Source organism: Equus quagga, chromosome 3, assembly GCF_021613505.1.
Source record: "Equus quagga isolate Etosha38 chromosome 3, UCLA_HA_Equagga_1.0, whole genome shotgun sequence".
In the NCBI taxonomy this organism is placed as follows: domain Eukaryota; kingdom Metazoa; phylum Chordata; class Mammalia; order Perissodactyla; family Equidae; genus Equus; species Equus quagga.
This window is the reverse complement of record NC_060269.1, coordinates 19528181-19670122: the sequence shown is the minus strand read 5'-3', so window position 1 is coordinate 19670122 and position 141942 is coordinate 19528181. Positions and strand designations below refer to the sequence as shown.

At 37.4% G+C, this 141942-nt stretch overlaps 3 protein-coding genes across 6 annotated transcripts in view; all 3 read right to left on the bottom strand.

Moving 5' to 3' along the window:
* Positions 1-11424, bottom strand: part of HSPA4L (heat shock protein family A (Hsp70) member 4 like) — a 59620-nt gene extending 48196 nt beyond the window's left edge. Inside the window, exons 1-2 of the mRNA XM_046657461.1 lie at positions 10924-11424; positions 9587-9784 (exon numbers count right to left, since the gene is read on the bottom strand). Coding sequence (XP_046513417.1) covers positions 9587-9784; positions 10924-11285 — 560 coding nt within the window. The 5' untranslated portion in view covers positions 11286-11424. The remainder of the gene's footprint in view (positions 1-9586; positions 9785-10923) is intronic.
* A 9216-nt stretch (positions 11425-20640) lies between these two features.
* On the bottom strand, positions 20641-53556 carry SLC25A31 (solute carrier family 25 member 31). Its single transcript, XM_046657582.1, has 6 exons — positions 53313-53556; positions 37015-37142; positions 29594-29711; positions 27364-27518; positions 25742-25867; positions 20641-20841 (listed from the first exon to the last, which is right to left on the bottom strand). Exons 1-6 carry the CDS (start codon positions 53554-53556, stop codon positions 20641-20643), a joined length of 972 nt encoding a protein of 323 aa, XP_046513538.1.
* A 3797-nt stretch (positions 53557-57353) lies between these two features.
* Positions 57354-128664, bottom strand: INTU (inturned planar cell polarity protein). 4 transcript variants are annotated; one of them, XM_046657522.1, is made up of 16 exons: positions 128453-128664; positions 116323-116861; positions 106684-106769; positions 97298-97501; positions 92853-92971; positions 89304-89393; positions 85065-85142; positions 80985-81174; positions 76956-77009; positions 72751-72813; positions 71732-71953; positions 70645-71127; positions 69220-69317; positions 64874-65063; positions 62356-62513; positions 57354-59955 (listed from the first exon to the last, which is right to left on the bottom strand). In XM_046657522.1, the coding sequence occupies exons 1-16, from the start codon at positions 128581-128583 to the stop codon at positions 59844-59846; spliced, it is 2817 nt and encodes a 938-aa protein (XP_046513478.1). In that variant the 5' UTR covers positions 128584-128664; the 3' UTR covers positions 57354-59843. The 4 variants fall into 4 exon arrangements, with proteins under 4 accessions (XP_046513478.1, XP_046513481.1, XP_046513479.1 ...); XM_046657525.1 differs by having other exon boundaries at positions 128497-128664; XM_046657523.1 differs by lacking the exon at positions 76956-77009.
* Between the last annotated feature and the right edge of the window lie 13278 nt (positions 128665-141942).

Sequence of the window (141942 nt, the reverse complement as noted above, 5' to 3'; positions counted from 1 at the left end):
TTAAGTCCCTCAACAGCCAATAAAGCTCTTCATGGTCTGCTCCTTGGCTGTTCTACCCTGTAACTTCAACCTAGGCACATTCGTCTTCTTACTATTTCCAGAATAGGGCAAGCACACTTCTGTCTCAGGGCCTTTGTAAATGCTGCTCTCTCTGTAACATATCTAAATATGTCTACATGTCTTGTGCTCTTACTTCTCTCACGTCTCTGCTCAAATGTCAGTTTATGAGAGACATCTTTTCTATCTTATGTAAACACTTCTGCTCCTCTCCAATATATCCATCTCCTACTATTTACCCAATTTTACTTTTTTCCATCATGTACCAACATCAGATACAATTTATTTATTTACTGAAGGTATCTCCACACCAGGGTGTGAACTCCATGAGGGTAGATAATATATGCCCCACTGCCCTGATCTGTGCTATCCAATGGTAGTCACTAGCTACATGCAGCTAGTAAAATTCAAATTAACTAAAATAAAAAATTCAATTCCTTAGCATCAGTCACATTTCAAGTCCTCAAAAGCCAACTTTCAAGTACTTAAGAGCCACATGTAGCCAGTGGGAATACAGAACAGAACATACATAGAACAGATATATAGTAGATTAGAAAGTCCTACTGGATAGCTAGATCATTAACTGGGCACAGTAAAGGTACTTATTGAATGAATGGAAAGATGGCTCCTAAGGGTAAAGTTTATTTGGAGACTAGGAAGAACACAAGTTAGCTAGTTTCACAACACATTTTGATAGACAGTATTGGGGCCAGATTATACATGGTTTCAAATGACAAATTATAAATTCAAAATTTATTTCAGCAGGTAATGGGAATTCATTAAAGGCTGTGGAATAATGGAGAGAAGACTCCATGCTTATATATAACACAAACTGAAGGGGAAAGATCCCAGAAAAGTGCTTTTCAAGGGCTGAACAAGACACTGTTATATTGGGGAACACTGGATTTTCAGGGAAGGCAAGCTGTTAAGTTCATTTAGTCACTTTAACAGATGTTTGTTGACTACTATATGTCTGGCACTCTGTTGGTTACTAGATACATAATAGTGAGGGGGAAAAAACAAAGATATGATTTTGGCTCTCTTGAAACTTACAGTACCGTAGACTCACACAAATGAAAGTAGAGTAGGTGCTACAAAAGAGGGTGCAAACAGTGCTACGAGGGTAGATAATAGCAGGAATTGACCGAGAGGAGAAGGATCAGGATAGGCTTACCTGAGGAAGTGTTGAGGTTTGAAGGAAGAGTAAATGATGATGGGATGGAATTAGGGGAGAGTTTGATGAAGATCCTTTTAACTACAGTGTGAAATAATGGGAGGAGAGGTAGAAGTTATCAGTAATCTATCAGGATGGTGGCATCCAAGACAGAAGGGGGAAGAATTAAGAGATATGTAGGAAGTAAAGTTCAAAGGACTTGTTGATGGACTACATCTTCACTGTTCAATACAGTAACCACCAGACACGTGGCTATTAAGCATGTGAAATATGGCTAGTCTGAATTGAGATGTACTTATTTTTTTTTCTGCTTTTTCTCTCCAAGTCTCTCCAGTACATAGTTGTATATTTTAGTTGTGGGTCTGAGATGTACTTATTATAACTGTGAAATATACTCTGGACTTTGAAGATTTAACATTTAAAAGGGAATATAAAATATCTCATCAATTTTAAAATGCTGATTCTATGTTGAAATAAGATTTTAGATATACTGAGTTAAACATTAAAATTAATTTCACCTATTATCTTTTTAATGTAACTACTAGAACATTTTAAAATTATGTGTGTGGCTCACATTATATTTATATTGAACAGTACTGGAACAGATAATAGGAAGAGGCAAGTGTCAATAATAATGTCTGGGTTTCCAGTTTGCCTAAGAGGGTAGATAGTGGTACCATTCAATGAGTCAGAAAACATTCGTAAGACGGACAGGTTTGGGGAGGGACAATCACAAGTTCTATTTTTGACATGTTGAGATTGAGGTATCTTTGAGATGTACGAGTAGATATATATTTAGAGCTAAACTGTTAAAAGCGGTGCAGAGATGTAGGAGATAATGGAAGTTACTCTTCTCTAACTGTGATCCGGTGAAAAGAGGAAAATTAGGATATAGCAGGAATCAGTGGTTCAGGTGACATCTTCACATCTTGCAAATAACTCCTTGATTCAACATAGTCTCTGCCAGAATAGATATTTGCATACCTAATATGGCAACCTATATGGATGGTTGGTATTCCACCCTAAAACTCAGAGAAAATATGGATTTGCCATCTCTTAGCCTACTCTATAATCTGTCTTTCTCTCAACTCTATTATTTGGACACACTTCTGAATACTTTTAATTTTTCAATACTACACTACCATCACTTGAGTGCACAGAAAATCTTATTCTTAGGTTGATGCTCATGAGTTTAACTTCTGTTAGAACATTAAATCCAAATAAGACTGATTCAACTATCATTTATCAACTGTTAAATTCTTTGAAATACGCTTCACACATATATCACTTCCCAGAGAAAGCTAAACAGTTACCATTATCAGATAGTCTCTGAAGTTAAGAGTAGACAATTTTTAAAGTTAAAAAAATTCAATGTTACAGTTTGGAAATACCCAGTTTCAATACACAGAAAACCTTTCTCAGATAGCTAGAAGTCTTCAAACTCCTTCCTTTTCCAAAAGATTCTAGAACACAACCATTAAATAAATATCTGCCAAGGATTTTCAGAAAGTCAAAATAAATACCTCTTCTCTTTCAAAACTTTTACCCAACTTAAATACCAAGAGAAACAAACGTTACACCACATACTAGGCTGATATAAAAGTTTTTATAAGAGATGATATTCAATAGTTTATCCAAATGTATATCACATAATCCATTTATATTATACTTTTTACAGATTATTTTAAGCACTGTTTAGAAATTCCATTTTATACCTAAAAACAAACAGAGGGTTTACAATGCAGCTTAAATCTATAACATCCAATCCAATGTTACCACCATAGTGGTCGCCCAAGATTCTCAAAGAATGTCACAAAATTCTAAACAAACAAGCAAAACTTTTAAATGCCCTATGTCGTTTTTCACAGTAGAGGGCATAAAAAATCAAATGACAGGGGTTACTTTTAAGAAAGTTGTATTTGTATTTTCTCTTAAAATTTAAGATAAATTTTCTGTCTCTCTTATAATGCCTATTTTTATAAGGACAAGCATAATTATGTTGGAGAAAATACATAATGCCAGCAGACTAAGAGACTTCTCACTTAAGAGGTCACCAGTCTCCAAATTTGTTTGCTTTTTTTGTCAACCTCCACACTAGGGATTCAAAATCTCTTGATTTTACCACTTAGCACTTTAAAAACAGCCCTATTTAAAAAATTTTGGCTTTCCCTTGCCAGTTTCCACAGATCACAATTACTATTTATAGCCTCTTCTGCAATCTTTGAGTAGATGCTAAGAAACACAATAGCAAAATTAATGATGATATGAGAGGGCAATCAATTGATTTAAATCAAGGGGTCAGCTTCTTACATTGCCAGTTTGGCTTTGAATCAAACTGTCAACTGCTGAGCAACTAGTTTCAACTATGGTTGCCAAGATGTCCACAGAGCAGGATTTCTCAACCTTAGCACTATTGACATTTTGGGTCAGGCAATTCTTCATTGGGGGAGTGGGACTATCCTGTGCACTGCAGGATTTTAAAGAGTATCCCAGGCCTCTACTAACTAGACAGCAGTAGCACTACCCCCTTCCCACTCCCAGTGTGACAACCAAAAATTTCTTCAGATATTCTCAGATGTGCCCTGGGGGGCAAAATTTCCTCCAGTTGAGAACCACTGTCCTATACCATCCTTTTCCAAACAGTGTTCTGTGGAATATAATTCCTTAGAGGTTCAAATAAGGTGGGGAAAATGTTCTTTTCTTGGAGTGTTCCAATACTTACAAACTAAGGGATCTGAGAAGTTCTGCAGTAAGGGAAACATCTGGTTATTGTTTCCCACACTTACCTATCTGGAAAAAAGTTGCCCTAGAAGAGGGTGAGGGAGACATGTTCTGGAAAGGACTCACTGTTGCCATTTGCTTTCTAGCTTGCTACTTAGAAACATAAGACTTCTTCTAGGCAGAGACGATTTAGTAATAAGAAAGACTTTCCAGTCCTTCAATATGGACAACAGATACAAATTTTAACATATAAAAAACAAAAATTTCTTTAAGTTTCCAAATGCTTTTAGTGAGCATAATTCATAAATAAATTGGTTCACAACTTGAAACCATTAACAGAAATCACACAGATGTTTACATAGGTAGACACAATATTTAAAAAGCTGATTAAGTACATTAGATATATTACTTAAGTATCAATTATTAGATTTGATACATTATTTGAAAAACTGATTATCTTACTTAAAACACCAGTAAATCAAAGACAAATAGCAATGCACAATAATTTTAAAGTTCTTTTGATTATGACTGCCTAGACCAGAGGGTTTCAAATTCCCACTTGCCACCCATATTTATAAGTAAAGTTTTATCAGAACACAACTACGTTCATTAATTTGTATTGTGGTGACCACATACTAAAAAGACTACCAATGGCATGTTAAACATCTTAAACTCATAAAAGGTACTATGTCATTTGTACTTGCCATGCTTTGCCTTCTAGAAAATTTTCAGAATTTCTTACCCACAAATTCAAGGCAGTGACTGGAGATTCATTTTGTTGTAGATCATATTTATACTAAAAGATTTTATAGTCCTAGATTTGGCTAAAGTGCTAAAAAGTGAGCAATCTGCTCTTCCATTCATCTCAGTACAATCTGATTTTTTTTAAAAGCGCAGGGGCTGGCCCCATGGGGTAGTGGTTAAGTTCGGCACACTTGGCTTCAGTGGCCCAAGTTCATGGGTCTGAGTCCCAGGTGTGGACCTATACCACTCGTGCCATAGCCATGCTGTGGCAGTGGCCCACAAATAATGTGGAGGAAGACTGGCACACGTTAGCTCAGGGCTAATCTTCCTCAGCAAAAAACAAAAGCATACCTATTCATTGAATTTTTATCAACAGGAAAATAATACTTTGAAATGTCTGCCAATAGTAGTGTATCTATCAAAGGAATACAATACAGCCATTAAAAAGAATGAGGTCAATTATAGCTGTATGTTCAAGTTTGAGATGTCTATAATCCATTTTGAAAAAAGCAACTGCAAAATACATATAACGTAATTCTACTTTTGTTAAAAAAATTTTTTAAAATCCCAGTTATGTAGATATACTCACATACTTGCAGAAAAATAGAAACATACTAAAGTTTAGGAGGTGGTTGGGAAGGGACAAAGGGGCAGACTTACTTTGTATACTTTTTCAGCATTTAAAATATTTTTTTAAATCAAAGTTAGCATAAGCCCACAGTAAAACATAAAAACAAAACCAACTCATATACTAGAAAGACTAATAAAAAATGTTAAAGCCTCCTCCACTCTCCAAACTGACATCACCATAAAAAGTCCTCCTACCCAATGACAGCCACTGATAACCTCTGGAGTTTAGCAGTTTCTACGCATAAAAATTTTTAATACCCCAACATAAGTGATCTCTACTTCTGTGCATTGAAGAGGACATCTCACATATCTGAAATACAGTGTATAAACAATATTTTCCCATATTTTCAGATTATTCATACACTGGTAAAAAAAATAGGGAGAAAGTAATGAAGACAGAAAACCAGAGAACTGAATAATAAGAATTTTGATGATAAAGCAATATATCTAACAAAGATCTCCTCAAACGGTTTCATTAAAAAAATCCATTTTCCTTATTGTAAAATATGTTCATAAAAATTCCAAACATTACAGACTACATATTAAATGCACACCCTCCATAACTCTACTTCTAAGAAATATTCATTGTTAATATTGTCTTCCACATTGCTTTCCTCCATATGTCTACACTATCATATTTTTTGCTAGTATATATTTTTTATGAATTTTTAAATGAAATAAGATTTTTTACATGTTCTTAAAATAACATAAAAGCATATTAAAACATTTTAAAAGAATATAATATTTCTTAGAAACTAGCCAAAGTAGATGAGTTTATTGATACTAGAGCAAAGATGATTCTCTATACAATAACTGCCCAGCCAGGGATTTGTCTCTTTGATTTTTACATCCCCATTAACTTGGTACATATACACTATTGTTATCCCAACAGATTATGAAGCACATTGAGGTTTTGGGGCCAAAGAGGCCTGAAACTCAATCCATTTTATTGCTTACTAGTTCTTGGCCAGGATACTTAACTTTGCTTTAGGCTTTTTATGGAAAAAGACAGCTAGTATTACCAAACTCACAGAATTGGTATGATATGTCTATGACAGTGCAAGCACAATGCTGCACACGGCAATCACTATTATCAATACAGGCAGCATGTTTTGGTTGGCCACATGCTTTAATCTGATATTGAATGAGGATTCTTGGCTGCAGTTTTCTTTTCCCATGAGTGAAACTAATCACTTTGATATAATTAAGCCTGAGATGGAAATTTCAATCCCCACATCTATACTTAATTTACAAAGATATCTAAGGCCTTAAAAATGAGCACACTCAGTAATCCTACTTCTAGGAATTCATTTGAAGGAATTAAGGGTCAAAAATTTAGTTACAAAGATAGTTATTGCAGCACTGCTTATGAAAAGAAAATATAAACAACCTAAATGTTCAATAAGAGATGGATTACATTAAGGAAATGATTATACAAACACTAAACTAATGGCATAGCAATATTTTACATAGAGAAAGATTACCAAACAGAAAATGAAGTATAATCTACCCTTGAAACACACACAGAGAAAGCCATCTGGAAGTTTTATTTCTGGGCGGAGGGATTATAATTTTTATTTTCATCTTTTAATGTGCCTGTACGTCTACAATACAGCAGAACAGGTAAAATACTTTTTGTGTAATAATTTTTTAAAATAAGGCAATGTTCAGAAAAAACAGTTAATTTCTTTCCTTTTCAATTTTTGCATGTTAATTTCCTTCTCCCTCTCCAACTTCTGCATTAGAAGAGAGGCTAGTACAACCACTCCAACTTTACAGAAGGTGAATCTGGAGAATTAGTAGGTTAAATTACTTGCCTTTGGTCTCTTAATTGTAGGCCAAAAGTTAAGTAGCTATTTTTTTCACTAAACTGTTTCTCTTGATTTATATTATAAGATCCTCCCATGTATATATAATTATGTTAAAGAATGAAACAAATGTGAAAAAGTATGGACGCTGAAACCAAGAAATCAAACATTTCCCTCCACTATTCCACAGGATCCTTTTATAATGTATTTGCATCTTAGAAATAGCCGTGTCACATAGTATTACCTTGATGTCAGCAACTGGAATATGGAAAAAAAAATTGTGAAAGCTAGTTTATATCTATTATTAAATACTGTAGCATATTAGAAAAGTTACAGGTTCTCTAACAGTTATAAAGCTTTTTGTAAGACAGGCATTCAATAAATAAATGTCCAGGGATCAGGAAGAGCTATGTTTTCATTCAATAATTTAAGTCCCACAAAGTAGACAGACAGCGTAAGAACACGGGACTACAGTGAAGTATTAGTTCAGTAATGATAAGAGAGACATTCCCGAGGTAAATGATAGTACGCAGCCATGGGAACAAGGGCAGAGTTTCTGATGCAAGCTAAGTAAGAATATGATCCCTCCACCTTAGGAAATTTCTAGTTTGGATTAGGCTCATTAAATCTAGATATGAGTAGCACTTCTCTTACCCACAAGTCAGAAATACCATACTAAATCTCAGCCCCATAGAATTAGCCAATGTACCTAAGAACAGTAACAAGGAGACTTCTAGAAGACTCAAACGAGCAGCCTAATTTTTAAAGAATTCTCTTTGTAAGTCTGGCCAGGCTCTTTAAAGAATCATGGACTCGCTACTAAGATTTCTGAGCCTGGAAATACACTATCTGTCCTACAGTTCTGATTTCTGATCTTTTAGGATAAGGCTTTAAGGGGAATGTCCATCCTACTTCTCACTTTTTCTCCATAGGCTAAGTCCCTGAAGCGAAAGACTGCCCCCATTAACCCTACTCTGCTGAAAGAAGAGAGTGGAATTTCCTGATCCTTTTCTGGCAGAAGCCCGTATCTGTTGCGGCCTAAAACAAAATCTTGTAGAGATAAAGTCATAAATAGTTAACAATTACTGCTTCAGCCTCTCATTGTGCATAAAAACCAGAAAAAGATGTAAAAAGGAGAAGCAAGAGTTCTAAGAGTACAATGAAGATTAACTGATCTATGCTCAGATTTGAGAATATAAACATACAAAATTCCAATAGAAGAAATATAATGCATACATCTAGAAAAAGGTGGTATAAAACCTTCTAGAATATTCTTTGAAAGAAACCAAAGCAGAGACTGCTCCAAGTAAGCTACTCTTCAACATTTCCTTGACATATATTAAAACTATTCAAAGAACTGTAGTAATTTAATCATTTAAAGGCTTAGTCTAACGCTGATCTTGGTTAAGATTAGTCTTATATTTAAAGTATTATGTTTTGGACCACTCCGAAGGGTGAAATTAATATGGTTAGTTACCTTTCCACAGAAATTAAGACATAAACTTTTGATTTCCTCATAAAATTACCAGTAACGGGAGCCTATAACAAGAAGCTAGCCTTTCATATCCCTAATATTCTTTGCCAACAAAGTTCTCAGACCAGAGAAACAATGGAACATGTGGAAACATGTTTCCATGACATAATGCCACTCCTTTTAAGTCTCTCATCAAGTCTTCATAATAGAATCACTCCACAATCATGTTTATACAAGACAGCCGCCTCGGACTCCGCAACAGCTCATTCTGTATAAATACGCTTTTGGCAGGTTCTAACTCCACGACTTTCCATTAATGGACGTACATTACCAATACAAGAGGCCAATGACGCCCTCCCTGATTCTCGAATTCTCAAGGACACTGGGGTAAAACCCTGCACATCTCAACCCCTTCAGCAAGAAAAAAAAAAAAAGTGCTTTCCAGGCCCCATGAACCTGCAACTCATCTTCCAGTGTGTGCAGTCTAAGGTTTCATTTCTTACTTTTCCGAGAGAATGCTGTCACGCAAGGATGGAGAAAAGAGGAAGGGAAGAATGAATGAAGAGTTCTTTACTCAGCTGGCCGGGGAGACCCACCGGCCCGCGGTGGAAAACCCCACGCCAGCCCCACCAGAGGTGAGCAGAGACCTTTCCCCAATGTTCAGTAAGTCGAGGCGGTTCCACACCAACCCCTTCCCGAAAACTAAAGCGGGGCCACTGGGGTCGGGCGGCAGGGAGACACGTGTGTGCGTACAGAAAGGAGAGATGCACTAAGTATAAGACGTAAGTCCCTGTCCTTGAAGGAAAAGCAGCTTTGCAGAGCGACCAAGTCCGCCTCCCCCCGGGCCCGCCGCCCAGCGGTCTCCAGAGACTGCAGCTGACGGACTGCACCTGTCATCTCAGGGTTCGGCGCGCGTCCGAAGAAACTGCAGGCAGGACCACCGTAAGGGTCGGGGCGACGACCAGACAAGGCACTTACGGGGTACACCTGTCGCTGTACTCGTTGGCGATGGTCTCGATGCCGCCACTCCTCGCTACAGCGATGTAGCAGTTGAGAAAGCCGAGGTCAATGCCAACCACAGACATCCCGCCGCCTGAAGGTCGGGGTGCTGGCGCTGAAGCCTCCTGTGTGGGGACCGCGTCCTCTGCTGGGCTGCTGCTCCTGGGACTGCGACTCCTACGGGAAGCAAAGGTGAGATGACCCGAAGCGGCCGCACATCAAATCTAGGGCAGCGCGCCGGGGAACCGCGGAGCAGGGAGAGGCCGCCCGCGCCGCAGCCTCCGCCGCCTCGGTCTCTCTCCACTGCGGTTCGGCCGCCTCCAACCGGCAGTTACGGGGGTCTGCGCCTGCGCGTTCGGCCGCCGGGGACGCGCGCGAGCCTCCTCTGCGCGCTGGAGGATGCTCCGGGCCTCGACTTCGGCCGCTTCCGTCAGCACTCGGGCAACGGCCGCCTGAGATGCTGCGGGTTCGAGAAAGATCTGGAAAATGGAGGCCCCTGAGCGAGCCGGGTATGGGAGGGAGGAGAAGGCGGAGCGCGGAGGATCAGGGAGGAGAGAGGGGGGAGCGGAGCTGGCTTGCTCGCCATCGCGCGGCGGCCGGGCGCACTGCGCTGGTAGAGGTGAGAGGCAGCCGCGGGCCCGGCGCTTGGCTAACCTATTTGGAAGCGCCCCCTGGGGTGGTTTTTGGCACCCAGGGGCAGGCCTGTCGCCCCGAGGGCCCGCCCGCCTGCCCGCAGCCCGCGCACCCACCCGTCGGCCTCGCCGCCCCTAGGGGCCCATGTGCCGCCGGCCGGCGCGCTCGCCGTCTGCCCGCGGGGTCCTGCCGCCCGCCCGCCGCCGCCGCCGCCGCGCCCGGCTCTGTGAGGTGGCGCCCATTGTGCGCGCGGCGGCGGCCTCGCCTCGCCCCACGCCAGGGGGCAACGCCGATCCCAGGGCAAGGAGTCCTTTGCGCTTCACAGGCAAAACCGACTCAACAAATTTGTGCGGTTTTTTCCCTTAACAGGGCTCGAAGTATCAAAATCCAAACTTCGGTCAAGAAACGAGCTTTCCTTTCGTGTAGCTTCCTTCACATCATTCACACGTTCACACATGCAGTCTCCTCCGCTAACCCTGCCCTCGGAAAACCAGTTTTACGGGAAAGTGACCTTACGTATGTGCGTGAGTCACTGTGACAGCAGGCAAGCCTGGGCATCGCCTCCAGCCCCTGCCCTTTGGTCGGCGGAAAAGGAGCCCACTGTGGTCCAGCTGTGTGCCTGCTTCATTTGATCAGCGTGTGTCGTCGGTCTGAAATTTAACCAAGTTATGGTTTACACTTACCAAGTTTGGCTGGCTGGCTCCTTCTCCTTCAGTTCTTCGCGGGGCTCCAGTTTCTTCTCACCCAATTCCTCTTGTGTTTCCTTTTGCTTCTCGCTTAATTCATCGTATGTTTCCTGTTCCTTCTCGCCCCATTCTTCGTGTCTTTCCTCGTCCCTCTTGCCCAATTCTTCGTTTGTTTCCTGTTTCCTATCTGTTTCTGTCTTGAAAGAGACTTTCTTGCGAGGTTTTTTAGCCCTGTTATCCTTAGTTGCCCAGTTCTTAAAAGCATTTAGACTTTTTGCTACCATCAATGCTGCAACAGCAGTAGCAGCAAATATGGTGATAGCTCCTGCTGCTGTTGCTATGAGGAACATGAAATCCATTTTCGACGGCAATACTGAGGAAACTGGAATGTACAGTATTGTTTGACTCCACTCTTTCTACATGAAAGAATTGCACCTTTCTTCCATTTCACAAGCACCCGGGAAGAGTGGTGGCTCCCAGTCGTCGCCGTCCTCTCCGACCCGACCCGGCAGGACTCGGCGGAGGCGCGTCCCAGCAGGCGTCGCGCGAGCCGCGCGTCGATTGGGTACCGCCCGTCGCAAGAGAACCCTGGGCCGCCAGGCCCGCAGGGCGCTCGTGGCTTCTACCTTTTCTCCTCACGTGTCTCTTCAGCCATCCTCCTTTTGGGCCCGCCACCATCTAGATTTATTCCAGAATATCCTGAAACTCCTAGGACCATTTATTTATCCATGCTTTCTGTCTGTAAAACTTGAAGGTGTGAGAATAATTTTTCGACTAAACACTTAAAACATCAAAGTAAAAAGAAACAGTTGAGGTTAGGAGCAAGGGATTGTTACCACATTCTTTACAATTACCGGGAGGAAATGAGAGTACCTAGTAGCTAGAAGTATGACAGGGTTTGGGGTCACATAGACTTGGGTTTTAGTCCCAGGCTTGCGTAACTTACTAATGGTAGGACTTTCGGCAAGTTACTTAACTCTCCAAGTCCCAGGTTCAAAATCTGTTAAAATGAAGACAAATATACCTACTAGGGTGTTTTTATGATTAAATACTGTTAGCATAGCAATGGTGCCTGGCATCAAAAAGACCAATAACTGGTAGTTATGCCTAGCTGCTGGTAGAATATAGGAAGTATATTGGTTTATCTATATTGATCCATGTCCAGCAACCCTGCTGTACTCTCATACATTCTAATATTTGTAGTTTCTTGGATTTTCTGTGTATAGAGCCACATGACCTGGGAAATAATTTTTTCATTTTTAATCCTTCTACTTCTTTTTTCCTAATTATGTTGCCTAAGCTCTTCAGAACTATGTTGAAAATAAGCAGTAGTGGTGAGCATCCCTGTCTTGTGCCTAACATTAAAGTACTTCCGGGGCTGGCCCCGTGGCCCAGTGGTTCAGTTCGAGCACTCCGCTGCAGGCAGCCAAGTGTTTCGTTGGTTCAAATCCTGGGCGCGAAACATGGCACTGCTCATCAGGCCACGCTGAGGCAGCGTCCCACATGCCACAACTGGAAGGACCCACAACGAAGAATATACAGCTATGTACTGGGGGGCTTTGGGGATAAAAAGGAAAAAAATAAAATCTTAAAAAAAAAAGTACTTCTGTGTTCATGATGTAAGAAAGTTAAAATTATCATATTTTCCCAATTTGCTAAGTTTTTCTAATAAGTGGATACTGAAGCTTAACAAATGTTATTCATCATCTATTGAAATGATCTTTTTTCTCCCTTAATCTGTTAATGTCGTGAATAATATTAATAGATTTTCTAATATCCTTGCATTCCTGGGATAAACCAGCTAGGCCATGATGGTTCTGATTGTTTTTAAATACACTGGATTTGGCTTGTGATTATTTTATTTAGAATGTTTGCATCTGTAGTTATAAGATTTAATTTTCCTTTCTTTATTCTTCTTGTTGATAACTAGATTATACTAGCTTCATAGAAGAAGTTGAGGTTTCCTCTTTTTTTTCTTTTCTCTGGCAAAGTTTTGGGATGACAAGCCTGAAAACCCATCTTGGCTGGGAGCTTATGAGTAGATTTATGACTACTGGTTAAGTTTCTTTACTGAGTATAGTCTATGTTTTTCTATTATTTCTTGAATCAATATTGATTTATAATTTTATTGAAAATTTACCATTTCATCTAGTTTTTCACATTGTTGGCATAAAGTTGATTATTCCATTTATGATTTAAAAAAATATCTTCTGTAGCTATATGTCCATTTTTTCATTCTTAACATTTTTTTCTTGGTTCTTATCACTAATGGTATGTTAAAAGACCTGGTTTTTCCTTTTCTTGCCTTCTTTATGATCATAGTCTTTGTTTTCTATTTCATCTGCTCTTTATTTCCTTCAATAGTTTCCTTTGTTTTGTTCTTTTTCTAATCTCCTGAGTTTAACATGTAGTTCATTTTCAGTCTTTCTTGTTTTCTAATACATATATTTGTAGCATAAATTTCCTTCTAGATACCATATTAGATACCATATTTTCAAACAATTAAGATAGAAGAGTAGGTGATGGAGATAAAAATATTACTGATAACATTGATATTAGAGAAATGTGTCTACGGGGTTGTAATTATTGTACCCCAGGCAGATTTACCTACCTAGTTATAGTAATACACCTAATTCCACATTGGGGACTGCCCCTTTGAAAACTGAAGGAGGGAGAGACCAGAACGTGTGTAGGCTCCCAAGAGAAGTGAGAAAGAGGCTAAATTATTCCCAAATTCACCAAGTTAAGTCACTTCTCCTATCAAAAAGTCTTTTACAGACAGTGCTTCTGTAGGTTTACCAGCATGTTTACTTTGTTGCTTTTTGCACCCCACTCTTTCCTTCTGGGTTCAGTTTCCTCTCAGTAAGGTTCTCTGATGGTGAACTGTTGGTTTTTTGTTTTTGTCTGAAAAACTTTCTTTACCCTAACTTTCAAATAACAGTTTAGTTAAGATAGAATTCTTGGTTGACAGTTATTTTCCCTTATCTTTTCACATCCATTATTATCGATGAGTCTAAGTACTGTTCCTTTGTAAGTCATTAGTTCATCTTTCTTTCTTTGATATTTTGCAGTTTCATTATGATGTCTCTAAGTGTGGATTTTGGAAGTTCTGGAGAAGTCTCAGACATTATCCCTTTGATTATTGCCTCTCACTCTTCTTTTCAGTTTCCTCTGGATCTCCTATTAGAAGGCGTAGGGTATCTTTATTCTAACCTTTACGACTTTTAGCCTCTTTTCGTCATGTTTTTAATTTCAAGCACTCTACCATTTTTAGTTTTCTTTTTCAAACTCATCTGTTCTTCTTTCATACTGTACTATTTCCATTCTTTCTCTTCCTTTAAAAAATCTATTAATCATTTTAAACATTCCAATAGTCTCTTTTAGACTATTTTATCACATTCTTAGTTTTGGGGGTGCTAATTCTGATTGCTGTATCTACCAACTCTGCCACACAGTGCTTGTTTCCTCATATGGTTTATAATGTTTTGACCATGAATTTATCTTCAGTAAGGCTACTATTTCTGTGGAACTTTTGTGTACCCTGGGTCGTAGAAGAGTCCCAGAGAGAGGTTTTGTACTTCTGTCAGAGCCCTGAGGAAATTCCACTGGTCCTAGACCAGTTTTAATTTTTCAGTTTAGAATTCTTGTACCATACAGATACTGTTTATGTGTGTATGTGTATGTGTGTTCTACACTTGGCTGTGGTACAAGCCTGGGTGTCTTGATTTCTCACAGATGACTTTTTTTTTTCCTACTCACTGCTTTGAGGTGGTTGGCAATCTTCCTTGTCTCCTATGGTTTGGTGCCTATTTTCTTAGTCTCTCTTCTTAACTAAAATACTCCTTCCAAGCTTTCAGCTTTATTGGACAATTTGTGTGGTTGGTAGGCATAGTGTGTTCAGTTTCAGTTCCTGTAGTTTACCAGGGCTCAAGATCAAAACTCCTATCTATATGTGGGTGTCAAAACTACCCTTAGTGTCTGTATGGGTTTCTGAACCCTGTGAGATGCTGCAGTGTTAGCTCCCAGCTATGCTACTGGCCTTGAGTATCTTCTTTGTTTCTGACATCCGTTATTTCCCTTTTTGTTAAAAAATACCCTTTTGGATATGCAGTAGTCTGCCCTTATCCACAGTTTCGCTTTCAGTGGTTTCAGTTACCCATGGTGAACCACGGTCCAAAAATAATGCTACATCACAATACTTACGTGATTCAGCTCACTTCATCTCATTATATAGGCACTGTATCATCTCACAACACAAAAGTAAGTATAATAAGATATTCTGATATAAAGAGATCACATTCACATAACTTTTATTACAGTATATTGTTATAACTGTTCTATTTTATTATTATTGTTAATCTTTTACTGTGTCTAATTTATAAATTAAACTTTATCATAGGTATGTATGTATAGGAAAAAACATACTATATATCGGGTTTGGTACTATCCAGGGTTTCAGGCATCCAATGGGAGTCTTGGAATGACAGTATCCTCTGTAGATGAGGAGGGACTACTATATTTTATCCAGCATGTTCACGTTTGTCGGGGAAGGTATCTGTATGAGTTCAATCTGCCATATTGCTAGATATTTAGCTCATATACTTGCAATATCTAGAATCTCTACTTCAACTTATTGCTATAATTTGCTCTCTGGTCTCTCTACCCAGTCTTTCCCCCATTACACTGCCAAGCTATCTTCCTAAAGCATTGCTTTGACTTTGTTATTCACCTGACCAAAAATTTAGTGATAGTTCTCCACTATCTAACCTCTTCACTCTGGCACTCAAAGCCTTTCATGGGCTGACCTTCAATTTACTTTTCCAACCCTCTTTCCTATCACTTTTCTACATCTACTGTTTCATCTCAGCCAGTCTGACCACTTACAGTTGCTCAAATATGACGAATTTCTCCAAGTTTTTGTGTCACTATCTTTTTCTGGGATATAGCACCGATTTTACATGCTTAAAATCTTCAGTGCTGTTTAAGACAATGTAAGCTATCATGAAGCCTCCCAAGACTGCCTCAAGTTGACTTTCTTTCTTTTGCTAGCACTTTGTACCTGTCTTACATTTTTCACATCCTGTCCTCTACCACTTATTTATCCATTTTATTAAATTCTGATCTTTACTAGATTATGACTTTTACTAGATTATGAGGGTATGGAATGTATGTGTTTTTGTATGCTTCACCACTAGTCAAGACCATGAACTATGGGGTACGCAATAAATAGTTGCTGAAATAGGTAAAAACTTCACCCTATAATAAATGTACCAGTAGAAATTTGCATTGAAGTCTAAAAGCTTCTGTGTTTGAACGGCTAGAAGTGGGACACTTGTCTGGAGGGAGGGATCCTTTGAAGCTGGAAGTTCTTCTCAGAGAAAATAATTTTAGAATTATGCTTTAAAAATGAGTAACTTTGGAGGTAGATAATGAAAAGGAAGGAACTAATGGGCAGAAGGAAAAGAAGGTACAAAAGAAATGACAAAAAAATAAGGTCCAATGGCACAGCGGCATCAAAGAACATACTGTATTTCAGGAATGAGAAATTACTGGTGTGCCTGCAGTGCCTAGAAGGACAGAGATGATGTCCAGGTGAAGTCTAGAGCTAGACCATGAAGGATATTGTATGGCAGTCTAACAACAAGAAGTCTTTATTTTATCCTGTAGGTCAGTAGTTTATGTTTTTAAGAATGAGGACCCTTTTCTAATGTAAAAAAATTATGCCTCCCAAAGTAACTACTTTTTAGCACTTATTGAAACAATAATGTCCACATCCCACTATGAGTTCAAGAACACTTCAACATATACCTGTATTCTGCTAATCTCCAAAGCTTGTATATATATGAATAAAAATGCTATATATATATATATAAAATATAATTTTTAAATTCAATTTTCAATTTTAGTGGGCATATGGACTCCTAGACTTGCAAAAACTGCCCTAATCCAGACGACCTAGATGTCAGGAAGTACTGCTATAACATATTTAAAATGAGGCACTGAAATAGATGGAAACTGACATGATCAGATTGGAGTTTAAAAAATACTTTGGTGGTGGGGTTAAGAATGGATTAGAGCAAGGTGAGATTGGATACATGGGGGATACTTAGGAGACTGTGGCAGACACCTACTTGTCCTTCAAAATTTTTTATTTTGTCTTGTACATATGGCTGCTTAACTACAGACTCTATTTCCTACCTTCTTTATAGGTAAGTATGGCCGTGTGACTAAAGTCTCACCAATGTGTATATGTGACATGTGCAACTTCCACCTCACCTGGTTAAAATCTCTTCCACCTACACTGATTTATCTTTCCCCCTTCCTGTAAGTAAGAACACAAGTTAGCCAGAGACCCAGCTTTGATTATGCAGATGACTACGATGCTCTAGGACAGGGATTCTTTAACTGGGGTCCCCAGATCCCCAAGTAATCCACAGACAGAACTAAGGGGGGGTATCTTAAACTCCTCTTTAACTAAAACTTAACGTTTCTTTCAATTATAAATGTGGGCACAAGTCATGGTAGTAGTAAGAGGATGTGATTTTTCCCACCAATAGAAATCAGATATTTTCATACTACATTTTAGTTGTTGGATATATCATTTCAAACAACATTTATGATCATCAATACTATGAAATTAGAGTAATTATTAGACCATTGGATCTTGTTATAAATGTGTTTAAAAGAAACACATAATTACTATATCACAAATTTGTATTTTTTAATATCTTAATAACCATCTTTCAAATATTGTTTCCTTTGTAATCCTGTGAATTTTATTTTATGCATTTAAAAACTATTACAAAGGGTTCATAGGTGTTACTAGAATGCCAAAGGTGTCCACGCACAAAAATTTTTAAGAACCCCTGCTCTAAGAGATTAGAGCAAAAAGACTGAAGGAAGGTGGGTTTCTGGAGGAGTTCATGGAGCAGGTACTCTGCTATCTTTGACTGCTCACCTCCCAACTATTACTTAAGAGAAACACCTGTCTCTCTTAAACCACTGTATTTTTGAGTCTCTTTGTTACAGCAGCTTAGCCTTTACCCTCACTGAAGGATTAACAGCTGCCCTTGGTGACAATGAGTCCTGAATTAAGGCAATGGAAGTCAGAATGGAAAGAAAAGAACAAATTACAAGAAATTTTTAGAAAGCAGAATGTACAAGAGTGGGTGATCTATTTGCTATATGAACTGAAGTAGAAGGAAAGCAAAGATGACTCCCAGGTTTCTAGTGTGGGTGACTGGGGAGAATTGGTATGTACTGTTAATCAAGATAGGGGTTATGGAAAGAGAAGCAGGTCTGATTTGAGACGACTTAGGTTTTAGAAATATTCGGTTAGAGAAATCTGTGGTACATACAGAGAAAGGGGTGCAAGAGAGAGTCAGAATTGCATCTGGAAATTCTTAGAGGAATCTGGGCCAGGCAAGAGAGAAATCTGAGTGTCAGTGACATATAGATGGTATCGGAAACTAAACGTATAGAAGAAATGAACTGGGAAGCATATATAAAGTACAAAAAGAGCTTAGGACTGGCTGCTAGAGAATACTAACACTTAAGATATGGTGGAAGAAAAGGAGCCCTTTTGAATTTACATTTAGGTGAAATAGCTAAAGAGGAACAAAGGTATCATTTCTTATTTATGAAGCACAATGTCTGTTTATGAACAAAGAAACTATTTCAGAAGTTTTAGTTCAAGTGTACCATAGTTCCATTACTGTAAAACATCAATCCAGAGTAGGAATATAAAATAGTAAAAATTGAGGCTAGCCCAGTGGCACAGCAGTTAAGTGTGCACGTTCAGCTTCGGTGGCCCAGGGTTCACTGGTTCGGATCCCGGGTGCAGACATGGCACCACTTGGCAAGCCATGCTGTGGCAGGCGTCCCACATATAAAGTAGAGGAAGATGGGCATGGATGTTAGCTCAGGGCCAGCCTTCCTCAGAAAAAAGAGGAGGATTGGCAGATGTTAGTTCAGGGCTAATCTTCCATGGGGAAAAAAAATAGTAAAAATTTCTTCAGAGGCTTCTGGCCTTTTAGTAATTTTTTTTGGTCTTTCTCTAGCAAAACCTGCTGTGAGAAAACAATGTGAAATTCACCAAAATAAATGTAGTTTCAGTTAAGTATAAATCACTACAAACCTAAAGGGTTACATGTTTTTTTATGGAGGATGTATTTTAATGAATTAGGTAAAGAAGAACTAAAAGAATGAAGCACTCAGAACAGAATTTTAGGTATTATTTGGGGACACAGAGTTAGGGCAAGAAATTAAAAATCCTACCCAAGAATAACTCTCTACCCAAGAAGAAGCAGCACTAGTAAATTTTTTTTTTTTTTCTATCCATGTCATTCAGGATTTCAAAGACTTCTTTACTCTAAGTATGTCTCTGTATGGATTAAAAACTTGTATATTTTCTTAGTTAATCTTTATATGGGAGACTATTGATTATTATAATTGGTTTTCCTTGAGCCATCTTAAATCTTCCCTTTGTTGTGGCAAACAAAACTACTGATAGTGTAGAAGGAAAGAAAAATATCTTGTAGTTTGTTTCTATAAACTGTGATATGTTGACCACTGCAAGAACTCACGTTGAAGGTTTTCAAAAGAGTTAATTTTTTTTCTCAAGTTGATAATACCAATATATTAAAAAGTATAGTTTGGATTTATTTTCCTTGAAATATACTTTGCCCCTGTGCAGCAGGAAGTTCACCCACCCCATTTTTGCCCACTCACAGCCTCACAAAATCTTTCTATAATGTATCCCCACTAGCTTAACACTCCTTTACCCACTAAAACTTTAAAATCTTGGGGATTTCAAATATACTATCTTCTACAACATTTTTGAAAAACAAGATAGACTCCTGCACTTTGGAAACCCTGTTTTCTGTCTTTAAGCCAGTTCCCAATTCTGACAAAAATTTTGTTACTCTCTGCTTATTAATAAAATTAGAATCAAGGGAAAAAACCCTCAGATATAACAGTATTAAACTTCCTTTACTATCAATACAGAGTACACAAACTAGTTATCAAGAAGATATTTTTGGTTTGAAGATATATTCACATTAGCAAGATTTTATTTATTTTAAACATGAAAGTTAGCAGATATGCCATTTTATATCTTTTATTTTCCAACTACAGGTTTACAGTGTTATTAAAGTCATCATCAATTTTTTATGATCAGATCTAGAATCTGTGCTTATTAAAAGCTATGATACCATGAACACTATACATAGTAATACCTGAACTGTCTTAGTAGAGATGTTGTAGAATAAAGCTTACTTAAGCCCACAGGAATAATGATGACAACTCCTGATAAACTTTTAAGAAATATTTGTTGTATCATATGATTTTTAAAAGATGGGAAGACAGTTATATTAAAAGAAGAGCATTTTAAAAGAAAACACTTTCATTTCTTAGATTTTAGCATTATACATTTTAATTTTTCATTACAAAAGAAAAGGATTTTAAACTGATAGAAATAAAATATACCATTTATAATAAGTAAAATGTCTCATTAAAGTGAGTTTAAGTCTAAGTAGGAAGGAAACCCACATTTATCTGATTTTTAGTATTTAAATCCTTGAAAAAAGCTTATGCCTTATTGCAGACTTAGCACTTTAAGAAAATACTGACAATAATAACACACTATCAAAATGTACACAAATATCAGCTATGTAACTTGTATGTTTAACAAGTTAAATAAATGCATTTCTCAATTTAATCTCCTGATGAACTACCTCCAATATCAATATTAAGGAATTCTTTAATTTTATCATATAATACCAACACCAAAGCACCCCCTGTACCACGAAGGATGTTGGAGAAGGCACCACGAAAAAATGCATTGATTCCCTCATGTTGGTATATCTTCACAAAGCAGTCTAAAGTTCCTTTATATTGCCGTTCAGCCTCACCACTCTATATAAAGAAAGACAAATAGTTTGACATTATCTTAATATCTTTTTTTTTTTTGAGGAAGATTAGCCCTGAGCTAACTGCTGCCAATCCTCCTCTTTTTGCTGAGGAAGACCGGCCCTGAGCTAACATCCGTGCCCATCTTCCTCTACTTTATATGTGGGACGCCTGCCACAGCATGGCTTGCCAAGTGGTGCCATGTCTGCACCCGGGATCCGAACCAGCGAACCCCGGGCTGCCAAAGTGGAATGTTCGAACTTGACCGCTGCACCACCCGGCCGGCCCCTATCTTAATATCTTTTATCTTAAGATAGATTTTATTCAGCACTAAGGATAGATAAAGGTTAAGTAAGTACGTTCAGTTAATGAGCATATACTGAATATTGTACCCAATGGTTGGAGAATACTCATTCTTTTCAGGCACACCTAAAAAGTGACCATATATTAGGCTTAACAAATTTCAAAAGATGCCATCACACACCATGATTTATCCTCTCACCACACTGCAATGAAGTGAGAAATCAATAGCAAAAACGATAACAGAAAAATATCACATTTGGATATTAAGAAAAACACATCTTAGAAAATATTTAAAACCTACTAATAACCACAAAACTCCTTAACTAAATTTGTTAGATGCAGCTTGAGTGATAACTTATAGAGAAATTAATGAACTTGAACTGTTAGAAAGGAAAGGCTGAAAATTAATGAGTAAGCTAAACATTTTTAGAAAAAGAATAAACTTGAAAGTAGAAATAAGAAAACAACCAGCAGAAAAAAAAAAGGAATAGAAAATAAACACAACAGAGAGCATAAAAAGTCTACAGTTAATTATTTGAAATAATTTACTGACAAATTTCTGGAAATACTGGTTGAGGAAAAATAAGAAAAGCTCCCAAAATTATTAGAAATGGCAAAGGTAACATCACTGCAGATGATCCAGAGATTAAGAAAGAGCAAGATGATAACATCACTATTAGGGAAATGCAAATCAAAACTACAATGAGATATCATCACCTTACACCAGTCAGAATGGCTATAATTACCAAGACAAAAAACAACAAAAGTTGGAGAGGATGTGGAGAAAAGGGAACCCTCATACACCACTGGTGGGAGTGCAAACTGGTGCAGCCACTATGGAAAACAGTATGGAGATTTCTCAAGAAATTAAAAATAGAAATACCATATGATCCAGCTATCCTACTACTGGGTATTTATCCAAAGAAGTTGAAATCAACAATCCAAAGAGATTTATGCACCCCTATGTTCATTGCAGCATTATTCACATAGCCAAGATGTGGAAGCAACCCAAGTGCCCATCTATAAATGAATGGATAAAGAAGATGTGGTATATATATACAGTGGAATACTACTCAGTCATAAAAAAGACAAAATTGTCCCATTTGCAACAATATGGATGGACACTGAGGGTATTATGTTAAGCGAAATAAGCCAGACACAGAAAGACAAACACCGTATAGTTTCACTCATATAAGGAAGATATCAAATACACAGACAAAGAGAACAGATTAGTGCTTACCAGATGGGAAGGGGGTTGGGGGTAGGTGAAAGGGATAAAGGGGCACATACGTATGGTAATGGATAAAAATTGGACCACTGGGGTGAACACAATGAAGTGTACTCAGGAATTGATAAAGAATAATGTACACCCACAATTACACAATGTTATAAACCATTACAATCTCAATAAAATTAGTTGGATAAAAAAAAAAGAAAAGCATTTATAACCTAAAAAAAGAAAGCGCAAGATGATATTATGAACAAGTTCAAAATAATAATTTTGAAAACTGGGAAGAAATGGATAAATTCCTAAAAAAGTACAATTTAACAACAGAATGGAATAATACTAAATTCATTAAAGAAATTCAATCAGTTTTTGAAAATCTTCTCATAAAAAAACACCACATGTCCAGATGGCTTTATATGTGAGTTCTACTAAACCTTCAATGAACATTTAATTCCAATCTTACAGAAATTATTCTAGAAAAGAGAAAAAGTGGGAAGACTTCCTAACATATTTTATGAGGCTTGCTTTGATGCCAAAATTATATTAGATCAATACAAGAAGGAAAAATTACAAGCCAATGTCACTGAAATATGGATGCAAAAATCCTGAACAAAAACTAGCAAATCAAAACCAGTAAGAGAGAGAATTACAATACACCACGACAAAGCTGGGTTTATCCCTGGTATACAAGGTTGGTTTAGCTCTGAAAAATAGATTAATGTAATATAATACATTAACATATGAAAAGAGAAAAATAGTATGGTCATCTCAATAGATACAGAAAAAATATCACCACCATTCATGATTAAAAATTGTAATCCAAAACAGAAAGGAACAGCCATAACATGATAAAGAATAACTACAAAAAACCTACAGCAAACATTAAATTATGTAACACTGAAGGCATTCTCTGTAAGATGAGGAACAAGACAAGGTTGTCAGTTACTACTTCTCTAATATAACACTGAATCAGAGGTCTCAGCTAGTACAGAAAGGGAGGAAAAGGAAATAAAAGGTATAAGAATTGAGGAAGAAGGGGAAAAAAGTGTGTGTAAAAAAAAAAACTTCAAAGAGTGTACTTATAGAAGTATTTGTAATAGGGTTTAATAAAGTTGTGGGATACAAAATGAAAATACAAAAATTAAAAAAGAGTATTAGGGGCCAGCTCCATGGCCGAGTGGTTAAGTTCGTGCACTCCGCTGCGGCAGGCCAGGGTTCGGATCCTGGGCTCGAACATGGCACCGCTCGTCAGGCCACGTTGAGGCGGAGTCCCACATCCCACAACTAGAAGGACCTGCAACTAGGATATACAACTATGTATGGGGGGTGGTGTTTGGGGAGATAAAGCAGAAAAAAAAAAAATTGGCAACAGTTGTTAGCTCAGGTGCCAATCTTAAAAAAAAAAAAAGAGTATTCTTATGGGCTGAACTGTGTCCCCACAAAATTCATATATCGAAGTCTTAACCCCCAGTTACCTCAGAATTTGACTATATTCGGAGACAGGGTCTTTTTAAAGGTAATGAATGTTAAATGAGCTCATTAAGGTAGGCCCTAATCCAATATGGCCATCCTTATAAGAAGAGAAACAGAAAAAAAAGCCAAGAAGACCTAGGGAGAAGGTAGCCATCTACAAGCCAAGGAGAGAAGCTCTAAGAAGAAACCAACTCTGCTGGACACCTGACTCAGACTTTCACCCTCCAGAACTGTGAGAAAATAAATTTCTGTTTAAGCCACCCAGTTTGTGGTACTTTGTTATGGCAGCCCTGGCAATACACACACACACACAAATAAATATATATATAAAAACTCACATATTCATAATATTTCTTCTGAGTTATTTTGCTGGCAAATTGCAGATATCATGCCCCTTATCTTTAAACACTTCAGTGTGCATTTTCTAAGAATACTTTCTTACATACCCAAAGTACACGTAGCAAAATCAGAAAATTTAACATTGATACAGTACCATTTACCTAATCCATAGTCTATATGCAAGTTAATTTCCCATTTTAATGAGTTTTTCAATATACTAAACTGGAGCTACATATAGATCAAGAGGAAACAGAGATATAAAAGGAATAACTTTAAGGACAGTCCATGAGTGAAGTAATAAGTTATAAAGGCTTTCCCCTTTCAGGTGGCCTGCTGGGTTCTTCCAGGACCACTGCATAGACATAAAATGAGGATAATGATAGTAACTACACCTCATAGCATTGTTTTGAGAATTAAATGAGTAAAAGTGTAAAGTCGACAAATCTGGCACAGAGTAAGCATTATATTACTATTCTACCTTTCCGGTCTCATTATTCTCACTTGCCCTCATGAAATCTATTATCTGATAGTATTGAACTACTTCTCCAGTCATACCTCTATGTCTGTTTTTTCCCCTCTGATTAGTCTTCTCTGTCTGAAGAAAAAGCCTATTTACTGAGATTTTGCTCTCCAAGAGGCCATAGCTAATCACTTTAAGCATCTGGGCACCCCTCCTCCATAGGTGCCTGGAACCTACGCACATTTTTACTTAAACCATTAACTGAATGCTTTCAAAACTGTGCTATGAATTTGGGTGCAGGTTTTGCCTTTTTTTATTTGTGTCACCATAGCTTATCATAGATTAGGCACTCAAATATTTGCTGAATGAATGAATGTAACAAGTAACATCAATGGAGATCAAAGATATCAAAGTTTTGGTTTGGGGATTTATATTTAGAACACAACATTATAAACAAGTTTTCATCTTTGGAAAAATGTACTACTTTTATTAAGATACACTACAACAGATGATGACATATGTCAATGGCTTGTGACTAGGCATATTCTACTTAATTTAATATCCAGTTAAGATAGACATGCTCGGGGCCGGCACTGTGGCCAAGTGGTTAAGTTCACATGCTCTGCTTTGGCAGCCCAGGGTTTTGCTGGTTTGGATCCTGGGTGCGGACACAGCACAGCTCATCAAGCCATGCTGAGGTGGGATCCCACATGCCACAACTAGAAGGACCCACAACTAAAAATATACACCTATGTACCGGGAGGCTTTGGGGAGAAAAAGGAAAAACAAAATCTTAGAAAAAAAAAAAAGATAGACATGCTCTTCCAATTCCTGCCATCCCCCTATACCCTCCAAACAATATATGCTACAGGAGTGGAAGGCATTTCTCTTCTGACAGCAAATGACAAAGAAGCTTTGCTGGATGATGGCTATTTTGGGATAGGAAAGAATACAAGACAGAAGACATCATCCATTTATTTTAGTAAGTAAAACAAATGACCTACGCCTTTCAGCCAAAATTTCTCTAAAACTTGAATAAATTATACTTGAAAACAGAGATATTGGAAAACTTGATTAAGCTTACAAATAATAATATGAAATACCTGCATCATCATACGTCTTCTAACTGTGTCAAAAGGATAAGAGAGTATTCCAGAGCACGTAGTCACAACTTGAGCAATGAAAAAGGAGACAACAAATGGGGTTTCCTTTGGTTTTGGTAACAGACCCTAGAAAAGAAAAACATATCAAGTAATCATCTAAATTTCCAAAATATCTTAAATCCTTAAGTCAAAGAATAATTCTTATATGAAAGAGGGTTCAATTACACTTAAAAGGCAATAAAGAACAGTTGGATTTAATGTGGAAAGATTAAAATAATAACAGGAGATCCATAAGAAAGCAGAATGCTATCCATGGCCATACTTTAAAAGCATACTTGAAAGGAAAAGCATATTTGCTATTACAAGAAATTTGTTATTAACGGCACTTAAAACTAGAAGAGAGAGCACCAGTGACCAAAACTCTTCTTCCACGGCTCTTCTTCATCAAGTTGAAAAAAATTAAAGAATGCCTGCTGTTATCATCAATAGATGATATTTGAAAAACAGCTTTAAAGCTCTAAGCTAGTAAAGAAACATTCCTAAAGAAATGCAGAGAAAAGCAGAGGGAGAGTACATATAAATTTTTCCGTGATTAAAGAAACATACACAAGATCCTGTAATTTCCATTAACTTATCTGTTTAAAAAATACACTACAAACTAAAAGTAATATGTCCAGACCACAATAAAAATGACATTCAACTGCATTTCTACTATTGAGGGAGGGCAGAGATAATATACAAAACCATCATAAAATTTCCCTCAAGTTTTAATCTTATTTAGTAAATAATAATGATATTAATTCAATTGCTTCCTTTTGGAAGCATTAAGATGTAGTAATTAAGAGCATGGAACTTCTGCTTGCCACTTAAATAAATTACTTGACCATTCTTAGGTTATCTATCTTTAAAATGGTTATTATTTTATATTTATATCTATATTTAAAATGGTTATTAGGAAATTACACTGTGAGATGTGAAGTACTTAACAAGGTTCGTAGAACTAAGTAATAGCTTTAAAAAATGGTAGTCATTATCCTAATCTTTCTCTTTCCTACTTTATGGAAGTGATATTCAAATCTAAAATAAAAAGGTGAATTTGTAGAACAAGCTGGAGAAGATAATACAGAGCTGAACAGTACCAATAGGAAACTGAGCTATAGTAACATTTACACATTTAACTAATTGTGCCGTGCTTACTTTCCAAAATGGTGACAGTAAAGTATTTGCACGTAAAAAAATGATAATAAAATGAATGTAAAATCAGAAAACCTCTGTTAGAAGATGCTTTTCTATATGACAAAGATTTGATTATGATGTAAGTCTACTCAGCATGTTTTCTATTTGCAACATGATGTATAGTGTGCTTTGAGTACAAACAGCACAAAAACCTAATGTTTGGGTTTATGCTTTATAGCTAAAGTTAGATCTATAATAGAGTCATAATTTAACTAGGTTATGGCTAAGTTATGATTAAACAGATTTCTATAATGCCTCATTTCATCATTTATTTTCATTTCTACAATTAAAAATAAACATAATCGCTGAACATATTACTAATTAGAAAAATAAAAAGAGGCAAACCATTTATTTAACATATACTAATAGTTAAAGCCCCAAATTACCTTAACTGTGTCATAAGCTCCAAAATAAGAGGCTCGGTACACAATGATGCCCTGAACTGAAACACCAAACCCTCGGTATAAACCAACAATTCCATCTGATTTTGCTATTTTCATGATACAGTCACCTAAACCCTTGAATTGTCGCTCTTCAGGACCTAAAATAAAGCCATTTAAAATTTATTAGCAATATTATATATCAGATAAACACTTTAATTAAAGTAAATTAATTAAACATTGTATAGATTTAAATTATGTGGAAGTGCCACTTAGAAATCTAACAAAAAAGGGAACAAATCAAAATCTTCCCATCTGTTTAAAAATAATTAAGATTTCAAGTAGTGTCTTAAAAGGTTTTAACTGAAAACATCAATCTCTTACAAAAGCAATCTAATTCAAGCAATCTGACTGGCTTAAAACATTTCAATAAAATTACGAGAAGTTACTAGTTAGAGTTCAGAAAATACTTAGGAATGAAAAACTCCATGACTTGGTTCAGTTGAAGAGCAAAAAGACACATAAAGCAAAAAGACAAACCTAAAAACTAGTAACCCTAAGGATCATTAACATTTTAGATGAGGTGTTATATCTTTCTAGTGTTTGCTGGTTTTGTTTTTATCTTTCCTCGGCCTAGACCTCCTTGACAATATTTTTAAAGTATTATATATACAATACCATCTTTCAAAATAAACTAAATTCTCCCAATTTTGAGAGAAAACACCACCACAGAAGTGAACTTAAAACAAGATACACGAGTTATTTTCACTTTCTGGACAATAAGAAAATTTGGACTGCCAGTTAAACATGATACATGCAACTCATATTTTCATCTTTGCTCAAACTGCTACCTTTATGAAGCATTTTCTCTGATCACTTATCTAAAACCGATGTCACTTCCTTCTAAATTTTCTTTCATGGCATTTATTTCTAAGTGACAGTATATTTTGGTCATTTATTCATTTTTTTATCACTTGTGTCCTCCACTAGACTATAAGGTACAGAAGTCATGAGTTCCATGTTTTATATGGGGAGGTGTGAGCGAGACACACATCTTCTATCTGAGGCAGGGCCTGGTTGACACCAGGCGCTCAATAAATATTTGTTGAATGAATTTCAGCTTGCTTAAGAAATTCCAGTAAAATGATAATAAAGGAATAAAACAGGTTTAAAGCCATATAGGCAAAGAAGTGTACATGACAGAGAATGAAATCCACAAATTTTAGCAAGATGGAAAGGAGGTGGAAGATTGGTAACTAAGTAGAGCAGAGAAAGCTGAAACCTATTATCTTGCAGAAGGAGATATTGTTGAGAAGCGAGCCATTTGACCCAATAACCTCAGAAAGGCTTAGAAATCAGAGGAACTAAGTACAACTGTTGTGGTGAAAGCAAAGTGGCAGCCGGATGCTCAAAGTCCACAACCTCCCCCTAAGCAGCCAAGTGACTTACTCCTCAGAACTGAACACAAGACTCCAGACTGAATGGGGCCAAGTGAGTTACCTCCACAATTACTGACAAAAGTCTCACACAAAGATACATCATTGTGAAATGTCAGATCATCAGGGATACAAGGCAATGAAAAAGAAAGAAAGCCAGCTACAAAAGGATCAGCAGTAAGAGATCAAATTCTTAAGAGTAACATTAGAAACTAGAATCCAGTGCAATGCTTTCAAAATTGTGAAAGAAAATAACTTTAAAGGTAGAATTTTATACGTGGTCAAATATTAAGAGGGTAAAACAAAGATATTTTCAGACATGCAAGATCTGAATTTATCTCCCATCCACTCTTCTGAGAAAGCTCCCAAGGAACATAATCTACCAAAACAAGGGTGTAACAAAAACATAAGAAGATGTGATAAATAAAATAAGTAAGGGCAGAGGCAAAGGGAATCTCTAGGATGAGAGTTGTACATCTAACGTAGAGAGAAGCCATAGTGGAGACAGGAATAAGTGCATGGAGGGATCTGGGAGGCGGCTCTCTAGGGAAAAAAGTGGAATTAAGTTATAAGCAGTCTTTGTGTTTGCTCTTTTGTTACTACAATGTTGGCCTTCCCCTTCCCTCTTCTAAGGGAAAAGAAAAAAGTAGTAATCTTTAGGTGCTATGACTCTACTATTTTGTTGAGAATAAAATTTTTAGACTGTATCTGACACTGTTGTTACAGCATAACTCTACAGTATATAACACATCGTTCAAAACACAAAAAAGGAAGACTTAGTATTTCTAAAAATCCCATACCTTTTCCAATATCGGCACCTAATCGGGTTCGGGCAAAATCTAGCGGATATACTACACATAAGGATGTTGCCCCAGCAGCTCCACCAGAAGCCAGGTTTGCCAAAAACCACCTCCAGAACTGAAACATATTAATTAAAAAGTGGTTATTAAACTACAGAACCCCACTGTTTAAAATTGTTATTTTTTATTAAGGTTAAAAAGCCAGATTTACAAACTGCTTTTACAAAGTAAACATCTATGATAATGCATATCATATTATCCAAAATACTTCTTTTGATGTCCATGCAGCCTTTGTTTCTACCAGGCAGTCTGGGAGATACAGTTTAGATGCTGACATACTGAAATTCCAAGATTGTGTTTTAATGGCCTCCAGCAAAAGTCGCCCACATAGCAAAAAAGGCCACATAAGATAATCATCTCTTTAGATTATAAACTTTTTGTTAATAGTGTTAGTTATGACTAAAATGTCAAGTACCTATGGAGGCTTTAGTTGTGTCCTTTTTTGGTGGTGGGAGGGCAGGCAGTAATACTTCATAATGCCACAATTTTATTTTGTAATTTTAGTAGAATTAAACTTAAACAGCTCAAAAATATATATTATGTTCAAATGCTAACATGAAAATTGGCAGAAATCAATTATAATGTAGTTGAGTGGCATGTAAATTAGACCTTATTGATCCATTGGTTCACGTGGGTTGTTGAGGTTCTTTTTGATAAACATGTAAAATGTGCCCTGCTTACATCCAGTAAACTGCTCTTCAACATGTAGAGCTTACTGGAGAAGAAAGGAATACTTGAATTAGAGCTGTTATAGAAAATCTAGGGTACAAGGCTGCTGTAATCATTAAATACATTAAAGTGAATAATATGCCAGTCAAACTCAGTTTCTTGCTTTATTCTCTTACTCCTGTTTCGAACAATAGTTTTGGGTCTCAGATAACTTTGGAACTTTATTTTCTCTTGGTGTGGAATGCCCTTCCTATCGTTTTTAGACAATAAGTTATTGATTTATGCTCTAATTTAAATTCTCCTTCTTCCAATGAAGGCTCCGACCTCTAACCCAGCCAAAACTGTATGTAATCCCTCTTCCCATAAATACTTCATCTCTCAGAGATTTAAAGGTGAATCATGTGACCAATATGTAAAATGTGTCAATTTGTTCCAGATTTTCATTTTTTTAAATAGTACTTATAATCACTTTGTATTTTCAATTTATAATTATTTGTGTACATGTCTTAACTTACCTCTTTCAGACTATACATTTCTTGAGGCCAGGATTATTATTATTAGCACTTTTTAAAAATTTAACAGCTTTACTGAGATACATTTACACACCATATGATTCACCCACGTGCAGTATACAATTCAGTGGATCGTGAGTATATTCACAGAGTTGTGCAACCATCACCAGTTTCAGAATATTTTCATCACCCCAAGAAAGAAACCCTTTGCCATTAGCAGTCACTCCACATCCTCCCACACTCACCTGAGCCCTAGGTAACCATTAAGCTACTTTCTATCTCTACAGATTTGCCTGTTCCGGACATTTCCTGTATAGGAAACAACACAATATGTAGTCTTTTGTGACTGGATTCTTTCATTTAACATAATGTTTTCAAGGCTCATTCACATTGTAGCATGTATTAGTACTTCATTCCTTTTTATTGCCAAATAATATTCTATTACAGTCATGTGTCAATGATGGGGATATGTTCTGAAAAATGTGTCAGTAGGAAATTTAGTCATCGTGCAAACATCAGAGTGTACTTACATAAACCTAGATGGTATAGTTTTCTAGACATTTAGGCTATACAGTACTAATCTTATGGGCTCACCATTGTACATGCAGTCTGTCACTGACTGAAACCTCTTTATGCAGCACATGATTGTATACAGATTTACCACATTTTATTTATCCATTCATCAATTTATGGAAATTTCAGTTGGTTGCATTTTTTTGAGGCCAGGATTACTAATTCATCTTTTTATTTCACACAACAAGTCATGGGACCTTGCCCAGAGTAATAGTAACGCATTCAATAAATATTAGTTTAATGAAGGGTACTAGGAATGCCACTTACTGTCCTCAGACTCCCATAGCTCCTTTTAAGTGAAACTCAAGTTCTGAATAGGTACCCATGTTTCATAATCACACAGAGAAAATTAGATCAGGAGATTGCATCTGACACCAGGGTAGCTAATCCACAGTCTAGTAGATAATCTGTAACCTGGTGGAAAAAGATGAGCTAGGCCAGAGTCTATTTTTTGGGAATTTGACTCTAGAAATTCTATGCCAGTTAGCAGTAAGGACAGAAATGGAAAAGGTATTAAATAACTTTTTTCAGGTCTCAGTCTACTTTGAGACTGTTGAAAGCTATATATCCTCTTCCAATAAAAATCATCTATGTATAAACATACACTTTTAATGTGATTAAGGTATTCCTCAAGCATGCATGGATCCCAGGTAAAGAATCTCTGACCCTCTGAAAGATCAGGAGGGACCACTATGATATTAACATTGAAGTTAAAAGAAATAAAAAATATATAGGTAAGTAAAAAAGGTGAGCAATAATGAGAAAACAGCAAACACACAAAAAAGCAGATTAGAGAGAGAAAGACCAAGTGACTTGGGAGACAAAGATGAAGAGTATAATTTGATCCCTAGAGCTGCCTTTGGTTTAAATTCTAGTACCAGTGTGTCATTGCAATAAATACCTCTTTTTCTTGAGGTAATTTGTGTCTCTGCTTCTTACGACCAAATAAGCCAAACCAAACACAATATGCAGCATAAAGGTTTATAAAGTACACCTTAATTCTATTTAACCTTTTTTTTTCCTTCCCAGATAAGGGAAAGAGGGCAGATCAATGACTTTCTGGGTAGATGACCATAAAACTTATTATTCAAACTAGGACACTTCTGATAGTGAAAGTGGGGCCTATGAAAAACTAACATAGACAGACACAACATATATAAATAGTATGGCCAACCTACTGATGGAAGGAAGGAAGGGAGGAAGGGGACGGCAGGGGAGAAAGGAAGGAAGAAGCAGCAGGAAAAAAGAAGTTAGAACCTACGTGGCATGATAATCCTGCAAATGTTTATGTAACAAACAAAATCTGTCCCTCCACAATTAAGTTTGAAAATAAAATAGACCCAGGAGAGGTGGTCTATCAGTATAAATGAGTTTCAGTTATTGTAAGCTTGCAATTTCAGATATTACTATACCGTAAAAGAAAAGGACACGGAGAGGAATCAGGAAGGGAGAGGAGGATGAAAGAGTCTGAGGGTTTTGGAGAAAAACAGTCCTGTTTGTTGTCAACTGTCAACAAATAGATACTGTGTGAACAGACTCAATGATGCATCAGAGAACAAACGCCCTGGGACCAAAGTTTTTTCTAACAGTTTGTCTAGGCGTGGAAGAGAGCTGGAAGAAGTTCAAGTCTTCTCTGTTGAGGCCTGTGCTGGAAACTGCTAAGGGATAGCAGAGAAACATTTTATGCCCAGGCTCAGCTAAGGCTCATCCAGTCTAGCGACCTCAGCTGAGAGACAAGTAGAGTGTGGTACAAGGATCCAAATTTGAGAGTTATAGGATCTGAACAAATGACTTGGGCAAGTGCTTTAAGCTCTGAGTCTTCCTCTCTTTATCTACACATTTGGGATAAAAATAACTACCTCAAAGGATGAGGTGAAAATTCAGTGAAACAATACATAGTAGGCACACACCTGCCTACCATGGTTATTTTTGAAAAACTTTTTGAGATGACTGCAGATTCACATGTATCCTAAGAAATAAGAGAAAGAGTCTGTAAACTCTTCAATCAATTTCCCTCAATGGTAATATCTAGCATAACTATAGTAGAGGAAATCAACACTGATAAAAATCTATAGTGTTAAGATTTCACCATGTGCCTGTCTATTTAGTTCTCCGCAGTTTGATCACATGTGCAGATTCATGTGACCACCACCACAGTCAACAGTGCCATGATACAGATCCCCACTGCTACCCTTTCACAGCCACAGCCTCCTGCCTCTCTCCTAGCAACCCCTATTATGTTTTCCATCTCTATAATTTTGTCCTTTCAAGAATGTTATACAAACAGAATCAGAAAGCAAATGACTCGAGATTGGCTTTTTTTCACTTAGCATCCAAAGTTGCTGCCATGTATAAAAAATTTGTTCTTTTTTAAAAAGTTGCGGTAAAATATACATTAAAAAAAATGTACCCTTTTAGCCATTTTTAAATGTATAATTCAGTGATATTAAGTACATTCACAATACTGTATGAACATCACTACTACCTATTTCCAAAACTTTTTCATATCCTAAATAGAAACTTTGTACCCATTTAAAATAACAACTCCCCATCTCCTCTCCCTCCAGCCCCTGGTAACCTCTATTCTACTTTCTATCTCTATGAATTTTCCCACTCTAGGTACCTAAGTAGAATCATACATTTTTTTTAATCAAAAGTTTGTTCCTCTTTATTGCTGAGTAATATTCCATGGTGTAATGCACCATAGATTGTTTAGCCACTCACCTGCTGAAGGACATCTGGGTTATTTCCAGATTTTTGTCTACTATAAAACAAGCTTCTGTGAACATTGTGTACATTGGTTTTAGTGTGAACATAAGTTTTCATTCTCTAGGATAAACACCCAACAGTAAAACTTCTGGGTTGTATGATAAGCCCATGTTTAGTTGTAAGATACTGTCATACTCTTTTTCTAGAGCAGCAGTATAATTTTACACTCCCAACAGCAATGTAAGAATGATTCAGCTTCTCTGCATCCTTGTCAAAAGTTGGTGTTGTCACTATTTTAGCATTCTGATAGGTCTGTGGTGATATCTCATTGTGGTAGATCAATCACTTTTAAACTCACGTATGGTATTTGTTTTTTCTATCTTCTCTGCCTCTTTTAAGATCAGGTAAAAAAAGCCCAAAAATATTTTCTTCACTGTTTTGTTGGGGGAGGACAGATATAGGATAAAATTTTGATACCCAATGGCAGAAAAATAAGGGTATTAGTATCCACATTTAGTAAATAATATATATTTAAATACTACACTATTAATTGTGACTGAATACCTTTACATTATAAATAAGACAGTATGTTCTTTATAGGCACACTAAAAATGTTTTTACCTCAGGCCCTACTAATTTGAAATTTATTACAGATTTTTAGCAAGGATCAAAGTTAACTTAAAATTTTTAGAGCCATATTATTTACACTGCTAGGAATAGATGTTAGTACCATAGAAATTCTGGCTAATTCTAGAGTTAATTGTTCCATTTAGCTTAGTCTTATAGGAATTATCTTTTTGGGATGTGGGATAGGAAGTGTTCAATAAAGGGTCCACTCAGCAGGCTTGCATTGTCCAAAGCCTGCACATACAGAAAAGATATTCAGGACTGGCCCTTGATCAGTTCCATAACCTCTGAGCCCTTGGAATATCCTACCTGATAAGGGCATCTTTCTATGCCTGAGGCTTTGGGCCACTCCAGGCAGTTTATGCCTACATGTGACTTACAGTAGAAAACTGTTTTTTTCTGCTTGTGGCTTTGGGCTAAACTGTATCAGTCTGACCTCTTGGGGAAGAGGGGTAGTGGCTGGAGACTAAGAGGTTAAAGGTCTGTCACATGCCATGCCCATGAAACTGACTCCCCCCAAAACTCTGGACACAAAGGCTCAGGTGAGCAACCCTGTTCAGCAACATATCATATGTGTTGTCCCACATCATTGCTGGGAGAATTAAGTGCTGTCCATGTGATTCTACTAGGAGAGGACAACTGGAAGCTTGTAGCTAGTTTTTCCTGGATTCTGTTCTTTTCCCTTTGCTGATTTTAATCTATATCCTTTTGCTGTAATGAGTATAATAGCTTTTCTGAGTTCTCTGAGTCCTAGTGAATCACTGAATGTGAAGGTGGTCTTAGGGTCTGACACAGGTTCTGAGTCAAGAGAAGTTCCAATTATTAGAGTTGTCTGCTAAAGACGACAGGAACATTTTTTGAGTGCCTACCATAAAGCACAGCATTATGATAAGCACTTTACATGTAATCTCATCTAAATCTCACAATAAAACTATGAAGTAGGTATTATATCCAATTTTCAGATGAGGAAACTAAGGATCAGAGAGGTGACTTCCAAAAACTCACAAGGCTAAATAAGCAGAGTGCCAGGATCCAAATCCAGATCTTCTGATTCTAAGTCTAAAGAATTTTCCTCATTACCTTTATACCGCCCACTTCATTACATACAGTGGAAAGCAGTCAATAAACATTTGTTAATGAAATATAAATTGTCAAAAAAAGGCAATAAATGGTATAAAAGGAAATTAAAGAGAGCAACAAAGAAACATTCCACAAACAGTTGCTTTTCAAGAACCTGCTAGGACAGCTTGGTTGGTTGGTTGGTTGGTTGAAGGGAAGAGAAAAAGAGAAAGAAGGGGAATAGACTTCATAAGAGTGAAGGGAAGACCTTGAGAGTAACGTAGGTGGTACAGTGTACATGGAGGCAACAACACACAGACCAGAACTGGGGGCTGGCCCTGTGGCGGAGTAGTTGAGTTTGTGTGCTCCACTTTGGTTACCCAGGGTTTCGCCAGTTTGGATCCTGGGCACACACCTAGCACGACTCATCAAGCCATGCTGAGATGGTGTCCCACATAGCAGAGCCAGAAGGACCTACAGCTAGAATATACAACTATGTACTGGGGGACTTTGGGGAGAAGAAAAAAAAATGACTGGCAACAGATGTTAGCTCAGATGCCAATCTTTAAAAAAATAAAAATTAAAAAAAGCAGAGACCAGGACAAATGACATATAGTTCATACGAGAAGGAAATTTTGAAACCGAGATTTTGTAACCAAGGGAGTGATTACCTTGAAAAGAAAAACCACTTTTGCAATAAAAAAAGAGAATTCTCTAACTTAAATTTATCGTTTTCCTGTTTTGCTTGACCTGATCTTCCTATGCTCTTTAATCTCAGTGAAAGAGATCCTTACTCATAAAGAAGAAACAATTTCTTCTTTAGGGAATAAATTATCTCAGTGGCAGGAATACATCTTTTGACCACTTTTTTTGCTTAATAAAAGTAGATAAAATGCTGGATTTTCCTAGTGCAGTAGAATACTGATAACAAAATGTAAATTAATTAAAATTAATATTTATTCAGAGAAATATTGCCTTGAGACAAAAGATTCTTTAGTTATTAAAAGTGTGTCAAGAGGCTTAGAGAAACTTGTCAAAGTTCATATAATTCTGCTTTTCATATATAATTTCTATAACTTATTACCTATTATGTTAACAGTTACTGTGTTTTAATTATTTTCTACCACTTGAGCACTTCCTCACCAAATAAAACATCACATGTAAGACAAATCTATTTCTTAGAAAATTTTAGAGATATTAAAATATACTTACCTGTTTTTCTTTATTAACTCCAGACATGAAAAGCTGTTTGTATTTGTCCTTAAAAGCAAAGTTTAGAGCTTGTGTCGGAAAATATCGAATAACATTTGCCAAATTGCCACGCCAATAACTGAAGAAACCTACAAAAGAAAACATACTAAATATAAACTTAAATCGTATTATTAAATAATTCCCAGAATAGTTTTAACAAACTTATCTATTTGAAGTATCTAAAACTTATACCCTTTCTCATGAGAAAAAATAAAGTTTATGTGTGTCTCCACTGAAGAAAAAAGGCAGTGTTAACTCCAAGTACCCCATTCCAATTTTGCTAATTTCCAATAAAAAGCCTTGAATACCTGAAAATCTATGGAAAATATTATCAGTTGAATATATGGCTCTTTACTAGTAGAAAAACAGAGCTCATTAACATTTGTCAAAGAAGCTAGTAAACCTTAGCCTCAGTTTCAAATCATCATATACAATTCCTATGGTGATAAGGCTGGTAGAATAAAATTGGTTTGTATACATACTTAGGAGAATGAGAAAGGGATGAAAGAGTCTAAAGCATCCTTATCTTTATGGTCTGGAACCTAGCCAGAAAAGGGATTAATTTACAACTCAAAGCAGTCTCCAGAGGTCTGATGGAGAGACTGGAGGAAATTTTCGAGGTCAATAATCTTCCTACTTCAAATCTCCATGGACTCCAATCCTTATAATTCAGTCATTGTGTTACCCTTATAACTCACAGCTGCCTTTATAATCCAGAGTTGCCCTAGAATACAATAGGCGAGCTCTTCAGCAGCCTTAGCTGTATTTACTAGATTGCAAATTGTCAAATGGTTTGACCCTGCTACTCTGAATAGGATACTTCTAGTCTCAGTTTGGAGAATACCCAGAATCAGTCTTTGAAAGATAAAGACTCAAAATGAAAATGATCTCAGTTGACTAGGCCGGTGCTCAGAAAGTGAGAGTCAGATTAGGTAAGTATACAGAGGGAAAGATGTTTATTAAGTAAGTATACTCTATGGAAAAAAACACAGAATCTTGGTTAATCGCAAGCTGAATATAAAGCAGTCACACAAAGACAATTAAGAATCACATTTAACAGCCAAGAAATAACTTTCTCAGTACTCACAGCTCATAAGAGGGCATTTAACATGGAATGGTAATAGCTACCACTTCCTGAGCATTTAAAGATGTGCCAGGCAATGGCAAAAGCTTCATATCTATATTTCATTTAATCATCACGTTATGCTTATGATGTAGGTTCTCCTATAGTACACATCTTATACATGCACAAACTGAAAGTTTAAAAAGTTTAAAAACTGTCTAAAAACATGGTTTTAGCCAAACCAGGATTTAGAATAAAATCTTCTGACTCCAAAGCTCTACTCCAGGTTTGGGTTTCTGGAGAAACAAATCTTAGAAAAGTCCTAAAATTATTAAAGTACAGTAAATAAAACTCTATTTAAAAAACTGTTAATATAAAAATTTTTGAGGCAATATTAACAGAAACAACAATACTAATTTCTAGGAACTGTTTTTTATTCATTTAATCCTCACAATCACCCATGAGGTAGGTACTATTAGTCTCTCTATTTTATTTTTGTTTTGTTTTGGTTATGTGACTTGGTTTATTATTTTTTTTCTGAAGTATGGCTGACATACGATACTACATTAGTGTCAGGTGTACAACAGTGATCTGACATTTACATACATTATGAAATGATCACCACTAGTCTAGTGACCATCTGTCACACATAAAGTTATTAAAATATTATTGACTATATTCCAATGCTGTACGTTACATTCTTGTGACTTATTTATAACTGGAAATTTGCACCTCTTAATCCTCTTCACCTATTTCACCCTTACCCCTACCTTTCTCCCCTCTGTTGATGACCAGTTTGTTCTTTGTACCTATGAGTTTGTTTGTTCGTTTGTTTTGTTTTTTCAGATTCCACATATAAGTGAAATCATGTGGTATTTGTCTTTCTCTGTCTGACTTACTTCACTTAGCATAATACCCTCTAGGTCCATCCATCTTGTTGCAAGTGGCAAGATTTCATTCTTTTTTATGGCTGAGTAATATTCCATTGTCTATATATACACTACATCTTCTTTATCCATTCATCTATTGATGGACACTTATGTTGCTTCCATATCTTGGCTATTATAAATAATGGTGCAATGAACACAGAAGTGCATATCTTTTCAAAATACTGTTCATTTTTCTTGAATAAATACCCAGAAGTAGAATTGCTGGATCATATGGTAGTTCTATTTTTAATTTTTTGAGGAACCTCCATAACGTTTTCCATAGCTGCTGCACCAATTTACATTCCCACCAACAGTGTACGAGTGTTCCCTTTTCTTCACATCTTCACCAAGACGACTTGTCTTTTTGATAAAGCCATTCGTAATCTCATTGTGATTTTGCTTTGCATGGTCTCTCCATTCTAAACATGAGGAAATAAGTTAGAAACAACTTCTAAGGCAGAGGAAGTTAAGTAACTTGCCCAAGATCACCTGGTCAGAAAATTGTAGAGCTGGAATTCAAACCTAAGCAATCTGGCTCAACGATTCAGTCCCTTAACTACAATACTTTTCCATAAATACTTTAATCACGTGAATATTTTCTATATTAAGAAAAGTCAACTGTTTTTCTTTAATGGAAGCAAAATAAAAATCTTAAAATGTGAGAAATGTAAGAAAATTACAGAGGAATATTTCTTGCTAGTTTTGGCCACAGTAAATTACTGAGAGAGGTTACTGCATCTAATTTTTAAAGGTATTTTTAGTGATTTCTAAGTTCTTCATAGTCAATAAACACATTTAAGAACACAGGTAAGCATCTGTATCTTCTCAGAGGTCAGACCATGGAAGAGAAATTTAGTGAAATATGACTCTGTAAATGATATTGAAGAATAAGATTGATTTCCCAGACCATGGTTTATAGTAACACAATATATTAACAAATTGACAGATTACTGGCAGAGGAGAAAGTCAATCTTAAAAGGATCAAGAAGAATATTTTGGCTAGAAAGTTACCCATCTAATCAAATGGGATTTAAGTTGAAATCATCATTGGTTTTAAAAAAAAAAGAACCGAGTTCAGAAGAAGTGTCATATATCAAAAAGGTAATAGAATTTCCATTTTATACAAGGCTCTTAAATATTAACAGTCATTTTGGAAACAGTTAATTTAGTTGGATGGTACTGAGATATTATGAGTTTCAGATTATGAGCTGCTAGTTATAATTCTGTAATTATGATTATAGTACTGAATTAGCATTTATGTCACAAAAAGTGTCATATATAAGAGCAGTGTAAGGTTTATAACTTTGGCTAATGTACTAAATATAAATAGAAGATTCTGATGACAAAGACATCTGGAAATTGACATGAGACCATGACAGAATGCCAGATTTATGACTAAAGGAGTTTGCTAGAGTTGGCTAAAGAATCTGTTCCTTGTAGCAAAATCATATTTGCATAAAAAAACCTAGAGGATTCATCAAAACAAATGTCAGTGTCTCAATGAAAATCTAGAAACAAGTAAATCTCTAGAAGTATAAGAGGAAAACTTGGAGCTCTTAATGGGTTATGTCTGAAAAAAATGTAATCTCGCATACATAAAATACTTTTGCATATATTTCACAGAATTCATAGATTCCCCAAAGCTACAGATGTCAGGTTAAGAAGCCTTGTTTTAACCTCTTTTTCCTTAGAACACACTTAAAAAATTTATTCTTATTCCCATCTTTGCATCTCACTGCTGTACCATGCTTTTAGGAGATCCAATGTCCCTGGTAAGAATGCAAAGGGGGAGGAAGCTGAAAGTGGAATTTTGAATGCATTTTCTACAGAAATATTTCTGGGGGCCAGGTTTCACGGTTTTATTCAACTATACTTAGGTACTCTACGTCCTCTGTAGGTTCTCTCAGAGATTACAAAAGTCTACTCTACATGTAATGCAAGTTTATCCCATACACTCATTTACAAATGAACAGCAGGAATACATGTTTGTAAATTTAAGAACACATACATAATGATTAAAGAGTTAAAATTTATTGAGCACTAACTATGCAACAGACACGTGGTTGACTATTTTACAGGAATTCTCTTGTTTAATGCTCACAATGACCATATCAGGTAGGTCCTATTATTATACCCACTATACAACTGAGGAAACTGAGGGCGAGAAAGGTTAAATAAAAAGTGTTCAAGGTCACAAGTAAGGGAAAGGCTGGGACTCGATTCCAGATCTGACTCTAGGCCTAGAGCTATTAAATCCCTACGGCCTCTATAGAAATCCATTCTGGATAAAAACAGTAGTATTTTTGGTCAGAATAAAACCAGGCAAAAGAAAGAGTGACGCAAACGCAGGAGTATTTTGACTGTCTAGTCACAGAATAAAAGGACAGCTACCTAATATATAATCACAAAATTGGTAGGGAAAAACAGTGATTGTGGTATCTTCCTCTGCTAATAGCAGAATATCTAAGTTTTTGACTTAACTGCTAAGAAAAAATAATCTCTTTGAAATTTAAGGGTTAGAAAAACATACTCTGAACTTAATTCTGAGAAAATAAATAAGAATTAAAATAGAACTGATGGGAAAATAAGAAAAAGTTACTGGGCCATTTACTTGTCAACTTACTAGCCAAGAATGGGAATGCCAGGCATGTTTGGGTATATATTCTAGACTGGTGGGTTCCAACATGTTTTGACAGTATGCCTATCAGCGAAAAAAATATGTAAGTATGACTCTCAAATATGTATATATTAAAAAAATAAATTATATACCTTTGCCACTATACTACTCTCATTCTGTACATTTGTAAAACATACCCAAAATAGAAATTGAAGGATGACGTAAAGGTCCTTGACGTAAAAACCTTTTATTTGATATCTACTGCATAGCAGACCTGCTGGGGATAGCACTAGGAACAAAGTTCTTAGTCTTATGGAGCTTAAATTTTGAGGGAGAGAGGCCAGGGAAAAAGACAATGAACAAATAAATATGTCAGGCGGCCATAAGAACTATATAAATATGTCAGGTGGTCATAAGAACAAAAATAGTATATGGAGATGGAGAATGATGAAAGGCTACTTAGAGGTGGTCAAGGAAAACTTCTAGCTAGTAGATATTAGAGCATAATTGAGCATTTATTTGAATAGTTAGAAGACAATATTTTCAGGTATCTTGCTAATCACGATGCTTTTATACCATCATTTGCTATTATGTCAAGGTACCCTTAGGGTGAGGTTCATTCTTAAGAACAGTGTACATGAATCTATATTTCACATAATCTTCTTGATAATTTCACATATTCATAGTCTTGTCTCTATAAATCCATTAAATTGAGCAAACATAAACTATAATATGGTTATTATGGGCATTATGTGTGTAATGAAAGTTTAAACAGTATTCAATAGAAGTACATATAAAAGGTGGAAGGTTACAAAACCAACTAAAGACTAGAGTAAACCTTTAAGAATAGCATCAGACAGGATAAATCTAGAAGCTTTTATAAGCCAAGGAAAGCTTATAAAAAGTATTAGATACCTGAATAGATGTTTAAAGCTATGTTCAGGGCAAGAATAAAGAGCTCTATTCCTAGGGTGGAAAGAAAGCAGAGATGAGATAAGATAGTGAGAGAGCACCTAGTTGTGCTTTCTGAGTTCATGTCTCTCAGGCTCATTGCATGTTGCCTAAAGAAAGGAAAAGTTCTAAGTAAAATTAGAGCAAACATGAAAAATAAGTGAAACTTCAGAACAGTTGAGATGGAGACGTGTCTTGACTTTCAAAAAAGAGACAGAAGGTAAATTCCAGATAATAACAATCTCAGAATTTGATTGCCAAGTAAAGTTCCAGAATGATCTAGCATGGTGATTCTAAACCTTACCTGAATTAAGGCCTCTATATAAATATTTTACAATGCTTCCTTTATTATATAGAAATAGAATTCAACGACAATCACCTCTTCACCAATTAAAAAAAAATCAATATGGGGCTGGCCCTGTGGCCGAGTGGTTAAGTTTGCTCACTCCGCTTCAGTGGCCCAGGGTTTCACTGGTTAGAATCCTGGGCACCGACATGGCACCGCTCATCAAGCCATGCTGAAGAAGCATCCCACATGCCACAACTAGAAGGACCCAAAACTAAAAATACACAACTATGCACCAGGGGGCTTTGGGAGAAAAAGGAAAAATAAAATCTTTAAAAAAAAATCAATATAATGCCCTCATTGCTATATAGAAAGAGAAAATAAAAGAATTTATAATAAAATATGTATTTTAATTAGTAAACTGGTAAGGCATGACCACACCATAGATATAATAGTCAGATGCTTGCTTCTACTTATAATGAACCAGTTATACATAAGATACACATTGACATTTTGAAAAAGGGCTTAATAAATACATTTCTACATATATATGTATAACCATCATGAATTCAAGTTACAAATGCAGGTGATATATGTGGTGACTAAATACCACAAGCAGAGTCACTGACATGAGTTTTTACAATGATGAACAACTCTCAGTAAAACTCTGAACAAAGCAAAGTACGACCTTCCCTCCGCTTACATGGCAGCTGCATTAATGGAAACAAGTGTGTGCTAGAACTATGCTCCAGACAGTTGGTATTTATAAGTAAATCAGAGTTAGGATCTAGGCTTAGATAATCATAAACAGATTTTATTGCTACATGAACATCCAGTGGGAGATCTGAGTCATTCTGGCTGCAGGATAAGTCTTCGTTATGTAGGACTGGCCACGTATAGCAAGCAGGATGTTTACCATCCCTGGCTTTTGCCTTTTATATCTTTGCAATTAAGGATTACACCCCTCTCTGTGCTAAACAAACAATTCCCCACAAATTTCCAAAAATGCCCCTAGATGGCAATGTTATCCCTGTTGTGAATTACTCTTAGCATAGGATATACCATGGTGTATTCTTAGGCCTTGTATATAAGAATAGAAAGTATCTTAAAGTTCTGCTTATGATCTTCTCATCTTGGAACGTAAAGAAAGCAGGGAGTGGAATACTGTTCAGAAAGATCTCAATTTACAAGAGCCATACTGAATATGTTTAGGTTTAAATATTACAAAAAAAAACATTTAAAATATAAAAAAAATTAGGGGCTGGCTCTGTGGCCAAGTGGTTAAGTTCACATGCTCTGCTTTGGCAACCCAGGGTTTCACTGGTTTGGCTCATGGGTGTGGACATGGCACCGCTCATCAGGCCACGTTGAGGCGGCGTCCCACATGCCACAACTAGAAGGACCCACCACTAAAATATACAACTATGTACCGGAGGGATTTGGGGAGAAAAAGCAGAAAAAAAAAAAGAAGATTGGCAACAGTTTAGCTCAGGTGCCAATCTTAAAAAAAAAGAAAAGAAAAAGAAAATAGCACTCGTCAGCAAAATCTGACCAAAATATCTAACTTTACCTGACTAAATATGTAAAGCAGATCAGCTAGTAATAAAGAGGCCCGTACTTCTCTGAAGAGGTCTTAGAATATAAGCCAAGGAGAGACAGTTTCCTACTTTTCCTGTAAAAACCTTGGGGGAAATGGGAAAGTTGCTCTGAGAAAATAAATGCAAGTGAGGAGACGTAAACCACTCACTGTGAAAGATGTGAGTCAGCTCCCAGATGGGCACTCTAACTTCACAGTTTAGACCATGCCTTAAGAGTCTATCCCTCAACCCTAAGTAGCCCACCCAAAAGGTCAAGAAGAGTGGTAACCACATCCCTAGGGACAGAAGGCTTGTTATGGGAGAGTAACCTGCCCTAGACTTAGAAGTGGAAGAAAGGACTGCACTGGAGTGGAGCCACTTCACTCCTTCTCCAGAATACACAATAAACAGATCTATTTCCTTTTTAAAGTTTGTATAGAGTTTTCAATTGAATCCAACTAATGGGTAGGTTATAGAAAATTTCTGAGAAATTTATCCTCTTATCCACTTACCTAACTTATGAGCCATTCTGCAACAGGAGGGTATTTAATGGTTTATAAAGCACTTTCATAATTTATTCCTTGAAATCATTTAAATATTAATGGAAAAAATTCCACAATCAACAAAAACATCAAAATTATAAATAAAGAGAGGGCCTGATGCAAAAAGAAAAGCTGGTAATACTGATCCTGCCTGTAGTTAAAATTTTCATATTTTGCTCATCTTGGATTTTTCACATTAATTTTGATTTTTAAAAATACTGCATTAAACTATTATTTGCATTTATTGAGTTTTTTGGAGCCCCCCCTCAAATTTGTGCAGAGGTGAGTGCCTCTTTAGTTGCAGCCTTGGTCTTCAGCAGTTCTCAAGAATTAAACAGAGGTTGGTGTCAAGTTGAGGTGTAGGCAGACTCTGAACTCACCTCCTCCCATGATCACAAACAAGCTACAACTATTCTTGGAACAATTACCCCTGAGAGACAACTGAAAACTGGATAAAAAAGAACCCCTGCAACAAGGGACAGTCCTGACTGAGGTGGAAGAAGCAGAAATTCCTTCTGGAGAGGAAAAATCCACCTTTATAAGCCACAGAGCTTCACAGCCACCCAGGAGCAACCCTAGGGTACACATCCTTCCCTGGAGGAGCAGGGTACCTGAATGGGGGAACATTACTGCAATAAGCATCCTTCAGACTCAGCACAACTGAGACGAGTCTCATAATATCTGGCTTTGCTGGCTATTAACTACAACCGGGAATATCCCCAGAAAAGCTATCGTACATAAGCGGAAAAAAGTCAGCTCTTAAAGGGCCCCTGCAGAAATTCACAAATTTCAGAAAGCAACCTAAAATCACCAGAAAGAAAGGTACACAGTCCTTTGGTGAAAAGAGACTCACTTGACAGGTTCTGGGTGCATCTCGGTGAGACATGAGACCTCTCCAGGGACTAAGACATTGGTAGCAGCCATTATTTTGACTTAATACAGGCATGCTGACACAGATGCTGGCAGATGCCATTGGAGTTCTTCCCCTGGCCTGTAAGCCCAGTCTGCCCCATCCACTAGAGCACCTGATTTAATCGACCTCAGCCAGGGCAGGCAGCCTGCCCTAGGGACTGGCCCCACACAACAGCCAGGCCTCAGGCAACTTCTGGGCCTGCATAATCTGAGTGGGGAACCTCTGCAGGCAGGTGAGTGGGTCTGCCTCTGGGGTGCAGGCCATGCGTGACAAGTGATGGAGTGGGTGGGGTGTTGGTGGAGCATCTGGGTAGGCTCCAGGGGGCCAGGACATGTGCATGGGCCAGGAAAGTGGTGATGGTGTGTGTGGACTTGTGGGCTGTGGGGCTTATCAGCAACAGAAAACGTGTGCTTCAAAAACAGCCACATCGGGGATTGGCCCCACCTTCCAAAACCTGAAACAATTGGGTGCTCCCCACTCAGCTCCAATCCTGAGAGAGCTGATAACAGCATTGCAGGCCAGAGGCCTACAGCAATTGTAAGCCCTGAGCCTAGCAACCAGCCAGGCTGGAGGTCTACTCACTTAAGAGAAAAACTGCAATAGTAATGTGCTCTTAGACCTTGCAGCCAACTGTGCTGGGGTTCCCCAAACCCAATAAAGTGACAGAAGGGTCCATAGCAGCCACAGACAGCAGAGAATTACAGTCAGCCAGCCAGGGGGACAGCCTAGACTCCCTGAGCACCTGAAGCAAGAGCAACCCTGTCACAACAGAAGGACACAAGTAGCCCACACAAGGGTCACTCCTGGAATATTTAGAACTGGTGACAAGAGGGAACACACTGCTGGGCCTCAAAAGGCATCTCTTACATAAGGCCACTTCTCCAAGATCAGGAGACATAGCTGACCTACCTAATACACAGATATAAGCAAAGAGAAAGAGGCAAAATGAGGAGGCAAAGGAGTATGTTCCAAGCAAGGGAAGAGGACAAAACCCCAGAAAAAGAACTAAATGAAGCAGAAATAAACAATCTACCTGAGAGTTCAAACAAAAAGTCATAAGGATGCTCAATGATCTTGGGTGAAGAATGGATGAACTCAGTGAGAATGTCAACAAAGAATGGGAAAATATGAAAAAGAACTTATCAGAAATGAAGAATACAATACTGGAAATGAAAAATTCAGAAGAGGGACTCAACAGCAAAGTAGATGATACAGAAGAACGCATTAGCAAGCTGGACAAAAGACTAGAGGAAATCACCTAAGTTGAACAGATAAAAGAAAAAAGAATTAAAAAGAATGAGAACAGTCTAAGGGCACTCTGGGACAACATCAAGCACACTAACATTCGCACTATAGGTGTCTCAGAAGGAGAAGAGAAAGACAAAGGGGCAGAGAGTCTATTTGAAGAAATGATAGCTGAAAAACTTTCCTAACCAAAGGAAGGAAACAAACATTCAAGTACAGGAAGCACAGAGAAAACCAAACAAGATAAACCCAAAGAGGCCTACACCAACACACACTTCAATTAAAATGTCCAAAATTAAAGATAAAGAGAGAATCCTAAAAGCTGCAAGAGAAAGGCAACAAGTGACATACAAAGGAAACCCCATAAGGCTATCAGCTGACTTGTCAGCTGAAACCTTACAGGCTAGAAGGGAGTGGCACAAAATTTTTAAAGTGCTGAAAGGAAAAAATCTACAGCCAAGAATACTCTGCTCTGCAAGGTTATCATTCAGAATAGGAGGAAACATAAAGTGTTTCCCAGACAAGCAAAAATTAAAGGAGTTTATCACCAAAAAACCAGTTTTACAGGAAATGCCAAGGGACTTATTTAAGTAGGAAAGAGAAGAGGATAAATAAGAAAATTATCCAAAAAAAAAGGCAATAAAATCACTGGTAAAGGCAAAAATACAGTAAAGGTAGCAAATCAACCACCAATGAAGATAATATGGAAGTCAAAAGACAAAGGTACTAAAATTACCTATTTCAATGATAAGAAGGTAATGGATACACACACACAAAATAAGAAGTTAATACGACACCAAAAACATAAAATGTGGGAGGAGGGGTGTAAAAGAGGAGAGCTTTTAGAAAGAGGTCAAACTAAAGAGACTGTCAACTCAGTATAGACGGCTATATATATATAGATTATTATATATGAACCTCATGGCAGTCACAAATCAGAAACTTACAATAAATACACAGATAATTAAGACAAAGGAACGCAAACATAATACTAAAGAAAGCCATTAAACCATAAGGGAAGAGAGCAAGAGAAGATGAAAGTACTAAAACACCCAGAAAAAAAGTAAGAAAATGGCAATATGTACACATTTATCAATAGCTACTTTAAATGTCAATGAACTAAATGCTCCAATCAAAAGGCAGAAGGTGGCCAATTGGATGAAAAAACAAGACCCATATATATGCTGCATACAAGAGACACACTTCAGATCTAAAGACACTCACAAACTGAAAGTGAAGGGATGGAAAAAGATACTCCATGCAAATGGCAAAGAAAAGAAAGGTGGGGTAGCAACATTTCTATCAGATAAAATAGACTTTAAAACAAAAACTGTAACAAGAGACAAAGAAGGGCACTACATGATAAACGGAACAATCCAACAAAAGGATATAACACTTGTAAATATCTATGCATCCAACATATGAGCACCTAAATATATAAAGCAACTATTAACAGACATAAAAGGAGAAATACACAGTAACACAATAATAGTAGGAAACTTTATTTGAGGAAGATTAGCCCTGAGCTAACATCTGCTGCTAATCCTCCTCTTTTTTTTTTTTTTGCTAAGGAAGACTGTCCCTGAGCTAACATCCATGCCCATCTTCCTCTACTTTATATGTGGGATGCCTGCCACAGCATGGCTTGCCAAGTGGTGCCATGTCTGCACCGGGATCCAAACTGGCGAACTCTGGGCCGCCGAAGCAGAGCATGCAAACTTAACAGCTGCACCACTGGGCTGGACCCAGTAGGGGACTTTAACACTCTACTTACACCAATGGATAGATCATCCAAACAGACCAATAAGGAAACATCGGCCTTAAATGGAAACACTAGACCAGATGAACTTAGTAGATATATATTAGATATAAATAGAACATTCCATCCCAAAACCGCAGAATACACATTGTTGTCAAATGTACATGGAACATTCTCCAGGATTGATCATATATTAGACCACAAAACAAGTCTCAAAAAAATTAAGAAGATCGAAATAATACCAACCATCTTTTCTGACCACAAAGGTATGAAACTAGAAATCAACTACAGGAAGAAAATCAGAAAAGCCACAAAAATGTGGAGATTAGACAAAATGCTAATGAACAACAATTGGGTCAATAAAGAAATCAAAGGAGAAATCAAAAAATTCCTGTAGACAAATGGAAATGAAAACACGACAAGCCAAAATCTTTGGGATACAGTAAAAGCAGTTCTAAGAGGTAAGTTTATAGCAATTCAGGCCTACCCCAACAAGAAAAATCCCAAATAAACAATCTAACAGTGCACCTAACAGAACTGGAAAAAGAAGAACAAACAAAGCCCCAAATCAGCAGAAGGAAGGAAATAACAAAAACCAGAGCAGAAATAAACAAAATAGAGACTAAAAAAAAAAAAAAGAAAAAATCAATGAAACCAACAGCTGGTTCTTTGAAAAGATAAACAAAACTGACAAACCTTTAGCTAGACTCACCAAGAAAAAAAGAGACAAGGTTCAAATAAATAGAATCAGAAATGAAAGAGGAGAAATTACAATGAACACCTCAGAAATACAAAAGATTATAAGAGAATGCTATGAAAAGCTATACGCCAATAAATTGGATAATCTAGAAAAAACAGATAAATTCTTAGAATCATACAAGCTTCCAAAACTGACTGAAGTAGTAGTAGAGAATTTGAATAGACCAATCACCAGTAAGCAGATCGAAACAGTAACCAAAAACCTCCTAAAAAATAAAAGTTCAGGACCAGATGGCTTTCCTGGTGAGTTCTACCAAACACTGAAAGAAGACTTAATACCTATCCTTCTCAAACTCTTGCAAAAAACTGATGAGGAGGAGAAGCTTCCTGACTCATTCTATGAAGCCAACATTACCCTGATACCAAAACCTGACAAAGACATCACAAAAAAAGAAAATTACAGGCCAATATCACTGATGAACATGAATGCGAAAATCCTCAACAAAACACTAGTAAATGGAACACAACAATACATGAAAAAGATGATACACCATGATCAAGTGAGATTTATTCCAGGGATGCAGGGATGGTTCAACATCCATAAATCAATGTCATACAGTGTATTAACAAAATCAAGAATAAAAATTACATGATCATCTCACTAGATGCAGAGAAAGCATTTGACAAGATACAGCATCCATTTATGGTAAAAACTCTGAATAAAATGGGTGTAGAGGAAAGTGCCTTGACATAATCAAGGCCATATATGACAAACCCACAGCTAATATCATTTTCAATGCAGGAAAACAAGAAAGCTATCCCTCTAAGAACAGGAACTAGACAAGGATGTCCACTTTCACCACTCTTATTTAACAGAGTATTGGAAGTCTTAGCCACAGCAATCAGGAAAGAAAAAGAAATAAAAGTGATCCAAATTGGAAAGGAAGAAGTGAAACTGTCACTACTTGCAGATGACATGATTTTATATTTAGAGACCCTGAAGAATCCAACAAAAAACTTTTAGAAATGATAAATGAATACAGTCAAGTTGCAGGATACAAAATCAACATACAAATATCGGTTGGGTTTTTATACACTAACAACAAAGTAGCAGAAAGAGAAATTAAGAATATAATCCCATTTACAATTGCAACAAAAAGAATAAAATACCTAGGAATAAACTTAACCAAAGAGGTGAAAGATCTGTACACCGAAAATTGTGAAAGAAATTAAAGAAAACACAAAAAAAATGGGAAGATGTTCTGTGCTCTTGGATTGGAAGAATTAACATGGTTAAAATGTCCATACTTCCTAAAGCAATCTACAGATTCAATGCAATCCCTATCAAAGTTCCAACAACATTTTTCACAGAAATGGAACAAGGAATTCTAAAATTTATATGGAACAACAGAAGACCCCAAATAGCCAAAGGAATCCTGAGAAAAAAGAACGAAGCTGGAGGGTACCACACTCCCTGATTTCAAAATATACAACAAAACTATAGTAACCAAAACAGCATGGTACTGGCACAAAAACAGATACACAGATCAATGGAACAGAATCAAGAGCCCAGAAATAAATCCACACTTTTATGGACAGCTAATTTTCAACAAGGGAGCCAAGAACATACAATGGAGAAAGGAGTCTCTTCAATAAATGGTGTTGGGAAAACTGGACAGCCACATGCAAAAGAATGAAAGTAGATCATTATCTTACAAGATATACAAAAAATTAACTCAAAATGGATTAAAGACTTGAACATAAGACTTCAAATCACTAGACTTCTAGAAGAAAACATAGGCAGTACACTCTTCAACACTGGTCTTAGCAGCATATTTAAAAGTACCATGTCTGACTGGGCAAGGGAAACAATAGAAAAAACAAAAAAAATGGGACTACATCAAACTAAAAAGCTTCTGCACAGCAAAGGAAACTATAAACAAGACGAAAAGACAACCTAACAACTGGGAGAAGATATTTGCAATCCATATATCTGATAAGGGGTTAATACCCAAAATATATAAAGAATTCATACATCTCAACAAACAACAAAACTAACAACCCAATTAGAAAATGAGCAAAAGATCTGAACAGACATTTCTTCAAAGAAGATATACAGATGGCCAACAGGCACATGAAAGATGTTCAACATCATTAACTATCAGGGAAATGCAAATCAAAACTACAATGAGTGGGGCTGGCCAAGCCGAGTGGTTAAGTTCACACACTCCACTTGGGTGGCCAAGGGTTTTGCAATTTTGGATCCTGGGCAGGGACATGGCACAACTTGTCAAGCCATGCTGAGGCGGCGTCCCACATAGCACAACCAGAAGGACCTACAACTAGAATATACAACCATGTACAGGGGGGTGGGGGGGGGGCCTTCGGGGACAAGCAGCAGCAGAAAAATAAACTAAAAAAAATAAGATTGGCTACAGATGTTAGCTCAGGTCCCAATCTCAAAAAAATAAATAAAAATAAACTACAGTGAGATATCACCTCACTCCCATCAGAATGGCTAAAATTAACAAGACAGGAAACAGTAAGTGTTGGAGAGGATGTGGAGAGAAGGGAACCCTCATACACTGCTGGTGGGAGTGCAAACTGGTGCAGCCACTACAGAAAACATATGGAGAGTCCTCAAAAAATTAAGACTAGTCTACTATATGATCCAGCTATTCCACTGCTGGGTATTTTTCCATAGAACATGAAAACATGAATGCAGAAAGATACATACACCCCTATGTTCACTGCAGCATTATTCACAACAGCCAAGACCTGGAAGCAACCTAGGTGCCCATGAAGGGAAGAATGGATAAAGAACATGTGGTATATATACACAACGGAATACTACTCAGCCATAAGAAATGATGAAATCCGGCCATTTGTGACAAGATGGATGGACCTTGAGGGTATTATGCTAAGTGAACTAAGTCAGAGGGAGAAAGTCAAATACCATATGATCTCACTCATAAGTAGAAGATAAAAACCACATACAAACACATAGCAACGGAGATTGGATTGGTGGTTACCAGAGAGGAAGGCGGAGGGAAGAGGGTGAAAGGGGTGCCTAGGCACATGTGCGTGGTGATGGACGGTAATTAGTCTTTGGGTGGTGAGCGTGATGCAATCTACACAGGAATCAAAATATACAACAATGCACACCTGAAATTTACATGCCGTTATAAACCAATGTCACCGCAAGGGAAAAAAATAATTAAACAGAACTTTTCAATGAATAAGTACCAGGGTACTGGGAGGCTCCAGTGTTTCCATATTTGGAATACTTCTCAAATGCATTATTTCAACAAATATTTACGCAACTTAAACCATCTGTTAACACCCAGCAAAGTGCCCAATGGCATCTCCCCCAATCCTGGGAAGTCAACCACTTTCCTTCTGAGCCAGACACAGGGGCACCAAGGTGTAAACCATGCTGCGAAGGAGAAATTTAGAGAAAGAGAAGGTGGCGGTCTTCCCTGCACCAGGACCGGTCACAGGTAGGCCTTCATGGCCCCGGGCAAGCACAACCTCTTCGATGGCTTACGAAATGGAATTCTCGAAAGTGAAGAAACAAACTCATCACCGACAGACAGGGCCGTGGGGCCCGCAATCGCAGGCTCCCGGCCCACCCTCTTTGGGGGGAAGGCCGCCGGACGCCGGGCCGCCCGTACGCACCCTGCTCCTGGGGAATCCGCACCAGGCAGTCCACCATGCCTTTGTACCGCGCCTCGGGGCTGATCTGCTTGGACGACGCCTGCACCTGCAGCAGCAGCTTCACCCGCTCGATGGGCGCCACCGCCGTCTTGGACACGGCCGCCGCGACCCCGCCTGCCAGCAGGTCCTTCCCGAAGGACGTGGCGTCAAAGAGCCGCTTTTCTGCCTTCTTCTCCGGCTTCCTCCTCGGAGGTTCACGCTGCATGGTGGGATGACGGACGTAAAAATGAGCGGCAGCAGCTCAAAACGCGCGCGGGAAAGACGACCAAGGGAAGCTGAAAACCGCTTCAGTGCCGACCTGGCGGGAAAGCGGCGCTCAGGATGCCGGGAGACCACAGCGCCTGAGCGGAGGCCCTGGTGAGCTGCGCAGGCGTGTCCAACCGCCTCCCGCCACCTGGCGCCAGCCACGTGACTCCCGACACGTGGCCCTCCGGCGCGTGGTGCCGGCTTTCCTTGCTGGGGGGGGGGGGCGGGGCGGGGGGGCGGGAGGCAGTGGGGTCTGAGCCGGGAAGATGCAGGAAGGGACCTGAGAGCTAGTTCTGTGTGAGGGTATTTAGCAACCAGAAATAAAATAGAGCAGGGGCTGGCCCTGTGGCCGAGTGGTTAAGTTCACGTGCTCTGCTACTGGTGGCCCAGTGTTTCCTTGCTTTGAATCCTGGGCGCAGACATGGCACTGCTCATCAAATCACGCTGAGGCAGCGTCCCACATGCCACAACTAGAAGGACCCACAACGAAGAATATACAACTATGTACTGGGGGGCTTTGGGAAAAGAAAAAAATAAAATCTTTTAAAAAAAGAAGAAATAGAGCAGTAAGCCAACAGTGTGGGATTAACCGAATTTAGTTTTAGCTCCCAGAGATCCCCTTTCATTTCGCCTTAGAAATGGCTTTGATTTCTGCTCCGTTAGTTTACCAGGGGTCCTTTGTCTTGTCACTTTCTCACTGTCTGGTTTTGCTGATTGCACCCCCATAGCATAATTCAACACGTTCCTCTTTCTCCTGTGTTTTATTTAAATTGGTAATTCTATCTAAAGCAGTGGTTCCGATCCAGACTGTAAATTCAAAGGAAATGGGGAGTGGTGTTTTGTTTTGTTTAACTAATGCTTGGGCTTAGGGAATTCTGTGCAAAGTTTAGGATCAATGACCTATTCTAGAACAGTGGTTCACAAACTTTTTTATTTTCTAAATGAACCCCTTTTCACTCTTAAAAATTATTTAAGACCTTCTGTTTTTTGTTATATTTACTGTTTCAGAAGTTGAAAGATAATTTAAATATATTCCTTTAAAATAATAACACATGACAAATGACATTTTAAAATAACTATTATTCAAAACAAAACAACAATGTATTGAGAATAGCCTTGTTTAATATTTTTGAAAATCTCTTTAATGTCTGGCTTTATAAAGACAGCTGGATTTACACGACTGCTTTTGCACTCTGTTGCAATATCACACACCATGTAGCACTGGACAACTCCGCTATAGGCTAATGAAAGAATGAGACTGAAACAGGCAAATAATGTCTTAGTATTAAGGAAAGTTTGGACCTCACAGAGTCCTGGACAGGGTCTTGGTGATACCTGTGGCTCCCCCATACCACACTTTCAGAACTCATCTGGAGGCTTATCAGATTCAGGTTTGACTTCTTTGGGCAAGAATACTCAGTACATGTACATCTATCCTGCACATATTATCTGTCCCTATTTTCTTCCACCTCACCTTTTCAGTTCACATATCCTGGCGATCCCTCTTGTAGTAGTATATAATATATTCCTGATCCCATTTTTATAGCTTATTTGATGGTTTCTAATAAACGAGTCACCTAATAAAAAGTGACTTTTTTGAACTTTAAGTTCTAATTTTCTTCTTAATCAAGTGTTGTAACACTTTTAATACTACTTGTCACTAGTAAAAAACCAAATATTTAGACCAGAAGGATTCCAAAGCAGGTGTTAATATTTTGATTACCTCACATAAAACCAGTTGCCAAGTCCTACTGGTACCACGTTTGGTGCTACCTTGCTTTCCATAGCAGCTTATCTGACCTAACTGATTTTCCATCCTGAATCTCTCTCCATTGTACGTACTGCTGCCAGATTAATATTTCTGAAGTGATGGCGTTAGTCATTATTCCTAGACTTAAAAAGTTTTAAGTCTTACTGCATTGACTTCAGAATCCTTTGTGAAATCTATTGCAAATTCAAGAAATGATTGGCATTTTATCTGCAAAAATCTGAAAAATGAAAGGGTCAGTCTCCTTTAAGGAAATCTGAAGCATTAACAAGCACACAGGGAGAAATTTAAGGGGAGGATTACTTGAATCACACTGCAGGTAAGGCTGTCTTTTTAAGGTGCCAAGAGAGGGCAAAGGAACCATCTCTGGTCACAGGGAACATAGGTATCTCTGAAGACAGAAAAGCAAGTATTCTGTTGCTCCTCAAGCAATTTTCTCTTCCTTCCTTTCTTGCCTCCCTTCCTCTTCAACCCCTACATTTGACTTTACAGTTGACAATATAGCATATTCCTTTATGATATCCTCAAGGTTATTTTTGACATGCATTTACTGATAGAAGACAGCAAACGTGAAAGTACTTAGAAATGTAGCTTTTTACCTTATTAAGAGCTTTGAATCAGCTCTTTTCAATAGACTGGGTGAAAAATCTTTATTTTAACTTGCTGCATTGCATTTTACTTACTTAGGGAACAAAAAAGTTCTACTGATTTACATGTTGATATTAAAAGTATGGAGTCTCAGGGCCTTTGTGCTGTTCACTCTGCTTTCCTTAGAAATCAGCCTGGTTCACCTCCTCACTTCAGCAACCGTTTCCCTCCCCACCCTCTCTCCCATGCTTCATATCCCCTTTTCTTGCTTTGCTTTTTTTTTTCCCTCTTAGCTTTTACCAACATATTGTACTTATTTGTCTTATTTGTGGTCTGCCTCTCTCACTGGGACATAAGCTCTGTGAGGGCAGGAATTTTTAGCTATTTGGTTCACTGCTGTATCCTGGCATCCAGAACAGTGCCTGGCAGAGTAGAAATTTAATAAATATTTGCTGGACAAGTGCAAGAAAAGGCAACACAACTGCAAACAAACCTCCAAACCATCTTTATTAAAAACTATCTATACAGTATAAAAATAGCTTCAACTATATAGAATATGGAAATAAAACTCTACAAAATTAAATTATTTTCACACAGTTTAGTGTACAGATTAAAGTTTTAGTAACATTTAATAATATATCTTAAAATACCCAAAGTATAAATCCTTGTTCTCAAAAGTGTTTAGTGCTGACTACTTTTTCTCAGCTTCTTTCTAACATTTGGTACAGAAGCAGGTATGATTTAGCTGACTCCTTGGTTTTCAACCAATGGATATTTAATAACAATAATAAATGGTGGTAGCAGTAGTAGCTGACACTTTTACAGCACATAACATGTGCCAGGCACTATTTAGAGGGAACTCACATAGACAACAAATAATTATTCAAGATATTATTTTTAAGAATGTTGAAAGCAGACAAACCTAGTAAATTGGTCTCATAGCTTTTCCTATTTGGATAAGAAATATAACAAAGCAGGCACGGCAAATTGACTATCTTGCCAGTGAGAATCATCATCATGAGTCCCTTGGCACAAATAAGAAACTCTCCCTTGCTGAGTACACTTCTCTAACCTGACAAAACGAAACGAAAAAAAGAGAGAGCTAAAGAAAGGGGAGGGGGGAGTTTGACCTAAAATATAATTTTGGGGGCTAAAAAATATATGATGGTGATAAGACAGTACTTGATATTTTTTAAAATGGTAGTTATAGAATCGTTTGCATTAATAGTCTTTGGTGAAAGGGAACATTTGCAGGATGCTAATAAAATCCACCTTAAGAATGTTTCTGGGGGCTGGCCCTGTGGCCGAGTGGTTAAGTTCATGGGCTGTGCTTCGGCAGCTCAGGGTTCGAATCCTTGGTGCAGACATGGTACCGCTCATCAAGCCATGCTGAGGCAGCATCCTATATGCCACAACTAGGACCCACAACTAAAAAATATGCAACTATGTACCCGGGGGCTTTGGGGAGAAAAAAGAAAAAAATAAAATCTTTAAGAAAAAAAAAAAAAGAAAGAATGTTTCTGTATCTGCTAAAGCATACCTCTGGGGTATCTGTACTCCTTTATTTAATAAAGTGGCAGATAGACACTTATTGTCCAATAATGAGACTCATCTACTTTCAGATGTGAATCTGAACATATTTGGAAAAACTGGCAGCTAAGTTTACTTACAATGCTTTACTTCAATATCCATTTAGAGATGAAAACCAAGGTAATGTTTGGTTTTATTTCTTAAGAATGCAATGTCTTTGCAACATGGACATTATCGTGTACTCCACAATGTAGCAAATGATTTTCCCCTTATGAAGATTAGTAGTCTGCTACAAAAATAACTTTCTATTTCAGTTATTGAGCAGTGGTCTCATGATTCTTTGACACGAGGAAAGCAGTTCAACAGACCAAAATTTCATTAAATGAAACAAAAAGTCCCCTATGATAAAACCCGTCTTAGTTCAGTCTGTTTGAAAATCTAAGTTGATCAATAGCTGCATTTATTAATAATTCTCAGTAATAAAAACAGCTCATGGTGTTTTGGGGGACATATCAAAAAATTTAAGACATTTAATAAATACTTTTAAACAAAGTGCCTTAATACCCTGTATATACAGTCACGCATCGCTTAACGACGGGGATATGTTTAGACAAAAATTCATCATTAGACGATTTTGTCATTATGCAAACATCATAGAGTGTACTTACACAAACCTAGATGGTGTAGCCTATTACGGACCTAGGCTATATGGTACTAATCTTATGGGACTACCATTGTATATGTAGTTCATCATTGACCAAAACGTTGTTATGCAGCGCCTGACTGTATGTACATAAGCAGTCCTAAGACAGTAGTAAAGTATCTACCATTTGACCAATATTGTGATCTTAAGGGGAGGCTATTTCAAGCATTTTTTACATTTCAAGAACCAAGGTTTCTTGCCCTACTTTGAATGCCAAAATTAAGGCCCACAAGTCACTAATGGGACTAATACAGTGGTTTGCATCTTAAACCCCTGGGTGAAAATCTCTTAAGCAGACGCTAGAGGGATAACAGTGTTTCTAAGACCAAATGTTTCAAATGGTGCACCCACTGTGTTTTGCAGCTGGTTCTGACTAAGCTGCAGGGCTCATGTTTGACGCAGGGGAAATGCAGAGACTGGCTTGAGATGTGCTGGCATAATTTGTCTTCCAAAGCTTAAGTCCTGAAGAAAGAACTCAGTACTGTAAAGTTTTAGGGGCATCTGAGACTTCAGGACAATGCATTGGTAAATGTCAATCAAATATGTGGTATTTGTTATGTTCTTCTTTCCTCTCAATCCACCAAATTCTCACAGCCAAAGAAAATTCTCATCCCATTAGTTTTCTTTCTCTACTAAAGTTCAAGTAAATTATTGCTCATTAAAGCATCCCTTTTTGGGAAAACCAATACATAACGATCTATATTTGTAAGGCAAAAATTAGTATTTAACAAAAGAAGTCACTATAGGATTTCTTTAGCCAACTTTTTCAGTGTCTTTCACATGATTAGGTTTTAAAAAAATTTACATACAACTTTCCTGAAATCCATGAACCGTATAAAATGTGTGTGTATACCTGAATAAATTTTAACAAAAAGAGAAACAATGAAAGTTTGTGGACAGTTTAAAAATATATCCTACTCAAAACAGAGCTGACCTGAAAGAGTAAAGGAAATCAAATAAATAAAACAATAAGTTTAATTTTCATTCCTCCGCTCTTCCCTTACAGTGAGGTATCTATTAAAATACTTAAACTAAAGAAAAGTGTTTGCTCTAATAAAGAAGCAGAACTTGGACATTACGAATGTACGTACTGACCAACAGGCAAGAGGAAAAAAATCCTGCACATTTTACTTAAGAGGGACTTTAGAAACTTCAATGCAATCATCTCATTTGTAGAGAACACTGAGCTCAGAGAGGTACAAAGACTTGCTCATGGTCACAGCACTAATTAGTTACAGAACTTGGTCATGTCCTCCCAATTTCATGATTCTTTCACCAGATATCAATATTGGTTTTGAGAAAGATATACAATGAATTGAGCATTTAACCAAGATAAATATGTCCTATATTAATTTTATATAAAGCACTTCACATTATTTCAAACTAGTCAATAAATTAATGTTATATACCAAAATGGAAACAAGTTAACAATCCCTTCTTCATATTTTGATCAAGTATCTTTTCAAAAGTCTCACAATACTACACAGGATTTAGTGCATCAAATCCAACAGCATATCATCTCAATATTTAACAATATTACGTTCAATACTGAACAGGGAAAAGAAGCTAAACTTTCTCTCTCTGTGTATGAATGTCAGCAATTCTACCATTGCTCAATGCTCCAGGCACAGTGTTGCCGTACATCAAGAAAACACAACTACAAGGTTAATCCAAAGAACAATTTAAAAGCCATTTCGATGGCAATTTCTGTTACTGAGTCGTGAAAACAGACGTAAAGTTCTTGAAGTTTGGGATGAAGAAAGAGTCTCCTGTAGAGGAAAAGAACACACTCATTTCAGAAATTCAAAACACAAAAAACAAAGGGAAAGAACTCCAACCTTTCAATTTATTTTATTTTTTTTGTTTCTGAAAGAATCAGTGATAAATCAAAAACCACTAATCTAGTAGGGGAAATCCAGCTAGGTTTATTTTTAAATAAATAATATATGCCTTAGGTCAATTATTTTAATTTTTCCAGAGTGTAAAAAGTCTATTTTATTAATATGTATTACCATATCCTTCAGTTTTTAAATATTAAATTTAGTCATTATTATTACAATAAAGCTAATGGTGTTACCATCATTTTAAGTACAATAGTTATTAAACATTGCCATTTACTTTCTAAAGGTTAATTACTATTAAAACATTAGATATATGATAGTTCTTTTTATAGATAGTATTGAGTTGGGATTAACATTGAAACTTTATTTGGTTTTCTTAAAGAGTTAAAATTTTAATCTATTTAATCAAAACTAATGTATATAAATCAAACTATTTAAATCAGGGGTAGTTCTGCCTGACTTCTTTAAATTTCTCTATTTGACATAGATCTGCATCATCATAATTCAACCCCTCTTGATTCTATTCCAATTGTTGTGAATGTAGTTAAGTCTCCACTGCACACCTGTGTGTGTCCCTAACTGTTCTTCTTATCTCTCTATTCTCTCTTGTGTCTACACTATTCCACCTGCTGCTCCTAGCTTAGTCTTCCAATAACACAGCCCTGATCTCACTACATGGAGTTAAGCCTATGCTGATGCTTTCAAGTTTGGCTGGTTACACATCAGAATCACAAGGGAGCTTACTAAAAACACAGAGTCCCACTCCCATAAATTCTGGTTCAGGAGGTCTGGGGTGGGGCACAGGCATCTCTGATTTTAACAAGTGACTCAGCGATTCTAAATCCCATGGACTAGCACATGGGAACTACTGCTTTGGATGTCTGTAAAGCATCTGTCATACAGCCTAGTACTCATGTTAGGTGTCCAGTACACTAGTCTCATCTCTGTGCCCCTTCCGCCATCAGTTCTTTACCCCAACTCAAAGAACCGTCAGTGACTCAATATTTCCCTCAAAATTCAATTCCTTAGTCAGGAATCGACGGCTCTCCTTGGTGGTCCTGACTTAGCTTTCCAGCTTGATCTTTCACTTTATCTTTGTATATGTCATTCCTTTACCATCCTGGCAAACCAGTCTACTCACTGCTATGCCTTATGATTTCCCTTGTGTGGGTCTTTGTTTGTCTCATCCTTTTCCTAGAATGTTCTATTCAAATTCAATTCATTTTCTAAAGCAGCTCAAATGGAATCTCTAAGCCTTTCTTTGTAATCCTAGTTTAGATTTTTCCCTCTTCCTCAGAATTCCCATAGCATTTGGTTGTATCAACTAATTTATTACATATATATACATCTATCTTTCTATAAAGATATCTATATCCATAGAATATATATCCATAAATATATAGACATTTGAGCATATTTCATATTTATTCTGCTACATGTATGACCATTAGATGCAATGACTGTAATTTTATCTTTGTGTTTGCTATATCACCCACCCACTACCACATCTTGCCAAGCATATCTCCATTTACTAAATTGTTACCTATTTATCAAGTGACTACGTGCCAGGTGCTGTTACAGGTACCAGTGGTAGACAAGACAGATACGATTCCTGAGCTCATAAAGCTGACATTCTAGTGAGGGGCAGAAAGACCATAAACAAGAAAATAAACAATAAAGGGGTGATATAACAGAGAACAACTAATGTGGGAAAGAGATCATGAATCCTTTCTTTGAGAAGGTGACCTGTGAGCAGTGGTCTGAATATCAAAGAGCCAGACATGCAAAGGTTGAGAGGTAGAACACCCCACACAGAAGGAGTAGCAAGAACAAGATTCGATTGGGGCCAATGTGGCTGTGCACAGGGGATGGAGGAGGAGAGAGATAGAAGGCGGAAACAGAGAGGTGGGCACAGGCCAGGTCAGGCAGGGTCTTACAGTTGCTGGGGGTCAGCAGGGAGAGGAGAGGGGAAGAGAAGAGGGAAAGAAAGGAGGAGAGAGGGAAGAAAGGAGGAGAGAGGGAAGAAAGGAAGGAAGCAGGGATGGAAGGAAGGAAATAGCAATAAAATTGTAGCGTCATTATCCTTTGGTGTTTACTAACGTAATTTTGTAAGATAACTGAATAAGCTATTTTTTTTAATAGAAAAAAGATTTGGGAGGAATTCGAAGGAGATACTTAGCAAATAAAATAAAATTCTAAAATATATTAAAATATTATAGTTAGATTAATAATTCTATGCCTACATCTTAACGTTTATCTCCTTTACCACTTTTCTTTCATTTTTCTTACATTTTAATTCACTTTTGAATTCTTTTTTTTCCGCCTTACCCTACTACCCAGTAAGCCATAACTGGTGGTGCTTTTCTCTGATCAGTCCAGTTTTCAGGTGAGCACTCAAACAACACACCATGTTCTTTCACAGGGTGAAGAGAAGACACTGAATTAGTAGAACCTGATGGAGCTCCACCATTTCCTGCTTTCTTTTTCTGTAAATTAATAGGTATTATTAGTATTAACTGGTATTAATAGTGTTACTTTAAAATGTTTTCACATAGAGATTTGAATTGGCTGATCCTAATACTTAAGTGCCTGCCATGACATTCTTCTCCTTACCAGTAGCAAAATTTCTACTCTTCCTTATACTGGAAATGCCACCTCCTAAAAGAGACTTCATAAAGTGTCCCTTGACTCTCCCAGGGAACATTTTGTTCACAGCCCTATATTATTAGTATTTACATTACGTTATACTAGCAGTTTGTAAGTCTTTCTTCCCCAGAAGACATTATAAGCATTTTTCCAGGACAGAAACATTTCATCTTTGTATTTTTTGAAAGCACCAGTGCCTGGTACACAGTAGATACTTAATGAATAGATTACTAATGAGGAGGTTACTAAATGAATAGATGATTTTTTAATATACTTAAAACACATATACTTAAAGCAGTATTTGTCTCTTCCTCTGATGTACACTCTCAATTTCCCATTGATTAAATCATTAGCAAAACAATGATTCATTTGGAATATAAAGACTTTTTGTAAGGCTCAGGCCAAAACAGTGGAGTGATCCTAGATTCTTCTCTTTCTCTCGTAATCCTCATCTAATCTGTCAACAAATCCTTTTGGCTTACTTTCCAAAATATATCCAGCCTCCAAAAGCCACTATCATTCTTGCTTTGAGAATTTCCATAGCCTAACTGTCTCTGCCTCCACCCTTGCTACCCTACAGCGCCTGTTCTTCCCACAGTAGCCTGAGTGATCCTTCCAAAAACTAAAGACCATGTTCCTGCTCTGTTGAGAACAGACTGAGAACCTCCCATCCCCTTCATAACAAGGCCCAGAGTCCTGAAGTCTATCAGGCCCTGCTACCCAGGCCATCTCAACTCCCACCACTCTCCTCCCCATGCAGTCTGCTCCAGTGCTCTCAGCCACAGCTACTTCTGTGGCTTTGCACTTGCTGTTTCCTCTGTGGAAGCTCTGCTTCCAGATCTGCCGCATGGCTTGCTCCCTCACTTCATTCAGGTCTCTGTTCAGCTATTACTTGACATGATCAAAGGGATCTTTTAAAATAGTAACCCCCACTTCTCATCCTTACTTTGTTTTATTATTCCTCTTGAAACTTATCCTACCTGACATATTACACTACTTGCTGATCCTAATACTTAAGACTTAATACTTAAGACTACTTCATTAGTCTCCCCTGTTAGAAGATAGGCTTCAGGAGGAAAGGCACTTTGTCTTGTTCACTGCCGTATCCACAGCACCTAGAATAGTGCCTACTGCATAGTAGGTACCTCAATATTTAAATAATATGGGAAAGGCTAATTTACATTAGTAAATATTACTGAGTAAGTTAATGAAACGTTCCTTTATAGAATCTGTTAAATAGGAAAGGAGAAGCATAAAACGCAAAGCACAAAGGGATACATGGTCAAACATAACATTATGCTGAATACCAATTTCTGACAGCTCAAAGAAGAAATCCTATAAGACACAGAATTTTACTGCTGAATGAGTCCTAAGAGATGATATCATTCAGCCCATTCATTTTATAGCTGACGATATGGGAAGAGTCGAGGCTCAGTCTAGGATTCCTTATTCGCAGCCCAATGTTCCTCCACCTTTAACCCAAGTTCCGCACAAATTTAGCATCCTTACCATGTGTTCCTATATACATTACAATCATCCTCAGAGAGGTTTTTCTTAGCTGTATAATGTTTGACCAGTCACAAGTAAACTTCTGCATGTTTACCCTTTTCAAGAAATCAACATGTATCTTTCCTTTCCATTAAAACAATCTAATTGATATTTTAATTGTATGCAACATGTACAATATTTAAATGAAACTTCATTCTGGATTGAAAAGCAAGCAAGCAACCAACCAATCAAGTGGCTAAAACATCTTCAACGGTATTGTGTTTAGTGCTGTACTTTACCTCATTATGTTCCAAAATACCTTACACTGCTAGTTGAATACTTAAAGAATGATCAGAGTTACCAACTGGCAGATGTTACTGTCCAAATAATGGTTGAGTCACAGATATCAAATAGGAGAGGCGAATTTACATTACAAATTACTATATTCTACTTTGCTATAGAAAAACACAGGTCCACCACTTCCTGAAACACTAATCCAGGACATCAAACTCAGTATTGTGAAACAATGCTTTGAAGTTAAGTACCTTGAGTATAATCCTTTTGGCACTCAAATTAGATTGGGTGACTATTAAAAAAAAATTTAAATGAAAATAGTCATTGCTAGACACATTGATTAAAAAACTTTCAGGGAGAATATTTAGAGATCTGGAAATGAAATTGGCAGAAAACTATATTTATAGCAGTGCCCTACCTCTTCCACCAATGTCTGCTGGAAAATTGCACGAATGGAGAGACAACAGCGATGGAAATTCTTTATGAGCTGAGGGTGGATAGAGCCACTTAGCTGTGCCACCTCTTCATGGGTAGGAGTAACAAAGATCCCTTGCACTGTTTCTAAGGCAACATAGTGGAAAAGTGTGTTCTCAGGACCAGATGTCAATCTTGAAAAGAAAAAAGATATTTAAGTAAACTTAAAAACATTGCTTCATTTTGAATTTTGTAGACTCCTAATATGCTTTTATCTACAACATAATACTAGAAGTTCAATTAGGGAACGGAAACTAGGCCAAACATTTAATTCCCTCTTCCTCTTCCCCTTTGACTGAAGTACAGGCTAGAGTTACTATCAATTTCCTTGTGGAGGCAAGTACTATTTGTTATGCAAGGATAAACAAACACCAATTCATTTGCAAGTAACTTAATCATCCCTTTGCTAACCAACCCAAATTGGCTAAAACCTTGTTTTTCCACGGTTGGTAATGAATAACTCAGTCCTGTCTGGCTCAGATATCTACAAACCATAAGCAAGGTATCAGTCTAGGGTAGACCACATACAAAAACATCTTCCAACAGACTAAACACATTTAAGTTAGTAGCATTAAAGTCTTTTACCATGCTAGTCAAACTGATGATCCTGAAGAAAAACAAAATGGTTATCACCAACTGCAAAGCTGGGTTAATATTCTAGAATCCCACAGCAATTACTAGTAGCATTCTACTGCTACTCATCATTACAGTCTTCCTTCTCTTCTGTGTTCTCTTACTATATTTTCATTTCTCCATTCTTCTTCTTCCCCTATTTAGGTCCCAGACAGGCCAGCAGAACCTGTAAGTACTGCTTATTTCTACCAGTAGTAAGAAGAGCTAAAGAACAGCAACAATAAAATAACAATAATAGTTATCATATATGGAATGTTCTCTATATACCAGGGTAGGTGCTTTACAACATCTTAGTCTTAATTCTCATAAGGACGCTGCAAGATATTAAATATTACTCTCTTCATTTTAACCATGAGGAAATCAATGTTCAGAGGACTTGGATTAATTGGCTTGAGGTCACATGGCCAAGGGGCAGAGCTTAGCTGACTCTGAAGCTTGCTCCACTATACCTTGCTTTTTCCTCTCCATTGCTGACTTCTGATGGGTAATCTTTAAATATACGGACACCAATTCTCCATCTGCATCTCAAACACTCAGGCTGCTCCATTCTAATTCTATTGTCTATACTACAAAGTTCCTTTAGTTGACTTTTTTGCAGCTTTAAGTACAGAGGCAAAGAAAAGGCATCTTCCAGCTTTTAGCCTAGATACTGACTCAATCAGCTGTGCTAGTTAAATTCCTGTTAAACTGTAAATTAGGCAGCATGATCAGAATAACTTCTTCTTATCGCTGACTTATGGCCTTGGTTTTCTTTTGAGATCAGGGTAGGCATGGAAGGAGATCATCTACAAATTTTTCTCATACATTTCCAAAAGGTGGCTGGCTCATTAACAACTGGTGGCTTATATTTTTTTAATTGATAAAAACTCAATCAAGATGAAAGAAATTATGATTATTCAAAAAGAAAAATAATTTAAAACATACGTTTTAATCCAGAGGTCTTAAAATTCAAGAAAAGGTACAGAATAGAAATGACTCTTTTAAAAAAGAGTTATTAATAAGGTTTTTTTTCGGGGAGGTTTAGAATTAATATTTTTGTTGTCATTTTTAATTTTCTCTCCAAAAAGCCTCCAAAGAACAATGAGCAAGTTTAGCTCTTGAAAACCATAAACTCACTCAATGTATTTTAACCCACTTAGTGTAAAAAATGAAAGTTTAAAAATCATCAAACAAGGAATTACCCAATGGGAAGATAAAATATTTGTAAAAAAAGCAGACATTAGCTTTCTTCTTCAGAAAGGTCACTCCTGCAGTAGAGAATGGATTCGGGGTAGGCTGGGAGTCGAGAGTCTGCTGCAGTAAATCAGGTGAGAAAATGGGAGCCTGAACTAGGGTAGCACCATTAGGGATTGAATGGAATCAAGCATTATTAGAATGCAGAATGGATAGGACTTGGTTAGTGAATAAAATGTTTTGTGTACATTATTAGTTTTGATATGTTATATATTTTTATTTTACAAAAATGCGTATATACAAATTAGAATAATATATTACACAGTTTTATATCACACTTTTTAAATTAACTACATAGTATGAACATCTTTCCATGTCAATAAAGAGACTAATGATCCAGCTATTCCACTTCTGGGTATTTATCCAAAGAACAGGAAAACACTAATTCAAAAAAGATATATGAACCACTATGTTCATTGCAGTATTATCCACAATAGCCAAGGCTTGGAAACAACTTAAGTGCACATCGATGAATGAATGAATAAAGAAGATGTGTGTATGTGAATACAGAAGATGTGTGTACACATATACACAACAGACTATTAGCCATAAAAAAGATGAAGTCTTGCTATTCGTGAAATCATGGAGGAACCTTGAGGGTATTATGCTAAGTGAATAAGTCTGACAGCGAAAGACAAATACCATATGATTTCACTCACATATGGAAGATAAACAAGCAAACAAACACATTAATAGAGAGAACAGATTGGTGATTACCAGAGGGGAAGGGGGATGGGGGGAGGATGAAAGGGGTAAGGGGGCACATTTGTACAGTAATGAATGGAAGCTAGACTTTTGTGGGTGAACACAAGGTAATATACACAGAAGTTGAAATATGATGATGTACACCTGAAATTTATACAATGTTATAAACCAACGTTACCTCAACAAAACAAATTTTTTTAAAAAGAGAATAAATATGTATCTGTAGCATCTTTTTAAATAGGAATGCCTATGGTTTACATCACATATGAATTTATGTTTAAGACATGGGACTTGGAAAACTGAATTTCCTTTTACCAGAGAAAAGCCCAAAATAACACAGATATTTAAAAAAAATAACATTTATGGAAGTAATAAAATTTCAGAGCAGTAGTTTTTATTTAATGGAAGACTAGGATTTTAAGAAGGTGTTTCAGGGTTCCACAAAAGGTTTAACTTAGATTTCTTTGTTTAAAAAATATTTTTAACTATTAAAAAATTAAATATCGTATCTGAAGTCATTAAATATCAAATTTTAACACATTAAATTTCCAATGCATTATTTTATGCAAATTACCTGTTTTTGCCCTGACTTCAGAAAAAGCTTTTCCTGACAACTCTGTGACATACATATTTGAACTTATAAAATATTTCAATGATTAAGAAGGTGGTAAGTCTGAACTTCTTTTTTTGTGTCAATTCTATTTGTACACATCTACTTATTCAGATAAAGAGTTTGTTACACTAATTGATCCCACACATGACATCGTAATTAAATACTAGGCAAAGCTCAGGCAGACTTGCTTATCACCACATAATAGTTGCACAAGTGAGTATGTAATATTTCATATTTTAATAATATAGACAGTTTAAGTTGCTAAACACGCTCCTCTCAGTTCCTTTTACTTCAGAATTCTCTACTTAATGTAAGTTTGAAGTTTTACCTATTTTCTAAAGAGGGTGTTACAGGCTCAGTTCCCTGGCCCCAGACTCTGAGAGGGAGAGACGCAGGGAGGAAGTTTACTAGGAAGTACTCCTGGGAGCAACACCTGTCGGGGGAAGCGTGAAGGACTGAGCAGAGGGAGAAGCTGAACTTCACTGACGCTGAAACACAGGTCTCAGCAGATACCAGCAACTCTGAAGCTTAGATGGCCTTTCAGAGTTGTCTTGAATTTAGGAAGAGGCCAAGCCTTTGTACACACTTATCTATTAGTCATTAGATGTGGGCTACTTCCAGGGAGAAGCTGTAAGGAACCTTGGCTGAGACAATAAACTTCCAAGTAGGGCAAGGCCAGGCAGGGAGGGACTCAGCTGTGAGCCATTAGCAGCCATCACTCCCGAGCACCAGGAATGGGTACCCCAGGCTAAGGAGTTATCTGGGCAGCACACCACAGCATCCACCAGAGTCTAAAAATAGTAAAGTCTAATTTAAAAATTAGACACATAAAAGGGAGGTGACCTGTGGAAGAGAGATAAAGGGGGACTCCCACATTTGGAAATATTACTTTGTATGTTTTTTAATCTCTTATGAGTATGTTTCCTATATGTGTGATGAAAAAATTAGAGAAATAGCATAGATATTACCTTCAGTATGTAAGATATATCATAATTACATTTCTGGAGTAAAATCTCCACATGTTATGAACAAGTACTTTCTCATTACAAAACTCCTTGAAGACACAGAGTTTAAGTGAAAAAGAATATCATATGGAAGTTTCTTACTTCATTGTGTTATATATTTCCAATTCTTTTTCTGAAAGGTCCTTTTTCAAGTTCCCCAAATGAAATGGATTTGGAAAAACAGACTTCTTTTTAGTGACCTGAAAAATACAGTTGAGTAGATCAGTTTATATCTAAGAATGAAATCAAACAGCAAAAATAACGTAAACACTAAAAATCCTTTTAAGACTCCTTACTATTTTGCAATGTTTCTTTTCAATAGTTTTGATGCTAACTTGTACCTCTTGGCTTATCCTTTGCTAACAGTGACCCCAGGGCCATGTCAGAGGAGGACATGATAGTTCTCCCTGAAAACCTTCTACCAGAGCTATTACCAGGTTTTGTTACAATTATTTGGATGCATACTTGTCTCTCTCCCTAGACTCTGCACTCCTCAAAGTTAGGGGCTGTGTCTTATTCACCTTTGTATGTCCTTTGTGTAGCATGGCCGTTGGTTCATAGTAGGTGTTTAATCAACTGAATCTTAGAGATTAATTGAGTTTCTCATGGCTTCTTAAATCTATCCAAATTCTCTTAAACTATATTTCCTACCAATTTCACTGACTGGGATAATGAGTACAGTACCAACGTGGCTACTTCCTAAATACATCCCCTTAGGCCTCCAAGAGAGCTCTACTGTTTGGAATTAGGAGAGCGAATCTATGGTTATTTATGCCATGACACTCAGAATCTCATATTTTATTCGTGCCCCTTCTCAGACTCCTCCTTCTTCATGCCTTGTCTGGCATCACCTCCATCCACCCAAAGGACAAGTTTCGAAAATGTTTTGAAAGAGCAGTGTCACTAGAATAAGTACAAAGCCTCCCAAGGTGATTACTCTGATCATCATTTGGATGTGTTATTGTATTTTCATGGAAAAAAAACACAGAAGAATGATACATAATCTGAAAAATGAACGTTCTCTGCTTTATAGTCAGATTTTGAATTCTTGAGTATGGAGACCAGACGTTTACAGGTACAGACAAAACAATCCATAACAAGATAGAATAACACATACAAATATGTACATTCATATATATTTTTTAAGTTTCTGATTCTCTTTTTGTTTCTGCTGAACATTTCATTGGCTATTTAGTCAGATCAGCACCATAAATGCCTCACACCAAGGATTTTCCCTGTTAACATTGTGAATAGAGAAGAAAGAGATGAACAGGGGAAGCAGGATTAAAGTTTCCCTACTTTTAGGTCATGTCAAGCAGATGTCCTGCATGTTAAGGGGCTACTGTTTTATCACTTGATATTTCCTTCTCTTTTTGGTTCTGAATCATTGGTTTGCTAACAGTGATTAAAACAACCACCAGTTCAAATGAAGAATGATCTGCCACTAAAAATTCTCTTGCAATTATAAAATAGGGTCTGGAAAGACAGCTTAGCCCTCAGAATGTACACACTTGCAGGAACACTTACCTTAAGCAAGGCCCCACCTTCTTCTGAACCATCAGAGCCCTGAGAGTCTCTTTGTTTCCGTACTGCATCCAGGGTAGTGCAGGCACTCAGGCCAACACCTTCTCCACCTTCACAGCCATTGTCAGATCCTCCACTGTTTCGGGAAGGACTGGGTTTACGTGTTTTTAAGGAATAGTCACCAAAAAGAGTTCTTCTGCATGTTGGAGAGGTTGCTACTTTGGAAGTACCTTGCAGCATACTGAGGATAGGTGAGGTGGTCAAACTATCTAATTTTTCATGTGATCCAGCAAGGAACCAGTCAGCACAAGACAAACAGGGGCCTGGAGAAGATGCTAACCATTCATTTATGCGGGAATCTACTCCTTCCAGCTGGTGAAGAGTTGTTCTGACCTGATCCACATATATACAGTCTGGTCCAGGATTCCCAATAGCTTTGGATGCACAGCCTCCAGCTTCTAATAGTACACATAACATATAATGTCTCTATAAGAAAAAAATTATTAATATAGGTTTAGCTACATGAAAATATTTATATGTAATATGCATGCATAAATTTATGAATACTAAAGACATGGGATAATCATGTGGCGATTATTAAAAACTCCTTCCTCCCCTTTCCTTCTTAATTATTCTCAATGCTTCCTGATCACCCTTGAAGACAAATCTCACATTGCCTTATCCTGATATACCATCAGTCACTACTTTTGGCACATGGAGTTGCCTAAGATAGCTTTCGAAGAGCTTCAATTATTGGAAGTCCTTTCATTTACAATCACACATTTACTCTGATTCTATATTCTTTTCATGTCTCCCTCTATTTCCCCAAACAAACCAGAGGATAAAACCACTATAGAAATGGGAACAAAAGATCTTAAGAACCTGCTAAAATCTTATCCTGGGTTTCATTAATATTTCTCCACGAGTATTAAATGGAAACAAAAGAAAAGGAATAAGGGGCATATAACATTTCATTGAATACTGGTATTTGACATGCTCATAATTTTAAATTATCATGTCTGTTTGTGTATTTACTTATTAAATAGCAAAAGAAAAAAAAATCCCAAGAAAGAGGCCAAGGGAAACTTACCAAGCCAACAATTAGCAAAAAATATCTCCCTTCAGGTTCCTGAAAGACTTCAGTGTTTGAGTCTGTAGAAGGTTGGAGGTGATGTCGAGGAAATACTTCTCTCCATATTACCAACTGACCAATTCTCTGTTTTGCTGCTAACGGCAATAGGCAATAGTGGCGACAGTATACAGCAATGTCAATAAGATCATCCTTAGGCAAATGACTGCAGATCAAATAACCCTTGAATTTAACCATAAAGAACAAAAGTCAACCAGTGATATCAAACAATAACTGCATAATATATTTCTAAGAATTTTATAGGTACTTATTCAAACAGAATAAATGAAGACGCAGTAAAAATAAATGTCGTCTTCCCTGAGGTCAAATAGAGATCAAATATTTATGATAACTTAAGCCTACAACAGGCAGACTTTGGCACAAAGCAAGATCACCTCTGAGCAGTAAAAGCCTAAGGGTTTGGCAAAATCAGAAAAGAAGTGAATTCTGAAGAGGGAAAGTGGAGAAGTGAGAGCTGAGGTGGGGAGAGACTTACTTTTCACTGTGTACCCTTCTGTATTGTCTGATTCTTTTTTAGATATGCTTTAAAATATTTTTGAAAAATGAAAATTCTTAAATCCATTTGATGCTTAATTTGCTTTACATGGAAGCCAACTACTTAATGTTAGAAGATTTACTAAAAAGATGCATGGTTATGTCTGAAGATAAGAAAAATGCACACTGCTGCAAAAAGAAATCAAGAAGTATTGCTCTTGCCTCTTACACACTTGGCTTCTTAAGTACTGTGTCTCCTTTACACATCTGCAAATGCTTTAGAATGTAAGGAAACCAGAAATACTTATTGTATTTGTAAATATGTAGGTGCAAGTCTTGTTTTAAGATATTAATTTTATGGTACCAACATTCAGAGGAAAAGAGATAAATATATTTTTCATGTTTGTAAAAGGTTGAGAAAATTTACTTTAGGTCTGTTCATATAGCAACTGGACATTTATAAAAAATTTCAAGCTTCAACTTACCTTGTAAAATAGAGAAGACCCTAAAATCGTATACAACCGTCTCATGTCGTAGTAATCCTCAGACTGGGGGGAAAAACAACAACGGATTTATATTTTTTGTTTTTTTAATGAAAAAAACAAATCCTAGTTAAGCTACAATAGTTAAAATGGCAATTATATTCTTTAGTGACTAAACTTTTCATAGTGCCTTCTTTAGAAATCAATATACTAGGGTTTTAGGATGAAAGATAATGTGCCTATATATTTATTTTTGATTGAGAACAATCTTATTTTTTATTCTTCTAAGATACTCTTGATTAGAGACATCTAAGAATCAAACGTAAGATTTGTTACTCCAAGAGGGACTAAAACAAACCTATCAAGACAAAAAGCTTCTATTATACATCACCTAAAATATCCAATATTACCATATACTTATTTTGAAAGTACAAATTGGTACAACCTATTTGGCGGCAACTGGGTCGTATGTAAAAAAAAATTAAATTACATATACCCTTGGATTAATTCCACTGCTAGAAATCTAGAGAAATACTTGAACAAGAGAATCAAGATTTTTGTATAAAAAGTTAATGATAGAATTATTTGTAATACGCAAAGATTGGAGACAAAGTGAACTTCAGCAATGGAAGAATGGTTAACCAAATTAGGTAGGTCCATAACACAGAATATCATACAGCTGTTAAAAAAAATAAGATTAATCTATATGAGCAGGCACAAACGTTTTTAGGATATAATGTTCAGCAAAGAATGCAAGCTACAGAACATAATATTCACTATGGTCTTATTTTTGTTAAAAATAGCACCCCTCAATGATCTACACGTATGTATATACATGTGTTGGTTTGTATGCGGGTATGCATGTGTACAGAAAAAGGTCTGGAAGAATATGTCCCAAACTATAATAGCAGTTACAGCTGGGGATGGAAATCAGGGAGAGGGATGAGGAGTGAGGACATTTGTTTTAATAACCCATGCTTGCATTTTTACCCAATATGCACGTATTATTTTTATAATTAAAAAAAAATTAAAACCTAAAGAAAATTAGAAACTGGAAATAATCTAAATATCCCTCAGTTGGGGAATGGATAAACATGGTGATACATTCATACAATAGAATACTACCCAGCACAAAAAGGACTGAACTACTGATGGATACAATTACATGACTGAATCTCAAATGCATTAGACTAAGTGAAAGAAGTCAGACCCCAAAATTTTCCTACTGTGCGATTCAAGTTATATGACATTCCAGGAAAGGAAAAACCAGGGGGACAGAAAACAGGTCAGTGGTTGCCAGGGGCTGCAGGAAGGGAGAGGGGTTGACCATTGACCATAAAGGGGAACAGAAGAATTTATTGAAGATACCTTAATAATAATTTTTAAAAAACCAAAGAAAGAACACAAAGTTAGGATATAAGATTAAATCTTCAATCTAATTTCACAAAAAGTTTAGAATAGATCCTTAATTTCACTTTACTAATTAAGGTAAAATTCACTGTGAATTGTTCTGCGAGTTTTGGCAAAGGCGTAAAGCTGTGTAAGTACCACAAAAATTGAGATATAGAACAGTGCCCTCAACACTCTCCACCAAATTTTTTGGCTGAGCAGTATTCTACTGCATGAATATATCACAATTTGTTTGTCTATTCACCTGTTGATGGACAGTTCAGTTATGTGAATTGTTTCCAGTTTTTGGCTATTACAAATAAAACTGCTATGAACATTTGTGTATAGGTCTCTCTACTGACAGGCTTTCACTTCTCTTGGGTGAACAGATAGGAATAGAATAATGCTGAATCATATGGTAGGTATATATTTAGGTTATTAAGAAACTGCGAAACTATTTTCCAAAGTAGTTGTATCATATTATATTCTCAATTTATCAGTTTTTTTCTTTTATGGATTGTGTTTTGATGCTGTATCCAAGGAATTCCAATCAATCCTTTTCTAACCACCGAAAATAATGTTAGTTCCACTGCTCACTAAACTGATCTTCCATAAAGGCAGGAAAAAATGATATTCCATAAAGCCAAGCATTAGAGTTTTAATTAAATCTATCACATATAAGTTCCTAAAACTTGCATATTTTAATACTTTAGATCTAAACTGCTCCTGATGATTAGTATCTATCTAAACATTCTCTGTCAGTGAAAAAATTTATGACCTTCAAAGAATTCACCATGCTTAACTTTCCATTATCTTACAAATACCCTTCCATTTGCTCAGGATCTTAGTTAAGACTAAGCCACTCTCCAAACTATCATCCTCTCCCCACTTTCACCAGCAGTCTTCTTGAGAATGATCCAACTCACTGCTTCTACTTGCTCACTTCCCATTTACTTTTTAAAAGAACTTGCTCCTATGTACCCAACATCACTCAGCTTCAATTACGACTAGTACATGGCTAATCTTGTTTCACATATATCCCTCTCTCCTTCTTCCCTCTCCCTGCTGAATTATTTCAAAACCAATCCCAGATGTTCAATCACTGCATCTGTAAGTACTTGAGAATGTATCTCTAAAAGAGAAGACTTCAAAAATATCTAGAACCATAATACCATTACCACAACTAAAGAATTATTCTCAGCTAATATCCAGTCACCAGCATTTACATTTCCTTGAATGTCTCAAAGATGTTTTTAAAATTTTGTTTGTTTCAATCAAGATCCAAATAAGGTCCATATATTGCAATTGGTTGATATGTTTCTTAGGTCTCTTGTAACTGATATGTTCTCTCTCAACTTCTCCCCCTGCACTCCTCTTTCTAATTTATTTGTTGAAGAGACTGTCCTGTAGTGTTTCCCAGTCTGGGTTTTGCTGATTGCAATCCCTCTCCCCAAAATGGGGTCATTTAACATGTTGCTTTTCCCCTGGTTTTTCCTGTAAATTAGTAGTTAGATCTTGAGGCCTGACAGTATATTTCATAGGTGGTTTGTGTGCTTCCATCAGGAGCCACACACTATCTGACTCTTTCTTTTTGTGATGTTAACAGCCACTGATGATCATTGCTGAGACCCATTAATTCATTGGAAGATTACAAAACGGTGATATTCCAATTCTGTCATTCCTTCTTGATATGTTAAGCAGACTACTTCCATAAAGAGAAACTCCCCCTCATCTCTATTTGGTAACTTTGAGGTATGGTTCAGATAGGAAAGGTAGATGTTTGAGTCTTCCTCCTTATTTACCAGTTTTCACAATGAGCTGGTTCTCTTGCATCCTGCAAAGTTGACCAGTAAGTCTCTTTTGTTCTTTAATATCATCATGAACTCATGGACTTAAACATATCTGATGTGTTTCAATCTGTTAATACCTGTATAGATGCTCAAGTGGTAGGCTCTTCAAGTTGTCTCCTGATTACCTGAACCATATATTAATCCTTGTAATTTTTGAAAGCTTCTTATTTCTGATACAACAAGATGTTGCTGGGATTACCTTGTACATTTTCAGCCCCAAATCTGGAATCAGCCATTTCTCTTAGGAGTCTTCATTCCTTTTAGTGAGAATTATTATTTATACACAATGGCCTGGGTACTAGCAGTGCCCATCACTCCTAGAATGGTCACTATTTCTAGGCCTTTTCACTGGACAGAGCCAGCAAAAATATTTTGTCTGTTTGTTTGTTTTGGTGAGGAAGATTGGCCCTGAGCTAAAATTTGTTGCCAATCTTTCTCTTTTTGCTGGAGGAAGACTTGCTGAGCTAACATCTGTGCCCATCTTCCTCCATTTTGTATCTGGGACACTGCCACAGCATGGCTTGATGAGTGGTGTGTAAGTCCTCACTTGATCTGAACCCATGAACCCCGGGCCACTGGAACAGAGCGAGCGAACTTAACCACTGTGTCGGCCCCTATACTTTTTGTAAAAAAGGTTAAAAACTATACTGATACTTCTAATTTAAATTGAAATCTATATGGTATTTAACTAATTTAATCAATATTACATAGATGTCCTTTCTCTCAAAGCCCACTTCTTAATGATACTAATGTAATTAATCATAATACATACACTATGTAACAAATATTTTTAACTGAGTGGAAAATCTTAAGGCAAGCAAAACAGATTTTGTCCGTGTCAAAATAGAGACCTAAGGTTGCTTATTTCAAGATTATTACATGCCTACCTGGAAAATATTTAGAAAAATGACTGATTTACAAAAAAGAAATCAACATTGAGCCCTTCCTAAAATCCACTGCTTCTCTTACCAGTTCTGCAAAATCTGCGGCCTCCAAGTCACTCAGTGCCATGTCTAATTCCATCTATGCGGGAAAAAAAAAAAAGAGTAACACAAACATTTAACTCATATTAGTTACTTTTTAGTAATGGCCATATAAAAGTACTTAAACATTACTTGAAGAATTGAATAAGTATCTTTCTCCTTTGCGTTATTTAAGAAACGTCCCCAAATGGATCATCTTGTTTTTAAGTTTTGCAATTACAAAAAAAATTAACTTATTTAACATACAGGCATTTTAAAATTAAATCTCAAATTAATTTAGAAAATCTTTTAACCTATTAAAGTTCTTAAAGGAAAAAAATCAATCAATGTAGTTAATCTGTTTTGAGTTGTTTTTGTTTTTCTATTTCCTGTCTATTTCTTAACAGGTGGATTCTAGGAAAATATCAATATTCTTCCGTGTCTCTCTCCAATGTTTGATATAAAAGGACTGTTAATCTTTATTCACAGATTAAAACATGAAGGCAAGTGTTCCCCTGGAATCTGGCACAGTTTAACTACCCTACAGAGTTATTAGAAAAACCTCTTACTTAGGATTTAGCTTTTGTTTCTATAGAAATTGCCTGAACTCTTTCATGTATTTGTTCCTCCCTGAAGCATTCAAAATTTAAAAACAGAATAAATTCAATCTGCAATTTAATCTATAATGCATATAAATAAATTGACAACTACTGGCAATTGAAGCTTGTAGCATATATGCTATTTGTGAAAAAGAATGCTTTTTTTTTTTTTAAAGGCCAAAGCACTCTCTGCAGGACTGTTTCACAAATGGTGTCTTACTGAGATGACAAAAGCTTTGGAAACATTAGTCATGCCTTTCAATGCTTTTCACATGGTATGGCTTATTAAGCATTTGTGACCTACATTTTTCTGCATCTACCAAATAATTCTTGTTCTCCTTTGTGTGGCTATGGTTTCTCTTGTGAAAAACTACCGGACAAAAAGAAGATTACCCACTTGTGGTTTTTGATCTCAGAAACGTTATTGTTTAATGGGTTGCTATTCCTGATACTGAACTCTGTAACTAATGTACAAGTTTACTAATAACTGTTTCTTCATATTCCTTAAGAGGAAAGGTAAAGTATCTTTTCTCTTAGTTATTCCTGTGTACCTTAGGAAAAATGATAAAAAAGAACACCTGTAAACAAACAAAATAAGGAAATGTTCAAACATCTGGGAAAGAAAATTGAAGTGAGACCCCATTATATACTAATCTCAGAACACCTAAGTTTTTTCCAACTTAAAAATAACTGTTTCTGGGGCTGGCCTGGTGATGTAGTGGTTAAGTTCGTGTGCTCCGCTTCAGGGTCCTAGGGTGTGCAGGTTCGGATCCCTGGTGAGGACCTAGCACCGCTTGTCAAGCCACGCTGTGGTGGCATCCCACATAAAATGGAGGAAGATTGGCACAGATGTTAGCTCAGTGACAATCTTCCTCCAGCAAAAAGAGGAAGACTGGCAACAGATGTTAGCTCAGGAACAATCTTCCTCATACACACAAAAAAACAATAAAAGATTAAAAGAAAAAACATTTCTACCTAAATTGTATCAGGCACATGTTACCCCACAGACGTTGTTTTTAACTGTATTTCTTAAGGCATAAAATTCCTTAATATTTTCCATTAGAAGATACATAGTCAACAAACCCTATGATTTTTAACACAGTAAGAAATCTCAAAGAGAACAAGAAAGTGTTTAAGTTCTTTGAGTTTGCTGGTGAAACAAAAACAAAAACTTCACAGGTTATGTTTTTCAAACTTTATATTCATCAGAGACCTTTAGATCACTTTATCAGAAGGTATCTCTCTCTCCAAAAATATTGTTCTCAAATATCTTAACCAGACTACAAAATACAGAAAACACCTAAGCCACACCCTCATTGTTTCCTATGTATTAATTTCATCTATCCGACTAAACTGTGAACACCCAGAGGACCTTTCTGGATTCCACAAAGCACGGCAGAAATCTGAGTACCTGGCACAGACTCATCTCCATACAGTAGTGTTAGACTTCACAAGGATAAAAGCAATCAGAGCTTTGGTGAGATAAGCAGCAGCTGAGATTTGAGGCAACAAATTAAAAAAGGTACAGTAGAATTCACAGTGATTTCTCAGTTTGATATTCTTTTAGGTTGAAATAAATAAAAGCATACGATCCTTTTAATCATAAGTAGGCTAAATAAAATAATGCTAATAAAAAAGAACTCTGAATACAGGAGGTAGCCTTCACATGGAATTTATAAGACCAAAATAAGCTATATTTTAAACTGTCTTAAATTTCGTAGAGGGAAGACAGTATTTAACCTTAATGTATCCAAAGTCTAAAGACATTGCCCCTAAAAACATTAAGTACCTCTACTCTCACAAAAAGAAGAGGTTACATATTTTGAGGGAAGAGATTTCTTTAGTGAAGAGACTCTGAGACAGAGGAAGGAACTTGGGCAACTGCAAGACCAGAATGGCAGGACTCATGGGATGGCACGTTCTGATTCACGAAACTGGCCTGTGTCTTCCAGAAGAAAAAAGATTCCAGAATGAGCATGAGACAGACTTTGGAGGCAAGGTCTTTCTCTGTTAAAGGTAAAGTTACCTATTACTTTCCGTTGATATTTCTTATGAAAACACTGGCGGGAGTAGAATTACATATCTCACACTTTTTAGTTTTTACATGATTTTGGAAAATGATACTCATTGGCCTGAGATATCAAAAGATCCAGCAGTGGGCAGTTGACAAAGGCAAGGACAAAATAAAAATGCCAGAAGGGGGCCAGCCCCATGGCCGAGTGGTTGAGTTCACGTATTCCACTTGGGTGGCCCAGGACTTTGCTGGTTCGGATCCTGGGTGTGGACCTGGCACCACTCATCAAGCCATGCTGAGGTGGCGTCCCACGTAGCACAACTAGAAGGACCTACAATTAGCATATACAACCATGTACTGGGGGCCTTCAGGGAGAAGGAAAAAAAAACAAAGACAGGCAACAGATGTTAGCTCAGGTGCCAACCTCTAAAAATAAAAAAAAATAGAAAATGCCAGAAGGCAGTTTCCTTTAAACATGCTCTAACTGCTCAACTCCTTCCAAATAATGATTACATAATAATACTCTCACAACTATAACTACCCGTGCCAGGCACGACAGTAAGCATTAACTCCCCTGTGAAGTAGGTAGTATCATTGTGCCCATTTTACAGATGAGGAAACTGAGCAAAGCAACTGATATATCAGTGTAAGTTATTACTAAACTGTCAAAAAGGCATTTATTGGATCATACGTTGTAGGATTTCATGAAGAGTAGAATCTTTATTTGGGCTTCTACTACAACATGGCCTGGGTTTCTTCATGGGCAGGGAACTGGCTATGGCATAGTGCCACATTTAATACTAATACAAATGCTGTGGCTAAATAGATTGCTGGTGATGAAAATGTATGAAAATGATCTTTTCAGTCATTCAACAGTAAAGTTATTCTGAGTCTACAGATATGACTAAAATCACACTGATAACCATCATGAAGTCTTACCCTTGGTAAGCTATCTACAGTACAAGACAAAAGCAAATTACATATGTTCATGGAAAGAAAGATTTTGCTATTATTAGTGGAGTTTGTATTTTAGTTAAGAATATTGTTTGCTAGCCAATCATTTCATCTACATTTAATCTATATAGAAACATAACCCTAACTTGATCACCATGCATTATAAAATCAAAGTCACAAAATTCAAAAGTAAGACACATCGAATAATTATGGTTTCTGAAAAGAATTCCAAGTTTGGACAAAGCTTAAATGTTAAAGTAAAATGAGAGAGCTAATTTCTATTTAGAAAGAAAAATTTCTCTTTCTGAGTTCACTGCATTGGGTCTTCTACTTCATCAACCAATTGCCTCTTTAACTCTTACCCACAATCCCGAAAATGACAGAAAGCTCAAGGGGAAAAAAAAAAGAGAGAAGATAAAGACTTATAAGGCAACTGGGTCTCATTCTTATCTATGACACCTAAGATTACCTTGATTTCCTGTGGAAGTGTGAGCCACCGAACTCCAGGGAGATTGTCTAACAGTACCGCACCGGAAGCATCGTACTGCTGTGCACTGGGACTGGCACTGGAATGCAGTGTAGCAGGCTGAAGTGCTCTTTGAAAGAACAAGCTGAAAAAATGATCCAAACGAGGAACATTCTCAACCTGGCAAAAGGCACTGGAGAAACAAGAGCTGTAAGTTAGAACAACATACGGAAATGGTGGTCATCATTTGTACGCTCCTATGGCGACCAGATCTTTCCCAACTACACAGGCTCTCTTCCTTACTCCTCTCCCTTAATAAGAAGTACTGCTATAATGTCACTCAGAGAGTATGTTCAGAAGTTCACCCTGTCAGTATTTTTTACCCTAAAACCTACTCTCAAAAGCACTGAGTAGATGGTTCTCTGGAAGAACCACAGAGCTAACACAAGCAATGTATCTACAATAGAATAGGCTTTGTGTAAAAAATGTAAGTTGCTTTTACCTCTGACTATTTCAACCATTTACAACTCCCAATATCTTTGAGGCAACACACAATAATAAAGAGATTTAAGCTTTGTAATAGAGCCGATCTGGTTTCGAATCTTATCACTGCTCTCAGGAGGTAGATATCTCAGGAAAATTTCTGACCTTTCTCTGAACTTTCATTTCCAACTCTCTAAAAATGAGGATAATAGAATCTAACTCACATGCAAAGTACCTAGTGCATAATAAGTATAAGTACCTACTATGCTTACTACTTAGTAGTACACGGTAAGCACATAATTAGCCTGTTATTTCCTCCCTTCTTCACTAATGAAGGCATAACTACGGAAGAACTTACAAAAAAAAAAAAAAAGAGGGAGAAAGAGACTCTAAACACTTCATTTTAGCCATGTAAAAGTAATACCACATCGCCTGCAACCACTCACTGGAATAGCCCACTAGCTAACACAATAACTGGTATATATGCCGTAACATATCAGAATAACATTCACTGATTCATTCAACAAACTACTTGAGTGCGTACTATATTCCAGGCGCTGTTCTCACTGCTGGAGGTACAGCAGTAAAAAATATCAAGATAAAAGACAAGGTCTCTGCTCCCGTGGAGCTCACATTCGGGTGGAGAAAAACAACACATGAGCAAACAGTAAAAACATGAACTCGTACAAAGGACCAGACAGAGAAGAGGACCATGTGAATGGGTGATGTGACTGGTCGGCTATTTTAGATCAAATGGTTGGGGAAGGGTCTCTGAGAATGGGGTATTTAAGCTGAGATTCCAATGTCAAGAAAGTCCAGTGAGAGGAAAGTGTGCAAAAGCCCCAGGAGAGGAACAAGCCTGGCCAGGGTGCCTGCAGAGCAGTGCAGAGGGGCAGATGTGGTTTGAGACCTGAAATCAGAACGGTAGGTGGGAGCCAGATAATAACATAGAAAGATCACTCTAACTGCGTTTGGAAATTAATTCAAGGGGCAAGAATGCAGGCGAGGGAACCAGTTAGGAGGTGACTGTAGTAGTGAGAGATGGCGGTGGCTGGACAGGGTAATAGTGAAGATGGAGAGAAACGGATAGATTTGAGATACGTTTTGGAGACAAACTGATTAGGATTTGCTAATAGATTGGCTCGGAATAGTGAAGGAAACTATTACATCCTTAATTTGATCACAACAATAAACTTTGTTCATGTACAATCAGTTTTCTGCGGCTCACAGGGAATTAACCAGCTCACAACCTGAAAAAGATAATTAAGTCATTGCACTTTTTAGGATTTTCATAATTTTTCACAATGGGCCTTTAAGAGCATTCATAACCAGAAAAAACCTTCTTATGAAAAAAGTCATTGCAGAATGACTCTTAACATCTTGGATTCATACTGCTTGGTTTTAAGCACTCAAAGGATCTTTACATTTATTATCTTAGTTTGCCTTTCAAATTTTCACTTAAACAAGAAGAAACTAGTTAAATTTGCTGCCAACTTGGAGATACTTCCAAATCAATGGAAGCTAAATTTCAGGATGAAATTTAGAGAAATTAAGAGTCCCTCTGTCCCCAACCTACTCCATTGGAATTTGCAGAACAACCTCAATTGTCTTCATGTACGGAATTCATTGTAGTAATTTAATCTTTGATTATCTCCGGTTTTATGAAAACAAGAAAGCTTCAGTTAGGGCAAAGCATAGCAAGGTTTGCTCATCTAGTGTAAATTTAAGGAGGTAGTTTATAACCACATCCTTACTCTTCATTGGTTAAAAAGTTCCTTATTAGTAAAAGGTAAAAGCACTGTTTGTGGCTGCCCGGCCTTTTGTAGCACACACATTTGGAAAACGCTAATAAGTAATCAGGTTTAAGAGGGAAGCATCTGCTAAGAGGCTCCTGGAGGACAAGGCTGCAAAGTAGATGATTTTCCCAGACGGCAGAGTCACAGAAAATTCCTTCAGGTGCTTCGAGAACAGTGACAACAAAGATCAACTATAGATAATCGGAGAGCTGATTCCATTATGCTTTGGAAAAATGTGTAAATTGTTTTCAAATTTTTTTTTAACTTTTTTTAATCAAAACATAATTGACATAAAATATCCTATGAGTTTCATGTATACGTCATAGTGATTTGATATTTAGATATATATTATGACATGATCACCATGATAAGTCTAGTTACCACCTGTCACCATACAAAGTTATTACAATATTATTGCCTATATTCCCTATGCTGTACACTACATCCCCAAGACTGACTGACTTCATAACTAGAAGCTTGTATTGATGTATGCTTAAGGCTTTGAAAGCAAAGATATCATTTCAGCCCTCTGAAGTATTGGGATTTACAAAAATCCCATAAAAAGGGGCTGGCCTGGTGGTGCAGCGGTTAAGTTTGCACATTCTGCTTTGGCGGCCCAGGGTTCGCCGGTTCGGATTCCGGGTGCGGACATGACACCGCTTGGCAAGCCATGTTGTGGCAGGCATCCCACATATAAAGTAGAGGAAGATGGGCAGGGATGTTAGCTCAGGGCCAGTCTTCCTCAGCAAAAAGAGGAGGATTGGTGGCAGATGTTAGCTCAGGGCTAATCTTCCTCAAAAAAAAAAAATCCCATAAAGAGAAAAATCTGTTTTCCATCCATAATTTTACATGTTCAAATGTTGAACAGTTATCTCAAATTTCCTCAAAATTCCATCCTTCAGATGCAAGAAGGATGCATCACTTTATATTGCAAGGTTAAAAAAGCAGAAGGTGGGGCTGGCCTGGTGTCACAGCGGTTAAGCTCGCACATTCTGCTTCTCGGCGGCCTGGGGTTCGCCGGTTCGGATCCCGGGTGCGGACATGGTACCACTTAGCAAAAGCCATGCTGTGGTAGGCGTCCCATGTGTAAAGTAGAGGAAGATGGCCATGGATGTTAGCTCAGGGCCAGTCTTCCTCAGCAAAAAGAGGAAGATTGGCAGCAGTTAGTTCAGGGCTAATCTTCCTCAAAAAAAAAAAAAAGCAGAAGGTTTTTTAGGTTAAGGTTAAGAAGCAGAAAAATATGAATATGAGCCCACATGTGTAACAAAAGAGCATATGTATATTCATATTGTATAGAAAATACATGGAAGGATACACATGAAACTAAATAGTCAATACTTTTTCTACTATGTCTTTATTTATTTTAACAGTGAACACTTATTTTACTAAAAATTTTTTTGAGAAAGAAGTATCAAATTTTAGGATAGTGAATTTGACAATGGTCTTATAGTCAAAGAAAAAACCAAAAATCTTATTTAAAATCTTCTCACTCTTTTCTGTATCTGTTATGAAGAAATGCTCTTACATTTGCCCCTACAGAAATATGTCAAATCAGAATATAATTGTGGTTACATCACTATTTTACTAAAGTAACATATGAGACCAAAAAAAGAGAAAGCAGTGGATCCAATGAAAAACTGCCCAAAGCTATTAGATAAAAGCCAGTAATAAAAGGATGAGAAAATTCTAAGAACAAGAAAAACTCCAAACAACTAGCTTTTCAACCAAGGAACAGTATTAGGTTCAAAAGGTGATTTAGAATCATCTACTTAAAACTTGAGATTCAGTTTAAAGAAGTACTTACCTATCTAAAGAACTATACATAAATTTTAAGGTTTGGGCAAGATCTTCTATCATATTCCTTAGCTGAGGAAGAGGAACTCTAAATAAAGAAAAAATACATCTGTTCATTTATAACATAATCAAATGATACACCTCTAAAAGCTGAACATTACATTTTATATGTAAGGAATGTGAAAAGTATGTGTGTCAACTGTGAGTGTAGCTGTGTAAAATGGTTGTTTACTGCCTTAGCAATGGAAGACTCTGATGTCCAGATCTGGGGTTCTAGCATGGGTGAAGTAGGGACTTTTTATATCATCACCTATATGCAAACTATTTAACCCTCCTTATGGTTCAGTTTCCTCCTGTGTAAACTGGGGACAGTACCCACTAAGCCCTTCTCAGGTTCATTTTGAGGATTAGATAAAATTAATGCATATAAAGCAGTTAGTGCAGTACTTGGGACCATAGAAAGAAATGCTAAATTCTTGACACCTTCCACTATTACCCACACCTCAACTGAAATTCCAACTCCTGTGACAGAAAGACATGCCTGAAGCAAATGGAGAAAAGAAAGAAAGTAGGAGAAAGGAAAGAAAGAAACAGACTGAACACTTTCTCATTGAAGCCATGTAAGAATTCTACAAGGTAGGTCTTATTATTCCTATTATACCAATGGGTAAACTGAGGTCCAGGAAGTTAGGTAACTTGTGCAAGGACACAAAGCGATGGAACCTACTGGTGGGCATCCATGTTCTAGCTCCAGCGTTACTCTCTCCACTACCTCACACTGTCTGCCAGGTTAGCTTCCTGCTGTTCACTGCAGGGAGATCATGCAGGATGATCGCCCTTCTGAGAACACTTGTTCCTGGATTATGTGCCCCATCCTATCTTTTTGCAAGGCGGCACTTTTCTCATCCTGCTTATAAAAGGCATAGTAGTAAAGAGGGAAATGCACAGGCTGTAGCATGAAGACATATGAGGGAAAAATTCCAAGGCTGCCAGTTCAGTTACAAACCATATGCACAATGTTGGAGATACAGACATAGGAATTGACACTGAGGCGGTGCCTGTGCATGACCTCTCAATCTAAAACTATTTCCCAGTTTGAACAAATGAGAATAATAATACTTATCTTTCATGGCTACGTGAAACAAGATGGAATAAGGAAAAGAATCTGGTATAGTGTAGCTGGTATCAGCATTAAGAGAACTGGGTAAAGAAGCTGGTAGGGCTTATTTTTGAGTTGAAGCTCAGGATAGGGAATACAGGGGATCTTCCAAGTTCTCCAGGATAGGAATGACATAAATATTTAGGGAAGACCACTCTAAATTTTATCCACCCCCCTCAATAATAAAGATTGAGGAGTTGGCTAGGGCACCCCGTATTGTGGCACAACCTGAGTCCAGAGCTCAGCAGTGACAGTCCTTTTGTGGCTTCAAACCTCTCCTAGAAACTGTCTCTATTTACCTAACTAATTTGGCTAGTGGCAGCAGAATGTGGTTCAGGGACCGGCCTGGTGGTGCTGTGTTAAGTGCGCATGTTATGCTTTGGTGGCCCGAGGTTCGCTGGTTCAGATCCTGGGTGCGGACATGGCACCGCTTGGCACGCCATGCTGTGGCAGGCGGCCCACATATAAAGTAGAGGAAGATGGGCAGGGATGTTAGCTCACAGCCAGTCTTCCTCAGCAAAAAGAGGAAGATTGGCAGCTGTTAGCTCAGGGCTAATCTTCCTAAAAAAAAAAGAATGTGATTGAGCAGCCTCTGCTCAGTTCCTTAGCTGGGCCTTCCTCTCCTCTCTCTAATTGCCTACACTACCATTATCTTCCTTTGTATTATTTGCTTATTTTCTTTTGCCTTTTGGGCTACTACAAAAGTGAAAAATGAATGTTTTATCCTGCCACCACATCCTAAAGTATCTTCTTCTGGATGTTCTATAATTCTTGTAAACACACACTTTCAAAACAACCCAGCTTTTCAAATCCAACCCACTGGCCTAGCACGGTCTCCTACCAGATTTCATTATAATCCCTTTTTAGACAGAAAAACATACATTAGCTGATTAAAGAGAGCCATCATCTAGTATATGTCATAGCACCATTATCCCTTCATGTTAAAAATTTTAAACCCCACATTTAATGATAGATCTTATCTCTTTCTGTCGAAAATTAAAGTCACCTTCAAAACAAAATCATTTTGGTATTTTTCACTGCAGTCTCCTTTGGAGTTCCTGTTTGTGGTGTTAAAACATGTCCACAAATTGTTGGATATTCTTCCCCTCAAGAGGTGGAGCTTCATTCTCCTCCCCTCGAGTGTGCTATGGACTTATACCTCACTTCTAACAAATACTATGTGGTGGAAATGCCAGTCTATCATTTCTAAGACTAAGTCACGGAAGGTTTTGCGGTTCCCTCTCTTTCTCTATTTTGGATCACTTGCTTCGGGAGAAGCCAGCTGACATGTTGTGAGGACACTCAAGCAGCTCTATGGAGAGGTCCACATGGAGGAACTAAGGCCTCCTGACAATGGCCATGCGTGTAACCCATGTGCGTAAACCGCACATCCTCCAGTTCCAGGTGAGCCCTCAGAGGACTGCATCCCTGGCTAAGATTTGCCTGCAACCTCAGGAGAGATCCTGAGCCAGAGCCACCCAGCTAAGTTGCTCATGGGTTTCTGACTAACAAAAACACCTATGAGATAATAAATGTTCCCTCTTGTAAGTCCCTTAGTTTTGGGGTAACTTGTTACGCAGGAATAGATAACTAATACACCGTTACATAATGAAAGAAATCTGGTTAACAGTCACTAGTAACAGAAAATAATCATATTCATGCTCAGATTGCTGTATAATGCATTTTTGGGTCCACTTTTCTCTTCCTTGGGAAGCTTAAAGCAACACCAAAAGAAAATTTACCTAAATCAGTATTCTCTTAAGTTGTGTCAGTCACATACTATACTATTTATTTTGATATCTGATTACTATCGGTAGACAATATATGATGAATGGTTCTTTGGACCAAATGGGAAAACTAAAGTGTGTTTAATAGTTTAACAGAAGTTGCCCAGTTATTTTTTAAAGTAGGTAAGAGTCTACTTTATAAGTTTTAAAATTCATTGAACAGGGACATAGACTAGTCTATCAGTGGTTAAATCCTTCTCCTTGAGACTTCTCCATATTCCTACCCCATTTTCCCCCCAGCTTTTAACATCCTATGACATTGGGGAAGCAGTGTAGTAGAAAAAATTCAGACAGACTCTCATTCAATTTCCAGTTCTGCCTCTTGCTGATTATGTGAACTTTGGCAAGTTATTTAACTCTTCTCTCTTCATAACCTCATTTATAAAATGGGGAAAGTGATCACTAAATAGACCTCAAGCTATTTTTGTGTGTGTGTATGTGTGAGGAAGATTCGCCCTGAGCTAACATCTGTTGCCAATCCTCCTCTTTTTTTGCTTGAGGAAGGTTATCCCTGAGCTAACATCTGTGCCAATCTTCCTTTACCTTGTATGTGGGATGCCTCCACAGCATGGCTGGTGAGTGGAGTAGGTTCGCAGCTGGGATCTGAACTCGAGAACCCTGGGCTGCTGAAGTGGAACATGTGGAACTTTAACCACTCAGCCACAGGCCAGCCCCTCACACTAATTTTGAAGATTAAATGAGATTAATGAATGTAAAATATCTAATGCAGTCCCTGAGTTCAGAGTCAGCTCATTATAAATGTCAACCTTGCTCTTACCTCCAACTATAAAAATAAGATATATTTCAAAATACTTGCAAAAAAGTTAAGGAGACAATGAAAATATAAGATGTACCATTAGAAAAGTCACTTTAGAATTCAATATTCATTATTTTGTCAGAGGTGCTCAACATGAGGGCAAAATACCTTTCTGCTGATCCTTAATTCTCCAGAATCTCAGTTTTACAAAAAACTGTAAACACACAAAATCCAAATCATGATATTGTCAAAATTTTGAGCAGAGGACAATGTCATCTCTCAGCCGCCTCTATACTGGCCACATCTCAGAGGAAAGTGTATTGACAGCCCCCAGGCTTACTAATTGGTCTAGCTGGGCTTTCCTGGCACGTTTCTGCACTTTTTGTAACAAATGAACAGACAGCTATTGTACTAGTGCAATACACCTTTAAATCGTAAAACTGTTTAAAGAGCTTGCCTTTTGACAAAACTGTCATAATTTTTATGAAAGACTTTGTTAGCAGTATTTTAGAAATGATTTTAAGGCAAACAAAAATTTCAACTTACTCTTCAGCAGGCAGGCCAATTAACAACAACTTGTCGGATTCTTTCCAATAAGCCACATGAACTTGTTTCCCATTTAAGAGAAGGGATGAACTAAGAAAAAGAAAGTCAAGATGAAATTAGAATATCTTTAAATGTCATAAAATTATAAATGAGCCTTCATAAAAGATTACATATGGTATGCTTTAAGAACATAATTGATAAGCAAATTTCTTGGCATATATTTAACAGCCACACAGAAAAAGGAAGGAATTGTACAACAACAAAAATATATTCTGAAATATTTTTTAAAAAAACAAAAAACCCTAGGTCATACAAAAGTAAACTCTTTTGCTAACATTTAGTGACTATATACTATTTTTTCCAAAAGAAAGCTTCTATCACAGTGTGTTAGTTTAACATATCTTTTCTGATTGTCTGTTTATGAACATGATTACCAAAAGAGATGACAAAGAAAGGAAGGCATGGATGATAATTCAACAGGGGACACAGATATATAAGCAAGTAACCAAAGTATGCGTCAGATTTAACATGTTCTCTTTTGGAGAGATGGATATATTTATACATTCATGGTGATGCTTTCAAGGTCTATAACTATGTCAAAACTGATCAAACTGCACATTTTACATATGTGCAGTTTACTGTACTTCAATGAAGTTGGAAAACAAATTTAAAAAGAGATACAATAATGAACTATGGATATACAGAGAACATAATGATCCCTTCTGTAGTATGCATAGGCGGTGGGAAGAAGATAAAATAAAAATATATTTAGTGTTTTCTTTCTTTAAATGAAAATACATACATCAGTCTTTACCTCTTGAGTCCTTAGGATATAGTGTACCTTCTATACTGTAGTAGGTAAATATGTGGGATTTTAAATATGAATTGCTAGATTTTTTTCAAAAGGGATATTACTTTTGCATTAGTAAAGTTTAAAAATGCATATACTTTTAGACAAATATTAGATGTAGTAGGTAAATATGTGGGATTTTAAATATGAATTGCTAGATTTTTTTCAAAAGGGATATTACTTTTGCATTAGCAAAGTTTAAAAATGCATATACTTTTAGACAAATATTAGACTCTTTTATAGTCATACATTAATATCACTGTAGTTTTATTTATTTATTTATTTATTGAGGAAGATTAGCCCTGAGCTAACTACTGCCAGTCCTCCTCTTTTTGCTGAGGAAGACTGGCCCTGAGCTAACATCCGTGCCCATCTTCCTCTACTTTCTATGTGGGACGCCTACCACAGCATGGCATGCCAAGCAGTGCCATGTCCACACCCGGGATCCGAACCAGTGAACCCCGGGCCGCCGGGAAGCGGAACGTGCGAACTTAACTGCTGCGCCACCAGGCCAGCCCCTCGCTGTAGTTTTAAAACAGTGTATGCAGTAAAAGATACACATGTTGCTAAGGTATCCTTGAAATAATAATTATTTTCATATTTACTGTTTCACAAAAAAGTTTTCTACCTTTATTTACTGTTTTCCACATGTTTAACCCATATATTATCATTAACAAGATCTAAATATCAAGTAAAATAATATTTATCCTTTACAGTTAGATCAAATCCATATGGAGAACTTAAACAAATACTTAAACAAACAAATTTTCTTTCTAATAATATTAAAAAGGAGGCCTGCACTTTGAAAACATTATACTAAGTGAAAGAAGCCAGTCACAAATAACCACATATTATGATTCTACTCATATTCACATCCAGAATAGGAAAATCTATAGAGACAAAAATCAGCTAAACGGTTGCCCAGGGCTTAGAATGGGGTAAGTGGATTGACAGCTAAAAGGTACAGGGTTTCTTTCTAAGGTGATGAAAATGTTCTAAAATTGACTCTGGTGACGGCTGCACGTACCTGTGAATATACAACCACTGAACTGTGCACTTTAAATAGGTGAACTGTATGATATATGAACTATATCTCAATAAAGTTGTTCAAAAAAATGAGGCCTACAACATGCTTTTCTGAATGCAAATTTATACACTGAATGGAGCCTAAGTTACTAGTGTCTTAAAACGAACTAATGTCTTCTACACAGACTAGATTAAAAGTCCCAGAGTTAAACATGACTTTCATTTAGAAAAACAAGGAAATTCTTCTTCCTGTTGTCCTGCAGGTTCTATCTTTTAAAACCACAGAGGTGTCAGGGCCGGCCCCGTGGCCAAGTGGTTAAGTTCCTGCGCTCCGCTGCAGGCGGCCCAGTGTTTCGTTGGTTCGAATCCTGGGCACGGACATGGCACTGCTCTTCAAACCACGCTGAGGCAGCATCCCACATGCCATAACTAGAAGGACCCACAATGAAGAGTACACAACTAGGTACTGGGGGGCTTTGGGGAGAAAAAGGAAAAAAAAATAAAATCTTAAAACCACTGAGGTGTCATTTTTAACAGAAGATGGGAAAAGTTAAAGTCTTAGAAAATACAACTTAATATTTTAAAATCTCTTAAAATTTGAGATAAACTGTTTTTGTAAAGTCTAAAATTGTTGTAATATTAAGGAAGAAAAATGGTTTATAACCCCTAGACTTATTTTACATAAAAAACAACAAAAACCCCAAAAAACAAAATTCAAAAGCTTTGAGCCCCCTCCTCCCGTAAGTGAACTATGGCATTTCAAAGTCAGGGCTTGGGTGCCGGCCCAGTGGCATAGTGGTTAAGCTTGCGCCCCCTCTGCTTTGGTGGCCTGGTATTTGCCGGTTCAGATCCTGGGTGCAGACCTGTGCACTATTCGCCAAGCCATGCTGTGGTGGCATCCCACATGGAAGAGCTAGAAGAACTTAAAACTAGGATATACAACTAGATACTGGGGTTTTGGGGAGAAAAAAAAGATGAGGACAAGCAACACGTGTTAGCTCAGGCCCAATCATCCACAGCAAAAAAACAACTACAAAAAAACCCAACACAAGTCAGGGCTTGATACATCAATGTGGAATGGGATATATGGCTCTACAATTGACTATATGACGTATTTTATTTAAAAAAAATTATTTGACATCAGTCTTGCTTATCCATCACTGAGTGAACTTGCACCAACAACACTATAGTCTGAATACTCTTCCTAGAGTATACGTATATTTGGTATTTTTCTATCATTGTTGTAAGAACAGAATATTTTGAACTATATGAAAAATTCAGCATTCTGTCATTCTTACCATCATGAAGGTACCGCCTAGCAAGTTAATAATCAAGATTAAAACATGACAAAACACAGACTCACTGTAATGCCATGCTTAAGAGACATAATCCTCAAGAAGAAATTCTAAAGCATAGGTCTTTAGTCTAACTTGGTTAATTAAAGTGTGCCAAAACATGGAGATGTAAACCTACACTTTAAATAGATGACTGGTAGAAATAACTTAGGTGAGAAACAAAATGTCTGCAGACATCATATCTGCTATATAGATATTGACATTATAGATACAAAAATATTTGTATAATAGATACATGTATTAGTATTTTGTTTGTCAGAACCAAGGTAAAGAACTGGAAAGAAACAGAATTAAAGATAAATAAAAATAAATTATTACCTAGTAACTTGTGTCCCAGTTACATTTTCCAACATGTCACAGAGTGTGAGAAATATCCCTCTCACACTTTTAAGTTTCTGAGATGCATCAGATACTGGATAATGATAAAGAATTTCCTGCTGTTAAATGAAAAGAAATAGAAATGATCAAACTCTCCAAATTTTCCAATCATTATTTTTGTCATGGAAAGTTCAGACTTTGTAGTAAGTGAAGAACAAAACAATGAATCCTTTCAGCTTCAGTGGGAGTTTTATTCAAACACAAGGAGAGAAGTATGCCTGGAATTTTAACACATTGCCTGGTATTTAAAATACCACATCTGAAAATAAGTTAGAGACTGTCAAAATTAGTCATGATACCAAAATATACAGTGAATAGGACACTCATTGATTAGTTGGAATAATTATAATTAATTTCGAATAATGTTTTAAACTTTAATTTCCTTTATAATAAATCTAATACTATTTTATTATATTTCATTATTCAGATTTTATCTCCTGTGTTTACATATCTACACAGACACCACATGTAACTCTTAGGAGTCTTTAAATTTACTTACTTTCATTACTTGACTTTTAAAAGATAATCGTCATCATCTTTGGTGAAATCATGAAATCTTTACTTAAACCCAAGAAAAAACTGCAATTAAACTCACAAAGTGAAAATACAAAATTAAAGTAGTGTAGATAGGAAGAAAGGAGTACTTTGATATTATAAAAGTTTATCTGTCTTAAATTTGAAAGGGTTTGCCCACCACAGATTAATGTGAATTCAAACTTTAACAGGGCACCTTTGAAATTATGGAAAATACTAGATCTACAAGATAACTCAAAAAATGCTTAATATTTTTCTATTTTCAAGAAGTGCATGTTCCCAGGAAACAAATAAGTTTTACAAAAGAAAATAAATTTCAAAATCAGGATGTGCATTGTGCTGGAACTTTTATACAAAGGGATCAATCATTCTGTACCTCATTATTTTGCTGTTACTTAAAGCAACATGGTATTTTTCTCACAAGGCAAAATAAAAATTTCTAGATAGAAACCACGGAGAATTCAGAGCAGCTGCTAGTTATGCTGTGTAATGACAATATCCATAAATATTAATATAGACACTATTAAAAGCCCAAACTCTTAAAATATCACATCTTTTCCTTCGTTCTCTCTCTAAAGAGTGTTCTACACCTTGCTTTGGTCTCTCTTTACAAGAAATAATTATGTGACTTGAAGTCCATGTCTTGGCAACTTTTAATATTAAATAGAAATAATGATAAACTGGATACACCTTTTTTTATACTTATTAACACATTCAATATATGCAAATTGCTATGGAATATGTTGGCCAAATACACTTTAACAACTCAAATTTTCTTGCAATATTTCTAGAGTAAAAACAGTTACAAAACATTTTATCTCTAGAAATTAAATCAAACACCAGTTAAGGTCTTCTGTTACGTTTACTTAATAAATTAAACCTTGACTAGTAAATAAGCTTATTGTATTTAGACAAATACCAAACACCACTTTAAACAAATAACCATATACTTTGACTTGTTTTTCGAAATTTCCAAATCTTGTAACTTGAAGAAGACAAGCTTTTATTAAACACGTAACTCACATGAAAATGAAATGACCCTATGACATTCTATTGTAAAAATAAGTCACACCAGTAACAAAGGTCATTTGGGAAAGTTTCTATTCCAACCGCTACAGCAACCAGCCCAGAGAGGCTCACTATTAAAGACCTGGCAAGCTCTACCGTTCCTAACCAATTTAATTAGCTGTATTTTAAAGCACTTGTCAGCAGCATACACATGCAGCAGCTTCCACTCTGTTCAATAAGAATAAAAAGCCTCTCCTAATTACAATGTTAATTACAGGGCTGTCAACAGACAGAAACCTGTTCATTCAAGAAACATCTATACACTTTCCCAGGGAAAGAAAGCCAAGGATGACAAAAGGCCTCAGCAGTATCCTACTCCAAGACGACCTAGAAAGATTCAGGGTGCCACCATCCCAGAAATTTGTTGTGTGTTTTACATAATAAATGGTTACACTTCTCATTTGTTTTAAAGATATAAAGGACTAGTAACACATGCAAGAAACTACAATTATTAACTTTAGGTATCTATGTATTTTTCAAAACACAGAAAATTACCAAAATATGTGTAAGTAAATCCTTTTTCCATTTCAATTATTGACTAAATTTGGATATATGAAGAAGCAACACAAGGAAATAGATTCCTTGGAGAAAATGGCTCTGGCATTGAGAATATAGGCTGCAAAGATTTCAAAAGCAAAGAAATGTAAATTAGGTAAAAACTTTATAGATCTCACTTCTGCTCGAAGCATTAGGGAAATCTAGATGCTTTGAGAGACACTTGTGGTGTAAAACAACTATATCCAGGCCAAAAGAGACCTGTTGTTGAACTGCTGAATATGTAAGAAGTAGAAGGGTTTCCAGGGACATCCTCTCGATACCCTTCCAACCGCCTTCTCCACCACAGCAGAGCAAGCCGGGGCCTCGGCTGGGAGTGGTGAGAGGGACGGAGGCAGGGTTGTCCTGAGGGCTGACGCCTACAATAGCTTTAATCAGGACACTGAGCATTGGGCTGGTGGCTAGGCAGGTAAGCTGAGCCTAGGACCGTTGTGCTAAACCCAGACCCTTGAGTAAGTCTGAGGTGTCCTAGGTCAGTGGCAGAACAGAAGTAAATTCTCTCTGGAGAAGGGCATTCCCACTTGAGAACCACAGGGCTCCCAAAGACAAAATCAAGCAGTAAGTTTAGTCAATGATCCCCAAGGATATGAGAAGGCAAGCCACCACCAATCAGAGTCCCCTCAGGACTTAGAGATAGTGGACTGGGCAGACACAGAATAGAGAAGAGCTATGTATGAAAAGCTTAGAGAAATACATAGAATCACTAAGACAAGCAAGCAACAAGAGACTACCAGGAACAGCACGGCAGATTAGAGTGTAGGAATAGAACACAGATCAGTTAAAAACTTTTCAGGAACTTCTAAAAGTAAAAATATGACTGTTTAAATAGAAAACACAATGGAGAGGTTAAAAAACAAGTCTGGACATAGCAGAAGCAAGAAACTGAAGAAAGAAAATAAAAGACAGATTCCTTACAAAGGATGACTGACAGCAGACTTCTTAACAGCAATAACGGAAGTCAGAAGACAAAGAAATACTTTCTTCAAACAGATACGAGAAAATAACTTTCTACCTAAGTGGCATTAGCAATACCATGTGTTGACTTCCTCTTCTTCTTGGCCACACAGGGAGACATTTTACACCTCCTTGCATCGGGAGAGACCATATAACTAGTTCTAGGTACCTGGAACCTGGGCAGAGTGATGGTCCTACTTTTAAGACAGGCCTCTGAAATGTCCTTTGTGATATGCATGCTTTCTCTCTTCTCTCATTAGCGAACTAGATGTGAAGATCCAACAGGGGGCTCGGAAGCCCTTGGGAATAACGGAACCGCCAGACGAAGGGCTCCAATCCCTGAGCCACATGAACAAATACTACATTAAAATGAGAAATAAACTGTTATTATGTTAAGCCACTGAGATTTGGGGTTGTCTGTTACAGCGATTGGCCTATTCTAACTAATATAATGTCGAATTAAAGCTCTTTCAAGAAAAGGTGAAAAAGACATCATCAGATAAATAACAACAAGAAGAATTTATCACCAATAGACTTGCACTAAAAAAAAATAGCTAAAATACATGTTTTAGGAAGAAGAAAAATAATCAAATAAGGACAGTCTGAGATGCAAGAAAGAATAGTGAGTAGAGAAAATGTCAAGCATATATGTAAATTTAAAGAAGGAAATATATGCACGAAATATAGTGTATAAAATATGCATTTCATAATACATAATTTATACATTTTATAATGTATAAAGTCATAATTATCAGTAGCAGTACTAGTAGTATACTTATGCCCAATTTGTGGAACTAAAAAAAAAATGATAGCACGAAAATATTGATGACAAGAGCATGGAGGTGAAAGGGATAAGTGGACTTAGGGTGCACTACAGGCCTTGGATTATTCTGAAAAGGGGTTAAGATAGTGCTTAATGTTAGACTCTGTTAAGACAAATATCATGGTAAAATTTTAAGAGTAATCACTAAAAAAATAAAAAGAGTATATACTGTTTTTGAATAACAATGATACAAGCACCCAAAAATAGGTTAAGAAAAATATTATGGAAAAAGCAGTTCAAACAGAAATTTTTAAAAAGATGGCAGAAAAACTTCAAATATTTCAGTAATCTCTATAAGTAAACTCAACAAACTTGTCAATTAGAAGATTGCTGTGTACAAAACATACCCACACCATAAAGATACAGAATGACTGAGAAAAAGCACTTATTCATTTGGAAGACTATAAAAAAGGTCCTTACTTTTTCCTTTGCACTTTGAGAAGACACTCACCTCTTCCTTTGATGTTTCCGAGTCGAGCTGTAGTGTGAGGTACATAACGATATGAGGAGTGTTTAGAATATTCTGCTGGATACCTTCCACCTCTTCTCCCCACAGAAGTTTCACTAAATCACTTGTGTTGGACGGTGCCTTTTTCTGTCTGGGTTCAGTTGTTTCCTTTTTCACAGCATGTGCATTTTCAAATGTCAGTTTTACCTTTAAAAATTAAAACAACGTGTTGATTTTCAACAATGGAAAATCAGCTACAGTTTTCACAAAGAAGGATCTGTACACACACTCATGTACACTCAGGTATACACAGTGCATAAAACCATCCTAGAGTGTGGATTCCTTGATGGCAGGGACTGTGTATTCTATTTATGTTTGTTCCTCCTGCTTATAGCCCAATGGCTGGGCCATATTATTATAGATATTTATTGAGTAAGAATGTATAGTTCTCTATACAAAAATTCATTTATTTAAACTTAATCACTGTATTCTAAGTATTGACAACAAAACCAAGACATGCCACAGAAAACAAAAATTAGTATGATCTGTTGTGTAACAGAGAGTTACATTACACTATGAACACTGATAGCACGGACTCATCTGGGGAAAGTAAAAAGAGATTCAGGATTAAAAGCGACCTCATACAAACAGAGTTAGCTCTCCTTTCAAGTGAGCCGATATTCAAATATTCTTATTTTAGACATTATTTGTGGTCCTTTAAAATAAAGGGTAAGGAGAACAAAAAATTATCAACGTGCCATATCTTGGACCATGGCCCTAGGAAGATTATCATCAAGATAGTTTTAATTCCGTGGCCCAATGTCAAACAAGATTGGTAAGAGTCCAGAGCGTGGCCATCTTCCAGTTATTGAGAGGTAGCTTCCACTCCTCAATTACCTTTCCTTGAAAAAGGAGATGTGTCTAGACGCCAGTTGGCCAAAGACAACTTGCTCATTTCCAAGAAGCACCAGGGCGTATCTTGACTAAAAGAAGCTTTCACTAAATACAGTAATTTTGTGTAGCAAGGACATCATCATAAGATATATGGGCACAAAGTATTCCTAATGTTTAAAATCTTATCAGAATACAGATGAGTAAAATGGGACATTCTAACCATAGTAATCCACAAAATTTTAAATTTGAACACTAAAGTTCAATGTCTCTTTTAAAACTAGATTAAATTTTAAAAGCCAAAAAATAAATTCATGCTTGATCAAGAATAAAGAAGTTTGGGGCCAGCCGCAGTGGCCTAATGGTTAAGTTCAGCACGTTCTGCTTTGGCAGCCTGGGTTTGGTTTCCAGATACAGACCTACACCACGTGTCTGTCAGTGGCCATGCTGTGGTGGTAACTCACATACAAAAAGAGGAAGAGTGGCAGTGGTTGTTAGCCCAGGGCAAATCTTCCTCAGCAAAATAAGTAAGTAAATAAATAAAAAGAAGTTTGGTCAATATATGTATATTAAATCATCACGTTTTACACTTTAAAAAAAAAATCACATTGTACAACCTAAATATATACAATTTCTATTTGTAAATCATACCTCAATAAAGCTGAGGAAAAAGAAGACGTCTAGTCAATATTTAAAAGCAGATAAAGTTGTTTGTATGCAGTTAAGTTGCATTTGGGGGAAATATTTTAAAATTATTATCAATACAGTAATAATCCCTATTTTTAATAATATATAACAAAAGGTACCATTTTCAAGGCCAACTTTAAATATGTGATAAATATTAACTCATTACAGTCACTTTTTAAAAATGAGCTTTACAGGGCTGGCCCCGTGGCCGAGTGGTTAAGTTCCCGCGCTCCGCTGCAGGCGGCCCAGTGTTTCGTCAGTTGGAATCCTGGGCGCGGACATGGCACTGCTCATCAAGCCATGCTGAGGTGGCGTCCCACATGCCACAACTAGAAGAACCCACAACTAAGAATATACAACTATGTACTGGGGGGCTTTGGGGAGAAAAAGGGAAAAAAAAAAGAGCTTTAAATAAATATTTATATAGTTTTATATTTTTAATAAAAATGTTAAGCATATTATTTTAAAAAATTCATTCATAATCCCACCAACCTATCCAAGTGTTGTTAGTATTATACTGTAAAATAATCTGTCCTGATGAATAAAATCTTCCAAAAGAAAGATATCTAGATAGCTTCTTTTTTGTTGACAAGGAGTGACTATTTATGGCTTTTTTTCAATTTTGCTTATCTGTAGATGTCTGTGGTATTTCAGGACCACTAAGCTATCTTTGTCCACATATAGTGAATTAAGTTAAATAAACATCTTTTCTGAAATAAGCCTCAGATTTTATTTTATTTTACTGACAAGTAGAAGAGAAGAGACGTAAGGTCTAAATTCATCAATACGTATATGTTCAAAGTAAAGATGAACTAGGTCACAACTGGCAGTAATCTGTAGAGAGAGTAGAAGGGGAGAAGTCCCCCATGAAATTTTTCTGAGGCCTGATGATCATGTTTCTTTACAAAAAATTTAATATCGTTCCAAATGGAAAAGTTCAACCTTTACTAAATTTTTTATGTTTTCTATAAACCTGATGTTGAAAATGGGCCCTTGGTATTAGAACACTGTATCAAAAAAGGCTGAGTATAACATTAGTATACGTGGGGAGGACATATTAAGCAAACTAAATAAAAATATAAAAAATTAGAGCTCCTATATGGGAACAATCAAGAGTTATCCAACGAAATTAATGTAAGATTAAAGTGAAGAAGAGCTGAAGAGACACTGTTTTAGAAATGATCTTAGAAGGATGTGAAAAAGAGTATTTGGTGTGAGGTTTTGACCCAAACAAGCAACATGTAAGCATTATATGGCTTGAAAGACTACGTTCTGAGGGTGGCATCTATTCTAATGGGTAATGCTCAACATATGTACACATAAACATAAACATGAGCATAAATACATAGATCCTTGAACAAGGATTTGATGAAGTGAGTGGCTTGGTGGTCAGGGGGTTCTTTTATCTGGGAACGAGGATTTAGGAGTGTCTAAAAGAAAATATATGGGAGCCTTTGGTGGTGTTCCTCAGAAATGTGAGAAATCCTCAGAGTTTGGGGAAATCTGGAGCGCAGACTTTGTGACAGGACAGATGGGAGCTTTGGAGACTGTCCCCAGCACCTCGCTTTGGGGAGGAGCTAGGTATATAAGGGAGTGGAGGGGGATAAATCTGATTGTGGGGAGCACAAGATGAGTGACATCAGAGGGAGCAGATGTCACAGAGACAGGCTGGGTCTGCTGGAGTGTCTGTGGGAGCTGTGCACACCAGCGGTGAACAAGGAGAAAGATGGGTCCTCAGAGAAAGAAACGTGCCCCAGAACAGGGAGGGCGTCTTCTCCAGCTGAGATTCTTGGGGGTGGAGAAGTCAAAAGATAGGGTGTGACCCACCAAAAATGACAAAAGGAAATGAGTGGGTAGACTTAAAATAAAAATTCACTAATTTTACTTTAGGCAACAACAACCTAAAATTTAAGACTGGTTTGCTATGCTTAGTGAAAAACGACATACGAACTTTAACGTTATACTTGGCAAGCAACAGCACTTCTTTCTGTGGTGCAAGGACCTTCTCCCGTCACCATGACAAAAACTCAAACCAATACACACACCACAGAACCATCCATTAAAATTCTTTAGAGAACTATTTTAGCCGCCATTCTTCTAAATTAAGTAAAGTTGGCTCCATAATGCAAAGATAATTACATTTTAACAGGAACTTTGAAAAGCTTACATGTTAAGTAGCTACAAATATCAGAAGATATGGTTATCTTGATAAAATGATAAAGGGTGAGACAGATAACCAAATTAAGAATTGAGTGCTATTTTTAAAATAGGGGTTGACATAAGCAAATATTAAGGATATTACATGTTTTATAGGAAAAAAATTTTATCAAGAAACATCTAAGATAAGATAGGTTACATACAGCTTTTTATAAAAAGGGGTTTTTATTTTTCCTCCATGGATATTAACCTGTGACACGTTCATCATCTCTCACCTCCTGTCTTCCTGGAAACATTTTCTTATTTGTGCAATTTGCTCATCTTTTCCTCCTTCCTCCCAGTTCAGAAGATAATATGCTTTTCCTCAGGTCCGAGGACACGCATGCTATTAACTAGTCACTTCCAAAATCTTGTTGCTTTTCTTTTTTTTGAGAAAGATTAGCCCTGAGCTAACATCTGCTGCCAATTCTCCTCTTTTTTGCTGAGGAAGACTGGCCCTGAGCTAACATCCATGCCCATCTTCCTCTACTTTATATGTGGGATGCCTACCACAGCATGGCTTGCCAAGCGGTGCCATGTCCGCACCAGGGATCCAAACTGGCGAACTCTAGGCTGCTGAAGTGGAACGTGTGCACTTAACCACTGTGCCACCCAGCCGTCCCCTCTTGTTGCTTTAATTATTCCCTCTCTCTACTTCTATTTTCACTTCATCCCATTTAACAAACAATGTCTTTTCAGCCTCTGCCACCCAAACAAATTCTCTCCCTCCCCCATCATTACCACGCCATCCTCTTCACACAGTGGGACGCCGGGAGGCTGTCAGAATCTGAAGCAGCTCCAGAGGCTGACCAGTCTCTCACCTCTGCCTCACGGTCTGCTCTGTCTCGCTTGCATCTTTTCTACTCTGCAGGTCTGATCCTTTCTCCTTCGGCTGGCAGATGCTTTGAATATTCCTTAGTCGAAATTCTGAAGGAACTGAGTATGCTTGGCTCAGCAAATTCTCTCTCCTTGGTCCTCTTCTCTTTTGGGCAATCTCACTGAATTGTTCAAGATGAATAATAATTCTTCAAGATGCCATCTTGGACTCCTCTCTCTCCTGCAGTAAGTACTGTCCTCTTCGCTTCCTGCACACCTTAATTCTAACCTGCTCCTTCTCCTCCACATCCACAGCCAATGCCATTGTTCAGGCCTTTATCACCCCTCTTCTAAGGTTACCGTAAAGCTGACCACTTGGTTCCCCAAGCTCCAATCCCATCTAGAGTGATATATTTCTAAAATGCAAATCTGATCACATCTGTCCTCCACTTTTAAATATTGACATAGATGGTTACTTCTGGGTTCTGAGAATAGAAGACTCACAAATACTTTTTTAAAATTTTGCCAGTCTAATTCCTAATTTTCCCCCAATATATATGAGTATCACTTTTGAGTAACAAGGAAACAAAAGTTAAAACATTTCACTCAAGTATCACCTCCTCTGAGAAGCCTTTCCCCCTTTCTTAAGCCTAAGGAGTACTTGACAGGTAAGAGTTCAAGACAAATGTTCTGCAGGCTGAACTAGAAAAAGAGACGGCTTCCTCCGAAGCTTCAGGAAACCAGTTACCGCCCAGGGCTTAATGCAATCAATCCTAGTCAACTGCAAAGTAGACCCAAGCTCCCTGATCAAGCCAGGAGAAGGGATGGTGAACTACGCACACAATTATGTGCTTGCTGATAAACGAATGCATAGAGCTGTGGCAACAGATCAAGGTCACAGAAGTCAGTCGTTAGAAGAGTACTTACACCCTTGCTCCTGTCATTTTAAATTTCTAAAACCTCTTTTTTTTAAACTTGCAACTTCTTATTTTAAAAATTTCAAACCTACAGAAAAGTTGCAAGAATGGTACAATAATTACTTGTATTTTCCTCACCCAGTTTCACCAATTGTTAACATTTTGCCACATATGCTTCCTCCCTCCCTCCTCCCCTGTCTTATGCCCCTCTCCTTCCATTCTCACCTTCTCTGTCTATGGACTTAAAAATATTTTTGGCTGAACTACTTGGGAATTATTTGCATACATTTTAACGCTTCATCGCTAAGTACTTCAGCATATATCTCCTAAGGGTAAGGGCGTCCTCCTACACAATCACAATATAATTATCATACTTAGGCATTTTAATATTAAATATAATACTATCATCTAATAAAGCCCAGATCCAAATTTCGCTATTGTCCTGATATAGCTGTTCCCCACTGCAATCTAGGATCAATTAAAGATTAGCTACTGGAGCTGGCCCCGTGGCCGAGTGGTTAAGTTCGCGTGCTCCGCTGCAGGCGGCCCAGTGTTTCGTTGGTTCGAATCCTGGGCGCGGACATGGCACTGCTCATCAGACCACGCTGAGGCAGCGTCCCACATGCCACAACTAGAAGGACCCACAATGAAGAATACACAACAATGTACCGGGGGGCTTTGGGGATAAAAGGAAAAAAATAAAATCTTTAAAAAAAAAAAAAAAGATTAGCTACTGTGTTCAGCAGTAGGTTACCTTAGCCGGCCCGGGTCTAGCACAGCTCTCCAGTCTTTTTTCTTTCATGATAGCAACACTTTCAAAGAATCTAAGTCAACTGTTTTGCAGAATGCTAAAACCTGGCTTTAAAAGAAATGATTTGGGCTTTTTGTACCTCATCTAGCATACAGGCTTCACCTCTGGATTGCATTCTGGTATTCTAAATTTATCTATAATGGAACTTATCTAAAAATCAAACAGAGAACTGTAGAGTTGGAATTGGGCTTAGAGATTTATTCCTTCAAATCCCCTCAGATTATAGATGAGGAAACTGAAACCCAGAAGAATTTAGAAACTTGCTCAGGGTGAGCTTTAAATGGAGATGAGACCTCTTTCTCCTCAGAGACCTTTCTACCTCATTATACTCTCTCCGAGGCCATCTTCTGCTGGATGACATGAAACTTTCAGACCATTTTAATACTCTGAGTATAAGTTTAAAATGTTACTGCTAGATATTTCCAGATTTAAACATTAAAAAGTCTCCTACAGTATTCTTTATAAATCAGCAGTCCTCTTCTCTTATTGTTTGAATGACTGTTTCAAATGCCACAGACACAGACCAGGTAAAAAGACTTTTTCTGGGACAAATCCGCCTCAGTTAGCTCTGGCCCAGAAAAAACAAAGATCCACCAAGATTGTGTGAGAAGAGGAAGCATCATGCCCAGGAATGATCACTTCCAGTTCTCTGAGTTATTAATTCTGCATCCTTGGACAAATCATTAAATCTCTTAGATTTTTTTCCTTCATGTATAAAATAGGAATGCAAATTCTTGGAGTCTAATGGACTGTTACGAAGAACAAATGAAATTATTAAAGGAAATGGGATTAGCAAAGCATCAACATACTACCTGGTACGCACGAACACTAGTTCTCTTCCCAGTTCTACTGGTAGTGAAAAGTTTACAGTTTATCCCACCTTTCCACACTAATGATGTAAGAAAATTGTGGTTTACTAATCAAACATGATTTCCAGTTAAAGGAATTGTAGCTATTTTCTAAATCATTATTAAGATATGTTACCATAAATGCCGGGGCATGCTTTTGAATAAGACACAGCTATGATACCAATTCTGCTAGTAAAACAAACAAATGCATACATGTTTACACACGGGGGGAAAACCACAAGGAAATATTCCAAATGCTAACAATAAATATCTTCAGGTGGTGGAGTCTTAAGAGATTCTGTCCCCTTTTTTGTATTTTTCAAAATTTCTACAATGAACATGTATCACTTTCACAATAAGGGAAAAAAGTTAATTTTCTTAAATAATAAAAAGATTTTAATAATGTATGTTTTATGAAGGGATTATATTCTCAAATTGTATACAGTCAAAATCTCCTTGAAATTACATCAGGAATGGAAGGCCATGCTGGAGTACAACATGTTCTCTCAATATGATAAATCTGACTAATAACAGTCAGTTTTTCTTCCATCTTTAAAACAAACTGCTGTTTCCTCATTTTGGCATAAGACATATGTATTGGCACTTAAAAGCCACGTTATATAAAACGTATATGTTTCAACACAGAACCTCATTAATGCAGCAAGATGCTCATGCTATAAAGGCAAACTGTGGAAACAGCAGATACACAACTCATTTCATGCTTAAAAAGGACATGCAAATAGTGAGCAAATTGGTTCAAAATATTTAAATCACTATTTCTCTTCCTTTTTTGCCTGCGGAGTGTGCACAGCTGAATTTGCAAATGTTAATTAAACATAAGTATAATGTGACTCCACTGTAAATAAAATTTTTCTTTTTTTGAAGGCAGAGGAGATGTGGTTGAACTCTGGCAATACTGGCAGAACACCTGCAACCGACATAGGCAAGGAAGGATGAGCCCTCGATCAGGGCTGACAAGCAACCAGTTTACTTGGGTGAACCTTTTTCACTTGTTAAAATACTGTAATTCTATGTTACTGATTGGTAAGTAGCTGCTATCTGAGCCCCCTGAGGTGCCCCAGTACCTTGGACCAACCCAGGACCTCCCTACATCTAGCAACTAAAGCGGATAACACACACTCTATTCCAGCACTATGCCTGGGGTCTGCCTCATTGTTAATATTTTGAACACCACTCCATCTCCATCTCTATCTCCATCCATTCCCAGGAATTGCTGGTCACTGGCTACCATAGTTATTTCAGCACTTTCACTTGACATTTCCAAAGATAGCTAAATTTACAGAGCGTGTGCGTGTGTGTGTGTGTGTGTGTGTGTGTGTGCGCGCGTGTGTGTGTGTGTTTTAAGGGAAGGCAGTGAGCATAACGGAAATCCTATTTCTTAGAAAACAAGGAATTTCATCATGGGTCCTATTACTTCAGAATCTCCCATCAGATGCAGGTAAGATTCTGATTTGTCAGGGATTCTGTTCTTCTCCTGATCAATCCAAAAACTGCTTCATCCTCTCACTGCCTGATGGAATCTCTAATCTCTCTAAAGCGTATCATCCTCCCTCTGCCTCAAAACAGACAAAGCCAAATTCAAATGCTAACAAGAGTGGAACGTTCATAAATAGGAGGTATAGCACTTCTAAAATACATCTAATGACCTAAAAATGTCATCTCTGATATAAAATGTCAATGTCAATAAAACGTCAAAAGTTTCAAAGTAACTTTTTACGAAAGAGATTTATTTTTACCCGCAAAGAATGAAAAATAATTCATTAAGTAGCTAACCAAAAGCTCAGGAATAAGGCTAGACCAGCTAACAGAAAAATCAAGAAAACAGTATAATTATTTTTAAAATCAACAAAACTACTTTAAAAAAAACTTTATGGCAGTAATGATTTTAATAAGTCAGAGAACAGAAACTTCCATGACTGTTTAAAATGACTTTTCCAGGAACTGGATTTTCATCAGCACATACAGTAGTTATAAGGGCAAGTTGGTCATTATATGTTTTCATTATTGTTCATGTTCCTGCTTTACTTAGGATGAGTTTTACTTGTAGATACTTCTCTCTCTTTTTAGAACAATCTCCAAAAGTTAAAAATGTTAACAAGATCTAAAATTTTTTAAATACCCAAGTGCGTTAAGTATGACTCACTCAGAATCTTAAAAAAATAATACAATTCGTCATAAAACCCAGAAAAAGAACGTTCATACCTGCATAGGTCCAGGGATGCAAGACAGAACTCTCTCTATGTTCTCAGAGGTCACGTCAACATCGTTCACAGCAACAAGGACATCACCTGAAAACAGAATAACAATAAAAGATATTTGCGTGAATATCCCAAAACCAAAAAGATCTAGAATTGAAACATTAAAAAGCATCTATTTGGACCTCTTCAAAGTACAATGGAAAAGGTGGTACAGACAATCAGGGACTTGTCCAAGGTCATAAAGCTCATGAGTGGCAGAGCTAATCTCCCACTCCACTCTTTCTTAAACTATAATATAGCCCAACATTGCACCACAACTAAATGCAACCTATGAATGTTTAAAGAGTGGATATTCTCATTTTTGATACAACTGGAGAATTATATAAACCCAAAGAACAAATGGAAAATTTGTAGCATAAACCAACTACTGTGCTTAACAAAAGTGACTAACTACTTGGATCCACAGCAAAAAAGATTTAGCTGCAATTTTCACTAAATCCATGTGATGCATCATATCTCAATATGCTTTGGTCTTCACTGTTACTATTGATCTGTGTCCACACACAGCTCTTTGTTTCACAGGCCCCACCATATCAAAATACATAGTATATTTTGATAAAAATTCCCTCCACGGTTTTTTTAAAAATATGTACACTTATCAAATTTGGTGGCTTTAATAAAATAAAGATCAGTGTTAAAATGGAAATTTACTTTTACAACATAAAGATAATATCAAAATACCAGTGAGCTATATTAATAGAACTATATACCTACCAAGGTTATTTTTTTCTCATCATTCCTAAATATATCACTAGGAAATTGATCAAATAATTCATATTCATCTATTCATTAATTCACCCAACAAATATTTATTGAGCACCTACTGTGTGCCAGGCACTGTTCTAGGCACTGCAGATCGAGACTTGAACAACATAAAAATCTCTACTCACATGGAGCTTAATCATCTTTGGAGAAATTGAATAATAAACATGTACATAGATAAAATGATGTTGGTAGACAATTCTCCATCAGTCTCTCATGTTTTTGTATATCTTGCAAACCAAAGCACTGAAAGTCTTTATTCTCGATTATCTGTATAATCCAGAAAGTCTTATTCTGGATTATACAAAGGATGTTTGTATAGTAAACAGCCTAGGACAATAGAGATAGTGTCTTCCTCCAGAGCAAAGGTCAAGTTTGTTTAATGTACAGTATAATGAACATAGTGTCTCCCTCTATATCTTATTAATAATTGTTATTTATAAAAGATTCATGTTCCCTAAACTCAAAGTTCCTCTCCTTTAATGCAACCTACTATGTGTTTAGGTGTCACCTGGCCCTCCTCATGTTGCCCTGTGGGAATGAGGGTTGGGGAACAGGTCAAAATGCTGTTACCTTAGTTAGCGCTATTCCTCTCCTCCCTCTCTCCCTTCCTCCCTTGTCCTCCTTGATATTCTTTCAGATGGAGAATGGGTTAAGCGCAGAGTGAACAGGAAGAGTTTCTTAGGCCATCCCCATGAAGGCTTACAATGGCCTGTACTAGGTTCAGATGCTCAAGAGATGCTATTTAGTTGAGAGTTCTGTAGGTGTGGCCATGTCGCCACCGAGTCATTATGATGGTCAACGACTGCAGCACTTTGAGCAACCTGGTAACTTTTCTTTTCTTTTTTTTAATGCTTTTTAAAAAAATTCATTCATTCATTCATTCATTAAATTTTTTTTGAAGAAGATTAGCCCTGAGCTAACATCTGCTGCCAATCCTCCTCTTTTTGCTGAGGAAGACTAGCCCTGAGCTAACATCCTTGCCCATCTTCCTCTACTTTACATGTGGGACACCTACCACAGCATGGTGTGCCAAGCAGTGCCATGTCCGCACCCAGGATCCAAACTGGTGAACCCCGGGCCGCTGAAGCAGAATGTGTGCACTTAACTGCTGTGCCATTGGGCCAGCCCCAGGTAACTTTTCCTAAAAGGAAGAACTTGCAAGCTGAAGTAAACGTCCAACTTTAGTTCAATTTGGAAAAAAAAAACACCATATCCTGTTAATTCTTTTTAAATAAGAGATTAAGCAAGTGTACTGTACCAAATTATTTATAGCTGTAGGGATTTAAAAAGGAAAAGTAAAGGAAGAATGAACACAATATCTGAGTATTAATGTAAAACAAAACCACTTCTGGACCATCTATCCATTGTTTGTGTAGTCAATAGATTATGCTAACCTCAGGACACCTAAACAGTCATGTGCCAAATAACGACATTTCGGTCAAGGATGGACCTAGATATATTACAGTGGTCCCATAAGATTATTCCCGTACTGCCTAGTTGTATAGTAGGCTGTACCATCTAGGTTTGTGCAAGTACACTCTATGATGTTAGCACAAGGATGAAATTGCCTAATGACATGTTTCTCAGAACACATCCCCATTGTTAAGCAACACATGACTACAGTTCTGCGGCCGAGTGTCTCACGGAGTACCACCTGAGAGCACCATGTGCAACAAACCTCTAAAAGTAGGAGACATGTATCATCATAAAAGATACGAAAATAAATTTTAGAGCAAGTGCAGTAGTAGTCATAATATTTTTAAATGTTTAGTAGAAAATTTTCTCTTTCTATCAAAGAAGTGTTACATCCATTTCTCATTCTCCCAGATAGTTCTTTTCCTCACGTTTTTCTGAACACCTCTGTGAAGTGACTCAGAGATGGTCGGCTTCCTGGACATCACATCAGCGCAGTGGGCAGCCTGCACTCCAGGAATGATCTTTCTCAGCTTTCTCAATGGGAGTCATTAGTATGCACTGTCCCATTTCAAAGGCTGAAAGGCAAGGAACTGCATGAAGTGGTTTGAATCGTTAAATAAGAAATGGTCTGGGGATTACTGATGGGCAGAAATAAGTGGAAAATTCTATCAAGAGATACCTTCAAGAATCAAAACATAGAGAGGTGAGATCAGTTTATCAGTGCTTAAATCAATTCCTCAATGTAAAAAAGTTAGTTACTTGATAAAACATCAATTTCTCAGCATCTACTTAATATCAAACAACAAACGTAAACTAAAGGGCTACTATCTAAGGCACCAAGGGCTATGAAAATATATACACAAAAGGCTGTTTACTGCTGTACTTATACCATATACAAAATGAATATGCAGTTTAAGAAATTACTTTGAAACAAAATTATTACACGTAAATGCAAGAAGAAAGGATACATATCAAAATGCCACCTTTGGGTATGTGGGCTTTTTCTTTTTTCTGCTTAACTACATTTTCTAAACTGTCCATAATAAACATACACTATTACTATTGAAAGAGAAAAAAAATCGAAACTCCTATTTCATCCAAAAAACCCCCCACAGTGGTTGGCAGAATAACTGTCCTCCAAAGACATTCACATCCTCATCTCTGAAATCTGTGTACATGTCACCTTACATGGCAAAAGGGACTTTGCAGATAGAATTAAGGATTTTGAGGTTGGGAGATTATCCAAACGAGCCCAAAGTAATCACAAGGGTCTTTATAGGAGGGAGGCAGGAGGGTCAGTCAGAGAGAGACTTGAAGATGCTACGCTGCTGGCTTTGAAGATGGAAGAAAGGACAAGCGAGGCAAGGAAAGCAGGCAGCCTGGAGAAGCTGGCCAAGGAAAGGGATTTTCCCCTGGAGCCTCCATAAGGAATGCAGCCCTGTGGACAGTGATTTTAGGGCAGGAAGAAACATGTTAGACTTCTGACTTTCAGAACTACAAGATGACAAATTTGTATTGTTTTAAACCTTTACGTTTGAGGTAATTTTGTCACAGCAGCAAGAGAAAATGAATACGCTCACCTAACAATACAAAGCAATCTTGGCTAAGCACCAAACAAAGAGTCAGGGACCGTGAAAACCAAAGAACAGAGATGGATATACGAGGTACACTTGGAGGTCACTGGGGAAAAAAATTAATCAGTCTTGTTAGCAGGGGCTGTTTACACAGAGAAGGACTGGGGAATATGAATGGGACAGCCAGGTGGGATCAGACTGAACTTAAATTGATCATTTAAATTAAGCCCATTTGACTTTGGGAGGAGAGAATTTGGTTTTAGAAACACAGTCACCATACTCCCATTTTATACATTCAAGTTAATGCAATGACTCTCAATGCATTTACTGATAAATTCCTAAGTTTTCAGAGAATGAATTTTACTGGGTTTTTTTTTTTTGAGCTTCAGTATCAATCCCTCATCTATAATACGCAGGCACTGAACTAGAGAAAATTCAGGTCCCTCCCAACCTGCCATTCTAGAAGTCCCTGAATAATGGTAGCTCATGTATTATAACTATCATTCAGAATACTTGATGAAGTAAAATACCACATTCCCTGATGATGCTGGATGAGACACTAGCGCGAGGTTTTTATTTCTCATTAAAATAGAAAATACTACTATGGAATGTTGGAAAAATTATCTATGACCCCAACACTATACCCATGAAATTTCTGCAAATAATTTCTCGTCTTTACCTATGTTCACACAAAGGAGGTATCAAGGATTTTATCCTTTTAAACCTCTCAAATAATAAGAATTTTCATGCTGCTACATAATTTTTAGAATTATAATTTTAATAGTTGAGTAACATAAATTTGTTAAATCATAATTCGAATACCCATACCCTTGTTTGACACTTTCATGCTTTTTATTTTTTATTATTACTAAAAAATGTTTCACTAAACAATTTCATGCAGTTTTTCCTCCTTTTACATCTGGGGTCAGCAAGCTTTTTCTGTAAAGGGTCAGATAAGTAAATATTTTAGGCTCTGCGGGCCATATGGTCTCTGTCACAACTGTTCAACTCTGCCTCTGTAGCTGGAAAGCAGCAATAGACAATAAACAAATCCATGTGGCTGTGTTCCAATAAAATTTTATTTATGGACACCGATACTTGAATTTCATATCATTCCCATATGTCATAAAATATTATTCTTTTGATTTTTTTTTTTACCACTGAAAAAGGTAAAAGACATTCTGTTTGCAGACTATACAAAAACACGTGGTGGGCCTGATGTGAGCTGCTGGCTGTGGTATGCAGATTTGTTTTAGATTCTTTCTTTAGGATAAACGTCTCAAAATGGATTAACTGGGTTAAACGGTACACTGTTGTAGCTTAATAGTTATTTCCAAATTACATTTTGAAAGGATTAAATAATTTCTTTTGTTTTTGCTTCAAAGAGAAATCCTTTGGCACTTTCCCCAACCCATTCAAATGAGCAACCCAGCAAGTGAGAAAGCTCTCTGAATGGAAATCACAAGCATGGGTCTCAGTTTTATCACTCACTGGCTGGCTGTGGGGTCAATCATGTAATCCTCTTGGTGGTTATCTGTAGAAGGAAGTAACTGCATCAGAATCTCTCCAGAAAGGCCAAAATACCCTAAAATTCTCCTTCCAATGAACTCCCCGCTTTAGTTTCTTTGCTTTACTACTGGGTCAAGTACTGCAGCTAAAAATGTGGGAAAGAAATGATGGGAGAGAAGAGAGACAGACAGCAGAGTTACTTTCATGAAGAAAACTGAAATGCTACAAGTATTACAGAAGGTGAAAATAAAAACGCATACCAAATAACAACATGAAGAATATTAAAGAACAAAACCACAGCTTAGGTGTTCATAAAAACCAATCTATATTTTTAAGAAAGTACTGCAAATATTTTAACTGGAAACAACCAAAATGTCCATCAACAGCAGAATGGAAAAATAAATAATATATATTCATACTTTAGAATTCTACATAGTGACAACATGGATATTTCTCAAAGATTATAAGCTAAAGAAAATAGACACAGGAGAATAAACAGCATATACTTCCATTTATATGAAGTTCAAGAAAAGGCAAAATCAACTCTGTTGGTAGGAAGTGTGTGTCTTTTAGAAGATTAACTTTGGGAGAGAAAACTGACCGAGAGGAAGAGCCTTCTGGGTACCAGAAATGTTCTATATCGTTACTTGGGTGGTAGTTACACAGGTATATACATATGTCAAAATTCTTTGAATGTAAACTTAAGATTTGTGCATGTTATTAAAAAGACTCAATTAAAAAGACTTTTAAAGGTAGACAAAAAAGAAAAACTTCAAAAAATTTAGAGAGAAACTTACCACGAGTGTGTAGAAAACAAATCAATTTAGCGATCACAGGTGAAAACATTAGAAGTTCTACAAAAAGAGCTCGAAATAAAAACTGTTTTATTCTTCAGCAGAAACGGTCCACAGGGATATACATGACTAGAACATTAATGTGTGATTTCTCTAACCCTGTCCTTTCCAATACTTAAAAAAACAAACAGTTAAAATGACCAAAAATAAGTAATCTTGAAATAAAATCACCCAGGTGATATGCAGCTTTTTAAGATGGAAATAAAAGGAGGACTTTCATTTGCTCTGGTCTGAGGATGGGGGCCGACTGCAGGTAGTCAAGGAGCTATGAGCTGACTGTCAAGCTTTAGGAAAAACTCAGAAACAGAAATATACAAAATAAAGATGCAAGTCCTTAGCAGCAGGAACAGCAAAAATGGCAGCAAAAAGGGCAGCAAAACCCCCACGACTCCAGCAAAGAAGAATCAGAATAGAATAGAATTCTGCTGTCTTGGAAAGAAAGAAGGAAAAGTGTCACCAGGCTTACTGTGCTGGCCAAGGCACGTTAGTCAAAGAAGGGTCATTCTCCAGCTAAACAATGGCAGAAGTCACCCCTAGCAAACAGCATGCATCACCAAGACAAAGTTTTCACGATCCTCCTTCCTACGGGGCTGCCTCGCAGTTCAACCACAGACTGCGGTGTGAAACCAACTATGAAAGAAACAAGTGATAAACTTCCATCACAGAAGCACCCCGAGGGCTTAGCAAACCCACTATGACATTAAAATAGTCCACTCTTTACTCTCAAAGTACATAATTTAAAAAATACAGAATATAATCATAAAATACAAAATTAGAAAAAGTAGAGAAAACAATCACTCATGTCTCCACACTAACCCAACACTATTAGCATTTTGCTGTATTTATATTTACTTCTCTTTTTAAAATTTACCTCTAATTGTTTTCCCTGTACATAATCTTTTTACATGGTTTATACATTTATTCAATAAATGTTTTTTGAGGGCTTATTACGAAACAAGCATTTTGCTATGCACCAAGGATGAAACAATCATTTTATTCTGACAAATCCTTTTTTTTACTTATTAGTAAATTATAAACTTTGTCATTATAAAATCGAAATCATAAGCCTGATTTTTCTAACTTTTTATTGCTATTTAACACACGCATAAAAGTGCACAAATGGTAGGGCTCCAATGCAATGAATTATCATAAAGTGAACACACCCATGTTACCACACTCGGGTCAAAAAGTAGACTACTAGCATCTGGTATATCTTTAAATTATTTTAAAGATAAACAGTAGGACCACTATGGTAGTCTCTTCCTCTCTGTTGTTTATTCTCTTTCCTCCCATACACATCGTGCACAAAGATCAAGCCTAGAGGTAAGCAGCATTCCTAGAAAGTTCAGCAGACTGGAGTGAGGAACCGGGAAAGGAAATATGGAATAAGAGGCTCATTGGCCATTACCACCTTTTCACTAGGTTTCAAGAGAAAAAGCTAAAAAGGATTTTAGAGGTTTGTCTATAACGCATTCTAAGCAGAGGCCCCAGGTAAGTATAAAGAGGATGCATTAGCTGGAGTTTCCCATCACTGGGATCCTAAAGTTATGGTGGTGGGCAATGATCAGGGAGGAATTCTGGCTTCCTTTGACAGAAATAAAAGAACAAACCTTTGAGATATTTTAGTCCACTCCTGTCATTTCACAAAAAAGAAAGCTGAGGACCTGAGAGACTATAAATATGCATTAGCTTCTGCTCCAGCTATCTGTAGCTACATAAACGAATCACCCAAACAACTCAGTAGCTTAAAAAACCAACAATCATTTATTATCTCTCCCAGCTCTGGGGTTGACTGGGCTCAGCCAAGGTTCTCACTTGGGGTTCCTCATGTAGCTGCAGCCAGATGGTGGCTGGGGCTGGAGTTATCTGGAAGGCCTCTTCACTCACGTCTGGTGGCTGATGCTGGAGGGTGTCTGGGGCCACCTGCCAGACCACTTCTCATGGCCTCTTCATGTGGCCTGGCCTTCCTCACAGAACGGCCACTGGGTTCCAAGAGTACCAGGCAGAAGCTGCATCATCTTTTAGGATCCCACCTCTTAAGTCACACAGTACCAGTTAAGCTGTAGTCACAGCCCACTCAGATTCAAAGAAGGGGGAGCCGGGACACAAAGACCACAACTCTCCATGGTGGGAGTATCAACATTACATTGTAAGAAGAGAATGTGGAGATCTTGTTGCAACCATTTGGAACACACACTTTGCACAGATGCTCTTCCTACTTGATTCCTCCTTGCAAACCCCTATCATGGCACTTATCACACCGTGTGAAGCTGTCTGCCTATTTCTGACCCACCTCTTCCACTATAGTATGAGCTCCTTAAGAGGAGTAATTGGATCATTAATCTTTGTATTCCTGGCACGTGGCAGATGCTCAAAAAAATTACTTGTTGAATCAATGAACAAATGGGATTCAGATTTAAAGTAAGAAATATTTTTAAGTTTCTAAAGTATCTATAAAAGTTCCTTTATCTAATCTCCTAAACTGTCAGCTTTTAGAATTATTAATAACTTTTAAGCTTCATTAATAATATATTCTCACATTGGACTAACATGTTTAACTAATGAAGTTGCTACTAATTCAAGCATTACATCCAACATGTTTGATTAAAATGTATCAGCAAGACAAAATACATATATTCAGAATAACTTGTGGATTTATTTTTTCCCTCAAAATTGGTAGGATATTTTATGATAAGCACCCTTGAAAGGAAATTTATGTGTAACACCACTGCTGCTAAATATGCCAAATGAAACAGTTTAAAACCACTCCAAGAACTTAGTGTACTCAAGTGCAAACATACAATTTAAAAGTATTTTTATTCATAAATTACATATTTTTGTATCATGTTATTGGATATAGGTCATTCAAACCTAAATTATCACTGTATAATCAACTCAGTTCTTTTTCTTGTCAGCAAATATAACCAAGATGAAATAAAATTATATAATTCAAAACTCGAAAATTAGTTAAGCTACTCCCTGGCCTAAACAAGGCAGACACATATTCAATGCACCAAAGAGCTTATTTTAAGAATACTGTGCCTTGGGGCTGGCCCCGTGGCCGAGTGGTTGAGTTCGCGCGCTCCGCTGCAGGAGGCCCAGTGTTTCGTTGGTTCGAGTCCTGGGCGCGGACATGGCACTGCTCATCGGACCACGCTGAGGCAGCGTCCCACATGCCACAACTAGAAGAACCCACAACGAAGAATACACAACTATGTACTGGGGGGCTTTGGGGAGAAAAAGGAAAAAAAAAATAATAATAAAATAAAATCTTAAAAAAAAAAAGAATACTGTGCCTTGCAGGAAACCATCCTTAACAATTTCACTACTGTTCCAAATATCACCAAGAAGTCCTTAATCTCTTGAGACTCTGGCTATAATTCTGTTTTCATCACGTCTCTGACAAGGCATCATTAATCACGTTATCTCCACAAACAAGGACTGTTGTTAGCCAGTAGTACTTACCAATGAGTATCTGACCACTCTTCATAGCAGATCCTCCCGGCAGCAGGCCGTGGACCACGAGCCTCTCTCCACCGCCCTGTCTTCCACTTCTTCTCCAGCTCCACTTGGTCTGATGGATAATCCCAACCAGTACCTCCAAAAGCTTGAGCTGCTCTTTAGCTTTGGTGACAGTTAGCTTTTTGGGGTTTACATAAACATTTATGTCTTTGTACCGCTGTTGGACAATGACTCCTGTTTTCTGATTGGACTGATGCTTTAGAATGGACACTGGGCCACTGTTGTTGCTATTTTTTTTATTGTAGCGCTTGGGTAAAAGTCTTTTACTTTTTAAAATTTTGTTAAACCGCTTGAGTTTGGGTTCATACTTTCTTCCTTCTTTGTAATCATCCTCTTCAATAATAATCTCATTTTCACTGAACCTGACGTGGTTCACAGTAGGCGTCTCAGGAAGGAGGCTCTCTTCTTCATCCTCACTCAATTCGAGGTAAAACAGCTCTCCATTTTTCTGCACACTGTCCAGCCATTCAGGCTCGAGGTCACTATGAAAAAGAGAAAAGAGTCTGAATAGCAGCCAAACATAAGAAAAACAGTTATGTCTTTCTGGCAGCGGAGTGAGGGTGGGGGCTGGGGTTCAGGGAGGTGGGAGCGGGTGAAAGTTCTCTGATTATTTCAGAGTCTCCTTGCTGCTTCTAATTTATTGTAAGCATCATTTCCTGTAGGATGCTTTTTGTAGAGCCTTGAAGAACTCGGAGGAGAAGGAATCAAGAAAGCTAGAGATAGAAAAGAAAATAAATAAAACAAAAGATGGCCCTGCTCTAGAATCTAATTTTTTTTTTCATTTAATTTAGCCCCGTGTAATTATTGTTCACTTCAGACTTTTCACTGGACAATAATTCACATTAGTAGCCGATTATGCATTATATCCACAGATGTAAGCTATTTGGAAACTGTACACAAAAACATCCTATTTGCATAGAAATTATTCAACATGGCTGTCATGTTAAAACGAAAGCTAAAGCCTACTAGCATTAATAGACTTAGTTTATATAACAAATTTTCAAAAGAGAAACATTCACCTTGGCATGAACTAAAATCTTTGCTGAAAACAATCAGTTTATAACCACAGTTAATAATGATCACTTCTACAGCCTATAATTTCCGTAATACTCCTTTTTATGAATAATTGTAGTAGGAAAAGTAAACCACATATTACATAATTCACCATGTGATTGTAAAAAAAACTTTTAACTGGGAAGTAGGCCATTGAAAAAAACAAAATCATTGCTATTAAAATGATTGAAACAGCCTTAAAAACAAAAATACTCATCTTAAGGTAACAAATGTAATCACAAGCTCTACCCTGTTTAATGTTATGAACAGTTTACCTTTCAAACTGCTATTATTTAAAGCAAAACTGGTTACAGTGGAAAAACTAACATTTGGAGAGAGTCTTTTCAGAAACACGAGCTGTAATATCCTGGCATGAAAGGGTATAATTTGTGTTCTAATCATTCAATCAGATAGAAGACATTTCTGTTTTCTGCAGTGTTCATTAGCAACCCTGGTTCTTTAAACTTAAAAGTCAAATGTTTCTATCTAAATTCTGTGAAAATTAATCCAAAAAATGCACTATTCTATTACTGAACTCTGAAACTAATCAACACCCTGGTCTGTGGTTGATAATTAATACAGAATTTTCAAATACATATGAATGGTTTAAAAAGAAAGGCATAACTAGCCCCAAATATCAAAACTATTATTTCTTTGGCACTTGTTGGCTCCCAGTGGGTGGCATCATTTTAGGCAGTGAGCACCACTTACAGCAGGTTATTAATAATATACCACTTGTTTCAACCAGAACTACCTGTACTCACAGAAATCAGTATTCAAGAACCCTGCAGTTCTACTGTGGAGAGTCTAAACAACTGTGTCGCCACCATAAAAAATTTAGGTAATGACAACCTTAAAAAAAATAATTGACAAATTATAAAAGCAAAATTGAGGTTATTCAGGAATAGCGGAGGAATTGCAACTTAGGGCAAGCAAGCTATGGTGAATCATAGGCCAGTCGGAAGAGACAAAGGGAAGGTCAGCTGTTATTGGGTTTTAGGAGGAAACTGCAGAGAGTTGTTTTGGAAAAAAGTTTATTGGAGAAGAACAAGAGTGTGAGGCTGCGGTGATTTCCCAAGGGCTGCAAGCGGCGATCAGTGCGCTGCTGCTGGGCGGGGAGGGGTCTTCCTTCTTTTACTTAAAACCAGAAGATGAAGTTCCCAGGTGAAAAGATGTCCTCCTTTGTGGAGGGGTACTTGCATGAGTATACTCTCCTCAGGGCTTCCTGACTCCCTTTTAAATGAGGCTTCCTTTCTTCATTTTCATAACAACATGCACCATAATTTAAAATGGCACAATGTAAACACCATGATTATACACATTATTTACAAAGATATGCATCAATTTAAACAATGAATGAAATTTATTTGCTTTATAATCTCACCCTTTTAATCTGGCGTGTTATTAGAGATAGGAGACTCCAAAGAAACATTTTTCCCCTCTGCTAAATATAAAGATGGTTCATCTCATTCTCTAAAATTTGAAGGTAAACCCAATTTTTGGTTATGATTTAAAGATTCATTCATGTTGGGGGCCATGGAGGGGCCATTCATTGGGGAGCAAATCAACAGTGCCAAGTACTGTGCTAAGTACTAGAATTACAATGATAAAAACATCGGTTCCATCCTTGGAATGGGGGGAAGAGAAACTGAGAAAGAATTCATGGCAATACATATGGTAAGTACCAGAGAGGTCACCTAGCTTAGCCTGGGTAAAGGTGAGGTCAAGGGAGGCTTTCTGGTGGAGGAGACCCCAGAAGCGAGTTTTAAAAGAATAAGTGGCTGGAGAGGGGGCCTGGGGAGCTGAAGAGAAAGAGAAGAGAATTCCAAACAGAAGTAGCAGCATAAGCAAAGGCCTGAGGGACAGTCTCCACGACCTATGTCGACAACTAAAGCCAGTCTGCTGTTGCTACAGCATACTTCGTGAGGTGGTAAATGACTGAAATAGTCAAGTCTTAATTTTGCAAGGCCTTTTAGGCCATAGCAAAGAGTTTGGATTTTGTAGTGTAGGTAAGGGGGCATCAATGAAGAGTTTAGGTTACATGTCAGATATTCTTGGATAGATCTACTCTGACAAGAAAATGGAAGAAGGACTTGAAGTGGACAGGACTCAAGACAAGAGGCCAGTTAGGGGGCTGTTTCAGTGGTTAAGGCAAAGATGATAAGTAAGGCAATGGTAGAAGAAAGGAAAGTAGGAAAAACATTTGAGAGGTGCTTGAAAATCACCAGGATATTGAGACTGATTAGATGAGATGATGAGAGAGAGGAAGGAATTAATGTTGACTAGATTTCTAGTTGGTGACTGTACTTTCATGCATCCTTTTATGTATACATATACACAGATTCATTTTACATAAATGGGAACATAACTACCATACATGTCATCTTCTGTTCCTACCTTTCACTGACATAAATCATGTTAAAAATCTATGTTCTTATAATCATATAAAAACATACATAGGGTTATTTTGTCACTGTTTTGGAAAATCACAGTGTGTGTATGTGTGTGTGTGTGTGTGTGTGTATATATATATATATATAGCTCATTTGGTCACTCACCTACTGATAAACTGCGTTCACTACTTTTTCACCCCTATAGACAACGATAGTTACCATCCTTATATGTATGTGTATATATGCATCTTCACCCAAAAGACTCTACCAATTCTACCAGCAATGAATGAGACCCATTTTCTTAACCTAGATTTAAAAAACACTTCACTTTAAGGGAAAGAAGAAATTTTTTTAAAAAAGAGGAAGAAATTAAAAGAAAGGAAAGACAGGAATAAAGATAGGAAATGAACATAAGAGACTCTGCAAAAGAAGGCGACATGGAAGAGAAAAGAAAATGAACCAAGAAGTCACAAAGACCTCGGTTCAAATTCTGTTCCATTGAGATTTTTACCTGTCTAAGCTTCAGTTTTCCTCTTCTAGAAAACAGATTATAGCTACCTCACAAAGCTGTTATCAACAGCAAATAAAATAATGTGCCTGGCATGGTGAATGCCAAATAAACGTCAGTTCCCTTCCTCTTGCCCCAGAGTCGAAACTGTAGAGAAACTTACACCTTTATTAGATACAGCTCTTGCACTTCTGCACTTTTCCAACCCCTGGAAATAAATGAAGATGTCTCCAATGACCTCTACTTGCTAGGTTCCAGGCTAAGTGCTGGTGACATTAGAAACAAAACTAGACGGTGCCATTAAGGTCCCCACAGTTCAGTATCGCCAGAAGTTTCCTTACTCCTACTCAAGTGATTGATTCCTATTTAGCTAAGCATCAAGAACATAGCTTATTAATGTGTTAGAAAGTTTAACAGAGTTGTAAAGACCGCACTCAAACTAGTTCTACTAGAAGGAAGAGGGTGTATTAAAAACAACAACAAAACAAAACAAAACCCCAACCTTTCATTACAATTATTCATTAATAACAAAATTAAAGAAATTATATTATATGTAGATACTCCACACTCCAGGAGATGTAGCTTAACTTCTCCTCCCCTTGAGCATGGACTGGACTTAGTGACATGCTTCCAGAGAACAGCGTATGGAAAGTGAAAAACAGTAACTTCACGGTGAAGAAACCTGGCAGAATTACCTTAACCAAGGGACTGAGGTTATGAGAAACAAGGAAGGACTGAGAAATGTCACAGACCAGAGGAGACTGAGAAGACCTGACGACTAAATGCAATGTGATATCCTGGATCTGGTCCTGGAACAGAAAAAGGGCATAAGTAAAGGAACAGTGAAATCCAAGTAAAGTCTGGAGTTTAGTGAACAGTACTGATGATGTTAATGTCTTGGTTCTGACGAATGTACCACAGTAAGATGTTAACATCAGGGGCTACTGGGTGAAGGATATATGGCAACTGTGTGTACTATCTTTGCAACTTATTATTCAAAAATAAGGTTTCTTTTTAAAAAGGAATTAAATCTAGCAGTTTTCATTCAGATTTTTGTAAGACATGGGTCACATTAATCAGTATTAATATAAATATTTTTCATCTCTTTTCTGAGATCCCATGGTGCAAGCTGCAAAGCTGTCATTGTGTAAACGCCTTTCAGTGAGATTGTTTTGTTTACTCTACACAGGAATAACTGTTTGCTCTAAACAGGAATAACTGTATGTTCTGCTTGCAAAGTTTGAGGGCACTTTAATTGGTTTTTAAAGACCCTAACTGATGTGGTGAACATGAACAGTCATTCTTCCCAAAGAAAGACTTGCTAATTTTCAAATAAGCATGTTCGCTTACATATAACATAACATGTCATAACATAAATATGTTAAAGAAAATGAACTTCAGATAATGCCAATAAGTTTCTCAATTCCTGATGTATTCAAGAATTCTATGTTGATACTAAATCTTTTTTTTCTTCTAAGTTATCAAATCTCTCAGGTCTTTATTTGCATTAATGTCAGCATTTTTCATCAACTGAAACAGTATCACGATTACCTTAACCACCGTGACACGAAAAAAATTAGGAAATAGCCAGCCCTCCTGGTACATTTACTTAAGGAAAACAAACTTTTGCGACTACTCTGAACCTGTTACATTATGCCTTTGCTTTTCTTTTTAGTGGGCAAAGCACAATATGCTTTACCAAAGTGGCCAACACACGTAGTTACATGGTGCCAATAGGCAGAGCAGGACAATTCTAGGAACAGAGAAAAACCATACACAATAAAAACACCATGACAAGTTAATATGGAGTCTATCTGGTCCTTGTTCAGAAAGTACCAGTCTGCCTAACGCTGTCCTGTATTTTCTTTTCTCTGCTCTGTCTACCAGCAATATCTAATTTGCACGCTACACTTCGGCAGTTGGTGGTTTGCAGGTTCAGATCCTGGGCACAGACCACCACTTGTCAAGCCATGCTGTGGTGGCATCCCACATAAGACAGAGGAAGATTGGCACAGATGTTAGCTCAGTGCCAATCTTCCTCAAGCAAAAAGAGGAGGCTTGGCAATAGACGTTAGCTCAGGGCCAATCTTCCTCACACAAAAAAAGAGAAAACCATGATTTTAATGGTTAAAATCTATGCTACATCTTATAGCAGCTTGAGGAGGTAGGGAACTTGGGATAGGCTGATGTTCTTTGTAGGCTGTCACCACTGGAACAAATGTAAAGCACATCAGAGAAGAGGAAGGGACCAGCTGGTGAACTATTGTGTATTCATTGCATGAAATAAATTTTTACATGAGGAACACATCTCCATTGGAACAATGCTAATAATGACTCCATTCCCAGACCACATTCCCTCACCCTAACTCTTCCCGAAATGGGCCATGTCTGCACATCACTAAGTTAGGGATACAATCTAACCCTGGCAGAATCAAAATCATAGACCAGCAAAACGTTTTGTGATAGGGCTTTATGGTACTTCTACAGATGTCAGATGGACAGAGAGCTCATCACCTTGCTGAAATACAAGTGCCAAAAGTGAGGAATAAAAACTGCTGCAGGAGGGTGGAGTCTCAGACAGACCAACAAAGGTTCTAGGAGAAGATGGCACTTAAGTGGGACATTGAATGATTCTGAAAAGTAGAGATAGAAAGAAAGGGTGTTTCAAGCAGAGAGAACAAACTACGCAAAAATGTAGGTGTGAAAGTATATGGTAGGTATGAGAATAGGTCGATATGTCAGTGTAGCAGTGTTACGCACTGAATGTTGTGTCCCTCCAAATTTATATGTTGAAACCCTACCACCCAATGTGATATATTAGGAGGTGGGGCCTTTGGGAAGCAATTAGGATCAGATGAGATCATGAAGGTGGAGCCTTCACAAATGAGATTAGCGCCCTCATGAGATTCAGGAGAAAGCTTGCTTCTCCTCCCTCTTCTCTGCCATGCAAGGATACAATGAGAAGTCAGCAGTCTGCAACCTGGAAGAGGGTCCTTATCAGAACCCGACCATGCTGGCACCCTGATCTTGGACTTCCAATCTCCAGAAAAATTTCTGTTGTTTATAAGTCACTCAGTCTATGCTATTTTTTAAATAGCAGCCCAGGTTAGACAAGTAGGAACACTGGTGGCTTAAAAAAGGAGGATCATTAAGATGAGATGAGAAAAGCTACGGGTAGCTCTAAAAGAACTTTAAAATCATACTAAGGAATCTAGAATTTATTTGGCAGGCCACCAACCTTTTGAGCAGAGTGGAAAAATGATTTAGTAGACTTTAATTTTTAGAGCAGTTTTAGGTTCAAAGCAGAAATGAGTGGAAAGTACAGAGATTTCCCGTATATTCCCTGCACCCCACATGCATAGCCTCCTCTATTACCAATATCTCCCACTAGACCGATACATTTGTTACAATCAATGAATTTGTACTGACACATCATAATCACCCAAAATCCATAGATTACATTACAGTTCACTCTTGGTGTTGTACATTCTACAGGTTTGGACAGATGTATAATGACAGGTGTCATCCATCATAATAGTACCACACAAGAGTAGTTTCACTGCCCTAATGCAATTATCCTAATGTTTTAAACTGTAAAATAGAAGTCAGAATAGATGAAGGCCCATAAGTTTCTCAATACCAGGAAGATAGTTTCATGTTAAAGAAAAGCATGACTTTCCTAGGTCATCTACACAAGATTTCATTTCCAAAGAGGAAATGGAAGGTCTAAGTTAGACACCAGAGGTTGAAAGAAGGTTTGCACGCTCAGCTTTTAGTTTTCTCTTTAGCCACATCTGCCCCTTAGAATACATCCCTTCAAGATGGAGCAAGTTGTGAAACCTCTGAGAAGGATGAGAAAACTCCATTATAAGAGTCATCCTGTAAAACAATAAGTTATAACCAAAAATTCCTCTAATTTTGAATCCTTCAAGACTAGGCAAAATTTGATGAAATAAAAAAGTTAACACTTTCAGACAAGCAAAATAGACTTGTAAAACAGCATGTGCATTCCTCTTAGAGAATCTACTAATGTAAGCATATATCAAATCATCAGATTGTATGCCTTAAATATATACAATTTTTATAAGTTAATTATGCTTCAACAAAGCTGGGGGAAAAAATGAGGAAATTAAATTCATTTTGGATTAACCCTCCTCCAAATAAAATACATGTCACCTCCAACGTCAATCTCCTGTCTTCCTGTCAATATCTCATCATCAACTACCTCATCAACTAGTCACGATGTTCCCATTCCTAGGATTTCAGCAAACATTCTCTCAGTCAACAAACTTCAGAGTTGAGTGAGCAGTTTCATTCTCATTTTAACATGTGAAAACTGATGCTCACAGAAGCTATGTGACACATCTAAGGCCACACGGTTAGTGGCAGGGATGACTAGAACATAGGTTGTCCAACCTCTACTCTTAATCCAGTACTCATTACACTGCACCAGGATGCCTCCATAACCATCTGTGGAAAAAACTATATTGACATTGAAAATGCGGTATTGATACTATCAGAATTAGTCTCATTTTCAAAAGTCTGTTATTTCAGGCAACCTTATAAAGAAATTCCATTAATAACTGAATTCCATTAGTAACTGAAGTGGTTGAATTATTTGAACAATACAATCATCAGCGATCAAGCCTGACATATTGCTGTTAGGTTTTAATTTCAGCCATCTCTTCCTGATCATAAGGAAGACCTAGTTAAGCACATGGATATCTGCTTCATTTTAGTTAGCTTCACTGGTAATATTCATGCATGTGTTTATTCTATTTTTAATCCAAACTGCCAAGTTATATCTTCTTGTAGTAGGTTCTCTAAAAGGAAAATGATTTACAACTGTGCTTTAGAAAGCAAACTCTGTTAGCTCTATGGAAGAAAGACTGGAAATGGGAGAAATTAGAGGCTTCTAGACCAGTTAGAAGGCTACTTCACTGGTGTATGGGAGAGGCAAGCCCTTTAGGTAAGGCAGTGCCTGTGAGAAGGGAGAAGAGAAGAAGGAGGGGTGGATATCAGAAAAGGAAGTCTCCAGGATTGGACACTTACTAGATAGGAAGACATGAGCAAAGAGAGAGTGATGTCATGTCAGTAAATAAGATGGGCAACACCAGAGGAGGACCAACGAAGATAATGAGTTCTCTTCAAATATGCTGAGCTGGAAGTGGACAAAGATGGTAGCAGAGAACTACCATTTCTCATCATAAACGTAGTTACATACTATTTGACTTTTTAATCTATAACATTTGATAAAAGAAAAATTAAATTAAAAGTAAAATGAGGGCCAGCTCTGGTGGCCTAGTGGTTAAGTTCGACACACTCTGCTTTGACAGCCCGGGTTTGGTTCCCGGGTGTTGACCTACACCACTCATCTGTCAGTGGCCATGCTATGGCAGCAGCTCACATACAAAAAGAGGAAGATTGGCAGTGGATGTTAGCTCAGGGTGAATCTTTCTCAGCAAAAAAGAAAAAAGGAAAAAAGTCATCGTTCACAGCAGGAGAGGGAGAAGGCAATTACCCTAAATTGGATGTTAACAATGGCATCATGACTGAATGCAATGTTTTGATTCTTCAGGTAGTATGTTCTCATATTAAAACCCAAGAAAAAGATAAATCTTGGTATATTCATACAATGGAATCCTATTCAGAAATAAAAAAGAATGAACGACATACAGGCAACAACATGGATGAGTCTCAAAATAATTATGCTGAGTAAAGACGCCATACAAAAAAAGAGGGTCCATACTGTATGATTCCATTTTTATAAAACTCTAGAGAATAAAACTCATCTATAATGACAGAAAGCAGATAAGTGGTTGTAAGGAGTAAAGGGGGGGCATGAACAATCTTAGGGAGGCACATGGGGAGACTTCTGGACAAGATGGATATGTTCATTCTCTTGACAGATGTATACATGTCAAAACTTATCAAAGTGCACAATTTAAATACATTCAGTTAATTCTATGTCAATTATACTTCAATAAAGCTGTTAAAAAATCCCAGAAAAAAATTTAAAGGATATATTTCCCTTCTTCTCCAGTCATGCTTTCAGTGGAAGTTCTTAGCTTTTTACAGCTAAATTCTCTCTTAAAAGTATCTCTTTTCTTTCTAACAGTCAAGGTTTTAAAACAGTAACAACAAAAAATTCACTTTGAAAAAATCAAAAACCTAAGTCATAAAATTGATAACTCTGGCCAACATGAACTAACCAAAGCTGCTCATGAGTTGGAGCACTGCAAACCAAAGCAAAGCAATGTGGCACTACTGCAAATAAATGTATGATTTCTGTTATTTCAATACTGAAACTCGTCATTGGTTCCCTCAACCCAAGCTACTCACCAGTCTTACTTCTGAAGCTTCCCCAGGGACCTGCCAACGGGCCAGGTTAAGATGTACTGCACTAATCTAAAATTTTCCTCTTATATAATAAGTGTTAAATATACCTATTAAATGTGCTTCACTGCAATGTACGCTAAAGTAATTTTATCTTAAAAACGATAAACTTATAATTCTGTATTGATAATCACATGCAGCTCAAACTGATTTCCAGTTACAAAACATGTATGAAACAACGATAATTCCCAGAAAGAATATGCAGATAATCAACTACCCAGCACCCTGAAAGTTCAGGATACTGTATGAGAATCAATAAGTAGCATAACTTCCTTAATAACCTTCACTTAGGCGATGAAAGACAAAAGGCAATTCATATCTCTTAGCTTTGAAGAGAAAGATTAGGATCATATCCCTATGCCTTTGGTCCTGTCCAAGCTGGGAAGGCCACCTCTTGCATTGGTGACTCTGCAGCTAGCTCATTGAACTTCCCAGCACCAAAATCAGGGCGTCCCATGTGAAATCAGGTCTAAATTGCTACACTGACAACACTCAGCTGTGACTATGGGCAAATTACAGATTCTCTCTGGGCTAAAAGTGTGTGATTCTAAGATGGACAGAGACCAAGAGTTGAGTCTCACACTATCAATGGCTTCCACAGCAAAACCAAATAAGGTTCCACAGAATCCATACTTCCTTCCAGCAGCCTTGCTTGATATCCATGAATTTTGTAATTATTTTTAAATGACCTAGATTACATAAATATTTGATATTTTAAGATTTCTTAAATTTGTTGAAGTCTTCAAGAATATAACCTGTCCTCATTAAGCCCCTATAGTAAGCAGCCATTAGTGATGGTTTTCCTGATGCTTTTAAAGATGATAAAAATGTTTTACATATCTATAGGTGAAAATAATTGCCAAGTGACTGTTACTTCTAAATACACATTAACTACTTGTGTTATTCCTAAATACAGATAAAATGTCACCCTAAAACTGACTATATATGGCAGTCCACTGTGGGGTTGGTTGATGTTTTGGCACCTGAACCTTTTCACTGCTAGTCATTTCAAGCTACCACTAATCAACTTTTCCAAAAAGTTCTTAAATCATAGCAGTAAGGGATAATTCCTTCAAAATCGAAGTAGCATTGGGTACTGTGAATCAAAACTTTTTCATTATTATTAAGGATAAAAAAAGTGGAAAATAACACTTAGATATTCTGTATTTTAAAAATTACATTATGACATAAAATATAAAACAGGAAAACCATGAGGATGTAGAGGAAAGTACAGCAGAAATACCCAAAAATGCTGAGAGGCTGTCCTCGACGGTGAGACTATCGGTGGATTTATATATCTCTTCATTTTTACAACAAGGAAAAAAATCTACATAATTTAAAAAGCTAACTTAGAAAACATGTAGGGTGTCCTAAGAGTAATGAGGTTAAAATCACAAAGATCATGACACGAGAGAAGCAAGAAACCACTGCGATAGAACAGAGTTTGAGGAACTCTAACAGATACACCCTCGCATATTATAGAACACACCACAAAGAGGCGAACTCCGTCATCTGAGAAGAATAAAAACCCTACAGTAGCAAAAAATGGCACCGTCATTTAGTCTCACGATATCACACAATCGAAACGTGGCGAAAATCAATCTCATTTTTTATAGAACCTCAGTCAACCCTAACCACGCCAACACTCTTGCAGTCTCCCCAGCCCACGTGTACACCCTGAATTGAAGAGATGGATTTAATTGTCCCTCTTCGAGAACCTTACTCATAATCGCTACTCGCAGAGGAGTAAGAACCCGAGTCGCTGACCCGATCTTCAGGATCACAGTCCTCATCTTCTTGTGAAGAGCGCTCTGGGCTCTGACGCGAGCCGCACAAAACCGGAGACGCCATCATCAGGGAGGCAGCGGCTACAAGCGGAGTAATTCAAACCTCGCAGCGACGGCTCGCCGGAGCCGCCATGTTGCTTCCGCTAGGGCAGCGGCAGAGGCCACGTGACCACCCGTCCTTAGCTGCAATTGGTGGCAGCTCGGTTGCCAGGGAGACGGAGAAGCTTCCCGAGTGAACTAGGATAACTGAAAGGAGGCACTGAGCAGAAATTTCTGGGAGGGCGTTTCGGAGGAATGGAAGTACCTAGAACTTCATGGTTTCCGCTTTCCTAAGCGCACTCCTTTGGAACAGCGTAACTTATTAAAACAGGCGGAGAGTCACTGTTTTTTTCCCTTTTCCTTCCAGTTTGCACTTTGTTTCCACGCCTAACAGCTGTCCAAAGCCTTAGAGGCGTTCAGCCTGGGTTTCCCTTTGGTTAAAGGAAACGACCCCTGTGTGTTTCCTCAGGGCCTCTGCGTCTCTGCAGGGAATGGACGCTTTTAGGTAATGTAAATACGCACCACTATTTCTTTGGTTTTATTACTGTTTCCCAAGTGCAAACATTTTCACAGTTCTCCCCGGCAGATATTGTAGAGAGGTGCCTCAAGTGGGTGGCAGTATTGTGAAATCAACTGCATATCCATTTTCTAACTCAAAATTTTATAATTTGATGAAGTGTTCTCAAGACTGAAGTTGGAAGTGTAAACAGGTAAATTTACCTGTCATTTGTGAATACCTACATGGAGTTTGTTTGGGGTTTTTTTCAGGAAGATTAGCCCTGAGCTAACTACTGCCAATCCTCCACTTTTTTGCTGAGGAAGACTGGCCCTGAGCTAACATCGGTGCTCACCTTCCTCTACTTTACACGTGGGACACCTACCACAGCATGGCATGCCAATCGGTGCCATGTGCGCACCCGGGATCTGAACCGCCGAACCCCAGGCCGCCAGAGCGGACCGTGCACACTTAACCACTGTGCCACTGGGCCAGCCACAAGTATTTTTTCCAAGTACAAAATAATAGCCAGCATTTATGAAAGTCAGCCATTGCTCCAATTACTTGTTCTATTCATATACTATGCTAAGTATTCACATACTATGAAGTAAATATCCCTATACTAAAATAGGGAAACTGAAGCTTAGAGAGGTTATTCATCTTGTTAGTGGTCGCATGGTTAGCAGGCAACAAAGCCAACCAAGAAGTGAAGTGATTAACCACTAAATTGTATTTCCTACTCAGGACACAGTAATTCAACTATTAGAGATCTATTCTTAGAAAATAAGGGGAGCAAATAACATTTATAAAATTTGTAAAAGTGAAAAGCTGAAAGCAATCTAAATGTTCAACGGGGAAAAGTTAAATACACATATATAAAATATGATAAATATTATGATGTTAATAGAAATGTTTTCAAAGAGTAATGCATGGGGGAAATGTTCCTGTTACAGCAAGTAAAAAAAGGATATAATGTTATTTTATGATATCAATGGATGGGTGCTGGGGATTCAACTTAAGCTACCATGGTCATGAAAGGTGAAGGGACAATTTATAACTTATAGTGCTAAGTATTATGATAAATACAGAGTTCTAATGGAATAGCCAAAGGAGAACAAACGAGGGCATGTAGGGCCACAGCAAATTTCCTACAGGAAATCTTAACTTATCTTGTTATTATTCGTCATTCCCTGGCCCAGAACGATCTAGGCACGAAAAACTCCAAAGATTCTGAGCAGTAGCAGTCAAATGTTTAACCTTTCAAGCTGCAACTTAGTTTCATTTGTGACCTTAAACTACATACAACTGAATAACCTAAGTTTTATGGTTTTATTTCTATTAATTTATAAATGTGCTTTTTTACATTGTATACCAGCTATTGAATTTTATTTTGTAGTTTATTTGTAGTGTTATAAAATTGCTTTCATCTTACATAACAGCTAAAAAGCACAGAACTTATACCTGCTTATTTAAAATTATAATAAAAAAGTTTAAGTGGTCCCTGGAAACCCGCAAGAGTTTTTTCCTTAAAAGAGGTCCACATATCACTCAAACTGGAGGACAGGGGACTAGTACATAAAGGGATAAAGGGCAAAGGAGGTCCTTGAGGTGGCAGGAAGGGATGGTACCCAAGGCACAGAGAGAGGAATATGACCTTGCTGACACCTCTTCCCTGAAACTAGTTCCCAGAGAAGGTGCAGGGGTGGATGCTGACCTGCCAGTTGCAGTCAGGAAGCTGAGGCGGTCTCCCTGTGACGGTGTTTATTTTTTCTGCTAAGTAGAAGGCAACTTTGCCAGCTGAAAGTGATGGAGGAAGTAATGGGGTCAGAAGTTTGAAGAGAGTGGATCCAGGAAGGAAGGGAAACAAATATTTCCATCAGTATTGAAATCCAAAAAAAGTATTACTTTTAAAATCAGAGAAACAACATTATAAAAATAAGTTGGAATCACTATAATAGTTACATTATGTTTCATATTAAAACATACATACTTATTCTCACCACAATCTCAAATGTTAAAAATTGCTTAAGATTCTATTCCAAAATAAGAAATGTTTTAGGGACCTCTTTAATAAGTTAGACTTTCCTCATTTTAATAGCACCGTATTGGAAGTTAAAAAAAAAGATTTTAAATTTTAACAACAAAAAAACTGACACATTTTCTTCCCATAAACAACACTCCATTTTTTTCTATAAGCATCTAATAATTATGTTGGGGCCCAGGACAAGCAACCTCAAAATGTGCCACAATGGCATATTGATTATTTTGAATTAAAGTTACTTGAGAAGCAGCTGATGCAAAAAGGGGCATTTTGACCCTCCTCTCTCTCTTACCCCTGAAAGCAGGAAATAAATCTCCTAAGTGAAAGGTACTCTCCCTGCATCCTCATCACCAGAGGTAGGGACTTCTGGGCTGAGAAGCCTGTATAAACAAACCTTGTTACTTCTTTCCTAATTTACTCCCCCAAACCCAAACTCTGCTTAAACTCCATACTATATAAGCACCCAAACCTAAGTTTCTTTGTCCTGTCAAATCCCCACAAATTTACTGTTTCTTTGTGTAAAAAGAGATGTAAACTGCCTGCTCTGTTCACTCTCTGAGCATCATTTTTTAATGATCTCTTGTGTGCATGTATTAAATTGGTTTTTCTCCTGTTAATCTGGTCTTGTGTCGATTTTATAATTAGTCTCGCCATAAGAACTCAAAGAGGTTCAGAGGGGGGAAATTCACCAACCCTGACAATTTCATCCCCTGCTCAGAAACATTCAATGCCACACCATTAAATAGAGAATAAAGTCCAAACTGTGTAGTCTCTTTAAAAAAAAATTTCCAATTCTACAAAAAATTCAGCACCAATTGGGAGTTAGATGCCTATTTCCTGCTATACATTAATCAAGTTAATCAAGTGTGCCCAGCTTGCCTGATCAAAACATCACCTCAGGTGCTTGTTAGACATACAGATTTTTAAGGCCCTGCCCTACCTCAACAGGATCAGAATCTCCAGAAGAGTTGGCTTGGAAATCTTTATTTTAAACAAGTGCCCCCAGCAATCCCTAGAGTAAGGCAAACTTGGGAAACACTGCCCTAAGCCTCCCCTCAGTTCTATGCTTCATACCTACAGGCCCACTGTCCATTTCCTGAATAGGCTGGAACCCAGTCCCACCTCCTGATTTTGTGCCTGGCAGCCAGATTTCTCCCTGCTCCAGACACCACCGTCTATACAATCTTGAGCAAATCAACCTTTCCAAGCTTCACTTTCCTTATCTGTGAATTCAGATATTGGTACCTATTTGAAGGACTGTTTGTAGTCCAATGAGTTAATGCATTTAAAATACCTAGCACATACAGTGTCAATAAAACTTAAGCTACTTGATACATCATTTACTCAGACGATTCTCTCACTGTGAAATGCTACTTATCCAAAATACAACAGTTTTCTTCAAGACCCAATTCAAACAGCACCTTTTCCAAGAAGCCTTCCCAGACTCTTTTCCTACCTCAGTAAGATTTCCTCTTTCTACCTTCCCCTCAAAATATATCCCATAAAGTTCTGTTACACACGTATCAGTCTGCCTAATATCTAAATTATTTAGGAATATGTCTATCTTTGCTACCAAATGATGAGCTCCTGGAAGATATGACTGGGTCTTTTCTTTTTTCAGTCTTTCATTTTACATAAGACTGAACTGGAGCATGAAATGCCACATAAAAGTATATCTTTTAACAAGTGTTCCTTCATAATAGACATGTCTCTGAGTTATGTCAATTTCCTTGGCTAATTTATTTCCATATGTTAGTTTAATGGACAAAATCCTCCCTCCCCAAAAGTCACCATCTTGCTTGATCTTTCTCAAAAGAAGAAATAATAGCAATCATTTTAAATTCTTAAGTTTTCAGGGTGTGGTATTAGCTAATCAGATTTCTAACCTTATATTATCATATTTGTACTAATTAAATTAATATTTAACAACCTTAGATTTATTGGAAAGGATGAAGAAAGGAAAAGAATAAGTCCTTATTTCTGTAGGTTACCATCTCAATTAGGCAAACAATATAGTTCTGACATAAAATACACCAGATAAGAACATAATTAAATATTTAGTATCTTTAGCAGGTTCAAGAACTCTTTCCCTAGTAGTAATAGAAGCTAGCAATGAGAAGTAACTGAAAAGAGGGCCACAGGAGGTCATGTCCATTAAAAAATTTTTAACTGCAAGGTGAAAATGCATGTAATGGAGTTTTGTTAGGAGTTAATTAATATCACCTTAATTATGAACATGGAAATAATTTATGAACTATGTGGTAATATTGACAGCCACAATCACTTTTTAAATCATAAATAAATAACTTGGTAGACCAGCAAAATGGCAATTTAAAAACAGAGACTTCATAAGGTGAAATTTTTAAAATTTGGGATTGAGTCATAATATATAAGAATAACATTTCAGCTATTCTATGTTAATAGAATTGCCTTATGATCTAAAATTTTAATTTTCCTATATAAAAACTGAATTACCTGTAAAAAGTATATGGAACTTACTTGTTCTAAGATCATGCATTCTCCCTTTGAATAATGAGTACAGATGAGAATCCAGAAGTAAACAAGAAAGTAGATGGCACAAAACTCAAGGCCCAAGCCCAATTCATTTACTCCTACTTATCCTCATTTTATATTTTCATTTACAAATTATAACAAATTTGGTGAACTGTTCTATTGCCATAGGTCAGTAGCTGCCAACTAGAAGGGAGGCCTCAAGACAGGAATACAACAGCAGCAGAAATTGTTGATGGTTGACAATCTGCTGATGAAGAGACAAGTAGAAAACAAAACAAAGACACAAAAATTTAAAAAAAAAAACAACCTATAGCTTATAAAGGAGTGCCAAGTGCCTTCAGTAACACCTAAAAAAAAAAAAAAATCATTGCACTGTTAAACCCTACAGTAATTTGATAACAACTGTGAAAATGCTTGATAATCCCTAAGTGTATTCCCTGGTCAGAGAAGCCAGTTCTTATCCTGATTCTGGCACTAATAACCAAGAGAAGGTGGACAAAGTCAGTTTCCTCATCTGAAGACAGCAATAATAATCCCCGCCTAGAATACAGGGTTGCTAAGAACCAAATGAGATAGGTAACCCCTGAAATCTAACATCTTATACCTTAAGAAATAGAGCAGTGTGAGCTATATGGTGTATTTTCAAAAATTTTCATTTTATTATTTAATTTTCACTTTTTGAGTTTAAAAGGATATTGTATTCATAGGGAATATTATTTAATGGAACACAACTTTACCCCTGAGAGTTCTGGATACTTGTGGTATTTTAAATATGCATATTTTTAATGTTGGCAAAAGCATGGAATTTAGGTCATCAAACATTTTCAGACTCATCTCTAGCTCACTCTTTCTTCTGGCTTAGGCGTCAGAACACATCAGCACTCTAGCCAAATAGCCATTGGGATTCCAGCACTTTGCTAAGTTTTCTCAGAGCCTTTAGGTATAGCTATCTTTTTGTGTTTTGTTTTAATTTTTTAGAATAGTTAACATAATCCTTTATATTTGACAGAACTTTATTTTAGAGCATTTACGTATCATCTAAAATTCACCACCCCGTGAGGTGGGTATTATTCCCTTATATTAGAGAAAGAACAGGAAAATATAGACAAGTTAAATAATCTTGCCAAATCACACAGCTAGTATGCAACAGAAATGGAACTGCAAGGAAATGACTAAATTGCAATAGGCTTATGCATAAATTTTTTTAAAAAAACTTTGCAAAATACTAATGAGCACTAATATGATTATTTGGGTACTTCTTATAATCAGGATGACACAAATGTATGTTAATTTACTTAAGTAAAAGTAACTGAGAAACAATACTGAAACTTTTCCCTGACTCAGACAATCTATATGTAACTTTTTATCACAAAGCAGGATAGCTGAATATTTTTTTGCAGAGCTATTGTTATTTTAATATTGACATATTTTGAAGCTAACATCTCATGCAGAGAAAAGTTTGCAACTTTCCTTCAATTTCGTTTGGATGAAGTATCTTTTTCAAAGCACAGCAATTTAATGCTTTACATTTTGAAAACTGTATTTGCAACAGAAAATATACAAGTAATCAAAAAACAAACACTCAGAAGACTTATTCTTTAAAATAAGATGTAACAGTCTGTTATTTTCGCTTGTCTATAAATTTTCTGTGGCTCAAGGCTATTGATATCTTTAAAGCAACTGCCAAAATTTTGTGGATATCTTACGAGATGCTTTGAAGGAAAAACATTAAAATTTTGTAAAACTGACATAAAAACAAAATAGGCCATGCACTAGACTAGTCAATGAGAACTGTGGTGAGTAGATGAGTATGGTTTAAAGGTCATCTGATATGTCTAATTTCTATTACATTGTCTAAATTTATATACACAAGCAAAAGACATTTGATTAGATATGAGCTTATGTGAAAATATACCTTCATTAAATGAAAGAGAAACCTCTATAGATGTCTCAGATTTTTTAAATAAGTGTTTGGAAACATAAAATAATACATAACCACTCATAAAAATAATGCATTGTAAAAATAAAAAGATTTTCATTTAATGTTAAACCGTTAGCCATGATATAAACACATTTATAGTTTCAGATTCCATTGGTTCCTATAGCATGTGGGAGCAGTTATTTGTAATTCAGATAATGTAGCTTTTCATATCCTGAGCAGGTTTATTCCAGAGACATTGCACTACTCACTTCCGAAATAATCATCTCAGTCTCGATGACTATAGGTTAAACATATCCTTTTGCCCTTGTTCATTCAGACAGGTCTGTGCTTTGGATCTGAAACCCTGTACTGTTAATCAGTTTGGAATTTTTTGGCACCTGATATTTCAAACAGGAAGAAATTCTCTTACAGCAGAGTCTTAAGCATTTAAAACAAACACCCCTCCCAGCTTTATCAAAGTCATGCTGTGAATGAGTTTCTAGTTAATGTTTCGGGGGATTAATTCTGGACTGCAATTTTATCAAACACAGGGGGAACTGTCTTTGGGAATTTAGTAGAATCCCCTTTTAGCTGCTCATTTGACAATATTTTATTGTATATGGCAGGGTCTCTCTTGGGGGCAGCGGGGAAGGAAACCAATTGTGGAAAATAAGAGGTCTCAGAAGACAGCTTTTAAATCGAAGAGACTCGATTTCTTCCTTGCACAATGTCTTTCTTTTTTACTCACACTTCCAACAGAACAGGATTTCTACAGCTCATATGGTTTTGCACAAAGACTTGAAAGGGTCACTTGAAACGTTTACAGATGAGAGAACTCACATAAACCTCCCCCTGACAGATATTTACTAAGCGCCACTTACTCTTTCTCACCACAAATGTATTCCAAGAGATACTTCTGATACATTTCTAAAAGACTTTTTCTCATATTAGGTCTTAGAAGGCCAGCTTTCCTAGTTAAAGCAGCATTAACTGCCTGGCATTTCATCCATCCTCTCTTAATCTTAAAACAGAAAGAGAATTTGCCCTCCATATGGATTCTTATTTCTTTCTCGTCTATAAACTCATCACCGTTACCATGGAATTTAATATTTGTTAGTCTGTTTTGCATAAAGTATAAGGTTGGACAAATGTACCAGCAGTAAATTAATACACTAGCAGTTTACGGAAAGCTAGGTTTCTCATCCTTCTTAGACGAACTCAAATTTCTTTTGTGTAGTTAATGTGTGTGGACGCGCGCGCGTGCGTGTTATGTCTGTGTGTTGGGTGGGGGGGCGGTTAGAATTTAGATTTGTTAAAAAGTGGCTCGTTCTAGCTCCAATCACAACCCAAGTCCAAACAAAACTCTCAGCTCTCTTTCCTAGAGAAGGTCTAGAAATGTTTAAAGAATAGCTTTGCTTAACTGTTTCTCGCTTCTTTAGAAAGTGTTTTCTGGAAGGGGAGTGGGTAATCCGGCCCCGCGTGGGGCCAGACTCCCAGCAGTGAGATCCGGGGGATCCCGAGCATCCGATTCTGGGAAGGCTGGGGTGCAGGTCCCAACGCCCCTCCCACGGCGAGCACCGCACCAAAGAGAATCCCAAATGAGACTCTTCCCGCAAGATCCCCGGAGAAAAAGTTGCCCCTCCCCTCGCGACGAGCCCAGGGAACGGAGGGCGGTCTTTCCCTGAGCCCCCCGGCCCAGCACCGACCTGTGTAAGAGGACGCGCTGCACAGAGTCCAGGTCCTCCAGGCTCCGAGGGGCAGGTTTGGGGATGCTGGACCTGCCCACCTGAAACATGCCCACTGGAGACTCGCTGCAAAAGCGTGCAACAGGTAAGCGGCGGAGGGGGCGGCCAGATCTCCGCCCCGGCGCTCGCGGCGCCGCCTGCCTCGGGCTCCGCTCGGGCCGCCGCTGGGAAACCCGGAGCTGGAGGGAAAGGCTGCCAGCTTCGGACGCGCGAAACCCAGAGGCTGAAGGGCGGCAGGGTCAGCGCCGGCTGTCCCTCTCGGGCGCCCTCGCTAACGGCGCGGATCCTGGAGCCCCGCCGCGGGCGGCGCGGCCACCTTGGCGCCGAGGCCCGGGGACAGGTGGGCGCTCTCTTGGCCACCACTCCCGCCGGGGCTGGCCAAGCCCAGAGGGCCCCTCTTCCACCGCTGCTCGCCCTGCCTCTCCAACTTGTCCGGCCACCCTGCAGGGTCCCTCGCGCTCGCAGCGAGCCGTCGAGCGCCTCCGGCCTGGCTGCCCAGAGCTGCGCTCTTTCGCCGCCTAGTGCTCTTCACTCTTCCTTCCTGGACAGCAAGGCTGTCCCGGGCGAGGGACACCGGTGTCCAGGCACCGCCTCCAGCAGAGGAAGCTACCACCTGCAGCTTGAACGGCCACGAACAAGGGAGGAGTGGAGGAGGCATTGAAGGGGCTCCTGCAGCCCTGGCTGCCACGCAGGAAAATGGAAAATGAGTGGGAAAGAGAGGCAAGTTAGATGTCGGTTCTTGGTGGGAATTTAGATTCTGCCTAAAGAAGCCGTGTACATTCATCCATCTAGATAAACGTACATTGATTACCTGCTATGTACCAGGCTGAGTTCCACTCTTTGGAGGCAAAAGGATGAATAAAAGTTGTTTGCTGACCTGACTAGTGTGGACCCTATACTCTCTTTTGGGCATCTGTTTGCTTTAAAAGTACACTTGACCCTAGAACATAAGGTAGGGGAAAATCTAGATGACTTTGGGTATGATGATGACTTTTTAAATACGACACCAAAAGCACGGTCCTTGAAAGAAATAATTGATCAATTGGACTTCATTAAAATTAAAAACTTCTACCCTGCAAAAGATACTTTCGAGATAATGAGAAGACCACGGACTGGGAGAAAATATTTGCAAAAGATATATCTGAAAAAGGATCGTTAGTCAAAATACACAAAGAACTCTCCAAACTCAACAATAAGAAAACAACCTGATCAAAAAATGGCAAAAGATCTGAGCATACAACTCACCAAAGAAGATATACAGATGGCAAATAGGCTTATCAAAAGATGTTCCACATCATATGTCATTAAGGAATTGCGAATTAACACAACAATGAGATACTGCTACATACCTGTTAGAATGGCTAAATCCCAAAACACTGGCAGCACATGCCAGTGAGGATGTCCAGCAACAGGAGCACTCATTCATTGCTGGTGGGAATGCAAAATGGTACAGGCACTTGGAAGACAGTTTGGAAGTTTCTTATAAAAGTAAACGTATTTTTACCATATAATCCAGCAATCATGCTCCTTGGTATTGACCCAAATAAATTGAAAACTTATGTTCACTCAAAAACTTGCACACAGATGTTTATAGCGGTTTTATTCATAATTGCCAAAACTGAGAAGCAACCAAAATGTCCTTCAGTAGGTGAATGGATAAATAAACTGTAGTACATGCAGACAGTGGAATATTATTCAGTGCTGAAAAGGAATGAGCTATCAAGCCATGAAAAGACATGGAGGAATCTTAAATGCATATGACTAAGTGAAAGTAGCCAATCTCAAAAGGCGACATACTGTGTGGTTCCAGCTGTATGATACTCTAGAAAAGGCAAAACTGGGGAGACAGTGAAAAGACCAGTGATTGCCAAGGGGATGGGAGGAGATAAAGAAGCAGAGCACAGCGGATTTTTAGGGCATTGAAACTATTCTGTCTCATACTATATTGGTGGATAAATGGAAAAGAGACAGGAAAATATAGTTTTACTTATAAGGTACTACTGATTATAGATTGCAGATTAATTATAAGCAGTAATAGATTAATTTTAAACTGTAGGGTTATTAGATGGGACTTAGCTATTTATTGTAGGATTTCCAAATGTTATTGTTTGTAGAACTTTTCTCTTTTCTCCCACTGTATGTAGGACAGTTTCTTGAATCCTGGCTGCCAGTGTTCTGGGAGCTGAGTGGGTGAAGAGGGTGAGTGATGGGGATCTCATCTTTTAATATATGTAAACTTTTATTTAATCCTTCTATTTTAAATAAGTTGCCTCACCTCTGCCCTACACTCTTCCTGGTGTTCTTGAGTCCCAGAGTTTCAAGAATCTGAAAATGTTCATGTTTTTTGATTTAGAAATTAATCCCAAGGAAATGATAAAAAATGAAGATCACTAGGGCCGGCCTGGTGGTGCAGCAGTTAAGTTCACACTTTCCACTTTGGTGGCCCGGGGTTCGCCAGTTCCCTTCCCGGGTGCAGACATGACACCGCTTGGCAAGCCATGCTGTGGTAGGCGTCCCACATATAAAGTAGAGGAAGACAGGCACGGATGTTAGCTCAGGGCCAGCCTTCCTCAGCAAAAAGAGGAGGATTGGCAGCAGATGTTAGTTCTGGGCTAATCTTCCTCAAAAAAGAAAAGTTCATGATGCTCACCATGGTATTAACATATATAGCAAATATATAAAAGGCATAAATATCCAAAATTAGTGTAATACTTAAATAGGTTAAGGTCCATTCATATAATGAACTAATATGTATTTATTAAAATGAAATTTAAATAGAAACTCAATGGCATGGGATAATTATGATTTAAATTTTAGCAAATATTCAGGAGACAAAACCATGCAGTCTTTGTTATCCATGTAAAAATTAGGAAATTCGTTGGATGTATATTCATCAAATTTTAAAAATGACTACATGTCAAAGTAGAATTATGAGTGATTCTTATTTTCTCCTGTATGCTTTTCTGTGTTTTTCAAGATTTTATACAATAAATATATACTTTTAGAATCAGGATGTATTCAGATATAAATATGTAAAAAGAATGATTTAAATAAAAGTTGGCAACAGATTCTGCAGATGGAAATTTCCAAATTTTCTGTTAGATTTCCTTTCTCAGATATACATGAGTAGTTTTGCAAAATATTGTATTGTTTAAGGATACATGGGTAACCTGCTTTTTAAAGAAAGCCCATTACAAATCTTTTGTATAGAGACTAGTTATTTTGTAGCTATTTCAGGTAATTACTACTGTAAGTTTCTACTAATTTATCTTTTGTTTGAAACTATAACTTTTCCTTCTGACTTCAAATTTTGTGAAAAGTCCATGATATTATAAATCACTATTCAATTATGTTTTCGTAATAAAATCTGAGTTTATATACGTCATATTTTCTTAAAGTGAGATATATCTGTAGTTTCTTGTTTGCTCTTAAAAGCAAAAAGCTTTCTCTGTTTGATGGCAGAAGTTAGAGAGATCCACATAAGAACTGTACAGGACATTGCTGCTTTGGAGATGGAGGGAGTATGTGAGAATGAATGTGGGGGACCCCTAAAGCAGAAAGTGGTCCCGGGCTGACTGCTAACAGGGAAATGGGGACCTCGGTCCTACAACTGCAAAGAACTAAACTCTGCCAACAGCCTGAATGAGCTCGGAAGAGAGTTTTTTCCCAGACCCTTTGGGTAAGATCTTAGCCCAACTGAAAGCTTGATTTTGCCTCTGTGAGACCCTCTGCAGAGAACCTAGTTGAGCCCTCCTGGGCTTACGACCTATTGTATGGTAAGCTAATAAATGGTTGTTGTTTAAGGCCACTAAGTTTGTGGTAACTTTTTTATGCAGGAACTGTTTGCATAATAGAAAACTAATGATTTCAAGGTTGGTTATGGGGAATTGTCTATGAAACCAGTCAGTCCTGTGGGTGGGAATATGTCTAGCAGTGCTTGGCAGCTCTGATGCAGGCACGGTTTCCAAGACACCACACTCTCCTGGCTTTAGTCCTATTGCATTGTCTGGTTCCTCTTCCTTCTCACAGACTCTAAAGGTTGGAGCTCTCCCTCAAAGACACATAATAACTGCCTTCAAATGTCTGAAAGGTCATGATGTGGAACAGAGATTGTTTTACCCAGTACAGCTTCTGAGGTTAGAATTAGGACAAGCAGACTTTTTTATACCAAGGCAAATTTATACTTAATATATACTGCAAGTTGGGTTCCTTGCAAAGCTGACTCTGAGATGGAGATTTCCATGTAGGAAGTTTATTGGGAAGTGCTATTCGGATCAACAACTCTGGGGACAGTGAAGGGAGCAGGATTGGGCAGAGTGAGAAGCTGAACTGTAATGCAGTCTCAGCAAAGCCCCTCAGGCAAGCCTATGGACTCAATATGGGATGATCTTGCAGAGTTGTCACGAATTGAGGCAAGAGGGACAGGCCTTTGTGTCTTCTTATCAAGTCAACCCAGAAGGGGGTGGATGTTGGGCAAAGTGGCCTTCTTCAGATGAGGGCAGTTCTTGGAGAGGGACTCAGCTGACAGCCTCACCTGTCAACACTGCCAGCAGAATGGAGAATGAATGCCTCCCTCCTAAAAGGGGCAGAGAGGACGTGGAGAGAGGAGGGTTTCAGGTGGTGCATCATGGCATCTAATGCGATGTGAAAGACTCACTCATGTGACAGAG

Coding starts and splice junctions, on each gene's coding strand:
- SLC25A31 (XM_046657582.1), bottom strand. CDS start 53,556: ATGCAGCGTGAACCTCCGAGGAGGAAGCCGGAGAAGAAGGCAGAAAAG. Junction 29,712..37,014: donor GAGTTAATAAAGAAAAACAG/GTAAGTATATTT, acceptor AATATGTTTCAG/TTCTGGAGGTGGTTTTTGGC. Junction 27,519..29,593: donor AGGTGCCGATATTGGAAAAG/GTATGGGATTTT, acceptor GCTTTATTTTAG/GTCCTGAAGAGCGACAATTC.
- INTU (XM_046657522.1), bottom strand. CDS start 128,583: ATGATGGCGTCTCCGGTTTTGTGCGGCTCGCGTCAGAGCCCAGAGCGC. Junction 71,954..72,750: donor GGTCTTCTCTATTTTACAAG/GTAAGTTGAAGC, acceptor GTTAAATTCAAG/GGTTATTTGATCTGCAGTCA. Junction 62,514..64,873: donor AGCAGACATTGGTGGAAGAG/GTAGGGCACTGC, acceptor ATTAATTTACAG/AAAAAGAAAGCAGGAAATGG.